The sequence below is a fragment of the Sciurus carolinensis genome, unplaced genomic scaffold, assembly GCF_902686445.1.
Source record: "Sciurus carolinensis unplaced genomic scaffold, mSciCar1.2, whole genome shotgun sequence".
In the NCBI taxonomy this organism is placed as follows: domain Eukaryota; kingdom Metazoa; phylum Chordata; class Mammalia; order Rodentia; family Sciuridae; genus Sciurus; species Sciurus carolinensis.
This window is the reverse complement of record NW_025920247.1, coordinates 77,856-222,034: the sequence shown is the minus strand read 5'-3', so window position 1 is coordinate 222,034 and position 144,179 is coordinate 77,856. Positions and strand designations below refer to the sequence as shown.

The window sequence follows — 144,179 nt, the reverse complement described above, 5'->3', positions numbered from 1 at the left end:
TCCGGTAGAGCTGCTGGGGGCCCATGGCCTGCAGCTGGACACGGCCAGCCCCTTGGCGAGGCCCAACCTCAGCGTGGACAGCGCCACCACGCGGGCCAGCCGGGTAGTGCGGGCTGTCGGGCTTCAGGAGTGTCCTTGCCCTGGAGCCAGCGGGTTTGGGATCGCTCTCCTTAGGCCCGCCACCGCCGCGCCCCCAACACACCCTGGCTCCTCTACTCCCTGGCCAGGAAGTTGGATCGCAGTACTCACAAAAACCAGGCTCGGGGGACTCGCTCCCTTCCTCCTTCTCCCCATCCCAGCGGGGCGGCCATTGACTTGACCCGCTGCCTGAAGCCGACCGCACCTGAAGCGTCTCGGATTGCCATGGGAACCGTGACGCCATCCTGCTGTCATGGCCCCTTTCTATGACAGCACGCGCTCCCTGCAGAGCAGCCAGGAGGTGGCAGCACGCACTCCTTTGGACCGATGTTACCCAAGGCCCAGAAACACACCCCGCCCAGAGAAAGAAAGTGCACTCTCCTACCTGAGCCAGCAAGCTCCTCGGGTTCCCTCCCAAGTTGCTGGATGCCAGCGCTTTCCCCTTTCAATGTCTTGGCGGGGGCCTCTTTGGCTCTCATTGCACAGGAGCACCGGGAACCCAGAGAGGCATTTCTTTGGCATGGATCCAAACGGGGGTAGCAGGATTTTGAACGGAAGTGAATGGTGGACGCTTCAGTGGAAGGAACGCTCTGGACCTGATCTCAGCGCAATGGTTCTTGAGAAGATTGGCCGCAAACGGAAGCACGGGAAGTTTGAAAATCCGGTGTCGCTGACTTTTGCTGTGCTGCCAGCACGCTTGGTACCTGGGGCCACTGCTCCAGTGAGCCTTCGCCTCTTCCCTTGGCGTATTTGTATTCGCAGACAGGAGGTGGCTGCCTTTCTCAGGCCTTCTGGGATTTACGGAGACTGTCTTGGCTCCGGAGGACCTCCCTCCTCAGCCTCCCCCGTTCCTGAAAGAACTGGGAAGCTCCAGCGCCTCCAGTGGGCCCTTGGCTTTGCCCAGACCGCTGCTGGTTCGAATTTTGGAAAGGCAAAGTCCAGCAGGAGGTGGCCGTGTGGGACCAAAAGGAAATGCTTTTGGTCAAAAATGCATGGGCTTCGGGATTGAATGAACCCCCAAATCTCCTTAGAGCATGATGACCTGAGCACACCTGCTTCCCACACGTGCCTGCCTCCCCCCTACTGCCCCAGACCACCATGGATCACCAGAAAAATAGTCTATTCATCGTCCAGCTACCAGCGTTTCCTCCTTGCCTAGGCGGGGATAAATGGATCTCTCAGGAGAGCCCTCTGCCCCAGAAGCCGTGGTTCTTGTGAAGCACCGAAGGATTGTGCCAGGATTCATTTCCAAGGTGAAATCGAACCTTTGCATTAGAATGTGCGTGCATTTGCCGTGGCCCAGTGTTCCTCCCAGGCATTTCGCAGGTCAGCCCGCAAGAGGATTCAGCCACCTACCATCATGAGCCTCTTGATCTAATGCCAAGGCTTCCATCTCTCGACAATTTCTCCTGTGTTAACTCAAGTCGGTAGAAGACAGTTGCAAATTGCAAGTTCCTTCCAATGCAAGTGTTCAGCACGCTGCTGGGGTAGAAACCAGCGCTGCTGCCCCCGGGGACCTGGATGGCTTCAGAGCAGGCATTCCTGGAGATGAGCAAACTTACAGCAACTGAGAGCTCCTGTCATTCTCATGGAAATGCTGATGTGGGGGATTCATCAGCAAGTTCTCGAAGAAGAGAGATCCTCAGCAGGATTTAATGGCATGAAAATGGACATGTCCAGGGCAGTAGCCTTCCGGGGCACACCCCAGGCTCTCTGCAAATGAATTGGACTAGTACACCTGCGCCTGTTCCATGTCAACCCTCAATGTCAGCTGGGACACAGAGAGCCGAGGACAGAAGAGAGCTGCTCTTGAAGCAGCATCTCCTCAGTCTGTCGTGTGGTGCATTGGGAAGAAATTATTTCTTGACCAAAAGGAGTGAGTTGGTGCTGAATACACTCAGTAGGTGTATAGAAACTGCTGTCCCCAGATCATTGCAGGTTCTGCCTTGATTCAAAGGAAGCATACTTACAGACCTTGGTGGATAGGATGGATGATCTGAAGCCATGCCGTGTAGAATTGGGTGATGAGGTGAATGTGGTCTCAGGTTGCCTTGTTTCTGGCAACATTTTGATTGTGCTTTCTACTGTAAGGAATAACACAAGGACACCGATTTTAGGGAACTCACAGGTAACAATGAAGTGAGACACATGAGATTTGTGGCATGTTTCCGATGGGTATAATCAACTGCAGCCCACTTCCACAAAACAGACAAACAAACAAACAAGCAAGCAAACAAACAAACAGGAAAACCAAACAAACCACCACCAACAACAACCACCAAATAAAACCCCATAAAAAAAAAAAACAAAAAAAACAGAAGTTTGTGTATTGGAAATACATTCGATTCTGCTTTTTGTGGTCAGGAACTCCCATCACATCTTCAGTGATTTTTCCATGTTTTCTGTTTCTGAAATTCAGGATTCGCCCCTCCTGGGTGTTTGTGTTTAGCAGTGATTATGTGTTGTGTCTTCAAAGCTCTGATGTGGAGGTACGGAATTTCTTTTGAGAGCCATCGTTCGGTGCTGCATTCCCAAAGTTGTACTTGTTTCAATTCCAGTGTTTGTGCTTAGGTGCTGTGGAGGAAAGAAAGTCTTTCCTCAGAGGTCATGTGCCAGGAAAGCCACATCAGCATATTATTAGAGAGACTTTCAAGTGAAATTTATTTAATTTACTGTACATTTCATACCCAAGATTTCTGTTTGAATCTTTTAAATATCTCTATTTTTTATTGAATTTCTCATTTATATGTTGTTCTGATTTCCTTAATTGATTCAGTTATTTTTTTGTGTTCTTTTGGAATTCATAAATCATTCTTATAATCATTCCTTTGAATTCTTTGGTGTTTCATCCACTTCAATATCTTTGGGGTCAATTGCTGGTGAATAATGGACTTTAGGTAGTGTCATGTTACCTTGTATTTGCATATTTCTTGTGTTCTTCTTTTCGATTTTGCACAACAGGATGAATTTCCTTTCTAATCTTATATATGGAAATTTCGAGACTTCTCTTGCTAAAGTGATCTAGATTGAGATTCTCTTAGGTGTGTTTATCTATGGCTGTTTTCTAATCCTACTTTTGCTGTCTCAGTGGACATCCATGAGTGGAACCTGAGAACCCAAAGCAACTGTTTCTACCTGGTATTTGATTGGTGGGATTTTTTGTCATTTTATTATTTATGTTAAAGTGTAGCTGAAGTTTTAATGTCATTATTTTGTGTCTTTTGTCTTTGACTAAATTTAGTTCCACAGTAATGCCTCTATCCTGTGAAATTTTAGTGTGCTTTCGGTCCCCATCACCTCAAAGGACAGATGGAAACAGACAGCAGTAACAACTCGTGCAAACAGTATGAAATATTCAATAAGTACCCAGTTCTTATTATGACATCTACAACATTAATTACCACAAAAACAGGAATGGTGGGGTCAGCAGTTGCCAACAGTAAAAACAAAAACCACAAACTCTATCTGACTTTAAAGCAAACTATATGTGTCATCTACATCATCCACAGCAGTAAGAACTGCAATAATATGAGTGGTGGGGGCAGAAGTTATATAAACCAATTAGATCTAAAAGAGGTAAAAATACAGTTAAGAGAAAGAAAAATGTGATAGAAGGTAGAAGAAAGATTAGAATATTCAGAAAGTGAACAAAGGTTGTGAAAACATATAACAGATGATAGTTATAAGGAGAAGAAAAATAGAAGAACCAAAGTAAATGAAGGAAGAATGAACAAGAGAATCGGGCTGTTAGCAGGAGAAGTAAAGAGAGAAAGAAAAATAAATGAAACAAAAACAAAACAAAAGCAAAATACATAAAACTAAAAACCTTCTCAGGAGACAAGGCAAGGAAAAATAACTATATTAAACATGCTAAATGTGACAAAAATAAATATGTTTTTGCAAGTATGTCCATGAACCATTCAGTAGAGCAAGAACACAGACAAACAGACACACAAAATGCAAATAAGAATTCTTAACAAAAATGAAGGAATCATCTTCACCCAAGTGGTCAAAATAGAAGTCTAGAAGACTGGATGTTCACTGCCTGTGCCCAACTGTCCAATTTTCTGTTCCTTCTGGGCTATGACTATGAATAAACAAGGGGTTTTTTTGTGTGTGTTGTTCACCAGGCTCCCAGTTGGGGTGGTCTAAGACTGAAGCTGGTTGAAATAGCTCTCAACTTTTCTTTCCAACAGTGTTAGGTAGAATGGAATGGGAAGTACTGTCAATTGGAGTTTCATCTACATAGACTAGATCAATGCACTCCCAAAGTGGGGCTGCTGCACAATTCTATGGGTTTTTGTGGCTGATGCTTAGGTCTCATAAGGTATTAGGAGTTTTATGGAATGGTATGTGCTCTGGAGAGTTTAGACTGACACACCCGTAGGGACAAGCACATACTGATCTCTGCTGTGACTCTTGATCTCAGGGGTCTCACAGGAATTCTACTCATGTGGCAAAGGAGCCAATCCACACATTCTGCTGTCCACAAACACAGCCTTCCAAGCCTTAGATCCTGAGTGTATTCACACCTACCTCCTCAGTTTCACAATCTCTTCATTGGTCACCTGTGCCACCAAACTCAAAGAATTATCTGAGTTGAGCTCTGCTTCATTTTTCTCACTGAATACCCCTGGGCACAATCTTGTCTGTGACTGATTCACTCATATTTTTCTTGGTACACCCTAGGCACAGAGTAAATGTCAAGGCACCATGGCAATGTTTGGTATGACCTCCTTGATCCTTCTGCATATCATTTTATTCAGTATAATGAGAATTCTCAAGCAAAAATTATGTTCAAAGGACAAACTAAACACTGCTTTTCCTTGTTTATTTGGGGTTCTCAAAGTGGCAGAGGATGACCACCAATACCTGTATCTACACCTTAGCAAAGAAGTCACATGGGGAGCTGACTCTCTCCATTCCCACATCTTTAATGGAGGCTAAATAACAAAGTTCCTTGTCTAAATAGATTAAAGATTCTGGTGCTCAATTTGCCATTTTGTAGTTAGTTCACTATGGATAATAAAAATATTTACTGAAAATAAATGTACACTGTTTGGGCAGGAAAACTACAGGGGCAGTATCACAGTAGTTTTAAGATATCAAAATGAGTCATCAAGTAGCAAGAGAGTAGGTGGATACATGCTGCTGCTTCCACAGGGCTCCATAAGGATTTACACCACATTTTCACTTCAACTGCTTGCCTAATCTGTGCTGATAATCAGGGACTGCTACAGAACAAGAATTGATATTTTAATGAGCCTTCTCACCACTGTGACCAAGAAACTTGACAAAACAGTTTTAGGAGAAAAACATACTTGGGGTTTCATGATTTTAGATGTATTAGTCTATGAATGATTGACCATGTTACTCTTGGACTGAGTTGAGGCAGAACATCACAGTGGAAGAGTGTGTTGCAGGAAAGCAGCTCAGGATTGGGCAATGAGGAAGCAGAGAGAAACTGTTCCACTCAGCAAGGACAAAGGCACACCCTCCATGACCCACCTCCTCCTACCATACTCTTCCTGCTTATAGGTACAGCCCAGTTAAGTGGAGAAATATATTGATTAGGATAAGGCCATCATAACCCAAACATTTCATCTCTGAGCTTCCTTGCATTGTTTCACACATATAATTTTGTGAGGACAAGTAACAGTAGAGGAATAATATTGCTCATATATATTATTCAATATATTACATGAATCAGCTCATTTTATCTTTACAAGTATCCTATGTTAAGTGCTGTTTATTCTCATGTTCAGATGTGTAAATGGAGGCAACAAAAATTTAATTATGCATGATCATATGAAAGGAAGTGGTACAACTCTGAAAATAATCCCAACTCTGACAGACTATAAAACCAGGACTCCAGCTACTTTTTGAGACAAGCAAAGGAGCTGTATTTGTCATCTGTCAGGTATCTGCAACTGAAATATGTTTCTGTCCTTTCCTGTTCTCAAATTTTCATCTCTAGAATGAATATATTTTAATTAATTATCTCAAAGAAATTTGTCCCCTGAAATATCTCATATATTCAATCAATCATTTACTTGAGATAAATCCAGTATTCAGAAATTTAAAAATTGTACCATTAGATTACAATTAGATTATTATTAGATTATCAAAATAGGGCAAGTTCAAATTACTCACTTTTTGTATGAGGTATTTTTTCAGAAGAGTTTGCAGCAGGAAACAAAAAGAAATTATTATCTTTGTTTTTTGCTTCTTTCTCTGGTTACCTCCTACCACAAATACTAAACACAAAAATACATAGTTTTCTCAACAGTTTGGTCACATCCTCTTTACTCTAATTACATTTTCCTTATTCAATACAGTGTGCTCATTGAGATACTGCATAATTATAATTATATTGCAGGCTAAGTATAGACTATATTTTTTATATAATTATAATGCAGACATTTGTGTTTTTATTTCCTATTTAGCTCCCTTAATAATGAAAACAGAAAACGAGGCTCTGCAATGTTTTCTCTGATACCTAAAACTATTACTTGAAATATAACATTGATGTTTTAAAAATACAAGATCTTTTTTGCCATCATCCATTGTTATAGTGCAGAGGTACAAAAGTTTCCCACTATATAAAACCAATTACTTTGGTCATTCTCTAGGAACCTTACATAACCAACGTGCCAGAAATGATGACTCTTACGATGCTTCTCTTCTTTCTATGGATATACTCCATTTTATACATTCCTGAAGGTACGTTTTCCTCACTCCATACTGATAACATGTCTTGCACACATGCAGATTTAATGCCTGCATGACATAGTTATTGTAAAATAGAAGCTTTTTTATTCCATCCTCTTTTGAAATAAGGTTGCCAGAAAAAAATGGACACTGAATTTATCTATATTGAATTATTTTTGTGTTCCACTGGCCACAGATCTTTGTTCCTCATTATGATGAAGGTGATGCACAATATTTCACATATTTAAGTCAAACATTTGACTTTATCTTACATAACATGTGAAACCACCTCCATAAACAACAACACATGTTCTGGGACTTATATGTATATGCAAAAACCTACCACTGTATGTCATTCTGCTCCCTCTTTCTTTTTTTGCTTGAAATTATCTCCTTAGATTAAAGCTACTGTGATTTATTTTAACATTTTTGTGTGCTTCATTTGATTAAAAATATTGATTGATTATTTGGTATTTCCTAGCTTGTATGTCTTACATGAGGACAATAATACATAGAATGCTATCTTACACTTTAGGAATTTTAATTCTCTAAGAAATGCAGACAATTAAATGAGTGCTTATAATATCATCCAATGATGATAAGCATGGAGTTTTCCTAAAAGACCTGGACTAGAACCACCATATGTAGTACCTGTACCACTTAAAATTTATCCAGAGGTATTAAAGTCAGCATACTATAGCAATACATGCATACCCACATTTATAGCCACACAATTCACAGTAGCCAAGTTATGGAATCAATCCTGGTTTCCTCCACAGATGAATGGATAAAAAAATGAGGTACATATGAACAATAGGATTTTATTCATCTCTAAAGTGGACCAAGTTATTCCGTTCACAGGAAAATGGATGGATATTGAATGATTTATTTGAAGTAAAGTAAGCAAGACTCAGAAAGTCAAGGGTTATTTGCTTTCTCTCTCTCTCTCATAGGTGTCAACTAGAGAGTAAAAAGGAATAAAGATGGTGTGGAACTCATGAAATTAGAATGGAAACATTGGAGTAGAAGAGAACCAGATGGAGAGAAGAGGGAAGAAAAGGGAATGTTCTAGGGAATGGAATTCGCCAATTATGTTATGTGCATGTATAAATATGCAATAACTTGAAGTCCACTATCACATATAATTATAATGCATCAATAACATATTAATTTAAAAATGATACTGTCAGTTTGGAAAAATGTTTGAAATTTCTCAAAAACTGAAGAGCGAATTATATGAAAAATTAATTTTTGTTGGTCTAATGCAGTATGAAACCCCAGTAGGATGGCATATAAGTAGCCTTGGGAAATGAAAAGGCACACTGGAGGAGTTAATAACTAATCGGGAGAGTCCCTTTTGGTGGGAATACACAAACTCTCAGCTTTACAATTTTTTGGGTAACAAAATAGAAGCCAAATTTTGGTTCCTTTTCAAAATATGCAAAAGCAATCCAGTGAGTTACCAGATTTGATGTAAAAATATTTATAAATATTATTAAAGACTATAATTTACATTAAGTGATGCACATATGTCCCATGAGTACCTCCTGAGGGTAAATGCCAATGAAATAATTCCTTAATTCCAGCCTTGAACAGTTTTCCTATGGTTTTTATCAGGTTTTATCGTGTTTTACCTAAGGTCTTATCCTTCAAGAAAGAATTGTCATTTGAACCAGAATTAGCAAATTTGCTTGATTTTCTTACTTAAATGAGACATTTTCCATAGATCTAATATTATAGAAGTCAATTATTTGTCTGAATAAATTACTAAATATTTTGCCTTTACTGAAGAATCAATCAGATGCATCTCAAGTAAAGTAATAATCCTTCCTCTGCAATGCCCAAACTTCTCAGCAGCTCTTATTGCTTCCTAAGTTGCTACTCTTCTGAATTTTATTTTGAATAATTTCCGCTGTTCTACACTATACAGAAAGTCAGAAAATAGTCTGTTCAATCATGACCATGACTCTTCTGAAGTCTCAGCAAGACTTATAATTATCTCCATTTGACTTTCAGTAGGGTTTTGTGCCCATGATGGCTGTGCTTTTGTTTCCCGTACTCCTTTCTCTCTAAGATGATGCATTTTCCTCTTCTATGGAGGCAGATGAGGTCATTTAACATCATCTCTCTCCTTATTTTAGTATCTTATAAGTGCCATAAAAATAAATCCATGTCCTCACCACTGTGGAGACTGAGTAATTTAGCATTTCTGGATGCACAGAAGAATTACTTTGGTTTAATCCATATTGTCCTGTATAATTTTGGTAATAAGTGCAAGGTTTGAAATTTCAAGTTAATGTTAGAAATTTCATGTAAACACTATAATACCATAGGAGATGGGCTTAGAAATTCTGCAGTACTGAGAATGCTGGCTGGGTTTCTGAACTTCACTGATGTCATCAATAGGTCATAATACACTGCTGAGACCTTCGTGATAACTGGTATCATAACAAACCTGATGTTGTACTCAGCACTGCTCAAGACACTGATTAGTGAACAGAGAGCCTCTGCACATTTTATTGTTGTTTTTGAAGATACAGATTGCATTCTCAGTTATATTCAGTTCCCTCCCTGAGAATTTAGCTTCAGAGTACTCTGCAACCAGTTGGGCCATGAAGGAAAACCAAAAGAAGAAACATCTAAAAAACAATCACCCCCAGCCTGCAAAGAAGCCCAGCGGTATGTGTTGGCCTCCTCTATGGACCTGAGGTAACCAGGAACCACCTTCAAAAATGGGAGAAGGGAGAATTTCCAGTTAGTAGTAGAGAAGAGGACAAGAGAAGTGAGTGAAGTAGGGAAGAACAGAGAAAGGGCTGTTTTCCTATACAGTTCCTGAGGTCTTCCTGAAGGCCCAGACTGTGAGAGTAAAGAGAAGATTCAGATGATCCAGGTCTTGTGTCTGTGGCTTTGGGCCCAGACTACACAAACTAAGTCACTCTCTGCCACATACATAATGGTTGATCTAGACCAATTTTCCTTAAAATATTATATTTCCTCTCCTTAGAAATCTTTCTAAGGGAATGGGGATAATAATCAATGGTATAAATTTTCTGAGGGTACTTTTTTCTTTTAATGATGAAAGTGACTTTTGAGACATGAGGGGATATTGAAAGAAAATTATACATTTTGAAAGGGGTTATACGGTGATGAATATAAAATCATATAAGGTTTGTATGCTTGGGAATAAAAAATAATTTCTTTTGTAAATGGAAAATGTGGAGATTCTGTGTGAAATGTAAAGGAAAAAGGGACACATATGGCACACACAAACCCTGTTAACAATGTTGGCTAAAGTATTCACTGGATATACACAAGAACACACATAGAATTCCACAAGATGTACCACAACTTCACATTCCACATAATTCTACCAGGTTCACCCTTAAGATAAGACATACCACCCTCACAATTCTCAAATATGATAGATGCATGTATATACATTCCACATGCCCACCGCCCAGGACCATTCTCATGGTCATCCTCTCTCCTTACACTTGAAAATTTCATTCCTAGAACTCAATGAACTACATTAAGGTGTTCAATGACTGGGACCCTCTAAGATGCCTCTAGTACAGAATTTGGAGGAATTGCAGTCTTCCTCCCCCTTTTCAAATATCCAATTTACAAAGCACTTGGACAATAAGCTCCTTATACCTTCAGAGCAAGTGAAAAAGGAAAAATTTAAGAACATTTACAATATGCATATCCAAATGTGTGGTGTGGCTGTCTTAAGAGATACAGATGGGGTTTGTCAGTCATACAAAGAAAGAAGGGTGCTCACAGTTGAGCAGATCTGCATCATCTGGAGGAAAGATAAGGGTAAGAACCTCTGAGTGGTTGTGGGGTCTGCAGTGTGGCTACATGTAAATGGGCTGCTCAGACTTTCCCAGCATATAGCCCCTTCAAGGAACCATGCCGTTTAGGTTCAGTGAGGGTTTTAGCTGTTAGAATAAGCAGAATGAAAACCAAAGGAAGAGGAAAGAAGAAGAGGAGGAAGCACAGGGAATGAAGGCAATGACCTGTGGATGCAATAGTTAAAAACTGTTGGTGATGATTATGGGCTTGTGTTGAAGTGAACAGCATAGGTAGAGAAATCTCAGTGCCATAAGAAACATGTTTTTTACACCTAGAGCTATAACCAGAAGAGGCTTGATGACATCTTGACCAGAGTTTAGGGGAAGAGAGTGATCATGACAGAGTTTCAAAACATATTGTAGTTTTGTTTGGATCCTAATATTTCTACATCTCATTTACTGGAGGCTTGAAAACCGGCTCTTTATGTTATCATCCAAGTCGGATTTCTTTCACTTCATTCAACTTATTTAATTGTGTGCACTTTCAAACAACGTTTATTTGTTTATTTATTTTACTTCTCCATCTCCAGGAAGAGGAACAAAAGCAGTAACATGAAAATTTAAAAAGTGACAATCAAAATATTATATACTTACATGTAATTTATGTAATCACAGTTCACTTTATCATATCCCTCCATATGTACATAATGTGGTGAATTGTCAATAATGATTCTTGTTGAATTTTCATTTTCTTCTTTATCCCTCTGAATGAGGAAGGCAAAGAAACAAAAATTAAAAATTGTCTTTGAAAGTACACACAAATAACTTGAATGAATTTAAGCACAATCTCTGAACTGTAGGGTTGAGATGATGAACTGGAGTCTAAGTCCACAATCAATGAGAAATAAACTTGAAGAAATGGAAGTTGAACTCAAAGTGAGAAGCAAAATCATAACACCCTTTTAGTCCTCTGTAACCAGGAAGTGAGTGGAAGCTGCTTCTGTTGTCATCTGCCCAGTAGTTTCTTTCTTTCACTGGTAATGTTCTCTACCTTCCCACTCCAGTTATGGGAAAGTCAGTCAAATCAGCCAAGTAAGATCCATGCTTCACTACCTGGCCTTTAGGACTGAGCTTGAGATAAACATATATCCATGTTGAATAATGTGTGAAGATAGCATGGAAAATTAAAATTGAAGGGATAGGATAGTGGTCTTGCCTCAATTATTCTTTATTTTTGAAATGTCTAATAGATATAACTGTTAATTTTATTCTCTTATTGTCTCTGCTAAAACTCTAATGAAGTTTTGTTTTATGTGAATAACCCTGAGGCATTGCTTGCTAGTCAATGTATCACAGTTCATAGAAATTAGCTTTAACAAAGTAATTCCTTGTAAATTAATAAATCGATATTGTAAATCACAGAAAATGATAGCATATTATCATCATGAGGCTTTATACTGCAACAGTATTGGATGTACTTCAACTCAGTGATGCACTGTGTCCTTTATGAATTGGAGAGATTCAATAAGAATGTTTGGAGTAACTATAATGTCAACTTTGATCATATATCTTATTCTTCATCTTGATTTTTATTGTTATCATAGTAGCAAACATTGTACCTTCAACCCATTTGAATATATTTCTTCTAATGGCTTAGAGCATTAAATGGAATTCCAAATAACCCAGTTAATAAATGGGCAACAGAACAAAATACAGAATAAAAATATATGAAAAAATCTTCAACATTTCTAGCCATTTGGGAAATGATAATTAGAACTACATTGAAATACCATCTCACTCCAATCAGAATGGCAATTATCAAGATTAAAAATAATAATGTGTTGATTAGGATGTAGGGGAAATGTACACTTATACTTTGTTGGTGGAAGTGCAAACTGGTGCAGTCACTCTGGAAACAGTATGGAGATTCCTCACAAAACTAGAAATGGAACCACCATATGACCCCTCTATTCCACTCTTTGGTATATGTCCCAAAGATTTAAAATCAGCATACTATAGTGAGGTAGCCACATCAATGAATATAGGAGCACCATTCACAATAGCAAACTATGGAACCTAACTAGGTTCCCTTGAACAGATGAATGGATAAAGAAAATATGGAATAGGTACACAATGGTGTATTACTCAGACATGAAAAGAATAAAATTATGGCTTTTGCTGGTAAATGAATGGAACTGGAGACAATCGTACTAAGTGAAATATGCCAGTCCCTAATAGTCAAAGGTTAAATGTTTTCTCAGATATGCAGAAACTAGTCCACAATACCTGGGGGAAGAAGAGACAGAAAGGAAACAGGAGGAGGAAATCCCATCAAAATAGAAGAAAGTTCAGTGAACTAGATGACGGTGATGGACAGTGTGGGAGAAGGGATGGGATAAGGGAAGAACATTGGAATGAATATGAACTACCTTTCCTTTGTACATGTATGAATATGCCATAGTGAATCTCAGCATCATGTATACACACAAGACACTAGTAAAAAAAGAATAATTTTTAGGGAAATGGCAGAAAGATTAGAATAGAGGAAAGGGAACAGGGAGGGATGGGGGAAGATAAAGGGGTAGTCCAGGTGACTGAATTAGAGAAAATTATATTCCAAGTTTTACATTATGTCAAAATGAATTCTAGTTCATGTATAACTAAAAAGAATGAATGAAATAATTCTTTCTTGAAAAATGATAAACTGAACTACTATAATTATAATGCTCTAATTAAAAATAAAAATAAGCTAAACCCTGAGTTAAAAATCATAGAAGAAGGTAAATATATTATTACACAAATGGTATGCCTCTACTTCATGTACAGAGAAATAAGATGTATCCCATTTATTTAAAATAAAAATAAAATTTAACAAATCATAGAAGAAGAAGCATAGATTAAAGCAAAAAGAAATGACAAAGTTAACATTGTTGGACAAAACACCAAATATAAATATGAGCCTCCTAGAAGTAAAGTAAGAAATATGTCATTATAATTTAATACTTCCTAAATATTAATAATCTCTTATGCAATATATAAAAAGATACACAAGTCTAAATTTAGCAATCTTGCATTTTCTACTTAACTAATAAATACAGAAGGTATACTTGTCTGTGGAATTTTGAGATAGTCATATAGCCACTGGGGATTATCAATACGTAAGACAATTTGTGTCAAAAACTATCTGCATGAGTTATTGATCATTACTTGTTGCTATTTTTCATTTCTATTGGCACCATTTCTTGTGTGGCAACCTTGCATAAAGCAAGAGATTCAATTCTTATGTTTATGAGGAAAAAAAAATAATGTTAGCCCCCCATTCATCCCCCAAAAAAAGAATGATTGGAGGATAAAGCAAAATGATTGGACTTTGATACAGCAAGCCTGTATGCTTAAATCCCTCACTGCCATTAAGCACATTTGTACTCTTTGTAAGTCTTGAAAACAGAGACTACTATAGGTAAAATGTTGTTATTTGTGATGTTAATAAGACACAGAGAAAAACACCCAATACAGTGTAAGTCATAAGTAATTTCTTAATGTATTTTTTCACTTTGAAACATTTTACCTTTGATTTTTCTGCATTTGAATTATAATAAGTTTGGGTGTAATTTTATTTCCTTTTTTAAAGTAAATCTTGTTTGAGATTTCCTCAACTTTCAGAAAAATATTCACAAATATTTGAAAATGCAATCATTATCTTGCATCCCCCATTACATTCATGCATATAATACTTCTCAAGAACAACATGGACAACTAAATTGTATCTTGATTAATCATCTCAGATGTCATAGTACTCCACTTTTCTGTGTCTGCAGTGGGCCTAACATTGTGGTAGAACAATATGGTACAGGAAATTTGCTCACCTCATGGCAGTCAGGAAGCACAGGGGAAAAATATTGGGATTATGTAGAGTCCAAGGCCATATCCCCAGTGACCTAATCCTCCAGGATGCCTCACCTGCCTACAGTTATCACACTGTAGCTCTCCAGGAGACATTCTTATATCTAAACTGTAACTGTCATCAGTGTTATTTAATGTGTTGATCATTTTGGTTGTTATTTCCATAACTGAACCTAGTTACTTATCACTTACATTTCTTCTTGAGCTAAGTAAGAGGGAAGAAAGATAAATGTGTTCATCAGGACTGTTATTATTAAACAATGTACTTACAGAAGGTAGTACTTAGCAAAAAATTCTGAACTATAAAAAATGTGTCCAGACATTTTTCCCAGACTTTTATTTTCTTTCTTCTTACCATGTTCTAATGATTTTGAATGATTGACACATATTAAAATGAAATTTAAACATTATTACAAATTAAAACTCTTTACAATAGTTCAGAATTTACTACTCAAAGATAGATGATATCAGAGTTAGACATTATCCCAGAGGAATATCATATCTATTTCTACCTAAAATAGAAGGCAAAATGGGTAGCTGAATGAGATTCATTCAGTTTCATACCTAAAATATGTTGCTATAATGCATATATATTATGCATCAATATAGCTCTTAAAATGAATATATGTGTGAAGAAAGGATGATGGAAAGTGAAACAAAAGTTATTCTTTAAAAGTTGAATCATACTATCTTAAATTACATATTAAATTTAATAATTCTTTACTTTCTTGGGTGGTGGGTAAGTGGAAGGGAGAGGAAAGATAATGAAATGAGAAAAACATCATTACCCTATTTATGTGTATGTTTGCACAAACGGTGTTTCATTTTTCTGGTTGTGAAACCAGAAAAATTGTACCCCTTTTGTGTATAATCAATCAAAAATAAATTGAACTAAAAAAATGAATATCAATACACTAGTGTTTATGAAACATTTAAAGTTCAACAACACAGATTCCTGCCAGTTTCACTTTTTTTCAATATTGAGGTATGTTCCCACTATCCCTATTCTTTCTAGTGTTTTGAACATGAAAGGTTACTGTATTTTATCAAAAATTTTTTCTGCAACTATTGAAAAATCATGACTAACTTTAAATCTGTTGATGTGGTGAATTACATTTATTGATTTCTAGATGTTAAATAAACCTTGCATGTTAAATAAACTTGATTGTGGTACACTATCTTTCAAATATGCTTTTGTATGTGATTTGCAGGAATTCTGTTAAGGAATTTCAGATCTATGCTCATCAGAGATATTGGTCTAAAGTTTTCTTGATGCATCTATGTCTGGTTTGGGTATCAAGGTGATATTAACTTCATAGAGTGAGTTTGGAATGGTTCCCTCCATCTTTATTTCATGGAATATTTTGAGGAGTATTGGAATTAGTTCTTCTTTGAAGGTCTTGCAGAACTAGGCTGAGATTTCATCTGGTCCTGGGCTTTTCTTGGTTGGCAGGCTTTTGATGGCTTCTTCTATTTCATTGCTTGAAATTGATCTGTTTAAATTGTATATGTCCTCTTGGTTCAGTTTGAGTGGATCATACGTTTCTAGAAACTTGTGAATGTCTTTGAAATTTTCTGTTTTGTTGGAGTATAGATTTTCAAAATAGATTTTAATTATGTTATATATTTTAATGGTGTCTGTTATTTCATTTTTCATAATAAATTTTAGTAATTTGAGTTTTCTCTCTCCTCTTAGTGTGGCTAGGGTTTATCAGTTTACTTTTTCAAAGAACCAACTTTTTGTTTTGTCAATTTCTTGAATTCTTTCATTTCAGTATCATTGATTTCATCTCTGATTTTAATTATTTCCCATCTTCTACTAATTTTATTGTTGATCTGTTCTTTTTCTAGGGCTTTGAGCTATAATGTGAGATCATTTATTTATTGATTTTTTCTTCTTTTATTGAATGTGCTCCATGCAATGAATTTTCCTCTTAGTACTGCTTTCATAGTTCCCAGAGATTTTGATATGTCATGTAGTTGTTCTCATTTACATCTAAGAAATTTTTTATCCCTTCCCTGATGTCTTCTGTTTTCATTACATCATTCAATAGCATATGATTTAGTCTCAAGTTGTTGGAGTAATTTCTGTTTTTATTATTGATTTCTAATTTCATTTCATTATGAACTGACAGAATAAGGGTGGTACCACTATTTTATTGTATTTGCTAACAGTAACTTTGTTGCATAACATATGGTCTATTTTAGAGAAGGATCTATGTGATGCTGAGAAGAAAGTGTATTCACTCATTGATGAATAGAATGTTCTATATATGTCTGTTATGTCTAAATAATTGATTGTGTCATTGATTTCTATGGTTTCTTTGTTCAATTTTTTTTTGGAAGATCCATCCAGTGGTGAGAGAAGTGTGTTAATGTCACCTAGTATTATTGTATTGTGTTCTATTTGGTTCCTGGAATTGAGAAGGATTTATTTGATGTACATGGAGGAGCCACTGTTTGGAGCATAAATATTTATGATCATTATGTCTTGCTGATTTCTTGATCCCTTAAGCAGTATGAAATGTCCTTCTTTATACCTTTTGACTATCTTAGGTTTGAAGTCCACTTTATCTGATATGAGGATGTAAACTCTCGCTTTTTACTGAGTCCATGTGAATAGTATGTTTTTTCCCATCCTTTCACCTTTTGTCTGTTGGTAAGTTTTTCTATGAGATGAGTCTCTTGAAGGCAGAATATTGTTGGATCCTTTTTAAAAATCCAATCTGCCAGCATATGTCTTTTAATTGATGTGTTTAGGCTGTTAATATTCAGGGTTATATTGAGATATGATTTGTATTCCTGCTCATTTTGGCTTATTTTTGTTTTTAACTTGATTTGGTTTTTCTTGTGATTGGCTTTTTGTTTACACTAGATTCTCCCTTTGCTTACCTACATTGTTTTCTTCATTTCTGCCTCATGGACTATTTTGCTGAAAATGTTCTGTATTGCAGGCTTCCTGTTTGTTAATTCTTTTGAATTTTGTTTATCATGGAAGCATTTTATTTCTTCATCAAATGTGAAGGTAAGTTTTGCTGGGTATAAGATTCTTGATTGGAATCCATTTACTTTCAGAGCTTGAAATATGTTGTTCCAGGCCCATCTAACTTTTAGGGACTGGGCTGAGAAATCTGCTGGTATTCATATTGGTTTTCCCCAATATGTAATCTGATGATTTTCTCTCACCACCTTTAAAATTCTATTATTTTGTATGTTAGGTATTTTCATTATAATGTACATTGGTGTGGGTCTGTTGTTATTTTGTACATTTGGTGTTCTATAGGCCTCTTGTATTTGATTTTCTGTTTCATTCTTCAGATTTGGGAAATTTTCTGATATTATTTCCTTGAATAGGTTGCTCATTCCTTTGTTTTGTATCTCTGCACCTTCCTCAATCCCAAAAATTCTTAAATTTGGTATTTTCATGATATCCCATAATTCTTGGAGGTTCCATTCATGACTTCTTACCATCTTCTCTGTTTGGTCAACTTTGTTTTCAAGATTACATATTTCATTTTCATTAAATATTTCAATTCATTGTCTGAGATTCTGTCTTCCAAATGATCTACTCTGCTGGTGATGGTTTCTATTGAGCTTTTAATTTGGTTTATTTTTTCCTTCATTTCAAGAATTTCTTTTTGCTTTTTTTCCAGAATCTCTGTCTCTTTATTGAAATAATCTTTTGCTTCCTGCACTTGCTTTTTAAACTGTTTATTGGAGTGATTGCACATTACCTGCATTTGTTATCTTATCTTATCCTTTGCTTCTTGGATCATTTTAATTATGTACATTCTGAACTCCTTTTCTGATATATCTTCTACTGTGCTATCAGTGGATTCTATTAATATAGCATTTAGGTTTGTTTGGGACACTTTCTTCCCTTGTTTTTTTTTTTTTTTTGTGTGTTGTTCATGTATCTTTCCCTCAAGCAGTGCAGATCCCAGGTTTTGTGGTTTCCCCACTACAGACTTATAAATGGTCCCTGTGGTTTCCAATATCTCACCTTAAAGTGGGAGATCAATATTAGAAGCACAAAATACAAAAAATATGCAGCCTTTGCCCAGATATTCCCAATTAAGATATTAACAATATTGTTGTAATAGAGAGGGTGAATTTGATTATTATGTACAGCATAAACAATAGGTTTCGTGAAAAGGTCCACAATTTCTAATGGTGGACAAAGAGGATAGGGAGAGGCGTAGGATATATAACCTCAATGAGATAAGAAGTGAGTTTATAGAGGTATTACATCACAGGAAGAGTGAAAGTGAAATCAAAAGGAATTTGCTGTTAGCATGAGAAAAGACAGAAAGAGTCTCCAAGGAATCAGATAATTAAGAGGAAAATAGAGTGAGAAAAATAATTAAAAAATAGAAAAGTAGGAATAATAGTAATAATAATACTAATTTTAAAATTCTACAATAAAACTATAATATGCTACTCAAACCTCCTACTTTTCAGTAGCATGATTCTTGAGAGGTATTTCATATTGCAGCAACCCAGGATGGGAGCTGCCCCAAATAAGATGGTTATTCCCAGGTTGGAAATACTCCATGATAGCAGGCAGAGGTGACCCCATGTGTTGATAGATGGGGAACCATAATATGGTTCTGAGACCATATGGGGCACAGCATTGAGACCACATGTGGTATGATGTGGAGATCTGTGGGCTATGCGTGGGTGGCACTGGAGATGCGTGTGTGTGTGTCTGTGTGTGTGTGTGTGGTGCTTGGGTCTTAATATTTAAAATAATCCTGTCATTAATAAAGAAATGTAATTCCACATTTTTGTTCAATTTCAGTTTTCCTGTCTAATACTAATATATTTTACTGTAGAACAACTCTCTCTGAAACCATATGGTTTTATTTTGGTATAGCAGGATGAAGAAAGAACCTTCTCCTCTAACATTCCTCTTCCAAGTGTAAGTCTCCTAATTCCTGGAGACTTTGAACATGTTACCTTCTATGGCATAAGAGACTTTACAGATGAGATGAAGTCAAGTATTTTGAATGGGAAGATTCTCCTAGATCATCTGGTTATATATTTGAGGTTAACACAATGGCCTCTGTGAGAGGCACATAAGAGGTACTCTCAGGGTGGACCTGTGAGTATGAAAGCAGATGTTGGACTGATGCCTGTGGAAGATAACATGAACAGCCAAGCCCAGACCAGTGTTTCTGGGGAAGACTTCTGCACCAGGGAGGCAGGCCCAGAGACCCAGGCCAAGACCAGCCTGTCCCCAGCCTGCGGTCTAGCACCAGTGCTGAGGTTGACCATCTGTCAACCTGTGGAGGCACCTCTGCCCACTGGCAGGGATTATACCCCATTTGGAGGCCACCATTCCTAGAGGAGCAGTACCCTTCTTGGATCACTGAATTATCAAGTTCCTCCCAGACACAAGGCTACTGAAGACTAGGAGGTTTAAACAGTATTGTATAGTTTTATTGTAGATTTTTTATCAGCAGTAATATTATGATTATTCCTATTATACCTACTATTATTCTTGATTTTCTTTTATTAATATTTTTCTCATCCTATTTTCTTCTTACCTGTCTCCTTGGAGACTCTTTCTCCCTTTTCACATGTTAACAACCAATTTCTTTTAATTCCACTTTCACAACTCCAATGACATAGTACCTCTATAGACACACTTCTTACCTCATTAATGTTGTATCCTACAGCCCTCCCCATCCTCTTTTTCCATCATTAGAAATTGTGATCCTTATTCCAAACCTATTGGTTAAGCTGTAGATAATAATCGAACTCATAATCTCTGTTTATTAAGACAGTATGATTAATATCCTAAAAGGGACTATTTGAGTCAAGGATGCATATTGTTTGTATGCTGTGCTGCTAATATTGATCTCTCACTTCAAGGTGAGGTATTGAAACCTGCAGGGACACTAGAAGTGTATAGGGGTGGAAATGCAATACCTCAGATTTGCAGTCCTAGAGGAGAAAACACATGAATGAAATGAGAAAAAAAGGGAAGAAAGTGTCCCAAACAAGCCTAGATGCTACATCAATAAACTCCAAAGACAGAATGGCAAAAGAAATGTCTGAAAGGGAGTTTAGAATATATATAATTAAAATGAGCAGAGAAGCAAATGATGAGATAAGAGAGTAAATGCAGGCATTGAATAATCTCACCAATCAACAGTTAAAAGAGCAAATGCAGGAAGCAAAGGATCTTTAAATAAAGAGATAGAGATTGTGAAAAAAAACATATAGAAATGCTTGAAATGAAGGAAACAATAAACCAATTAAAAACTCAATAGAAAGCATCACCAACAGACTAGATCACTTGGAAGACAGAACCCCAGACATTGAAGAAAAAATATTTAATCTTGAAAACAAAGTTGACCAAATAGAGAAGATGGAAAGAAATCATGAATGGAAGATCCAAGAATTATTGGATATCATGAAAAGACAAAATTTAAGAATTATTGGGATTGAGGAAGACACAGAGATACAATCCAAAGGAATGGACAATCTATTCAATGAAATAATATCAGAAAATTTCCCAAGAATTTCAGAAGAATGAAATGGAAAATCAAATACAAGAGTCTTACAGGACACCAAATGTACAAAATTACAACAGATCCACACCCAGGCACATTATAATGAAAATACATAACACACAAAATAAAGATAGAATTTTAAAGGCTGTGAGAGAAAAAAATCAGATTACATTCAGGGGGAAATCAACACAAATATCAGCAGATTTCTCAACCCAGATCCTAAAAGCTAAAAGAACCTGGAACACCATTTTTCAAGCACTGAAAGAAAATGGATGCCAACAAGGAATGTTATACCCAGCAAAACTTACATTCAGATTTGACAAAGAAATAAAATGCTTCCATGATAAACAAAGGTTAAAAGAATATACAAATAGAAAGCCTGCGCTACAGAACATTCTAAGCAAAATATTCCATGAGGAAGAAATGAAAAACAATTATGTAAGTCAGCACAGTGAGGAACTACCCTAAAGGAATAGTCAAATATTGGAGAAACCAAATCTATTTAAAAATGAAAAATAAGACAAAATGACTGGGAAAACAAATCATATCTCAATAATAATCCTGAATGTTAATGACCTGAACTCATCAAGCAAAAGACATAGACTGGAAGATTGGATTAAAAAGAAAGACCCAACATTAGGCTGCCTTCAAGGACTCAAATCATAGAAAAAGATACCAACAGACAAAAGGTGAAAGAATGGAGAAAAACATACTATTCACACGAACTCAGTAAAAAAGTGGGGGTATCCATCCTCATATCAGATAAAACAGACTTCAAGCCAAAGTTAGTTAGAAGAGATAAAGAAGGACAATTCATACTGCTTAAGGGAACCATAAATCAGCAAGTCATAGCAATCATAAATATTTCTGCCCCAAACAATGACACATCTATGTATGTCAAACAAATCCTTCTCAATTCCAGGAACCAAATACACCACAACACAATAACTCTAGGTGACTTTAACACACTTCTCCCACCACTAGACAGATTTTCCAAACAAAAATTGAACAAAGAAACCACAGAACTCACTAACAATCAATAATTTAGACTTAACAGATATATGTAGAATATTCCATCCATCAATGAGCAAATACACTTTCTCCTCAGCAGCTCATGGATCCTTCTCTAAAATAGACCATATGTTCTGCCACAAATCTACCCTTAGCAAATACAAAAATATAGAGATACTACTTTGTATTCTATCAGATCATAATGGAATGAAATTAGAAATCAATGACAAAATAAAAAAACAAACTACTTCAACACTGGAGATTAAGTAATATGCTAGTGAATGAAGCATGGATAACAAAAGACATCAGGGAGGGAATAAAAAATTCTTACACATAAATGAGAACAATGATACAGCATTTAAAATCTCTGGGACACCATGAAGCAGTACTAAGAGGAAAATTCATTGCATGGAGTGCATTCAATAAAAGATGGAAATGTCAAAAAATAAATGACCTAACATTATAGCTCAAAGTCCTAGAAAAAGAAGAATAGATCAACACCAAAAGTAGTAGAAGACAGGAAACAATTAAAATCAGAGCTGAAATCAATTACATTGAAACAAAGGAAATAATTGAAAAAATTGACAAAATAAAAAGTTGGTTCTTTGAAAAAATAAACAAAATTGATAAACCTTTAGCCACACCAACAGAGAAGGAGAGAGAAAACTCAAATTACTAAAAATCAGGATGAAAAGTAAATATCACAACAGACATTATTGAAATACAAAGCATAATTGGAAGCTATCTTGAAAATCTATACTCTAACGAAATAGAAAATCTCGAAGACATCAACAGGTTTCTAGAGACATAAGATCCACCCAAACTGAATCAGGAGAACATACACAATTTAAATAGGTCAATTTCAAGCAATGAAATAGAAGTCATCAAATGCCAACCAACAAAGAAAAGTCCAGGACCAGATTGATTCTCAGTCGAGTTCTACAAGACCTTCAAAGAAGAGCTCTTCCCAATACTTCTCAAAGTATTCTATGAAATAGAGAAGGAGGGGACCCTTCCAAACTCATTCTATGAAGCTAATATCACCTTGATTCCAAAATCAGAAAAAGACACATGGAGGAAAGAAAACTTCTGACCAATATCCCTAATAAACATAGATGCAAAAATTCTTAACAAAAATTTAACAAATTGCATAAAAAAACATATTAAAAAGATATGCACCATGATCTAGTGGGTTTCATCCCAGGGATGCAAGGTTGGTTCAATATCCAGAAATCAGGGTTTCAAGATGGCGGACTAGAGGGCAGCTGCATTTCATGTTGCTCCAGGATGCAGGATTCAAAAGAGAAGATAGTGAGAGACTTGGGACCAACTCAAAGCCGCCAGGTGAGTCTCTCCCATTGGGGAGGGATCCTGGATGGGGCGGTAGTCCCAGAACACAGGGAACTTTGTGAAATAGAGTTGCCCCGCGAGACGCCCCTCCTCCCACTGGAGCGGTAAACACGGACAACTGAGAACATCGTAGATGTGGCTGCTCAGCACAGTGCTTGGACTCGGAGCAACCACTGGGGCTCTGGGGGGCTGCCCAGAGGAGGAGCTGCGTGGCGAGCTTTTTGGACTCAGAGAAATCACTTCTGAACACCAGGGGGTTGCCCGGAGGAAGAGGAGAAGCGTGGCAGGTCGCTTGGACTTGGAGGGACTACACCAGAGCTACAGGCGGTTGCCAGAAGAGGAGCTGCGTGGTGAGCTGTTTGGACTCAGAGCGACCACTTCTGAACACCATGGGCTACCTGGAGGAAGAGGAGGAGCGCAGCGGGTCGCTTGGTCTAGGAGTGACTGCATCAGAGCTACAGGTGGTTGCCAGAGGAGGAGCTGTGCAGCGAACTGTTTGGACTCAGATCGACCGCTTCTGAACACCGGGGGCTGCCCGGAGGAAGAGGAGGAACGTGGTGGGTCACTTGGTCTAGGAGTGACTGCATCAGAGCTCCAGGTGGCTGCTCAGAGGAGGAGGTGAGTGGTGAGTTATTTAGACTCAAAGCGACTGACCGTTCCTGAACACCAGTGGCCTACCTGGACGAGGAGCATGGTGGGTCACTAGGTCTCTGAGCGACCACTCCTGAACACCCTGGGGGCTTCCCCAGGGAGGAGGAGGAACAGGGCAGATCACTTGGACTCGGAGTGACTGCCTAGGACTACGGGTGGTTGGTGGGAGGAGGAGATGAGAAGTGAGTTGCTTGGACTCCTAGTGACTGCGTTGGAACACCAGGCGGCTGTCCAGAGGAAAGGTGTGTGGCGGGTCTCTGGGACTCAAAGCTATTGTACAGGGCTCCAGGTGGTGGCTCAGAGGAGGGGCCGCATAGCCAGGCGATTAGTTGCAGAGCAGGATCCCAGGACCTAGGCGGCATCTTGGTGGAAGAGCCGCACAGAGACACACTTATGGGCAGAACGAAGGTTCCAGGACTTCGGGCAGATTCTTTGAGGAGAGGCAGTCTAAGGACACTCATCTGCGAAGGGTGAGGCTCCCAGGCCCAGGAGGTAGGTCCAGGTCCCTGGGAATGTTGCAGAGGAAGGCAGCACAGCCCAGGCAGTAGATGTACATTGAGGGGAACATCTAGGAGGGGAACTGACCAGAGAGACCTCCCCATTGGGTGAGTTTTCCCTGCTGGGTGAGGTTTTCCCACAGGGACGGTAAAACCAGAGACACAGGCACAAGCAGGCCTTGCCTCAGCCCGCAGCTTAGTTCTCCTTTGGATGACCATTGGTCAACAAGTGGAGGCAACTCTGCCCACTAGCAGTGAATATACCCCACCTGAGGGTCAACATCCCTAGAGAGGCAGCTTCCTTGTGGAGCTCCGCATTATCAACTTCCTCCAAGACTTCAGGCTACTGAAGGATAAGAGGGGATATAATAGCAATCTTCAGGGACATTATAAGTCAATAGAGGAAATCTGCAATATCTTACTGATCCACTGATTCCTGAACAATATGAGAAAACAAGGGAAGAAAATGCCCCAAACAAATCTAGATGTTACATCAATAAAATCCAACGACAGCATGGCAGAAGAAATGACAGAAAGGGAGTTCAGAATCTACATAATTACAATGATCAGGGAACCAAACGAGATGAAAGAGCAACTGCAGGCATTGAATGATTGCACCAATCGAGATTTAAAAGAGCAAATACAGGAAGCAAAAGATCATTTCAATAAAGAGATAGAGATATTGAAAAAACACCAAACAGAAATCCTTGAAATGAAGGAAACAATAAACCAAATTAACAACTCCATAGAAAACATAACCAATAGGAAAGAACACCTGGAAGAAAGAACCTCAGATATTGAAGACAAAATATTTAACCTTGAAAACAAAGTTGAACAAACAGAGAAGATGGTAAGAAATCATGAACAGAATCTCCAAGAACTATGGGATATAATGAAAAGACCAAATTTGAGAATTATTGGGATTGAGGAAGGCTTAGAGAAACAAACCAAAGGAACGAACAATCTATTCAATGAAATAATATGAGAAAATTTCCCAAATCTGAAAAATGAAATGGAAAATCAAGTTCAAGAGGCTTATAGGACTCCAAATACACAAAATTACAACAGACCCACACCAAGGCACATTATAATGAAAATACCTAACATACAAAATAAAGACAGAATTTTAAAGGCTGTGAGAGAAAAGAAACAAATTACATTCGGGGGACACCAATATAGATATCAACAGATTTTTCAATCCAGACTCTAAAAGCTAGAAGGGCCTGGAACAACATTTTTCAAGCTCTGAAAGAAAATGGATGCCAACCAAGAATCTCATACCCAGCAAAACTTACCTTCAAATTTGATGATGAAATAAAATCCTTCCATGATAAACAAAAGCTAAAAGAATTTACAAAAAGAAAGCCAGCATTACAGAACATTCTCAGCAAAATATTCCATGAGGAAGAGATAAAAACAAAGAAGCAAATCAGCAAAGGGAGGAATTATCCTAAAGGAACTGTCAAATAAAGGAGGAACCAAGGTGTGTCAAAAAAAATAAATAAATAAATAAAATTTTAAAAAATGAACCAAATGACCGGGAATACAAATCATATCTCAATAATAACCCTGAATGTTAATGGCCTGAATTCATCAATCAAAAGACATAGACGGGCAGATTGGATTAAAAAGAAAGATCCAACAATATGTTCCCTGCAAGAGACTCACCTCATACAAAGAGATACCCATAGACTAAAGGTGAAAGGATGGGAAAAACATACCATGCACACGGACACAGCAAAAAAGCTGGAGTATCCATCCTCATTTCAGATAATGTGGACTTCAAACCAAAGTTAGTCAGAAGGGATAAAGAAGGACATTTCATACTGCTTAAGGGAACCATAAATCAGCAAGATATAACAATCATAAACATCTATGCCCCAAACAGTGGCTCATCCATGTATGTCAAACAAATTCTTCTCAATTTTAGAAACCAAATAGACCATAACACAATAATACTAGGTGATTTTAACACGCCTCTCTCGCCACTAGACAGATCTTCCAAACAAAAATTGAACAAAGAAATCATAGATCTCAATAACACAATCAATAATTTAGACTTAACAGACATTTATAGAATATACCATCCAACCAAGAGCGAATACACTTTCTTCTCAGCAGCACATGGATCCTTCTCTAAAATAGACCATATATTATGCCACAAAGCTAATGTCAGCAAATACAAGAAGATAGAGACACTACCTCGTATTCTATCAGATCATAATGGATTGAAGTTAGAAATAAATGAAAGAGTAAAAAACAGAAAATACTTCAACACCTGGAGATTAAACAAAATGCTATTATATGATGAATGGATATCAGAAGATATTAGGAAGGAAATTAAAAAATTCTTAGAGGTAAATGAGAACAAAGAAACATCATATCAAAATCTCTGGGACACTATGAAAGCAGTACTTAGAGGAAAATTTATTTCATGGAGCGCATTTAATAAAAGAAGTAAAACTCAACAAATAAACGACCTAACACTACAGCTCAAAGCCCTAGAAAAAGAACAGACCAACACCAAAAGTAGTAGAAGACAGGAAATAGTTAAACTGAGAGCTGAAATCAACGAAATTGAAAAAAAGAAACAATACAAAAAATTGAGAAAATAAATAGTTGATTCTTCGAAAAAATTTAAAAAATTGATAAACCTTTAGCCACACTAACAAAGAGAAGACAAGAGAAAACCCAAATCACTAAAATTCGGAATGAACAAGGAAATATCACAACAGACACTATTGAAATACAAAACATAACTAGAAGCTATTTTGAATATCTATACTCCAACAAAATAGAAAATTTCGAAGACATCAACAGGTTTCTAGAGACATATGAATTGCCTAAACTGAACGAGAAGCACATACACAATTGAAATAGACCAATTTCAAGTAATGAAATAGAAGAAGTCATCAAAAGCTACCAACAAAGAAAAGTCCGGGACCAGATAGGTTCTCAGCCAAGTTCTACAAAACCTTTAAAGAAGACCTCATTCCAATACTTCTCAAGTATTCCATAAAACAGAAGAGGAGGGAACTCTCCCAAACTCATTCTATGAAGCCAATATTACCCTGATATCTAAACCAGACAGAGACACATCGAGGAAAGAAAATTTCAGATCAATATCCTTAATGAAAATCGACGCAAAAATTCTCAACAAAATTTTAGCAAATCACATACAAAAACATATTAAAAAGATAGTGCATCATGATCAAGTGGGTTTCATCCCAGGGATGCAAGGTTGGTTCAACATCAGGAAATCAATAAATGTAATTCACCATATCAACAGACTTAAAGTCAAGAATCACATGATTATTTCAATAGATGCAGAAAAAGCATATGATAAAATACAGCACCACTTCATGTTCAAAACACTAGAAAAAATAGGGATAGTGGGAACATTCCTTAACATTGTAAAGGCCATCTATGCTAAGCCCATAGCTAATATCATTCTAAATGGTGAAAAACTGAAAGCATTCCTCCTAAAAACTGGAACAAGGCAGGGATGCCCTCTTTCACCACTTCTATTCAATATCATCCTTGAAACTCTAGCCAGAGCAATTAGACAGACCAAACAAATTAAAGGGATATGAATAGGAAAAGAAGAACTCAAACTATCCCTATTTGCTGATGATATGATTATATACTTAGAGGAACCAGGAAATTCCTCCAGAAAACTTTTAGATCTCATTAGTGAATTCAGTAAAGTAGCAGATATAAGATCAATGCACATAAATCTAAGGCATTTTTATACATAAGTGATGAATCTTCAGAAAGAGAAATTAGGAAAACTACCCCATTCACAATAGCCTCGAAAAAAATAAAATACTTGGGAATCAATCTCACAAAAGAGGTGAAAGACCTCTACAATGAGAACTACAGAACACTAAAGAAAGAAATTAAAGAAAACTTTAGAAGATGGAAAGATCTCCCATGATCTTGGATAGGAAGAATTAATTTTGATTAAATGACTATACTACCAAAAGTGCTATACAGATTCAATGTAATTCCAATTAAAATCCCAATGATGTACCTTACAGAAATAGAGCAAGCAATTATGGAATTCATCTGGAAGAATAAGAAACCCAGAATATCTAAAGCAATCCTTGGCAGAAAGAGTGAAGCAGGAGGTATCGCAATACCAGATCTTCAACTCTACTACAAGGCAATAGTAACAAAAACAGCATGGTATTGTTACCAAAATAGAAATGTGGATCAGTGGTACAGAATAGAGGACACGGACACAAACCCAAATAAATACAATTTTCTCATACTAGACAAAGGAGCCAAAAATATGCAATGGAGAAAAGAGAGCCTCTTCAACAAATGGTGCTGGGAGAACTGGAAATCCATATGCAACAGAATGAAACTAAAACCATATCTCTCACCATGCATGAAACTAAACTCAAAATGGATTAAGGACCTCGGAATCAGACCAGAGACCTTGCATCTTATAGAAGAAAAAGTAGGTCCAGATCTTCAACATGTTGGCTTAGGATCAGACTTCCTCAACAGGACTCCCATAGCACAAGAAATAAAAGCAAGAATCAATAACTGGGATAGATTCAAACTAAAAAGCTTTCTCTCAGCAAAGGAAACTATCAGCAATGCGATGAAAGAGCCTACAGAGTGGGAGAAAATCTTTGCCAATCATATTTCAGATAGAGCACTAATCTCCAGAATCTATAAAGAACTCAAAAAAGTCTACAACAAGAAGGCAAATAATCCAATCGACAAATGGGTTAAGGAAATGAATAGACACTTCACAGAAGAAGACCTACAAGCAATCAACAAACATATGGAAAAATGTTCAACATCTCTAGTAATAAGAGAAATTCAAATCAAAACCACCCTAAGATTCCATCTCACCCCAATTAGAATGGCGATTATCAAGAATACAAGCAACAATAGGTGTTGGCGAGGATGTGGGGAGAAAGGTACACTCATACATTGCTGGTGGGTCTGCAAATTAGTGCAGCCACTCTGGAAAGCAGTGTGGAGATTCCTTAGAAAACTTGGAATGGAACCACCATTTGACCCAGCTATCCCACTCCTTGGCCTATATCCAAAGAACTTAAAATCAGCATACGACAGAGATACAGCCACATCAATGTTCATTGCTGCTCAATTCACAATAGCCAGATTGTGGAACCAACCTAGATGTCCTTCAATTGATGAATGGATAAAGAAACTGTGGTATATGTATACAATGGAATATTACTCAGCCATAAAGAATGATAAAATTATGGCATTTGCAGGCAAATGGTTGAAATTGGAGAATATCATGCTAAGTGAGATAAGCCAATCTCAAATAACCAAAGGACGAATGATATCGCTAATAAGTGAATGATGACACATAATGGGGCGTGGGAGGGGTTAGTGTTAGGGTTAAAGTTAGGGTTAGGGAGGGGAACAAGAATGGAAGAAGGAAGGACTGTATACAGGGAAAAGAGGATTGGGAGGGTTGGGGGGAAGGGAAAAAATAACAATGAATCAAGCAACATTACCCTATGTAAATTTATGATTACACAAATTGTATGCCTTTACGCCATGTACAAACAGAGAAGTAACATCTATCCCATTTGTTACCATTCAAAAAAATCCAGAAATCAATAAATGTAATTCACCACATCAAAAGGCTTAAAGTTAAAGATCACATGATTATTTCAATAGATGCAGAGAAAGCATTTGATAAAATACAGCAACACTTCATGCTCAAAATACTGGAAAAAATAGGGATAGTAGAAACATCCGTAAACATTGTAAAGGCTATCCATTCTAAGCCTATGACCAACATCATTCTAAATGGAGAAAAGCTGAAAGTATTTCTCCTAAAAACTGGAACAAGGCAGGAAGCCCTCTTTCACTCCTTCTATTCAATATTCTCCTTGAAACTCTAGCCAGAGCAGTTAGATATAACAAAGAAATTAAAGGAATATGAACAGGAAAAGAAGAAATCAAACTATTCTTATTTGTCGATGACATGATTCTATATTTAGAGGTGCTGAAAAATTCCACTAGAAAACTTCTAGAACTCATGAATAAATTCATTAAATTAACTGGATATAAAATCAATGTTCATAAATCAAATGCATTTTTATTCATAAGTGATGAGTTTTCTGAAAGAGATATTAGGAAAACGACACCATTCACCATAGACTCAAAAAGAAAAAACCCCTGGGAATCAATCTAACAAAAGAGGTGAAAGATTTCTAAACTGAGAACTACAGAACACTAAAGAAAGAAATTAAAAAAAAAAACTTAGAAGATGGAAAGGTCTCCCATGTTCTTGGAGAGGCAGAATTAATATTGTCAAAATGACCATACTACCAAAAGTGCTATACAAATTAAATGAATTCCAATTAAAATCCCAATGATGTACCTCATAGAAAGCAATCATGAAATTCGTTTAGAATAATAAAAGACCCAGAATAGCTAAAATAATCCTTAGCAGGAAGAGTAAGGCCGGGGATATCACAATACCAGACCTTTATACTATCAAGCAATAGTAACAAAAATGGCATGGTTTTGGCACCAAAATCGACAGGTAGATCTATGGTACAGAATAGAGGAAACAGATACTAACCCACATAAATACAGTTTCCTCATACTAGACAAAGGTGTCAAAAGCATACATTGGAGAAAAGATAGCCTGTTCAACAAATCGTGCTGAGAAAACTGAAAATCCATATGCATCAAAATGAAACTAAACTCCTATCTCTCACCTTGCACAAAACTCGACTCAAAATGGATCACAAACCTAGGAATCAGGTCAGAGACCCTGCACCTTACAGAAGAAAAAGTAGGTCCAAATCTTCATCATGTTGGCTTAGAACCAGACATCCTTAACTTACTCCCAAAGCACAAGAAATAAAAGCAGAAATCAATAATTGGGATAGATTCAAACTAAAAAGCTTTTTCTCAGCAAAGGAAACTATCAATAATGAGAAGAGAGAACCTACAGAGTGGGAGAAAATCTTTGCCATACACAACTCAGCAGAGCACTAATATCCATAATCTATAAAGAACTCAAAAAACTTTATACCAAAAATACAAATAAAACAATCATTAAATGGGCTCAGGACATGAGCACACACTTCACAATAGAAGATCTAAAGCAATCAACAGATATATGAAAAAATGTTCAACATCTTTAGTAATAAGAGAAATGCAAATCAAAACTACCCTAAGATTCCATCTCACGCCAATTAGAATGGTGATTATCAAGAATACAAACAAGAGGTATTGGGGAGGATGTGGGGAAAAAGGTACACTCATACATTGCTTGTGGGGTTGCAAATTAGTGCTACCACTCTGGAAAGCAGTGTGGAGATTCCTTAGGAAACTTGGAATGGACTCACCATTTGACCCAGTTAACCCTCTCCTTGCCTTATCCCCAAAGGACTTAAAATCAGCATACTACAGTGATGCAGCCACATCAATGTTCATAACTGCTCAGTTCACAATAGCTAGATTGTGGAATCAATCTAGATGCCCTTCAATTGATGAATGGATAAAGAAACTGTGGTATATGTATACAATGGAATATTACTCAGCCATAAAGAAGAATATAATTATGGCATTTGTAAGGAAATGGAGGCAGTTGGAGAATGTCATGCAATATTTTTAATCGAAGGAAATATCTAAAAATATTAAAGTAAATTATAATAACTTTAATCCAAGTAGAAAAGTTCAAGATAAAGAGATTAACACACAGTAACAGATTTTACCACTTATATCTAAATCCTAAATCTTATTTTAGTATTTAAGTAGCTACAATCATAGGTTACCTAACATAAATTCAAATATTTAACTTAAATACGTGAAATGGTTGCTATCATCTTCATTCTAAAAGGAGCCAAGACTTGAAGCCAATGGAACACAAACATGTTTTAGTATAGACACATATGTTTCAGTTCTTTTCTGGAAATAATATTTCAAAAGAGGATAGAATAAAATAATTCTATTTCACAGTGACTGTGTTATACAGGCTTTATGTCTAACTGTGCTAAATACCTTATCAGCATGGTGTGCAGAAAACATACATTCAGTAAGAATTAATATGGAGTATATATACAAGGAAATTATTGTGAGAGTCATAATTTAAGGCTTATAAATTATAAAAGTCTGCTAGAAACACAAAACAAAGAAAGCAAAAAGTACTTGCATTTATATAGTGTAAAACAATTATAACTTCTGCAATACAAAAATGTGATCACATAAGATCTTATATAATTCTGACATCAATTGTATGGTTCACGTAATAGGTTTTGTATATAAGGAAAAAGGTTTCAGACCCTTGTAACATTTTTTATTTCTAAAGTTCTCAATAGAAAATTAGAAAAAAATAGCTTATAAGTATGGAGGGTTTCGAGTGAGTATACACTTTCTCTAGAATAAGGAAAATGTAATAACAGTAAGAAGGATGTGACTCAAATGTTAAAAAAAATATATGTGCTTCTTTATTTATAATTTGTGTTGGGACATCACCAGACAAAAATAAAAAAAAAATCAGGCAACACCTTATTTTTGTCTCCTGGGGCAAACTTTGCTGACAAGAAACAATAAAAAAGTAAATAACTTATACATGCATTTTACAAAATTTAACAGTGTACTATAAATTTCTGGACAATTGATAGTTGCTATACTAATTGATTGACAATGTGAAATACCGCAGAAGAAGAATATGGTACGTACCTAAAGACTGATTTAATTCCTTAATAGTGAGTTATTTAACACAGGAGTTCTTGTATCATGCCTCAAAGTAGAAAGCACAAGCAAACATTCACAGAACAAAGGCAGCCTAAGAACCATTACCACAGCCATTACCCAATTCTACAGAGCATGGATTCAGAACATCCATCAAATACAAAAATGTCTGTAAGTATGCTACAGTGAAATTGAAGCAGGGCCTGCAATGACACAGGGAAACAAATTTTTGTATACCCCCTGTGCATCCTGAGTGACATTCACAGAAAGTAAGATGCATATTCAGTACCATTCACTCAATTTGCTAAAAAATTATTTCTTCTCCTCAACATCACTAGTAATAAGAGAAGTGCAAATCAAAACCATCCTAAGATTCCATCTCACCCCAATTAGAATGGCGATTATCAAGAATACAAGCAACAATACATGTTGGCGAGGATTTGGGGAAAAAGGTACACTCATACATTGCTGGTGGGGCTGCAAATTAGTGCAGCCACTCTGGAAAGCAGTGTGGAGCTTCCTTAGAAAACTTGGAATGGAACCACCATTTGACCCAGCTATCCCGCTCCTAGGCCTATACCCAAAGGACTTAAAATCAGCATACTATAGAGATGCACCCACATCCATGTTCATAGCTGCTCAATTCACAATAGCTAGATTGTGGAACCAACCTTGATGCCCTTCAATTGATGAATGGATAAAGAAACTGTGGTGTATATATATATATATATATATATATATATATATATATCACAGTTTATATATATATATATCACAGTTTATATATACATATAGAATATACATATATATATCACAGATCTATATATATATCACAGTTTATATATATATATATCACAGTTTCTTTACATATATATATATATATATATATACACAATGGAATATTACTCAGCCATAAAGAATAATAAAATAATGGTATTTGCAGGCAAATGGATGAAATTGGGGAATATCATGCTAAGTGAGATAAGCCAATCTCAAAACTCAAAAGGACAAATGATCTCCCTGATCAGTGGATGATGACACACAGTGGGAGTTGGGAAGGAAGTAAGAATGGAGGAAAGAGGAACTGTGTAGAGGGAAAAGAGGGGTGGGAGAGGTGGAGGGGGGAAGGAAAAAAATAACTGAATGAATCAAACACTATTAACATATGTAAAAATATGACTACACAAATGTTATGCCTTTACTTCATGTACAGAGAAACAGTATGTATCCCATTTGTGTACAATAAAAATAAATTAAAAAAAAATCATACCTCCCGTGTACAGAACAAATAGACTGAGGACATGAACAGCCAAAAGCAGTTCTCTTCTGTCTTCAGTTCTTGGTATCCCAGCTGACATTGAGGTTGACATGGAAGAGGCCCAGCTGTACAAGTCCAATTCATTGGCAGAGAGCCTGGGGTGTGCCCCCGGAGTCTACTACTTCCCAGAGCCTACTGCATTTGACAATTTGATTTTTATGCCATTAAATCCTGCTGAGGATCATTCTTCCTTGAAAGATTTCTGATTAATTCCCCACATCAGCATTTTCGTGAGAATGGGATAAGCGGTGATTTGCTGAAAGTTTGATCATCTCTAGAAATGCCAACTCTTGACCCATCCAGGTTGCGAATGAACACTGCTGGTTCCTAATGCAGCGGCATGCTGAACAGTTGAATTTGAATGAATTTCCATTTTCTGACCCTGTTCTATTCATGAGATTTAACACAGGAGAAATCGTTGAGAAATTGGAGGGTCGGCATTATGTCAAGAGGCTCAGGATGGTAGGTGGCAGGATCCTCTTCTGGGCCAACTCTGTGAAACCCTAGGCACAAAAACAATGCCAAGGTAAAATCGAGCACATCCTAATGTAGAGTTTTGATTTCACCTTGGGAAAGAATCCTGGCACAGCCCTTAGATGCATGAAATGAACCACAGCCTTGGGGGCCAGGACTGTCCTGAGAGCTACACTTACCCCTGTCAACTTAAGGAGGAAAACGGTTGTGGCTGGACACTGAACAGACTATTTCTCCAGTAATCCATGGTGGTCTGGGGCAGGAGGGGAGGCAAGCACGGGTGGGAAGCACAGTGTGCTTGGGTCGTCGTGATATAAGGAGATTTGGGGGTTCTTTCAATTCTGAAGACCAAGCCTTTTTGATCACAAGCATTTCCTTTTTGTCCCACACTGCCAGCTCCTGTTGGAATTTTCCCTTAAAAAATTCCAACCAGCAGATGTGCCAGCAAAGCCAAGAGTTCACTGGAGGAACTGGAAATTCCCAACTATTTCTGGAACGGGGGAGGCTGAGGAGGGAGGTCCTCCAGAGCAAAGCCAGTCTCCATAAATTGCAGAAATTGCAGAAGGCTAAGAAAGGTAGCCACATGCTGTCTGCGAATACAAATACGCCAAGGGAAGAGAGGATGGCTCACTGGAGCAGTGGCCCCAGGAACCATGTGTGCTGACAGAATAGCAAAAGAAAGGGACACTGAAATTTCAAACATTCTGTGCTTCTGTGTGCAGCGAATATTCTCGAGAATCCTTGCACTGAGATCAAGTCTACAGTGGTACTTCCATCGAACTGTCCATCATTCATTTCCATTCAAAGTGCTGCTACCCCCGTTTGGATCCTTGCCAAAGAAATGCCTCCTTGGGTTCACAGTGCTCCTGTGAAATGTGAGCCAAAGACGCCACAGCGAAGACATTCAAAGGGGAAAGGACTGGCATCCAGCAGGTTGGGATTGAAGCGGGAGGAGATCCCCAGCTCACGTAGGAGGGTGCACTTTCTTTCTCTGGGCGGGGTGTGTTTCTGGGCCTGGGCAAAAAGGGTGCAAAGGACTGCCTGCTGCGACCTCCTGGCTGCTTTGCAGGGAGCTCCTGATGTCACAGAAAGGGGGCGTGACAGCACGATAGCGTCACGGTTCTCCGAGCAACCACAGATGCTTCCGGGTGCGGGCCTCTTCAGGCGGTCAAGTCCACCGCCAGCTCCATGATGACGGTGGGAGGGAACAGGCAGGGAGCGAGTTCCAGGACCTGGTTCAGACAGCAGAGGAGCCAGGGTGTGTTGGGGGCGCGGCGGGGGCGGGCCTAAGGAGAGCGATCCCAATGCCTCCTCCCGAAAGCCCGCACTACCCGGCCGGCCCGCTTGGTGGCGCTGTCCACAATGGGCCTCGCCAGTCAACTTGGCCTCCTGGCCGCCCTTGTCCAGTGTCAGGCCATCGACCCCCAGCAGCTGTACCGGACCTGGCAGGGACGCCCGGGTTCAGGAGGGCGCGGTGGCCGCGGGTGGGGGTGTCGCCCAGTCTGGCACGGGTGCCAGCGGCATTGCCCTCCGCATCCGCTCCTGCGGGTCCGGGCTCCCTGGGGATTTTGCCGGTCAGCTCAGCGGCCGAGGGCCCTATCCGCCAAACGGAATGATGGTTGTTGACAGCTGGGGGCAGGCGGACATCCAGTACAGCTCGGGAGGGGGTGGGGGTTCCGTGGTGATTGAATGGGGCCATATGCGGGAACCCATTTCCTCGAATGCCCAAACACAGGAGGGAGGGAGCCTGGCAAGTTTGACTTCTAAAGGGAGGTGGGTGGCTGCTGGGATAGCCGGTGAGGGGAGGAGGCCAGGATCGCTGGGCACGTGTGAGGGAGGCCAGAAAAGAGCTAGCAAGCCAGGAGAGAGATTCTCTGCACACTCCAGCTCCCAGGCCCCACCTCCTAGACGTGGGCTGCTGGCCCACGACTAGGTTGCCCCTGGGAAACACTCTTGCTAGCAGTTTCCAAGAGGCCCCTCAACTCACCTTGACCTGCAGAAATATCTGGCCGATCTCTCTGCACACGAGGGTTCATGCTCTTGCACTGACGACGGTCCGTCTGTCACAAGGCCCTCTGTGACAGTGCCAAGGGACCTTTGAGCAGCCCCCTGCAGGATGCAGACCACACGCTGGTACCACAGACCCTGGCACGAAGATCCTCCCAACAAGAGAAGATGATGGAGGCAATAAGGGCCTGAGAGTGACAGGAGGAGTCCGGTTCTCAGGCCATGATTTTATCCTGAGGCACGCAACACAATGAAAGTGGGCACTGTCCCAAAGTTTCACAGCTGACTAGGGAAAAAAGGGGAAGAGCTAAGAACGTTGTGTGGAGCAGAAAAACAGAGAGGTGTGGGAGATGAAAACCATCAGGGAAGAGGCACAAAACACATTGTCGTCCCTAATGGGCTCTCAAAAACTGCCGGGACATTGCTCCAGCCTCAAACCTCTATACCAAATACAACAGGAAGGATTTGTGAGATCATTCAGTCAGCAGAGGCAGTTACAAGACCTCAACTTCCTTGCAAATTCTGGGACCTATCCTGTTCCTTGCAAGGGACAGCTTTTTATACGTATGCTCATGTGGCTTTCCTGGCACATGACCTGTGAGGAAAGGCTCCCCTTCCTCCACAGCACCTACACACAAGCAGTGGAATAGAAAGAAGTACGAGTCTGGAAGGGCAGCACAGAATGATGGCTCTCGAAATAAATTGCGTACCTCCACATCAGAGCTTCAGAGAAAAAGAAAAGGACAATCAGTGCTAAATGCAAATGCCCACTCTGGGTGAATCCTGAATTTCAGAAACAGAACCCATTTAAAAATCACCCAGGATGTGGTGGGAGTTCCCAACCAGGAGAATCAGCATCGAATGTATTTGCAAAGCACCAGTTTCTGGGTTTGCATGCTTTTTTCCCCTTCGTTTGGTCCATTTGTTTGTTTCCAGGGGGTGTAGGTGGGTATATCCACCAGAAACATGCCACATATCTCACGTTTCTCATTTCGTCTTTACAGGTGAGTTCTTTAAAATCGGTGTTCTTGGATCATTCCTTACAGTGGAGAGCACAATCAAAAAATTCCCAGAAGCAAGGCAACATGAGAACTGTACAACCATCACCTAGTTCTGCACAGCAAGCCTTCAGGACATCCAGCATGTTCCCCCAAAGTCGGTAAGTAAGCTTCATTGGAATTGAGGCTGGACCTGCAATGATGCAGGGACACCAGTTTCTATAGGCCTGCTGTGCATGCCAGCACCAGTTCACTCAATGAGGTCAAGAAAGAGTTTCTCCCCGGTGCACAGCACAACAGAGTGAGGAGGTGCAGCGCCTCAAGCAGCTCTCCTCTGTCTTCGGCTCTCTCGGTATCCCAGCTGACATGGAGGTTGACAGGGAAGAGGTCCAGGTGTAGGAGTCCAATTCATTTGCAGAGAGCCTGGCGGTGTGCCCCTGGAGTCTGGTACCTCCCCGACGCTACTGCCCTTGACAGATCTATTTTCATGGCATTAAATCCTGCTGAGGATCTTTCTTCTCCCAGAGCTTGCTGATGAATCCCCCACATCAGCATTTCCGTGAAAATGACGTGAGCTCTCAGTTGCTGCAAGTTTGCTCATCTCCAGGAATGCCTACTCTGAAGCCATCCAGGTCCCCGGGGGCAGCAGTGCTGGTTCCTACCCCAGCATCACACTGAATCCTGGCATTGGAAGGAACTTCCACCTGCCCACCATCTTCTGTTCACCCTGATCTAACATGGCGGGAATTGTCAAGAATTTGGAGGCTCGTGATGGTAGGTGGTTGGAGCCTCTTCCGGACTGACTCTGGGAAATGCTTGGCAGGAAAAGCATGCCGAGGCACATCCAAGCACATTCTAATGTAAAATTTTCCTTCACCTTTGGAAACAGTCCTGGCACAATGCTTAGTTGCATGAGAAGAACCATAGCCCTCGGGGACCACAGGGCTGTCTTGAGAGCTACATTTATCCCCGCCTAGGTAGGGAGGAAAACGCTGGTAGCTGGACAGTGAGCAGACTATTTCTCCAGTGATCCATGGTGGCTTGGGGCAGGAGGGGAGGCAGGCACGTGTGGGAAGCACGGTGTGCTCAGGTGGTCATGCTCTAAGGAGATTTAGAGCTTCATTCAATCCTGAAGCCCAAGCCTTTTCGACCACAAGCATTTCCTCTTGGTCCCAGGCGGCCACCTCCTGCTGGACTTTGCCTTTCAAAAATTGGAACCAGCAGCTATCTGGACAAAAGCCAAGAGCCCACTGGAGGCACTGGATCTTCCCAATTCTTTCAGGAACGGGGGAGGCTGAGGCTGAGTCTGTGGAGCAAAGACAGTCTCCCTAAATTGCAGAGGGTCTCAGAAACGCAGCCACATCCTGTCTGGGAGTACAAGTAGGCCAAGGGCAGAGGGGAGGGCTCGCTGGAGCAGTGACCCCAGGTACCACGTGTGCTGGCAGGATAGAAAAAGAAAGCTACACCATACTTTCAGACTTCCCGTGCCTCTGTCTGCTGCGAATCTTGTCAAGCACCCTTGCACTGAGCTCAGGTGTAGAGTGTTACTTGCGCGAAGTGTGCATCATTCCCTTCCATTGGAAGTCCTGCTACCCCCGTTTGCTTCCTTGCCCCGAAGTGCCTCGCTGGGTTCACAGTGCTCCTGTGCAATGAGAGTCAAAGACGCCACAGCCAAGACATTCAAAGGGGAAAGCACTGGCATCCAGCAACTTGGGAGGGAAGGCCGAGGAGCTTGCCAGCTCAGGTAGGAGAGGGCACTTTCTTTCTCTGGGCGGGGTGGTTTCTGGGCCTTGGGCCACATGGGTGCAAAGGAGTGAGTGCTGCGACCACCTGGCTGCTCTGCAGGAAGGGCCTGATGTCACAGAAAGGGGACATGACAACAGGATGGCGTCACGGTTCCCACGGCAACCAGAGACGCTTCAGGGTGCGGGCCGCTGCAGGTGGAGAGTCAAGTCCAGAGGCGGCTCCGCTGGGATGGGAAGAGGGAAGAGGTAGGGAGCGAGTTCCCGGAGCCTGGTTCCTGGGAAACCGAGATCCCAACTTCTTGTCCAGGGAGCAGAGGAGCCAGGGTGTGTTGGGGGCGCGGCGGGGGCGGGCCTAAGGAGAGCGATCCCAATGCCGCTGGCTCCAGGGCTAGGGACCCCACGGAAGCCCGACAGCCCGCATTACTCTGCCTGCCGGCTTGATGGCGCTGTCCACGTTGGGCCTCGCCAGTCAGCTTGGCCTCCTCTCCCTCCATGTATAGCTGCAGGCCATCAGACCCAATGTGTGTACTGAACCTTGTTGGGATGATCACCCAGCCCAGCTCGGGTGCCAGCGGCATTGCCCTTTGAATCCGATTTCCTTGTCTGGGTTCCCTTGGAATTTTCTCTCGCCAGCTCACCGGCCTACCGATCTATCCGCCATCGGAATGATGGCTGTTGATGGCAGAGGGAGGGCAGGGGGCATCCAGTGCAGCTCCGTGGCTTCGGTGGTGACTGAGAGTGGAACTATGGAGGAACTCTGGTGGGCCGCCCCTGGTTTCCTAAACTGCGGACACTCAGGACAGTTGGAACCTGGCAAGTTTGCTTTCTCAATGGAGGTGGGTGGCTGCTGGGAGAGCCAGGGAGGGGAGGAGGCTGGGAATTGCTGACCACTTATGAGGGAGGCCAGAAAAGAGCTAGCAAGCCAGGAGAGGGATTCTGTGCACACTCTACCTACCAGGATCCTCCTCCTTTGCTGCTGGCCCACGACTAGGCTGCCCTGGGAAACACTCTTGCTATTTCCGTGAGGCCCTTCGACTCAATTTGACCCTCAGAAATATCTGGCGGATCTCTTCATTCTCTTGCACTTCTGGCAGCCTGTCTGTCACGAGGCCCTCTGTGACAGTGCCAAGGGTCCTTTGAGCAGCCCCTGCAGGATGCAGACCACACGCTGGTGCCACAGACCCTGGCACGAAGATGTTCGCAACAAGTGATGGGTCTGATAAGGACCTGGGTGTTACACGATGAGTGCTGCTTCCCAGGGCATAATTCTCTCTTGAGGCATGCATCACGATGAAAGAGAGGAATGTCACAAAGCTCCAAAGCTGAATAGGAAAAAAGGAAAGGGCTAAGGACATTGTTTGAGGCAGCATAGCACAGGGGTGTCGGAGATGCAAAGCAACTTCAAGGAACAGACAGCAGATTGTCATGGCCATTTGTCTCCCAAAAAGTACTCGACATTCATCCAGCCTCAAACCTCTCTCGACAGAATGGATCATCATCTTACACTGACGTCCTAGTTTCTATCACGAGGCCCTTTGTGACAAGGCCAAGGGTTCTTTGAGTTGACCCCACCCTACAGATTGTGGACTACAGTGTAATGCTACAAACCCTGGCACCAGATGCTCCAAAATGTGAATGTGATGGATGAAACAAAGGCCTGATAGTGACATGATAAACATATTTTCAGTGTGTAATACCATCTCAAGGTTTTCATTGTGATGAAACAGACGAATGTTATATAGCTTCAAAACTGAGTATGAAAAAAGGGAAGTTCTAATCTCATTCTGTTGGGAAGTGAACCCAAGGGCGTTGGAGATGAAAACCAACCTCAGACAACAGACACTAAAATAATTGTGATTTTTAATAGTCTTTCCAAAAAATGTGAGGACATATCTTCAGCCTCAAACTCCAATAGCAATACAATAGGAAAGATTTTTGAGATCATTCATTTAGCAAGACAACTACTGTCAATAACTCAACTTGCAGTTGAGACAAATGCCCTTGCAAATTCTTGGACCTATCCTGTTGCTTGCAACTGACAGCTATTGGCCCTTATTCTGGTTTGTTTTTTCTCTCATATAACATCTGAGGAAAGGCTTTCCTTACTCTACAGCACCTACACAAAAACTAGTTCAAATTTAAGGTGCAGCATTGAATGATTGCTCTCAAAATAGTGTTCCTCTGCATCAGAGGTTTAAAGAAAAAATCCTTTCTGAAATACAAAAATGAAAACCCATATGGGCAAATTCAGAATTTCAAAAACAGAAAATTTTGAAGAATCACTACAGATGTTATGGCAGTTACTGACCACAAAAAAAAAAGAATCTAAAGAATTTATAAGATACAAAATCCTTTTTCTCTTCGTGTAGTTGGTAATATCCCCGGAGAACATGCCATATACCTATTGTCCCCGATTTCATTCTTTAAATATGCGAGTTCTTTCAAACAGGTGTTCTCGAATCATTCCTTGCCCTACAAAGCACAGTCAAAATTTCTCAGAACCATGGCAAAGATGAGCACACCACATCCTTCACCCAATTCTACACAGCATGGCTGAAGGTCATCCATCAAATCCACAAAAGCCTGTGAAAATGCTTCTTTTGAATTGAGGCTTGACTTCCAAGTGTATAGGAAAATCAGTTTTTGTATACCCATTGTGCCTCCTGAGTGACATCAGCACAAACTAAGATATGTATTCAACACAAATTCACTCAGTTTCTTAAAGGAATAGTATCTTCCCAATGCATAGCATAAGACACTGAGGAAATGCAGTGCTGAAAGCAGCTCTCTTTGGTCATCACCTCTAGGTTTCCCAGATGACATTGAGGTTGACATGGAACAGGCCCAGGTGTACAAATCCAATTCATTTGCAGAGAGAGCCTGGGAGTGTGCCCCTGCAGCCCACTTCTTCCCAGACACTACTGCAGGTGACATTTTGAATTTCATGCCATTAAATCCTGGTAAGGATCTTTCTTCTTTGATAACTTGCTGATGAAATCACCACATTGGCATTTTCATGAGAATCGTATAAACTTTCACTTCCTGATGGTTGTCTCATCTCCAGGAATGCCTACTCTTAAGCATTTCAGATCATGGGGCGGGGGGTGGGAGGGGGGCTGGGAGCACTGCTGATTTCCTACAGCGGTGTCATGCTGAAAGCTCTCATTGGAATGAACCTACACTTAGAATTGCTACTTTTCCAACTGTGTCCTATTTCTTGATTCAACAGAGTTGAAAATGTTGAGAAACTGGAGGGTTGGCATTATCTGAAGAGGCTCAGTCCCCTGATTTCTTCTGCTATCCATTCATCATTGAAAAGTGTATTATTTAACCTCCAGGTGTTAGGGTGGTTTTTGTTTTTTATCTTATTGTTCATTTCTAGTTTCATTCTATGATGATCTGATAGAAAGCAAGATATTATCTCTTTTTTTGTAATTTATTTGTATTTTGTATTTAGTTCACAAAGATGCTGTTTGTAAACTAAAATATAATTTATTTCAGAAAATGTTCCATGTGCTGCTTGGGAGAAAGTGAATTCAGTCATAGATGGATTAAATAGTCTATAGATGTCTATGAGGTTCATATTATTAATTCTATTTTTTATTTTTATTTTTTATTTTATTTGTTCTAATTAGTTGTGCATGATAGTAGAATGCATCTATACATTCTGAGAGATCATACATAAATGGAGTGTTATCTCTCTTTTTTCTGATTATACATATTGTAGGATCACACAGGTCATGTGGTAATACATGTACATGAGATAATAATGTCTGCTTCACTCTACTATCATTCCTACCTCCATACCTCTTTCCTTCCCTTCACTCCCCTGTACCTAATATAAAGTAATTCTATTCTACCATATTTCCCCACCTTATTGTGAATTAGCTTCTGCATGTCAGAGAAAACATTTGGCCATTTCACTTAGCATGATATTCTATAACTCCACCAATTATAATCTTTTTTAGTTCTGTAGAATATTTACTTAATTTATGTTTGGATGATTGAGTCAGTGGTGAGAGAGTTATGTTAAGATCATCTAGTGTTATTGTATTATGGTCTGTATGATTCTTAACATCAAGATTTTTTTTTAATGTACATAGATACTCCATTGTTTGGGGCATAAATTTTTTGATCATAATATTTTGATGTGTGAGTCCCTTAAACTGTATGAAGTGGCCTTCTTTGCCTCTTCTGATTAATATTGACTTGCAGTCCACTTAACCCCATATGAGAATGGCTACCCCTGCTTATTTACAAGTCCCACGTGATTAGTGTGTTTACCATCCTTCCATCTTCAGTCTAACCCACAATGTAATTCAGCAACATCTTGGAGTTTGTGACTGATGAAAAGTCCATGTTGACACTGGATTGGTTGGGGCCTTATGGAGATGACTGTTGCAACTGATGGCCAAGATGACAAAGTTCCTTTTGATGGAGACTAGTTCCATCCCCAAGAACAGCCCACAGAGAATCTCTTCCTGCTCTGACTTCCCAGGCAGTCCCAAGAGGAGGAATTCTGTGACTCTTATGGTTTGTCCTGTCCATGTCTGTGGTGAAGAAAATGTGGTTAAAAGTAAAGATTTAATTAATTGGGCCTCCTCCATTGCTTCCAGATTATAATTTAGTCATTGTTGTTTTGGGGATCAAACTCAGGACCTCATTCATGATAGCAATAGTTCTATCAATGAGTTATATCCCCCATCCTTAGAGATTCTAAATTTAAGGAACTGTATTCAAGTTGTATTTCTTAGTTTTTTTTTCATTTCAAACATAAAATTACATGAGACTGATATGTCATCATTTGAGCAAAATTTAATGGATATATTTTTGTCACTGATCATTTAATCCATTAAATAATATGAAATTCAATTTATTGAAATAAATATAATGGTTAATATCCATAATATTTAATTACACTTGATTATGCACAGTTTAATTCATGCTTCACTAATATTTAGTGAACATGTAGTATACACAAAATATTTTCCTCACATGCTATGTCTTTTGATCCTATGAATGATTAATTGTATTATTTACAGATGAAGAAACAAAAAAAGAGGAATCAGAGATGAAGAAACTGACAGTGATTAGGTGATGTTCCCCAGTTCATGGAATCCATAATACTTAAGAGCCCAAAAACAGCCCCAAATACCTTTTCTTTAAATTCCTCCCAGTTTTGCCTCCAGATATTCATTAACTATCATTTATTTATTAAACAAGTGCCAAATACTGTGCCCCTGCAAGCATTTTCTCAGTTCATTTGTGTTAAACTCTGAAAGTTAGAAATAAGTAGCTTTATTTAGTAGAAGAAAAAAACTGAAGAAAAGGACATTTAGCAATTTATTGGAGGTCCTAAATTCTTTTAATTGGGGAAATGTCATTAATGCAACTCAGTCAAATTCATTGTAGGTCTCTCTTATCTTTCACCAGCATTTTACTATTAGATTTCGAAGGGTCTACCTGATGGTTTATCCTCAACCTTGTAACTTCAGACCATCAAAATACCCCTGTTGGCTTATGGAGCTAAGCATGCTGATGATGTGACTATATGCAGAATTCTACTAAGAGACTTTTGCTTTACGTTATGATAGCCAAATAAGAACATCACTTAGTTGTGGTACTGGTATTCTATTTAGAAAGGAAAGGAAATATTTAAGGAAGCAAGATTATGTGGTATATCAGCATGATAATCCCCACATTAAGAAAGTCATACAGGCAGAAAGTCAGACAAAACATTATGCTTGCAACAATGTTGGATGAATTCACAGTATTTCTGAAAAGAGCAAAAACCTTCAGAAAAGAAGAGGATGGGGAAGGTGAGGGGCTAGGTGGTTTGACTGATTGGAGTGGAGAATATTACAAGCAATACTTTAAGGAGATAGATTATAGGATATATGTAATATGGGAACAGTGAATTGTCCCAGTGCAAAATTGTTGAGATTTGAAAACATGTTTTCACCAACTAAAGGATAGGAAGACAGTACTAGACCGTATCTACATCTTTGGAATGAAGGTTCTCTAGGGACAGAATGGTTAATGTGCAGTGTTTGAATTGGAGGGCCAGTATTTCACATCTATATTTGTTTAGCCTTTTTCATTGTATCCTCAACAGCATATGTGAATAATCTTGTTTTAAGGGCAGACTGTTCCCCATAATGGAAACAATGTAGCAGGGCAACACTGGATTTTTCCTGTCATCTGTGAACTGTGGATAAGGTTGAACACTGAGAGAAGCTGTAAATATTCCAAACTATGTTGAGAGAGCTGCATTAAGATTAGCCACTTCCTCTCAGTGTTTGGTGGTGAAATCTTTTGGGACCAAAACTGATGCCACAACTCCCATCCTCAAGTCAATATGGAAAGAGAACTGAAATATGATAGGCAGTGATTCTGAAGTATATCTATGTCCTGTTACTGTATCCCACTGGGAGAGGGAAGAGGGGTCCACATCTGTGGGAGGAGAGCTCTAAGAACATCACTTGAAAGATAAGTGATGCTTGCATGTTGGACAGACCTTCATGGGGTTTTCTGACTTGCAAAAAGTCTGCTGAGCTAATGAGATTGTTGTTCAAACTTTGTTTTCTCTGAGTTTGCACCTGTTTGCTCCAAATCAGAAAGTACACCTAAGAGAGGGAAGAGAAGGAGCTACCTGAGACTTCAGGCACATCTGCCACCACTTCATGCACAAGCCATGAAATCCTGTGGAAAAGTAGAGCAGAAAAGATAAAAAAACTTTCGATGTCTTTCAACTACTGAATGAAGAGTGTTTTATGTACTATGCAATGACTGAGAAGGATGTCATGCAGCCAGAATGTTTTTATGACAGCTGTCAATAGATGACCAATTAAATAATATAATTGTTGATTTAAACCCCAATGAAATGAGACTCCTTAGTGAGCAGGTCATATAGTACTAAATTCCTCTTACTATGTTTAGACATTTACATGCACCTTTTGAATTCTAATATTCACCTGTCCCTGTAGCTTCCTTATAGGGAGAAAGTGCTCCAACCAACACCTTCCCAACATTTAGTATGTGTAACTTAAATGTGTTGATGTCTGCTTTCATGCATGAACCTCTTGTGCGACTTCTAAGTATGCGACTGTGTTTGAGACACCTGACATATGATCTGCAGGTGTTTGTGTATATGGACATAAAGCAAGGCAACTTAGTGCCTGTACTCCTGTTTAGTCCCTGGAACCCTCTGTGGGGATGAGCATGTCATCCCTTGAGACACATTTATTATGCATAGTTGATGGTGGATGAACCCAGGAAAGAAAGTGACATGAAGGAAGATTAGGAGCCAAATGGGAGGATATTGAATGTGTGACAGTTTTTCTTTTGGAATTGGAGAGAGGGTGGCTCCTGGCATTGAACGTCTGACCTAGCTTATTGGGATTCTGCACTTGCTAATACTGAAAATGATAACCCTAGTTTTCTTGGGTTTTCTCCATTCTTTCCACCAATTACTTTTCTACTTTCATCTTGGAAAGTACCTGCTCTGTCCTGCAGTGGACAGCTTATCCTGAACATGGAAAGGACTGTAATATATCAAGTGGCATTTACACCTTTTGATTAGATGCAGAGGGATTTAATGGGCATATTTTCCCCACGTCATTTTGTATCTTTGTTTCCATGTGAACCTGTGTGTTGTTGGAAGTAGCAGTGTCCTCACCTGATTTTCTATATATATTTTTAAAATTTCTTTTTAGTTATACATGAGAGTAGATTTCATTTTGACATGACTATCCAAGCATGGAATATATATTATTTTAGTTAGGATCCCATCTTTGTGGATGTACATGATGAGGGGATTCACTGTGTTGTTTTCATATATGTACATGGAAAAATCATGTCAGATTTTTTCTGCTATCTTTCCTTTCCCTATCCCACCTCCCTTCCCTCCATTCCCCATTGTCTTATCTATGAAATCTGTATTCTTCTCCATACCCTCCCCTTTTTCCACATATCAGAGAAAATATTCAACCTTTGGCTCTTGGAACTGGTATATTTCACTTATCAAGATAGTCTCTAGAACAATCCATTTGCTGGCATATGTCATAAAGTCATTCTTTATAACTAACTAATACTCCATTGTGTATATGCACCACATTTACTTATTCATTCATCTGCTGAAGTGCACTTAGTTTGGTTCCATACTTAGCTCTTGTGTGTTGAGCTGATATAAACATTGTTGTGACTGTATTACAGTAGTATGCTCATTTTAAATCCTTTGGAAAAATATAATCAATAATTTAGACTTAAAGAAATATGGAATATTTCATCCATCAGTGACTGAATACACTTTCTTCTCAGCAGCACATGAAACACTTTCTAAAATAGACCATATTTTAGGATACAAAGCAACATTTAATAAATATAAAATATAGAGATAACTTGCATTCCATGAGATCATAATGGAATGAAATAGAAATCAATAATAAGATAAAAATAGAAATTACTTTTACACTCGAAGACTAAATAATTCACAATTGAATGATCAATGTAGAGCAGAAGACATCAGGGATGAAATAAAAAATTCTTAGAGGTAAATGAGAATAATGATATAGCATATCAAGATCACTGAAATGCTATGAAGGCAGTTCTCAGAGGAAAGTTCATAGCTTTGAGCTTATGCATTAAAAGAATAAAAATATATCCAATAAATAAATGAACATTATAACTTAAGTCCCTAGAAAAAGCAGAATAAACACCCAAATCAGCAGAAGACACGAAACTATTAAAACTAGAGCTGAAATCAATGAAACTATGATAAAAAAAATTCAAAAAACCAACAAATCAGCTGCGGGTGGTAGCACATGCCTATAATCTCAGTGGCTCAAGAGGCTGAGGCAGAAGATCTTGAGTTGAAAGCCAGCTGCAGCAAAAGTGAGGTACTAAACAACTCAGTAAGACCCTGTCTCTAAATGAAATACAAAATAGGGCTGGGGATGTGGCTCAGTGACTGAGTACCCATGAGTTCAATCCCCGGTACCAACACCTCACCAAAAAAAAAAAAAAAAAAAAAATCAATGAATCAAAAACTTGGTTCATTGAAAAAAATAAGCAAAATTAGTAAATCCATGGCAAAGCTAATTAAGAGAAAGAAAAATGCAAATTATTAAAGTTCATGATAAAAATTTAAATATCACCACAGACACTACTGAAATACACAGGATAATCAGGAGCGATTTTGAAAATTCAAACTCTGGTAAGCTAGAGAATCTTGGAGACATCAATAAATTCCCAGAGACATATGATCAACCCAAATTGAACAAGGAGGATATAGAAAATTAAAACAGATCAATTTTAAGTAATGAGATTGAAGAAGCCATTAAATGCCTACCAACACAGAAAAGCCCAGGACTGGTTGGATTCTGAGGCAGCTTCTACCAGACCTATCCTCAAATTATTCCATGGAATAGGAAAGGAGTGAACCCTTCCAAACTCATTCTATGAAGCCAGTATCACCCTGGTACCAACTCCAGACAAGGGCTTATCAAAGAAAAAAAACTTCAGACCCATATCCTTGATTATATAGCTGCAAAAATTCTCAATAAAATATTGGCAAATCACATACAAAAATATGCTGAAAAGATAGTGCACCATGACCAAGAGTGTTTTATCCCAGGGATGCAAGGTTCATTCAACATACAGAAATCAATAAGTTTAATTAATCACATAAATAGACTTAAAGACAAGAATCTCAATAGGTGAAGAAAAAGCATTTAACAAAATACATCATCTATTCATGATTAAAACACTTGAAAAAATAGGAATAGAAGGATCATACCTCAATACTGTGAAAACTATATACAACAATCCCAAGACTAACATTAATTGAAACAGAAAAAAAACAAAATATTTCCTCTAAAAACAGGAACAAGACAGTGATGTCCACTTTCACCATTTCTATTCAACATAGTCCTTAAAACCCTAACCAGAGCAATTAAGGCAAAATAAAGAAATTAAAAGTCTACAGATGGGAAAAGAGAAATAAAACAATCTCTGTTTGTCAAGGACATGATTCTATATTTAGAAGACCCAAAAAACCTCACCAGAAATCTTCTAGAACTCATAAATAAATTCATCAAAGTAGAAGGATACAAAGTTAACACTCACAAATCTGTTGTGCTCTTATTGTCAAGTAAGGAATCAACTGAAAGAGAAATTAGGAAATCCATTCACAATAACCTTCAAAGAATAAAATACTTGGGAATCAATCTAACAAAAGAGGTGAATACAATAAAAATGATAAAAACTACAGAAAACTAAAGAAATATATTCAAGAAGATCTTAAAATATGGAAAGATCACCCATGTTCTTAGATAGGTAGAATTAATATTGTCAAAATGGCCATACTACCTAAAACACTATACAGATTCAATAAAATTCTTACCAAAATTCCAGTGACATTCTTCAGGGAAATAGAAAAAGCAGTCATGAAAGTCATTTGGAAAAGTAAGAGGCTCAGAATAGGCAAAAAATTCTTAGAAAAGCAAATCAGGAGGCATCACAATACCAACCTAAAATTATACTGGCTATAGTACTAAAAACAGCATGGCACCAAAGCAGGCAAGAAGACGACCAGTAGAACAGAATAGAAGACACCGAGTCAAACCCATATAAAAACAGTTAACTCATGCTGTAGAAAGGCATCAAAAATGTACACCTTGGATAGAAGATAGCCTCTTCAACAAATGGTGCTGGAAAAACAGGAAATCTATATGTAGTAGAATAAAATTTAACCTCTCTCTCACCCTGCCCCAAATTCAGCTCAAGTCAATCAAGGAACAGAAGTTCTCACCTGATTTTTCCAGTCTTTGTTATCTGACTGCTCACTGCTGCTGACAGATGCTCTCATGCAGTTTCCATCTTTGTTGGCTCTATACTTGACATTGGAGGTTGGAAAATTTACACCTGGGGCTGAGAACTGAAAGACCTTTTCTTACTGGAGGAGAACATTTAGAATGATACGCATGGTCCTCTTGGGTCAGACTTGGGTGATTGAGAGTGAATAAATAAATTATCTCTGGAGACTATGATTTCTTTGAGGATCTGGATAATAATTGCTGTCAAGTTTGTGGGCCCCACGGGCTCATTGTCCATACTTGTTTGTTAGAGGCACACACATATAAACTGTTCTTTGCTTTTGTGCTCTCTGAACACAGATATCTCCAGAGAAGAGGAACCCAGTTTAGTGATCAGACTTGTTGCTTGAACTTGGACATTGAGCTTTCTTTATTTTTATTTTTTGGTGTTGTTTTAGTTGTAGGCGGACACAATACCTTAATTTTATTTTTATGTGGTTCTGAGGATTGAACCCAGGGTCCCACCCATGATAGGTGAGTGCTCAACCCCAGTCCCTGAGCTTTATTTTTTGAGTTTGTTTCTCCATCTGAAAAATAAGGAGATGTAGAGGAGAGAGGATCATGATTTCAATGGTTCTGTGATTCCAGAATATATAGTCTTATTCATTTTTATCAAATATTCATTTATAAAAAGTGATTCATTTTTCTATGAAAAATTATTTTACAAATTTATTCTTGGACTGAGATTTCAGAAAGATATAATAACTTACGTTCAAATGCCTTGCTGAATATAGAACTGGCTTTTGTCCCATCCTTTCTTTCTATGCTCCTATTCCTCCCTTTTAGAATGGGAATGCTTGCACTGTGCCATTATATACTGGGTGTATATAACTTGATGTTTATTTTTACAGAGACTCACAGATAAAAATTTGGCTTGAGTCTCAAAGGAGACTTTGCACTTGGACTTTGGGCAACACTGAAACTGTTAAGACTATGAACTCTTGGAGATGGAAAAAAATGTATTTTGTATTGTGAGATAGACATGAGCTTTTGTGGGCTAGGGTCCCTTGTAGTAGTTTGCACATGAGGTGTCCTCCAAAGTCACCTGTGTTAATGCTGAAATAATCAAAGGTAAAATGTTTGGATTATGGGAGTCAAACTTGAATCAGTCCATCCTACTTAGAGTGAAATGAGTAGGAGGCAACTGTAGGTAAGTGGGTTGTGGCTGATGGAGGTGGGTCACTGGGGACACGCCCTAGAAGGGTCCATCTTCTCCACAGCTTCTTCCTTTCTCTCTCTGCCTCCTGGCCACCCTGAGCATAGAAGATTTCATCTATCTTCCCCTCATCCATGATGCTTCTAATCACCTGAAACAGAGTAATACATTGGTATAAGAGAGAAATCTGATTATACAGATACATGAGACTGTTGCAAGCTGGGGAAATTCAATAACTCCAGGCTGTATGGATGGATGAAGTATTCTCAAACCCATACTTACATTCCAATATGCCTCTCATCTAGGTTTCTACATACTGTATATAGTACTAATGGGGATGTAGTCTTTACTTTTTCTATGAGTTAAGCATGGTGCTGAGCCTGACTCCCTCAGGTACTGCCAAATCCTCATCATTGGGGAGTTTGAGTAATGGGATATTCATGAGACAAAGAGAACAATTTCCTTTATTAAATTCATACCATCTCTCTAATTCTGGTGTTGAAAGTTCAAGTTAATGATAGAAGTCCCACTGCATACAAGGCACCACCTTGGGTGATGAGCTTTAGCAATTCTGCAGTACTGTGAACACTGGCTGGGTCCTTGACTGTGCTGATGACATCAATAAGTCCCAATGCACTGCTGAGGACTTAGCAATAGCTGGTCTCATAACAACCTTGAAGTTATACTGAGAACTGCTCAGGACACTGATTTAGCTTACAGGTAGTATTTTCCCATTTTATTTTTTGTTTTGGAAGGTACAGACTTTGAAAGGCCCCAGCTCCATGTCTTAAACCCATGACACAGGGGAGGCTGCACAACCTCCCCGGAGGTCTTTAAACTGATAAATAGATTGAAAAAGAATAGGGCGGTTGGAGAAAAGCATAGATCATCGGGTCCTAGGGAGTGCCTGCACAATCAGGAACTGATAAGCGGGAACCATAAAATACCAAGCAACAATTGTGTCTTTTTCCCGAGGCATAAGGAAAAAAAGAAAGAAGAAAGGGTGTCTGTTTTAAACTTCTGGGCTGCTAAGAAAAAGGGCTAAAAAGTCCTGAGTGATCCTCCCTCCCCCTTGTCTGGCCTTGCTGAAGCCTGCATTGAAATGTTGGCTGCAGCGGTCTCAGCGGGAAAGGGAGGTAACCTGAAGATAAGAAACCTGCTGCTTACCACGCGCACAAAACCTGCCCCTTCACCCTATAAAAACCCTGTACCCCAAAGCCTGGTGTGCCAGTTTACCAAAGCTCCGGCTGAGGTTTTGCTGAGCACCCGCAGGCGCCTGTGTATCAATAAACAGCCTCTTGCTATTGCAGCCAGTGTCTTCGCGTGATCTTCCTTGGACAGGGGGACGGAGGGTCTTTCAACTTCATTCTTAGTTATCATCAACTAATGCCTTGAGAGTTGAGCTTCAGAGAGGAAGTTACCTGATCTAAGTAAACTTCCAAAGAGTTGAACCATGAAGACTAAGTAAAAGAAGAAACATCTAGAAGACACTCTTATCTCCCAGCCTGCAGAGAATTTAAGGGGTACATGTTGGCATCTTTTCTGAGCCTTCAGGTGACCAAAAGCTGCCTTCTAAAAAAGAAGAGAAGATTTTTAGTTAGTTTCAGAGGAAGGGAGGAGAGAGGGAGTAAAAGAGCTAGAGAATTGGCTGAAGGAGGGAAGAAGGATTAAAGGGGTGTTTTCTGTACAGTTTACAGGTCTTCCTGAGCAAAGAGAAGATTCAGAGGATTCAGGCTTGTCTCTAACTTTGGGTCTAGTTCACCTACACAGTCACTGTGTATCAGTCACAGTCTCTGTGTATTCCCAGGTTGAAAAGAGATAGGTAGCAGTATCTGCTCCATTTAAAAATGACATGTGGTGCAAATAAAGTCCTCCACAACTTGTATTGACACAATAAATGTGGCTTTACACTTAAAATTTTTAGTAGTAGGAAAGGGTTTATTTTCCATGTGGATGGAAACTGCATTTTTACTGAGCATGTCATATTGTAGAATGTTACTGTGCACTGAAGCATAGAAAAGTACACATAAATACCACTAAAAACCACATTTCTTCTATTTATTTTTACTGGAAAATTCAATTTATTGAAAGTTGCTAAGAAGAGCAGATATGAGGGGGACTAAGGCAACAAGAATATTATAAGAGACACATATAAACAACTATGAACAATATGACAGCGTGAGCCAAAATAAGTATGTGAAATTGTCAGGAGGATGTGAAAGTACTAACAGCTTCAAATGGGCTCAAAGAGGTGGGATCCTAAAGATATGGATGTGACACACCCAAAGAACACCACTTCCATTTACTTCATAGGTAACATGCTCACACTTATCTCTTCCTATACCCATCTACACTTCCTACCCTCATCTCTCATTTTCCAATAAAAATTTGACATGCATTTGAATTCTGTATGCTCAGTTTTTGTCCCTCTCTTATAACCAGTAATCATTTTCCTGTTTGAGATGACCTTAGACTCATTAACTGACTTTAAACTTTGCACAAATACAAACACAAAATATATTTTGTGCTTGACTTCTTTCACTCATCATTATATGGAAATTTAGTGCATGTTATATAAAATTCTAGTTTGTTCATTCTCATTACTGTACATGTTACATGAAACTTAGAAATGCTTTGTTTACTACACATAGACCTGTGTTTTCACAACTCTTGTTTTTTGGTTATACACATTGATTTTTAAATCCTTATATTCTTTGGTATTTTTTCCTTAAATTTCACAGAATCATGAATTGTGCTAGTCTTAGTAGAATATTTTTATTAGGTTACATTAAACAGCTAAACCACATGGAAATGGACAACACACACTGACACACACAAACCACATACACACAGAAACATGAAAGTTCTTTTTTTTTCTTGGTACCATGAATTGAACCCAGTGGTGCTTAATCACTGAGTCACATCCACATACCTTTCTTATATTTTATTTAGAAACAGGATCTAACTGAGATAATTATAGCCTTGCTAAGTTGCTGAGGTTGACTTTGAACTCACAATTCTCCTGCTTCAGGCTCCTGAGCCTCAGGGTTTATAGGCATGCACCACTGTTCCTGGCATAAAGTCCTTAATCACAGGATAAGAAATCAATACACAGATATGGGTCAAACTAACACATAAGACACAAAGCACACATGTCATTCCTACTCAGGTAAAACTTTCAAATTCACATTTATAAACAACCAGTCACACAATAAAATTTAACCCAATTTTAATGAAAATACTATGAACTGATTCATACCAAGTTCACTACAATTGTGACACATCATTTGACTGCAGTTTGTGCATAACATAACATTCCAGAAACATTCATAATGGATCTTAGTAATTGTAGACAGTTAAATGTTGGGTGGTGTTCTTGGTTAATATTTGAAAAAGGGACAGTAATATAAGATCATAAATATCTAATTTCTTCAAAAACCAAATTTTGCCAAATATTTAATTTGAGGTTGTGAATCTCTAGGATGTGAGATGGAGAGAATGAAAGTGTGAAAATGTAGAGGAAGGTGAACAGTACCCCAGATCCTAACCAATGTATGTGGGTCTGCAGACCATTGAGGAGGATCTTGGTGAAAGCACAAAGTCATGAAATACATTGATTCCCTGTTCAAACCAGAGATAATTGTACAGGACAAAAAAGTACTTGTGTGTGGGGGGTTGGAGAAGTAGAATGGAGAGATGAATTCTAGGAGGTGAGTAGATGCTTTAGCTGTAAGTTCTTGTCCCTAATCGAGCTCAGCATTTGCTCAGGTATTTTGGTTCCTCTGGGCATAAAATTATGTTCTGGAAACAAAGAACTGAAGTGCATGCACTGCCAGGCTCAAAGTCAGTAGATTTTTCAAAGCAAAATTTGGCAAAGTAATGGAATTCAACAGTTCTACTATCACATAAACTCTGACACCATCATGAATAGAGCTTTACTGGATGGTGTATAGGCCAGTCCAAATGAGGGAAACCAATTCCAAATCCCAGTATGCAATGATAATGTAGCGTTCACATAGAATTGGGTTTTGGCAGGATGTGCAACTTATTTGTTTTATAAAGTCATGGGTAGTATCTGTTCTTAGAGTTCAGCACATGGTATTCGGAAAGATTTTTGTTCGAATAAAAGAAGAAACACCTACTACAGGTCCATGATCTTTGTTTCATTTTCATTATCCACATCCTGTGTGCTTTTTGGAGGACAAAGCCTTGTTCTTGAAGAAAAAGTTTCATTTTCTGACTTGGATAATTTCTCCTGTGACTTCTCTTTTTACATACACACTCTTTCTCATGCTGGCAGGGGGAAACTTAGAACAGCAAAGTCTAGGTAGAGTACCAGAGAGGGAATCTGAGCATACCTGAAAAAAATCCATATCAGCATCTCTGCTCAGCCTCTGAAAGAAAGTTATAGTTTGAACCCATCCTGATCCTCACCTTCCTCTCCTTTGTTGGAATTCTAAAATCTATTTTTCTGTCCCATCCACGGGATCTCATCAAAATATCTTTTTATTGTTGGGGGGGAGAGGGGAGAACTCTGTTCATTTATTTATTTATTTATTTTTGGAGAAAATAAATAAATATGTGAGAGGAGAAGAGGTGAATTCATGAGAACAGTGCCCTCAACTTGTATTGTCAGTTTTACCCAAAAGCAAAAAATAGAAATTAAACTATGCCTAGTGGTACCCCAGTAATGTCTGGCATGTGAAAATGTAGAATAACCATGAATTATCATTTGACCATCCTTTCTTCAATCCTACAGACAATGACTTGTCAAATATAAGTTAGTAATCTAAAAATTCAAAGTATGTAACTATGAGGTAAATCCTTCAAATACATGGAAATGTATTTTAGGTTGTAGAATGACATATAAGTCCACAATTTTGTTGAGCTGGTATGTAAGTATGTTTAAATCTACTAAGGTTATAAAAACAAACTAATACAATCAAGAAAAAAATTTGAAAACTCAGTGGTTTAAAAATGGGTAATATTCTGAATTTATTTTTTCATTTTTGAATAAATTAAAACATCCTAAAGTTCCCACATGGTTGGTCTCTGGGCCCAGATTGTGCAACAAATAGGCCTTCAGAGATGAAAATATTCTGTCTTTCAATTACAATTTTATGAACTTGTGAGTCCCATCCATTTGGAAATATAAAGAAGAAATTAGAAAAACTAGAGATTTTAAAATATATTTTAAATCTCTGATACAAGTAGAATTTGTTCAAAGGGACACAAAATGTGCAAGAAAATAAGCAGCCAAACACTCAGAATGTGCTCCTAAGTTGGGAATTTTACAAGATGTTATCCGAGTGTGAAGAATAGAGATGACAAGCTCAGAATCCTGTGTGGATGAGGAACACTGTGCAGGTCTGAGAATGGGGCCACCACTGACCAGGTCAAGGGAGAACTGTGTCGGGGGGAGTAAGCAGGCACCCCAGAGGGAGCTCTGACCAGTGTTGTAGGTGCATAATGCAGCCAGTGGCAGAGATCCCAATGGAGTGTGCTACTCAAATTTAGAACCCTCTGCTTCTCACAAGGCTCTAGTCCTTCAGAGTTCTGGCAACAAGAGTCATAAGATTAGATATTTGGAAGACAATGCAGTGGCAAAGAGGAAGCTAATTGGTTAATTACTGTAGTTCTTATGTCTTTGAGAACTTTTATATGGCAATCTATGCTTGACAAACCAGAGAATTTTATTTGCACACCCATACCAAAGTGTATGTGCCTCTCATACACAGCACAAGACCACTCTTGACACTTTGGTAGAATCCAGCCCCATGCAGACACATCATCCAAAAATTATGCTTGTGTACCTAGGTTTGGAACATTAAAGGGTATTTAGAGCACAGTTTTCATGAGGAAAAGCACCATGTGTGTTATTGTACTTGGTATTTGGGGATGATTGTTGAAAGTTAAAGGTATAGTGCATTTGATCCTTTCTGAATAATCTCATTGCACAATATGAACCTTCTTGGTTGGCCCAGGGGCACATGAAAACAGCAGAAAATGATGAAAACTCTGAAAACAACTTCTGTGCCTTTTTGGTTGACTAGCTCCTTTAACAGGTGTGGGGTAGAGGAGAGGAAAGACTGAACACTGAACAGCACCATATACAGTCCCTTGAAAATTTCTAATCTTAGGTTAGCTATCATCTATCCATATTTTTGTGTACACCTCTGTTTCTGTCTCTTTCTCCACATTTATGTGTATGCATATATATGTGAATACAAATATTTTTTCATAAAAGTTATACTCCAAAGCCTTAATTTTCACAATTTCTCAAGAAGAGAGTGAGTTAGTAATAATAACAATAATAATAATAGTATCTGACCTTTAGTGATTGTATGTCATAGTTTAGATATGCAACAATTTCCAATAATCTGTATACTTTCCAAAGATATCAGATAAAAGGCATCCAACTCTAGTGCTATCCACCACACACACAATTTTAATACTGCTCTTTAATTTTGGAGTTTTAAATGGAAACATTAATAAGTGACTAAATAAGTGGGAGAGTAATTTTCATGCCTGGTAACAATGCCTGCAATAGAATATCCATGAATCAAATATGTGTTTGATGGCACAGAACCCAGAAAATGCCTTTCTCAATTTGTTGTTGCTGCTATTGTTGTTTCACTTCAGATTCCAGACATCCTAAGAGGTTACTTCTGAGCCATGTGTGGTTCCCCAGTCTGGACTCAGATAGAAGGAGGCAATTCCTCTGCCTCAGTTTACTTCTCCTGTGTGTCCTCAGCAAGCAAGCTCTTTCCTATTCATGGGCATGGTGGGATCTGAACTTGGGTGGGACGTGCAGCTGGGGTGCCAGAACAACTATTGCTGGCTTCACTTTCATTTCAAGTACTGGACAGGGATTCAAGGCAAAGGGACTACTGCTGAGTCCTCTTGGCAATAAGAGATAGGGACACACACACACAAACACACACACACACACCCCAGAGTCATACAAAATACACACAGATACATTCATCATCATCCCTTTTAATAATACCAGAAATATTTACCAGATATAGACCAGAACACAAAAAACAAAAATAGTTTGTCAGAACTTCATATATCCTGAAAGCACCAAGACAATGGAAAGTCCTCCTCAATCATTCCTATACTCAGATAATTTTAGTACATACTTGGGCATCCATATCATTATTAATTTTGAAGGTCCTATTCCTCAAGTAAATGAGTAAGAATGGGCCAGGAAAAGTGAAACAGCATAGAGAATTTGGAAAAGGCTGCACCCCTTACTCAGCTTGAGAAAGACCCTAGCTCACAGAACTAAAGCCAAGTCCTTCCAGGTGTTAGGTGGTGACCTGTTATCCATTGTAGCCTGATAGAGTAACCATTTTAAGTTCTTCATCCAGGAACTTGGACAGCATGACTAACCCATCTCTGCAGTCTAGTGAGTGCTCAAGAGCATTCTAAGTAATACTAAAATGTAAGTCATCAGAAGCCCTGTCAGTCTGAGCTGGTGGAACTTGATACAGGTATTGTGGCCTACAATGATGCTATTACCCTATTTAATTGACCTGTGACTTGAAATTTCTACCCCTTTCTTATTAGAAGACCATTCACTATTCTCCCCCTACAGTTAGCTAGCAAAGACTTTCTCCCATTCTGTAGATTTTCTCTCATGCTTTCAATTGGTTTCTTTGCTGTGAAGTAGTTTTTTTAATTTGATAATATCCCACATATTAACTCTTGGCACTATTTCCTGAACTTTAGGCATACTATTGAGAACATTGTTGCTTGTGTCTGTATGCTACAGTGTTGGCCCTATGTTTTCTTCTAGGAGTTGCATAGCTTCTGGTCTAATTTTCACTTCTTTGATCCAGTTTGATTTGACTTTTGTGCACGGTGGAATATAGGGATCCAGTTTTATTCCTTTACATATTGGTAACCATGTTTCCCAGCACCATTTGTTAAAGAGGCTGTCTTTCCTCCAGTGTATGTTTCTGACATATTTGTCAAAGATCAGATTACCCCACGGGTGTTCTTTGTCTCCGTGTCTCCAATTCTACACCAGGGTGTGTGTGTGTGTGTTTTTGTACCATGTAGTTTTGTTACTATAGCTCTGTAATATAATCAGATGTCAGGTTGTGATGCCTCCAGTATTGCTTTTTTGGATTATAATTGCTTTGGCTATTCTGGGCCTTTTGTTCTTCCAAATAAGAATGTGTTTTGCTAGTTATGTGAAGAATATCATTGATATATTGATAGAGATTGCATTGAGTCTGTGTATTACTTTTAGTATTCTGGCTATTTTGACAATATTAATGCTACTGATCCATGAGCATGTGAGGTCTTTCCATCTTCTTATGTCTTCTTCAATTACTTTCTTAAATTTTCTATACTTTTCATTGTATAGTTGTTTCACTTCCTGGGTCAGTTTTATTTTCCTGATTAAAGTGCTTTATTCCCACATGCTGCAAGACTGACTTCCTCATGTCTTTCTAGCTATTCAAGTGACACCTGTATAATGAGGCCTTTGTGAGCCACCCTGTTTGTCTTTAAACTAACTGCTGATATTATCTATTTTATATATATGTAAATATATTATGTATATGAATATAAATACCATATTGTGTATACATTTATGTTTCAGATTGAATGTTAAGTATTTGAAAATTCTTGACATATTTGCTATAACCTTCTGAAAATCATGCCTGCTACATATTCCATCTACGTATCTTCTCCAGTGGGTTATAACAGAAATTCTTGAATACCAATTATGTTGTAAGTTCCTAACTAACCACTGAATTTCCTTTTTTATTTTGGTTCTCAATATGGCAGAGAATGTTCACCAATACCTGTATCCATATCTCAGCAGAAGAGCCCATTGGGGAGTGGACTGTCTCCATTTCCACATCTTCAGTGGAGGCTAAATAACAAAGTTCTCAAATAGATTAAAGATTCTGATGTTTAGGCTTTTCTTCTTTAGTTTATCCACTATTGGTGGTAGAAGTATTTAGGGAACAATAAATTAAGAGTGTTTCTAAAGCAAACACTTTCTGAGGTTCCTCAGAAAACCTGGAATGGAACCACCATTTTGACCCAGCTCTTACACTCCTTGGTATATGAACAATGATTTAAAATAGGCCTACTACAGTGACACAAAATCTTTATAGCAGCTCAGTTCACAACAGCTAAGCTATGGAACCAGCCTAGGTGCCATCCAACAGATGAAAGTATTAGGACAATGTGGTACACATACAGAATGGAATATTACTCAGCTATAAAGAAGAAATGAAATAATGACACATTTTTCAGTAAATGGATGGAACTGGAGACTATCATGCTAAATAAAATATGCCAGTCCCCAAAACCAAATGTCAAATGTTCTCTCTGCAGTGTAGATGATAACATATAATGGGGGCAGGGGAGGAAGAACAGAAAATTATTGGGTTAGACAAAGGGAAATGAAGGGAAGGGAGAATAGATAGGAATAGGAGAAATAGTAGAATGAGTAGGACATAATTTTCTTATGTTCATATATGAATACATGACCAGTGAATCTCCACATCATGTACAACCTTAAGAATGAGATTCTAATTAGAATAAATTATACTCCCTGTATATATAGTATGTCAAATACACTCTCTACTGTCTCATATACCTAAAAGGAACAAAGAGAAATATAAATTCTAATGCCACATCATCAAAAAAATAAAAGTGTTTGTGCAAGAAAACTACCAGGGTAGTATCACAATAGTGTTAAGGTATCCTAGTGAGTCATCAAGAAAGCATCACCCAGGTATGTGAATGACTGCTGCTTCCTCAGGTCTCCATGGGGATTTAGACCATATTTTCAGCTCAAATGGATGGTGTATCACTGCTGACAGGGACTGTGGCAGAACAGGAATAGGTATTTTAGTCAGCTTTGTACACATGGTGACCAAAAGACCTGAAAAAACAATTTTAGGAGAAAAGGTTTATTTCAGGACTCATGGTGTGCAGTCTTAGTCCATGAATGGCTGATCCCCTTACTCTAGGCCTGAAGTGAGGCAGAACATCACAGCAGAAGAGTGTGGTGGAGGAAAGCAGCTTAGCATGCGACAATAAGTAAGAGGAGAGAGACTGCTCCACTCAACAAGGACAAAATATAGGTCACAGAGGCACACCCTTCATGATCCACCTCCTTCAGCCCCACCCTACCTGCTCAGTTACCACCCACTTAATTCATCTAAGTGGAGTAACAAACCTATTAGGTTGAGGCCCTCATAACACAAACATTTTATCTCTGAACCTTCTTGCATTGTCTCACACAGGAGCTTTTGGGGGAATACCTGAGATCTAAACCATGGCAATAGGGGAATATATATTGTCCTTATGTACTCTGCTCAATGTCTTATATGCATTAACCCATTTTATCTTTACAACTATCTTGTGGGTGAAGAGCTGTTTATTCTCACGTTCAGATGAGGTCACACAAAAAGAAGTAGTACAACTCTGAAAATAATCCCAACTCTGGCAGTCTACAAAGCCAGGACACCCGACCACATTTGAGCCAAGCAAATGAGCTGTATTTGTCATCTGTCATGTATCTGCAACCAGAATAAATTTTGTCCTTACTTGATCTTAAATTTACATATCTGGAATGAATGCATGTAATTGGTCATCTTTAAGAAATTTGCCCTCTGCAATATTTCGAATATTCAATAAGTCATTTACTTGACCTTACATCAAGTTCCCAGAAATTGAACATATATCTTTCGATTATCTGAATAGTTCAATTTCAAATTATTCACTTTTTTGGTATTACTTTTTTTCAGAGCAGTTTGCAGCAGAGACAAAAATAAGCCATTATCTGCATTTTTTCTTCTTTCTCTGGTTACCCCTCACCACAAATATTAAAGACCCAAAAACCTACTTTCTATATAGTTGGACCACATCCTCCTCACTCTAATTACATTTTCCTTATTCTAGAGATGGTGTTCTCATTGAAATCTTCCATACTTAAAGACTCTATTTTTCATCATTTCCCATTTATCTCTTTAATAATGCCAAAATGAAACAAGTACCTGGAATGTTTTCTCTGATATCAAAAACCTGTTATTGAATGGTAAAGTTGATTTTAGAAAAATGTAAGACCTTTTGCACATTGTTGTATTGCAGAAGTACAAATATTTCCAACTATGTAAAAGCAAATTTTTATCACTCTGTTCTTTGTGTTTCTACCAGCCTTACATAATCTTCATGCCAGAAATGATGACTCTCACTATGCTTCTCTACTAGGAGTAACTATGGATATATTCCATGTTGCTTATTACTGAAGGTCTGTTTTCCACACACTGTGCTGGTAACATCTCTTCAGCACATGTAGATTTAATGCCTGCATAACTCAGTCATTTTGAAATAGAAGTATTTTAATTCCATTCTCTTTTGAAATGATTTTTCCAACAAATTTACACTGAGCTTTTCTATACAAAGTCATTTCTATGTTCAACTAGGCATAGGTCTTTATTCCTAATGAAGGTGATACACAATATTTCACACATGTAAGACAAACATTTGTCTTTGCGTTACATAACATATAATTCCAGCTACTTAAATAATAACACAAGATCTGGGATTTATATGTAAGTGCTGAAATCTGTCAGTGTGTGTCACTTTGCCCAATCCCTTATTTTTAGGAATGATCTCTTTACATTAAAGCTATTGTGATGGATTTTAATTTTTATGTGTGCTTCATTTGACTAACAAATGGACTGATTATATGATATTTTCAAGGTCATATGTCTGGAATGAGGATAATATCATACACACAAAATCACACTTATCTGAGAAATACAGACAAGTGAATGAGTGCTTATACAGTTTGAAATAGTGATTATCTATTGTGTAAATCAGAAAGGAGTTTCCATAAAAGGCTAGGAATGTATCCACAATGTGGCTGACCTATAACACTCTTACTATTTATCCACAAGAATTGAAGTTAGCATAATGACTTTGCTATATGCATTCCCAAAAGCCAAGGTATGGAATCAATCTAGGGGTTGTCAATGGGTGAATGAATGGATAAAAATTTTATATATATATATATATATATATATATATATATATATATATATACACACACACACACACACAATGGTGTTCTATTCACCTACAAAGTGGATCAAAAGGATGACATTTGCAAGAATAGTGATGGAAGTTTCAAGATTTATTTTAAGTGAAATAAGCCAGAGTTAGAAAATCAAGGGTCATATACTCTCTCATATGTGGAAACTAGAGAGAAAAAAAGAAAAAAAAAGGGGGGTGGAGAGCTCATAAATTTGAAGGGAAACCAGCAGAGTAGAGGAAGGGAATAAGATGGGGAGAGGAGAGGACAGAAAGGGAAAGTTCTAGGGAATGAAATTGGTCAATTATGTTATGTGCATGTATAAATTTGCAACTTGAAGTCCTATATTTTGTATAATTATAGTTGATCAATAAAATATTTATTTAAATATGGTGGAGCCACTTTGGAAAAATTTGGAATTTCTAAAAAACTGAAGGTGAATTATTGCATGGAGGAAGGAGGGACTGTATGGTGGGAAAACAGGGGTTGGATGGGTGGGGGGGAAGAAAAAAAATAACAGAATGAGTCAAAAACTATCACCCTAGGTAAATGTATGGTTACACAAATGGTATGCCTCTACTTCATGTACAAACAGAGAAATAAGATGTATCCCATTTGTTTACAATAAAAATAAATTTAAAAAAATAGTGGTTTGTCTAGTATTCTGGGACCCCAATAGGATGTCACCTAGATAGCCAAGTGAAAGAAGGCACCCTGGGGGAGTTAATAGCTATTTGGGAGAGTCTCTTTTATACAAACTCTCAGGTTTACAACTTTTGGGGTAAGAAAACAGATGCCATGCATTGATTCCTTTTCGAAAGTGAAAATAGAGTAAATTATGAGATCTAATTTATAAATACTGACCAATATTATAAAAGACTACAATATACATTGTGTGCACTTCTGTATTCACCATTGCCTGTTGAGGGTGATTGCTGGTGAGAGGACTTCCAAAATGCCAACCTTGAACGCTTTTTTTCTACAGTTTTGTCATAAGGCTATGTTTTACCCAAATGTCATCTTATCTTTCAGGAAATAATTGTAATTTGAACCATAATTTGTAAAATTGTTCAGTAGTCACAATTAAATCATTCATTTCCCAGCCATGAATGATTATATCATATACTAATTATTTGCTGGAATAAGTTATTAATGTAATTTGCCTTTCCCCAAAAAATCGATCAGATGCATCTTAAGTAAAGCCAAAAAAAAAAAATCCTTCCTCTGCAAGGCCCAAACTGCTTTCCAGCCCTTTTTGATGTCTTTTCCTCTACTCATTCGAAATGTTATTTTGAGTATTTTTCTGTATTGTTGGCTATTGAGAAAGCCAGAAAAGGGTCTGTCCAATCAGTACCATACCTCTTTTCATGTTCAGCAAGCTTTATAGTTGTCTCCATTTGATTTTCAATGGGGTCTCCTGACCATGATAGCCATGATCACAGATTCCCCTGTCCTTTGCTCTTTCAGATGATGGTGTTTCCCCTTTGTTGGAGAAGGATGAGGTCATTTAACATTATCTCTCTCGCTACTTTAGTATCATATAGCTACTCTAAAAAATATAAATCAGGTGTAATACAAACAACACATATTTATTTTTCATCTTTCTGGGGGCTGAGAAGTCCAAGATCAAGATGCTGATAGATTAGTCAAAGGAAGATATATACGTGGATCATAGCATTCTACATTCTTGTTTTTTTTTTTAATCATGAGCAGACCTTCTTCTGGTCACATTCAAAATCAATGTTTATGCAAGCTAATTTTCATGATAAATTTTGACATAGTATTTTTCTGTATTTAATGATGGTCATAGTCTCAAAACTTTGCACATTATTAGGCAATGAATGATGATCCATTTTCTAAAGTATATGCAAACTATTAAACTTTAGAGACAAAGTGAAGTTGTTGGATTCGGTTGATAGTAATACAGAGGTAGGTTAATAATCACTGTCCTTAATAAGCAAGAATGCTAAGAAATAAAAGTTGAAACCCTGCTGAAAAAAAGATAAGTTGAACCTTCCAGCCCTGAGTTTCTAATACTATGTGAAACTTATGAAAATGAGCATTACAAAAAAGGAAAACATTACTGGCGTTTTCCTTCCACCCATGATTATTAAATATAGCATATTCTCTCATATAACAATTCTAGTGGCACGTGGCTTTGAGTGAAAAATAAATGGACCCTGGACAAAAGGAACCAGAAGTAAATAGCACTGGTTCTTAACCAAAGGAGAATGTCTTCCCACTTTTTGCCCACGGGCCAGACAGCAACGTCTGGAGACATATTTTTTTTGTCACAACTGGAAAGGGGAGCTCCTGGTCTCTGTCTTGTAGAGGCCACCTAGAACAATGAATTATCTAGGCCAAAATGGAAACAGTGGCCAGACTGAGAATCTCTAGTTTAAAGGAATAAACTCCTATAAATAGAACATAAAAATATTTCACAATCTGACAAGGTGAGTCATAAGCTTTGAATTAGGGAAAGTAGAAAAATTGAATTCGTTGGCAGGATAAAATAAAATTTACTGTGAAAAATTAAAATACTGGACTATTCCAGAGCTCTACCATCATTTAAAGAAATTTAAATGATTCATTAATGGAGAAGCACAGAGAGAATCTGTTCCAAATAGGTCAAATATCTAATCTCAGAGGCATAAAACCAAAGGCATTTAATATCAACTAAATTGGCTTCAGTAAGGGATGATTTAAGGAATGATTTGATAGAATATCCTGAACTTTGTTATACAACCAAACTTCCATTTTCTAATTGCATGAATTCTGGCTTTAATTCCAGGAACAGGGATGCACAAAAGTCATTGAAATATTTGATGAGTAGAACTGAGTATGAATTTTGTGTGAAATAGAAAAAGCACCTTACATTTCTATGATATCAACCAGTGATTGAAAGACAAGGATAAGGGAAAATTAATTCCTGTATTACAGAATTCACAAAAACCAAACACTAAAACTGTAAGCCATTTCACAAATTCAATACAAAGTCATCCATTTCCTATTAGGTTTACTTCTGCAGTAACCTTTAGAAAATATACCCACGTATAGCAACATGGCCTCTAGATTGCCTACTGAGTGAAGTGAAAACTACAAAAGAAAAAGATGGTTTTCCTTCCCATCTTATAGGCTTTAAACATCACCAAGTAGAATGAGGGTTCATTGTGTCTGGTTCATAAAAGAAATGCCAAAGACTTTGCACATATAAGCCAATCAGAGTAAAGGTTTCTTCCTATAAAATTGAAATGAAGAGCCAAAAGGAGCTAAAAAATTGTTAGATGTGTTCTTCTTGTTTGGATTTAGAGTTGATTGTCAAAGCAGTGGTCCCATTTTGATCAGAGTGACTCTTAGAGAAACCAAGTAATTCCTACTTAAATGGTAACAGTAAATTTCTGAAACCTAGAACTACTTATTCAATTACTTTAAAAAACAAAAGTATCTCCCGTTTTTCATTGTGATTTCATGTAAGCAAAATCACACAAGTAGATGGGGAAACAAGAATTAATAGTGTCCGGTTGAGAGACTTTAGGCACAATTTGGCAGGGGGCCCCTCACTGCTTTCTACATTCTTAGTGTTCACATCACTGACATTACATTTTTCCAATCAATACAAACCTCTAAATGTAAGTAGAAAAAAGCAGTTGCTTCTTTCTTTTATCCACTTTTAATTTGGTTCTTCTTGCAACCAACGTTCCTATAATCTGGCATGTGTGCTTTCATTATGTTTTATTATTTTATCCCAATTTAAAACTTTCCTATCCTTTATTTTTGTCTAAAAATTGAATCATACTACATTGAAATCAAAAAATTTGAGTTTTATGAATTTTATAATTGAAAATCTAATATTTTGGAAGAAATGAATCTGAGTCTAGCAGTGTTGTTTAACTTCAAATATTTCATAGGCTATAGTTTATTAATACTTAAAAATCTTCCCTTTATAGTTAAGAATAAAGATTGAAAATATCATGATAGGGATATGTAAAGTACTATTCTAAGTATAAATTAAATCCTCACATTAAAAATTTAAAAATTAACTCAATTTACCCTTTGCTCTGTCCAACTCTCATGGTATTTGTAGCTATTTATATTTGTAAACTCTTGAAAATTTATATTCTTCTTCCTAATCATAAATTCTATACTTTCTTGTCTTCTTTTTGTGTACACATGAGTTCACTGCTTATCCCAGTCTTTTTACGATACTCATGTAAGAGACTTCTCAAATCAACTCTTCACTTGCTGGATTTCATGGTCAAGCTCATGGTTCTGAGTGTGACCACCTCTGGTACTGCCATATCCTCACCAGTGGGGAGACTGACTAATTCAGTATCCTTAGACACATAGAAGAATTTCCTTTGTTTAATCCGTATTAACTCTCTGTAAGTTTTGTATCAAGGGTAAGGTTGAAAAGTTCAATTTAATGATAGAAATTCAAATGTATAAAACATACCACCTACTTAGATGATGGACTTTAGCAATATGTAGTACTGTGGGTACTGACTGGGTCTCTGGACTTTGTGATGTCATCAATAGGTCATAATACACTGCTGATGTCTTAGTGATAACTGGCCTCATAAAACTCTGATGTTGTGCTCAGTACTGCTCAGCACTGTGGTTTAGTGAATAGAGTGCCTCTCACATTTTATTGTCATATTTGAAGATATAAATTTTATTTTTAGTTATTATCAACTATCTATTTGAGTATTGAGTTTCAGATGAATACTCCAACGGTTGAGCCATGAAGGAAAATCAAAAGAAAATATATCTGGAAAACAGTTCATTCCCCAGCGAGCAAAGTCAAGGGGTATGTAGTCCATCTTCTCTGGGCCTAAGGTAACCAGAAACTGCCTCTGAAAAATGAGAAAGGAGAACTTCCAGCTACTGGCAGAATGGGAGAAATGATTGAGCAAAGAGCTAGAGAAGTAACTGAAGGAGGGAAGAGGGCAGAAAGGTGTGTGTTTCTGTACAGTCCTTCACATCTTCAGAGGAAGCAGGCTGAGAGTAGACAGAAGATTCTGATGATCTAAAACTTGTTCCTATGGCTTTGGGCCTACACCTCCTACACAAAGTCAACATGTATCTGTGCCAGACATCATGGTTTGTCCTGGCTAATTTTTCCTTAGAAATTTACATTTTCTAGGGCTGGGATTGTGACTCAGTGTCAGAGCACTTGACTAGCATGTGAGAGGCATTGTTCTCAATCCTCAGCACCACATAAAAATAAATAAATAAAAATAAAGTTATTATGTCCATCTACAACTAATGTATATTAAAGAATTTGGCTCCTATACATGAGGAAACATTGAAAGAAAATTACACACTTTTAAACTGAATGTGCAGTGATGAACAGAAAATCATGTAGACTTTATCTACTTGGGAATAACAGTTAATTTTTGTTAGGTGGAAATGTGGAGATCCTATGTGAAATATAAAGATAAAAAGGACAAAGAAGGTACACATACTGTTTAAACAAACTGAGGAGGTAAGATTTGACTCTTTATGGGAAATGAGAGTGTGGTGGTCAACATGGAGATTAATGGTATAAAACCACACCTATGAGACAGAAGCATTGTTCAGTGGTGCTAGCTGACAGATTGGAGTCAACCCGGATATTACAAATCATGGTTCATATTTCTGAGGACAATTTGATATACCCAACAGAAGTTTGTGCTGATAATCTGTTATTTTCAACAATATTTAGGGCTTATGCACTTCCTGATAGTCCCATGAAGAGACCTGGAGAGTGAAGTTGTCTGTTTACCTTCCATAAAATCAGCACATACTCAAAAGTTTTAAATCATAATCTGAGAAATGTCAAGCACATACACCTATTCATATCCATGTGAATTCATATGACACACACATCAAAAACAAAAATAGGACAGGTAAAGACACAAATTTACATCTAACATAGTTGTCCACTAAATTTTATACCAGTTCAGAATATTTCTCTTCCAAAACACAAAAACATTACACCATTGCTTCATTGGAGCAGTCCTAGAAATAGTGACTATTATTTGGAATCTTCTTTGTACTTAGCTAACAATTCAGAGCACAGGTGCAGGTGGAAGTAACATGTGTTCCCTATGGTATAATTCATGATTCATAAATTGGGATGGAAGAAAACTTTGTCATCATGAGTATAGAGCTTTCTAGACAATTCTGGGCTCACAACAATTCAGTTAGAAAAGCAAAGAGCACAGAGAGTACAGATATTTGTATGGTCATGCCTGGCAGTGGCTAATGTCACTTCTGCACACTTTCCAGTGTAAAAAACTGAATCACACCATCAGAGCTAAGTCCAAAAGAGTTTGATAAACACAACACAGTAGTAAACCGAGGTCAAAGGGAGATAACGTGCAGTCTCTGCTCCATTTACAAATGACACATTAGGCAAATACAGTCATCTATAACATGATTGACACAATAAATGTTGTTCTACATTAAAAAAATTTAGGGATATTAACCATACATTCCCTAAATTCACTGCATACCAGACTCTTGCTCTGTGCTTGTGGATAGTGAAAAACATACGAACACCAAGCAAGAGCCACACCTCTTCTGCTCACATTGTCAGGGAAGTTAAATTTGGAGGAAGTTACTCTGGAGAATGGAACGTTTCATTCTTCTGGTCATACATGATGTTGAATTACATTGGTCGTGTAATTATATCTGCACATAGGATAGTAAGGTCTGATTCATTCTACTGTCTTTCCTATATCCATCCCCCTCCCTATACTTCCTTCCCCTTTGTCTAATCCAAAGTATTTCTATTCTTCCCTAACCACCCCCTCTTACTGTGAATTAGCATCTGCATACCAGAGAAAACATTCAGTCTTTTGTTTTTGGGGATTGGCTTATTTCACTTAGCATGGTATTCTCCAGTTCCATCCATTTAACAACAAATGCCATAATTTCATTTTCTTCATGGCTGAGTAATATCCCATTGTAGGTGCTATGGTTTTTGTTTCATTCTCCAGGATTCCAGAAGTCTCAAGAGGTTACTTCTGAGCCATGTGTGGTGTCCCCAGCCTGGATTCAGGCAGCCTCTGCCTCAGTGTTCTCAGCAAGGATTCTCCTCTGAGTTCTCAGTAAGCAAGCTCCTTTCTATTGATGGGCATGATAAGGAAGATGCACAGGAGGGATCTGAGCTTGGGCAGGAGGTGTAGCTGAGCTTCTAGTCCAGAAATTGCTCACTTTATTTTCCTTCCCAATTCAGGACAGGGATTCTGTGCAGAAGGGCTACAGCAAATGCCTCTTTGTAGGGACAAGTAGAGTATGTGCCTTCAAGAATAGGACAAAATCCTAGCACAGGTCTCAATGTAAACACTGGTTCAGCTGTGTGTGTTAGGGAGTGGACAGTGCTGAGATGTGTGTGGGAATTTGATCAGAGACCTCCCAATCGCTCACGCGCTCATGTTGTACTCCTATCTACTACATTTACTCCCATTTCTCCTTCCTTTGCTCTCATACAAACATCTCTTTCTCTTCATTCATTGTTCCCATTATCTTTAGCATTATGTTAGGTACTCTTGTACTCCTTCATTTCAACAGAAAGCTATTTAAATTCATCTTTTTATGCACTATACCCATAAATATCTCACTTTTCTCCACACCAATAACCTATTATAATTGTGCGGACTTGACCAAACTCTAAAACACTCTCATGTCCTGAATGGAAAGCACTTTCACAAGCAGACATTCACACCCAAATATCAATGAATGATTCTGCTTTCAGTCCTTTATTGACTGCCCCTACATATATGTTCCAAGGGCTATCATAACACAGAGCACACACACACTAGTACAAATACAAATGCACACTAGGACTTACACACAAATTGAAGCAAATACAAAGACACACAATCATCAACACTCACTATTAATAGCACCAAAAAATGCACCAGATATGTGCAAATACACACACAGCATTCCACCATACATTCAAAAACCTTATATTTTACATATTTCTGCCAAGTTTACACCTCAGATAAGACACAGTACATCATTCTCAAATATGATGAATTTATTTATATACGTTTTACATGCACTCACATGGCGACATTGCCATGGTCATTTGTTCTCCTTAGATTTGAACATTTTTTTCCTAAAAAAGTCAATAAATTACATCAAAGTGTTCTATGACATGCTCCCTCTGAGATTCCTATAGAACAGAATTTAGAGGAATTGCTCTCTTCCTCCCCTTTTCCAACTGTTCAATTCCCAACTCACTAGACCAATAAACACTTTACATCCCCAAAGCTATGATGAAAGATTCATGAAAGCTTGCTACATATATGTGTGAACAAAGTGGGGCGTGGCTGTCTTATGGGATATAAATGAAGGAGGGGAGTCCCAGGACCAGAACCCCTGAGTGACTGGTGGACCTGCAGAGTGGCTACAGGCGTGTGGGTTACTGCTGGGTCTTCCCCATCTTGGAGGCCCTGGAGGATCACATGCAACATCAGGTCTGTGGGGCTATACCTACCAAGCTTTCCATCTCATCTTTGGCAGAACAAAGGGGCCAAAGGAAGGGGCAGGAGAAGGAGAGGAGGAAGCTGAGGAAACTGGAGAAAATGACCTCTGAACACAATAAGTAAAAAGAGCTGGAGATGAGGACAGGTTTGTGCAGAAGTGACCAGTTATAGGAAAAGCGACCTGAGGCCTATGGGAAACATTATTTTCAGGCCTGGAGCTATGAGCAGGATGATAGAATATTGATGACAACTTGGCTGACTTTTAGGGAAGGAGAGTGCTGATGACAAAGGCTTTAGAGGAATATCGTACTTTGGCTTCTCACTTCTCAAGTCTCCATATGTAATTTACTGTGGGTGTGAACACCTGGCTCTTTTTCTGATCCTCCAGGCCAGATCGACTACACTTCATTCAACCTGTTTGACTCTGCACACTTCTAAGATGAATTTTTTGTTATTTCACCAAAGGAACAAGAACAATAGCATGAAAGTTCAAAAAGTGAAAATTCACTAGGTTATATACTTATATATAAGTTATGTGTCACTTTTTACTTTACAACTTCCCCAAAGATTTTGTGAATGGTCAATAATAACACTTTAAAAATTGTTATTTTTTCTTTTTTGCCCCTCTGATTGAGGAAAGCAAAATAATGGTCAACTATTAAGCTTTGTCTTTCAAATTGCATACAATTAAACAAGTTGAATGAAGAGAAGTATGGTATTCAGACTGGAGTGTTAAGACAATAAGCCTTATGTTTGTGCTTACAATAGATGAAGTATGGACTTGAGGTGATGGAAGTAGAACTCAAAGCCAGAAGATGAATTACTATGTCTTTTAACTCTGCTCTAACTAGCAAGTGTGCCATGGTTGGTTTTGCTGCCCTCTGCCCAATAGGTTTATTTCTTTCACTCATAAGAATCTCAAACTTCCCCCTCCAGTAGGCAAGTCAGACTTCAGCCAAGTGAGATCTATGCTTCTCTACCTGGCCTTTATTATTGTCCTAGAAGTAAACATCTATGCATGTTGGATAATCTGTGGTGATAGCATGGAGAATTAATAAGGAAGACAAAGAGATGTTGGTGAGAAGTGCTGAAATTCTCTTGCAATTCTAAGGAAGATATGTGTTTCTGCCTCAATTTCTCCTTTTTTGAAGTTTTGGGTGCATGTAGCTATTAATTTTATTTTCTGAATACTTGGGCTAAACCTTCAATAAAGTTTTGTTTTTCTTAAATAGCTTGAGAAAGCTACATATCTATGCCAAAATATAACTTAGTGGATATAAACTACATCTAACAAGGTTATTTCTTCCACATTAATAAATTGAGTTGGTAAATTGCAGAAAGTAGTAGCTCATTATCATCATGAGACTTTATGCTGAAACAGGAAGGGATAAAGAGCTATGTGTACACAGTATGACCTCAGTTGATTAGGGAGATGCATTAGAAATATTTGGAGGTGAAAGCAAAATTACTGGACTCTGATACAGCAAAACTGTGGGTTGAAATTCCTCACTGCCATTAAACACCTATGTATTCCTTCTGAGATGGCTCTTTTGTCTGAAAAGATACTTAAATTGATGGCATTTGTGATGGTGATTAGACACCTAATTAAAACCTAATAAAGGCACAAGGTATTACTTGATATATTTTTCCACCTTTTTTAACTTAAAGACTTTTTTTAACTTTAATTTTCTATGTTTTAATTATGATAAAATTGGGCATAATTTTTATTTATTAATTTTTAAGTTAATCTTGTTAGTTTCTCAACTTTCAAAAATGTTAATTTTATAGAAAGAAGAATCATAAATTTTGAAAAAAATAATCAAGAGAACTTCCATATAACCATTATCTACCTTCTAGTTTCCCAAATATAATTATATATTTGAACACACAATTACAATAACTACGTTTTACTTCAGGATTTTGAATATGAAGGCCACCTTAATGAATGAGAGGAAATTTTATGAGTGATAACAATGCCTGAAACAACATCAATGAAACATACATGTGTTTGATGGCACAGAGTCCAGATAATACTTTTCCTAAAGTTTTTTTTTTTTTTATTGTTTCATTCTCTAGAATATCAGCAATTTCAAAAGGTTAATTCTGAGCCATATACTGTGACCGCAGCCCAGGCTCAGGCAACAGGAGAGAATTTCTCTGCCCTAGAATATTCCTGCTGCATGTTCCCTGCAAGCAAGTTCATTTTTATGGATACACCTGGTAAATTAGTTGCAAAAGCAGGAACTGAGCTTGAGTAGCTGGTGCATCTGAGATGCTAGCTGGATTCTTGCTCACTTTCCTCATATATAATAAGCACAATCATATTGCAAAAGACACAGACTCATGTTGAGAGTGGTAACAGTGGGTGGGAGAGCAGTTACTGAGATCAGGGTCTCTGATGACCTCAAGATAGTGGTATGCCCAGTGCCTTGGAATATTACTGTGCAAGGGTACAGGATGCCTAGCTGCTGTGGCAATGCCCTGCATGAGGAGTCTCTGTGCAAGAGTTCTATCAGCTCTGACCTTGATCTCAGGCACACAGCACCCAGGAAGGAAGGAGTTTTTATACTAAACAACCACAATGTTTCACCAGCCTTGAATTTGGTTCCTGCTCTCCTTATACAAGTTTTAACAATGGACTTTCTTGAGAGCTACACAAATCTCCTAACATTGCACTTTGCAACTGTGGATGACTACTGTGAAAAGTTACATGATGTCCTAGTTTCTGTAACTTTCCTGAATACAAAGAATAATACTTGCATAATCTTTAACCTGATAATGAAACATATATAAATAAAGATTTCTAGCATTACTCTTTAGATCTGACTTTCTATCAGAAAGCAGAGCTCCACCTGATCTCATTTTAATCTTCAAGATCTGTGTCTGTGAATCTATATTTTCCAATCCCCCTTCAGCCCTCACCAGACCTGAAAGTTTGGTCACACTGGTTGCAGCAGACTCATACAAATGCACACAAATATGCAACATGCAGAAAAACATGTATGCAAACTTACACACACAATCATCACTATCCCATTTTAACAACACCAGAAATATTCACCAGATTTGTACATACATAGAATTTCAAAAGATATAACGCCAGCTCATTTTCCACATATTTCTGCCAGGTTCACACCTCAGATAAGGCACACTACACACACAATTCTCAAACATGACAGATACATTTATATATATTCCATATGCCCACCCACAGCGCCATTCTCATGGCCATCCTGTCTCTTACATGTGAAATATTCTTTCCTAAAATTCAATGAACTACGTTAAGGAGTTCAATGACCTGGACCCACTGAGATGCCTCCAGTATAGAACTGGAAGGTTTGGAGTCTTCCTGCCCCTTCCCATATATCTAATTCCAAAACACTTGGACAAAATCCCTTTATATTTTCAGTACAAGTGAAAAAGGAAAGAGTTAAGAAAGTATATTACATGCATATTCAAACGAAGAGGTATGTTGGACACAAAAGGAGGTCTGTTAGCCCCCTTCTTTTACTCTTGGCTGACAGACCAGCAGAGCTGACTCCTCTGACTGAGAGTTCCAGGGTCAGATCCCAAGTAGCTGGCAGGCCTGGAGAGTGGCTGTAGATATAAAGGCTGCTGTTGAGTGTTCCCTACCTTGGAGGCCCTGCAGGATCATGTGCACCATAAGGTCAGTGGGCATTTCAGCTGCCAGGCTTTTCATCTCACCTTTGCCAGAATAAGGAGACAAAGGAAGAGGCAAGAGAGAAAGGAGAGGAAAATTGAGACAATGACTTCTGGACACAGTAAACATAGCTGAGATGAGAACAGGCTTGGGGAGAAATGATCAGTACAGGTAGAGAAAGCTTAGTAATGTGGGAAACATTCTTTTTATGCCTCGAGTTTTGAGGAGGAGAGTAGAAGATTCATGATGACTTGGAAGTAGTTTGGAGAGAGTGTTGTTGACAGAATGCAAAAGCATATTGTACTTTTGATTCTCACTCCCCTTATGTCTACATCTCACTTATTTTGTACTTGAACACCTGGTTCTTTATGTTTTCTTACATGCCAGATTTACCTTCCCTTCATTCTGCTTATTTAATTGTGTGCATGTTCAAACATTTTAATTTTTGTACTTCACTGTCTGCCATTCAGAGGAACAAAAACAATAACATGAAAGTTTAAAAAAGACCATTCTGTAGTAATTATTAAGAATAAAAGTAACAGTAGATGTTGGTAGAGTGCTTGCCTCACAAGCATATGACCCTGGCTTCAATCCCCAACACTGCAAAGGAAAAAAAAAGTTGGCAATGATGTGGGGAAAAAGAAATACTCATACATTCCTGGTGGGACTGCAAATGTGTGCAACCACTATGGAAAGTAGTATGGAGATGGCTTAGAAAGCTTGGAATGCACCATTTGATCCAGCTATCCCACTCCTAGGTTTATACCAAAAAGACTTGAACTTAGCATACTAGAGTGATGCAGCCATATCAATGTTTATAGCAGCTCAATTCACAACAGTCAAGCTATGGATCCAAACTAGGTGTCTTTCAACAGATAAATGCATAAAGAAAATGTACTATACATACACAGTGGAATATTGCTCAGCTATAAAGAAGAATGAAAATATGGCATTTATCAGTAAAAACTGGAGACTATCATGCTAACTGAAATAAGCCAATCCTTTAAATCCAAAGGCCAAATGTTCTCTCTGATAGGCAGATGCTAACACACAGCAAGGGAGGGAAAATAGGAGAAGAATACAAGTTCATTGGATTAGACAAAAGGTAGTAAAGGAAAGGGAAGGAGACAGGAAAGACGAATGAATCAGACATAAATTTCCTTTGCTCATAAATAAATACATTGCCAGTGTAAGTTCACATTATGTACAACTACAAGAATGGGATCTTAAATAAAATGTATATATAATATGTCAAAATATACTCCACTATCATGTATATCTAAAACAACAAAAAATCATCAGAAAGAAGGGAATTAACAATTGACCATGCACAATATTTTATACTTATATATAATTTTTGTATCACAATTTGCTTTATCACTTTCCCACCACATGTACATTATTTTTGAATTGTCAATAATATTTGGTAAATTTTCATTTTCTTCTTCTTGCCCCTCTGAATGAGGAAGGCAAAGTAACATAAACTAAAATTCGTCTTTGAAACTGCAGATAAATAAATGAAGTGAAGCACAATATCTGAACTGGTGGGTTAAGGTGAGAAGCCTGGGTTTGAAGATTGAAATTGAACTCAAAGTGAGAAGTGGAATATTATCTTCTTTAACTGCTCTGTAATGTGCAAGTGAGTTTTATGTATTGGCTTTTGATGTCATAAACCCATTAATTTATTTCTTTCACTGATAAGATTCTCTGCCTTCCCATTCTATCTATGGGCAAGTCAGTCAGATTAACTAAGTGAGATCCATCCTTCATTATCAGGGCATTAGCACTGAGCTATACGTAAACATCTATTCATGCATGTTGGACACTCTGTGGGGATAGCATGGAATTGAAAAGTAAAAGATATGGAGAGTGGTAAGTGCTGAATTTTCTTTTGAAATTCTAGGTAAGGTCTATGAGATTCTGATGGTGATCTTGTTCAATTATTCTTGTTTAAAAATAGCTGATTGTCATAACTGTTAATTTAATTCTCTGAACATCTGTATGAAACATTCTATAAAGTTTTGTTTTTCCTAAATAAACCTGAGTCATTGTTGTTTGTTAGTCAGTGTACCTTAGTTGATGATGTTCACTAGCTTCAACAAGATAATTTGCTCCATATTTATAGAAACCTCACATCATGTACAATTATAATGATGGAATCCTAATTGGATTAAGTTATACTCCAAGTATGTATATGTCTAAATACATTCTATCATCATATATATCTAAAAAGAAAAAAAAATACTCAGAAATTTTATTTGAGATTGTAAATCACAGCATCACCAATAGATTAGATCACATTGAAAAAAGATTTTCATGCCTCAAAGAAAAATATATAATCTTAAAAATAAAGTTGACCACAAAAAATATATTAGGAAAACATGGTAAGAATATATGAGAATCCTAAATAACACTAAGAGATCAAATTTTAGAATCACTGAAATAGATTAAGACTGAAAATTCAAACTAAAAGGGCACACAACATTTTCAATGAAATAGCATTGGAAAATTTTCAAATCTTAGGAATGAGATAGAAATTCTAATTAAAGAGGTTTATAATCTAGATCCTATATTAATAGAATTCAGTGACAGCATGGTAGAAGAAATGTCAGAAAAGGAGTTCAGAATATACATTACTTAAAATTATTCTTGAAGCAAAGGATGAGAAAAGAGAGCAAATGAAGGCAATGAATGATCACTCTAGTAAGCAGTTGAAAGAGAAACTTCAGGAAGCAAAATATCATTTCAACAAAGAGATAGAGATTCTCAAAAAAAAATCTGAAATCCATGAAATGAAGGAAACAATAAACCAAATAAAAACTCAACGGAAAGCTTCACCACGAGACTAGATCACTTGAAAGACAGAATCTCAGACAATGAAGACAAAAATATTTAATCTTAAAAAAAAAGTTGACCAAACAGAGAGGATGGTAAGAAATCATGAACAGAACCTCCAAGAACTATGGGACATCAGGAAAAGACCAAATTTAAGAATAATCAGGATTGAGGAAGGCACAGAGATACAAACCAAAGGAATGAACAACCTATTCAATGAAATAATATCAGAAAATTTCCCAAACCTGAAGAATGAAGTGGAAAATGAAATACAAGAGGCTTACAAAATACCAAATGCAGAAATTTACAACAGATCCACACCAAGGAATATTATAATGAAAGTACATAACATACAAAAAAAAGATAGAACTTTGAAGGCTGTGAGAGAAAAGCATCAGATTATATATAGGGAGAAACCAATATGAATATCAGCAGATTTGTCAGTCTAGACCCTAAAAGTTAGAAGGACCTGAATCAACATATGTCAAAATCTGAAAACATGGCTGCCAACCGAGAACCCTATACCCAGCAAAACTAACCTTCAGGTTTGAAGATGAAATACTTCCATGATAAACAAAAGTTAAAACAATTTACATATAGAAAGCCTGCACTATAGAATATTCTCAACAAAATATTCCATGAGGAGGAAATGAAAACAACAATGTTGGTCAGCAAAGGGAGGAACTACGTTAAAGGAAAAACCACTCAAAGATGAAACCAAGTCAAGTTAAAAACCAAAAATAAGTCCAAATGACTGGGAATACAAATCATAATTCAATTACCCTGAATGTTAATGACCTAAACTCATCAATCAAAAGACATAGACTGGCTAATTGTATTAAAAAGAAAGACCCAACAATATGCTGCCTTCAAGAGACTCATCTCATAGTTAAGGACATACACAAACTAAAGATGAATGGATGGGGAAAAACCTACCACACACGAAGTCAGTAAAATAGTAGGGGTTTCCATCCTCATATCAGATGAAGTGGGCTTCAAACCTAAGTTAGTCAGAAGGGATAAAGAAGAACATTTCATACTGCCTAAGGTAACCATAAATCAGGAAGACGTAATGATCATAAATAATTATGCCCCAAACAATGGCACATCCATGTACATCAAACAAATCATCCTCAATTCCAGGAATCAAATAGACCAGAACACAATAATTATGGGTGACTTTAACACACCACTGTCACCACTAGATAGATCTTGGAAACAAAAACTAAACAAAGAAACCCTAAAACCTAATAACACAATAACTTAGACTTAACATACATATATAGAATATTCCATCCATCAATAAGCAAATACACTTTCCTCTCAGCAGCACATGGAACCTTTTCGAAAATAGATCATATGTTATGCCACAAAGCAGCCCTTAGTAAATGCAAAAAATAGAGATACTACCTTGTGTTCTATCAGATCAAAATGGAATAAAATTAGAAATCAATGACAAAATAAAAAACAGAAATTACTCCAAAAACTGGAGACTAAATAATATGATATTTTTTTCTTTCCCATGATTTTATTGAATATTAAAATGTTATGTTTTTCACATGAATTCTTCTGTAAATTTACACAATATTTGAGTCTGGTAAATATCTTCACTTACATTAACCCACATAAACTGAACCTGAACCATTTACAAACCACTTTATTTTGATATATGGTATCCTATATAAGTATTTGACTTTTGTTGGTATAGACACTTTATTCCCCCCTCCAAAAAAAAAAAAAAAAAAAAACAAAGTACAGAGAAATTCTTTTTTTTCTTTATTGTAAACAAATGGGATACATGTTGTTTCTCTGTTTCTACATAGAGTAAAGGCATACCATTTGTGTAATCATAAATTTACATAGGGTGATGTTGGTTGATTCATTCTGTTATTTTTCCCCTTCCCCCCACCCCTCCCATACCTCTTTTCCCTCTATACAGTCCTTCCTTCCCCCATTCTTGCCCTCCTCCCTAACCCTCACTCTAACCCTAAAACTAACCCCTCCCACACCCCATTATGTATCATCATCCACTTATCAGCGAGATCATTCTTCCTTTGGTTTTTTGAGATTGGCTTATCTCACTTAGCATGATATTCTCTAATTTCATCCATTTGCCTGCAAATACCATAATTTTATCATTCTTTATGGCTGAGTAATATTCCATTGTATATATATGCCACAGTCTCTTTATCCATTCATCAACTGAAGGGCATCTAGGTTGGTTCCACAATCTGGCTATGGTGAATTGAGCAGCTATGAACATTTATGTGGCTGTATCTCTGTAGTATGCTGATTGTAGGTCCTTTGGGTATAGGCCAAGGAGTGGGGTAGCTGGGTCAAATGGTAGTTCCATTCCAAGTTTTCTAAGGAATCTCCATACTGCCTTCCAGAGTGACTGCACTAATTTGCAACCCCACCAGCAATGTATGAGTGTACCTTTTTCCCCACATCTTCGCCAACACCTGTTGTTGATTGTATTCTTGATAATCACCATTCTGATCGGGGTGAGATGGAATCTTAGGGTGGTTTTGATTTGCATTTCTCTTATTACTAGAGATGTTGAACATTTTTCCATATGTTTGTTGATTGTTTGTAGGTCTTCTTCTGTGAAGTGTCTGTTCATGTCCTTAGACCATTTGTCGATTGGGTTATTTTTAGTCTTGGTGTTGAGTTTTTTGAGTTCTTTATAGATTCTGGAGATTAGTGCTCTATCTGAAGTATGATTGGCAAAGATTTTCTTCCACTCTGTAGGCTCTTTCATCGCATTGCTGATAGTTTCCTTTGCTGAGAGAAAGCTTTTTAGTTTGAATCTATCCCAGTTATTAATTCTTGCTTTTATTTCTTGTGCTATGGGAGTCCTGTTGAGGAAGTCTGGTCCTAAGCCGACATGTTGAAGATCTGGACCTACTTTTTCTTCTATAAGATGCAGGGTCTCTGGTCTGATTCCGAGGTCCTTAATCCATTTTGAGTTTAGTTTCGTGCACGGTGAGAGATATGGTTTTAGTTTCATTCTGTTGCATATGGATTTCCAATTTTCCCAGCACCATTTGTTGAAGAGGCTATCTTTTCTCCATTGCATATTTTTGGCCCCTTTGTCTAGTATGAGAAAATTGTATTTATTTGGGTTTGTGTCCGTGTCCTCTCTTCTGTACCATTGATCTACCTTTCTATTTTGGTACCAATACCATGCCGTTTTTGTTACTATTGCTTTGTAGTAGAGTTGAAGATCTTGTATTGCAATACCCCCTGCTTCACTCTTTCTGCCAAGGATTGTTTTAGCTATTCTGGGTTTTTTATTCTTCCAGATGAATTTCATAATTGCTTGCTCTATTTCTGTAAGGTACATCATTGGGATTTTAATTGGAATTACATTGAATCTGTATAGCACTTTTGGTAGTAGGCCATTTTGACAATATTAATTCTGCCTATCCAGGAACAAGGGAGCTCTTTCCATCTTCTAAGGTGTTCTTTATTTTCTTTCTTTAGTGTTCTTTAGTTCTCATTGTAGAGGTCTTTAACCACTTTTGTGAGATTGATTCCCAAGTATTTTATTTTTTTCGAGGCTATTGTGAATGGGGTAGTTTTCCTAATTTCTCTTTCTGAAGATTCATCACTTATGTATAAAATGCATTAGATTTATGAGCATTGATCTTATATCCCGCTACTTTACTAAATTCACTTATGAGTTCTAAGAGTTTTCTGGTGGAATTTTCTGGTTCCTCTAAGTATATAATCATATCATCAGCAAATAGGGATAGTTTGAGTTCTTCTTTTCCTATTCATATCCCTTTAATTTCTTTAGTCTGTCTAATTGCTCTGGCTAGAGTTTCAAGGACGATATTGAATAGGAGTGGTGAGAGAGGGCATCCCTTTCTTGTTCCAGATTTTAGGGGGAATGCTTTCAGTATTTCACCATTAAGAATGATATTAGCCATAGGCTTAGCATAGATGGCCTTTACAATGTTAAGGAACATTCCCACTATCCCTATTTTTTCTAGTGTTTTGAGCATGAAGGGGTGCTGTATTTTATCAAATGCTTTTTCTGCATCTATTGAAATAATCATGTGATTCTTGACTTTAAGTCTATTGATATGGTGAATTACATTTATTGATTTCCTGATGTTGAACCAACCTTGCATCCCTGGGATAAAACCCACTTGATCATGGTGCACTATCTTTTTAATATGTTTTTGTACGCAATTTGCTAAAATTTTGTTGAGAATTTTTGCGCTGCTGTTCATTCAGGATATTGGTTTGAAATTTTCTTTCCTCGATGTGTCTCTGTCTGGTTTAGGTATCAGAGTGATATAGGCCTCGTAGAATGAGTTTCGGAGTGTTCCCTCCTCTTCTATTTCATGAAATACTTTGAAAAGTATTGAAATGAGCTTTTCTTTAAAGGTTTTGTAGAACTCAGCTGAGAAACCATCAGGTCCTGGACTTTTCTTTGTTGGTAGGCTTTTGATGACTTCTTCTATTTCATTACTTGAAATTGGTCTATTTAAATTGTGTATGAACTCCTCATTTAGTTTAGGCAATTCATACGTCTCTAGAAACCTGTTGATATCTTCGAAATTTTCTATTTTGCCTGAGTATAGATTTTCAAAATAGCTTCTAATTATGTTTTGTATTTCAATCGTGTCTGTTGTGATATTTCCTTGTTCATTTCAAATTTTGGTGATTTGGGTTTTCTCTCGTCTTCTCTTTGTTAGTGTGGCTAAAGGTTTATCAATTTTGTTTATTTTTTCGAAGAACCAACTATTTATTTTCTCATTTTTTTGTACTGTTTCTTTTGTTTCAATTTCATTGATTTCAGCTCTGAGTTTAACTATTTCCTGTCTTCTACTACTTTTGGTGTTGGTCTGTTCTTCTTTTTCTAGGGCTTTGAGCTGTAGTGTTAGGTCATTTATTTGTTGAGTTTTACTTCTTCTATTAAATGCGCTCCATGAAATAAATTTTCCTCTAAGTACTGCTTTCATAGTGTCCCAGAAATTTTGATATGATGTTTCTTTGTTCTCATTGACCTCTAAGAATTTTTTAATTTCCTTCCTAATATCTTCTGTTATCCTTTCATCATATAATAGCATATTGTTTAATCTCCAGGTGTTGGAGTAATTTCTGTTTTTTACTCTTTCATTTATTTCTAATTTCAATCCATTATGATCTGATAAAATACAAGGAAGTGTCTCTGTCTTCTTGTATTTGCTAACATTAGCTTTGTGGCATAATATATGGTCTATTTTAGAGAAGGAATCATGTGAGAAGAAAGTGTATTCACTCTTCGTTGGATGGTATATTCTATAAATGTCTGTTAAGTCTAAATTATTGATTGTGTTATTGAGATCTATGGTTTCTTTGTTCAATTTTTGTTTGGAAGATCTGTCCAGTGGTGAAAGAGGCGTGTTAAAATCACCTAGTATTATTGTATTGTGGCCAATAATATGCTATTGAATGAAGTATAGATAATAGAAAACATCAGGGAGGAGATGAAAAAAATTCTTAGAGGTAACTGAGAACAATGATACAACTTATCAAAATATCTGGGACACTCTGAAAGAAGTACTAAGAGGAAAATTCATTGCATGTAGAACATTCAAGAAAAGAACAAAAAGTCAACAACTAAATGACATAACATTACATCTCAAAGCACTAGAAAAAGAAGAACAGAACAACACCAATAGTAGTAGAAGATAGGAAATAGTTAAAATCAGAGCTGATATCAATGAAATTGAAACAAAAGAAAAAATTGACAAAATAAAAAGTTGATTCTTTGAAAAAATAAACAAAATTGATAAACCATCAATCACACTAAGAAAGAGGAGAGAGAAAACTCAAATTACTAAAATTTGTGATGAAGAAAAGAAATATCATGACAGACACCACTGAAATAATAACATAATGTGAAACTACTTTGAAAGTATATACTCAAACAAAATAGAAACTCTCAAAGACATTGACAAATTTCTAGAGAAATATGATCCTCCCAAACTGAACCAGGAGGACATACACAATTTAAACAGAACAATTTCAAGCAAAGAAATAGAAGAAGTCATCAAAAGTCCTCAAAACAAGAAAAGTCTGATACCAGAGGGATTCTCAGTCCAGTTCTACAAGACCTTCAAAGAAGAACTCATTCCAATATTTCTCAAAGTATTCCAGGAAATAGAAAAGGAGGGAGCCCTTCCAAACTCATTCTATGGAGCTGGTATCACCCTCATACCCAAACCAGACAAAGATACATCAGGGAAAGAAAATTTTAGACTAATCTCTCCAATGAATATAGATGTAAAAATCCTCAACAAAATTCCTGCAAATTGCATCCAAAAACATATTAAAAAGATAGTGCAGCTGGATAAAGTAGAGTTAAACCCAGGAATGCAAGGTTGGTTCAACATTTGGAAATCAATAAATGTAAATCATCACATAAATAGACTTAAGAATCATATGATTATTTCAATCAATGCAGAGAAAGTGTTCTGTTGGGGGCCGCGGACCCCACTCCGGCTTGAAGGCTGAAAAGACTGTACCCTGGCACTAAGCCGGGGCAACATAGACTGCAACATCAAGGACTGGCACAAAGCCGGGGCAACCTGGTTTGCAACATATAGCTGACGCTGCCGAAAGAACTGGCCCCGGCACTAAGCCAACAGCTGATAAAGTGGCCCCGGCATTGAGCCAGGGCCAGAAGGAACTGCTTTGATTGGACAAAAGTGACTCGTGCTTGCACACGCCCTTTAGTTGCTCTGATTGTATTATATTGTAATCTTGCTCTCCCCGCATATTCTGTAACCTGATTGGCTTATAATTCATATAAATATGACCGTGACTTCTTAGTAGAGGTAGAGAAAAAGAGAAACCATGGTTATCTAATAATAAGGTCCTGATTAAACTGCTGAAGGAAGTTTCCTGTGTCGTGCTTTCTTGCGGGCGAGGGACGCGACAAGTGGTGCCGAAACCCGGGAATTCAGAACCTTCAGCGGTCAGGGGGTGCACCGGTAAGCCCCACAGGTAAGTGGGGTCCACATATAGTGGGACGCTCCTCTGTAGACATAGAGAGAGCGGGGATTAATCCCACAGGTAAGTGGGACGCTCCAAAGAGAGAGCGGGGATTGACGCTCCTCTGTAGACAAAGAGAGAGCGGGGATTTACTTTACATAATTTTGCTTTCGCTTTCATTCTGCTGGCTCTGAACACTGCTTTTGTTATGGGCAATTCTCCATTTAGTTCGTTAGTACAGCCTTTGGATTTAGTACAGCCTTTAGATATTTTGTTGCGCTCTAAAGAGCTCAAGGTCAAACACAGTACTTTACAAACATTCATAGAAAGAATTGATAAAGCGGCTCCATGGTTTGCTGTCTCTGGGAGCTTGACTCCTGCTAGTTGGGATAAGTTGGGAAGAGATTTGGATTTTCTTCAGGAGCAGGGACAATTGGAGAAAGGAGTGATACCGCTATGGAAATTAATAAAAGGATGTATTCGTGATGGTAGATGTCAAGAAGCTGTTCATGAAGGACAGAAAGTTCTTGAACAATTACATGGGGAGAAGTCTGAGGATTCTATGAGTACTTCCAGTAAACATAGTACTAGAGAGCAGGTTTCTGGAGCTATTCCTAAGAGGAGACTATACCCAGATTTAAAAGCCCTTAGAACACCAGAAGAAACAGGGGAGTCAGAATCAGACGGTGATGAGAAAGTAAAAGAGCTAACGCAGCACTTACGGAAGGTGAAGATAAAAGAAGGGGGAACTAAGAGGCAAAAAGATTTTAGACAAAAGGACTATGAGGAAGAACAGAAGCCAGCTCTAGCCTATGATCCTCCCCCATATGTGGGAGGGGTTCCAGGCACGGGTAGAGCTTTTAACTCTGCAGCTTGGAGGGCTGCCCATGTAGAGTTGAGGTTTGCCTGTCCTGTATTCCAGGACAATGATGGGGGAAGACATCAGGAACCCATAGAATTTAAAACAATAAAGAATATAGCAGAATCTGTCCGCACTTATGGTGTGGATGCTGCTTTTACTATCGCCCAAATAGAGGGGCTCAATAGATTCTGCATGACCCCCTCGGACTGGGCCAGTTTAGTGAAAGCTTGTGTTTCCCCAGGTAAATATTTAGACTGGAGAGCCTTCGTGTTAGAGGGGGCCAATGAACAGGCTGCACACAACCAAGCTATGGGCAAACCTGCCTGGGATGTGGATATGCTTCTGGGGCAGGGTAGATTTGCCAATCAGCAAACAGGCTTTCCATTAGAGGTTTATGAACAAATTAATAAGATCTGCATTGCTGCCTGGAAAGCACTTCCTAATAAAGGAGAGGTGCGAGGTAACTTAACAAAAATTGTCCAAGGCCCCACAGAAGCTTTTTCAGATTTCGTGGCTAGAATGGTAGATGCAGCAGGGAAGATCTTCGGGGATGCTGATGTAGCCATGCCTTTAATTAAACAATTAGTATATGAACAATGTACAAGAGAATGCAGAAATGCTATTAATCCATTTAAAAGCAAAGACATAGAGGCATGGATGAAAGCTTGTAGAGAAATAGGTGGCCCATTAACAAATTCAGGCTTAGCTGCTGCCTTCCTTCGCATGGAAGGACTATTAAAGGCTTTATTAAAGGCTAATGGAGCACCTTTAGAGGTTTCCTCAGCTAGGAAGTTTTTAAAAGCTGTAGAAGACAAAGCCCCTTGGTTTTTAGATAAGGGCTTGTTGGATCAAGAGAAACTATCACAAGAGACAGAAAAAGGCCCCCCTCCTGATCCCTTCCACACAGCTCCATGGCCACCTAGGGAGGGAACACCCATGTCCTTGAAGCAGTCCTCCCCCTAGGCAGAGATCTCAGCAGCTCCATTCCTCAAAAGTAGTAAGAAATAATGTTTTGTGATTTTCTACATTCAAACCTAACCTGATTTCTCAACCAGGAAGAAAAAGGGTTAGAAAAGTCCTGGGTGATCCTCCCTCCCCCCTGCCTGGCCTTGCTGAAAACTGCAACAGTCTCAGCGGGAAAAGGGGGTAACCTGAAGATAAGAAAAAGAAAACAAAAGGGTATCTGTTTTAAATTTCTGGACTGCTACACAGAATTAACTCATTTTCCAGCATTCTTGTTTTGTTTTGTTTTTCTTTAATGCTGTATTTTTGAGCTCATAATTTTAATCCTACATACCTAGGTTAATGATTTTATTTTTGATCAGTTCTATTTTTTATTCAACTGAAGTTTTTTAAACAGCTGTTTCATTGCAATGAACATTTACCTATAAATTACAAGGCCTTTGATTTTGTGTTATTTGTATGTCGTACTGTCTGGTGTTATGTCTTATCTGCATCAAAACTGAGAGCTCTTAAAATTAAAATTTAAAAATGGATCCAAATACTTTTATTCACGTGATTTAAAAGGGTTCAATTTAAATTGAGTAAACTAATAAAAGTGACATGTCTTTAAAAATAACTTGCAAGTCTCTAGGTGGTCAAACTAATGAAATGTTGAAAAACAATGTCTAATATCAATTGTTTCTAGGACTTTTCTTCAACAGGAAAGAGACAGCGAATACTGTTCAGGACACCTGCCTGCTTTCTTGGTTTTTACAGAATAAGTGAATTAGAGTTAACATGTATGGGATTACTCAAATGTGTTTGTAGAGACATCTGATTAATTTACAAAATTAAAATGCTCATTGTTAAATAACATCAAGTACTCTTAACTCCTTACATTCCATGGAGTATCATACTTAAACATTATTGGTGTTTTCATAGGTTGGTAATAAAAAGGGTTTAAACTTGCTTTGTGTCATCACTAAACTAAAAACAAGGTTACTAAGAGTTATGTCTTAACAAGTACAATTCTATATACAAAGGGTTCTAAAGGTTTCAACTGTGTTTCAATTAGAGTACTATAAACAACAAAATATTTAATCTTATTAAAAATAGAGCAATTTATCTAAATTCAGAAATTTCATAAGAGTTGTTTCAGAATGTGAACAAAAAGGGGTCAACAGGTAGGAAAGAGAAAATAAAAGGGTCTGGGTATGGAAATATATTTAGTAAAAGGGAAAAGGAAATGTTTCTGGGTAAGAAAGTGCTTGTGTGATGAAATACATGAGGGTCCAAGTAAGTGCTAAGAAAGTCTATGTAAGTAAAGGGCAAGTTTCAACATGTTTGCGTGAAACTGAGTTGGTTGTGTGTATGTGAGACAGCTAAAGCTATTAAAGGTTTTTCCTAAGGTGAAATACTAATGTTCTGATATACACCAAAGTTTAATCTACATGGTAAAATGACATGGTAAAATGGCAAGGATTTCTTAGAAACACTAATTTACTCTTAACTTTGTGTCTATTAAGTTTTATTCTTTAGAACAATTAGTCTTAAAAATTGGGGTTTATACAATTATGGTTAAACAACTGTTAGAGTATTGTACTATGTTACAGAGTCTACATTTTTCTTAAGAAACTAAATTTGGTAAGAAAAAAGTGTCAAGGTAATTGTGAAATGGTTTCTAGTTGTATATAAAATGTGTTCATATTTTTCAGGTATACAAGTTTTTAAAGCAGGAAATTTATCAAGCTGTGCTATTCTACAGATTAAACTTGTCTGTAATGGTAATCTTAAACTTATAAAGAGTAAATTTTAATTGGGGATTTATTTCTATCGTTTAATGTTCTATTATGGGACATATTATCAGTAAGGTATATGTAACATTGGTTACTTATTTCACTGAGATAAAAATTTAAATGTAAATATATATCTAAGAGTTAGTGACAGCCTGATTTGTTTAAAGGTTCATATTGTAGAAGGTAAAAGCATTTTGCTACACACACAAAAAAAAAGTTAAAAGCTCTCTCAACCTTTCTTTGATTGATTCCTGTTTTGGATATAATGTTAGACTGTGTTAACTAATGTTTATATGAACTCAGAAATCAATATATATAAACTTCTTAAAATGACATTTAAGAAAGAGTATAATGCTCAATAGCAAAAATGGGACAACAATGACTGAGATTGGGGTCCCTGACTTCATGACTGTAGCATGCCTGGTTCCTGGAAGTGTTCCTGTGTAGGAGCACAAGATGCCTAACTGCTGTGGCAGTAGCCTCCCTGGGGAGGCTCTGTACAGGAGTCCTATCAGCTCTTACATTGATATCAGGCACACAGCTCTTGGGCAGAAAAAAATTGTTTTGCTAGATAACCAGTGTTTCATCAGTTCCCTTCTCTAGTTCCTGCCCACCTTACAGTAACTTTGGACAGTGAACTTCTTTGAGAACTACACAGAGTTCCTAACATTGCACTTTGCAGTTGTGAGAAAAAGTTATGTAGATGGTCTAGTCTCTGTAACTCTCCTAAAAACAAAGAATAATGCTTACATAGTCTTTAACTTAATAATAAGACATGTATAAATGTTGCTAACATAACTCTTTAGATCTACATTTCCATCAGAGAACAGAGCTCCATCTGATCTCAGCTTAATCTTCAAAATCTGTGTTTATAAACCTTTATTTTCTTATACTCCTTTGACCCTCACTGAACTTAAAAATTTGGTCATGCTGGTCAGGACAAAAGGGACAAAAAATTAGTTGTAGGATTAAAACACTTAAGATCTGTAAAGAGTCACGCCTTACCTGAGATAAGGCTCTGCCTCCCACCTTACTGCATGTTAAAGTGACTCCAAAATAAGTCAGACTTCAGCTTATTTAAAGTTATAATCAAAAGATTGTTTTTCTTTGTTGTAAAATTACTATGATCTCAAATAGGGAATATAATGTGGTTCTCAGTCAAAATTCAAAATAGCTATTATACAAGCAGAATATATTTTTACTCTTACTTATTTCATTTTATAAAACTGTTACCTATTAATGTTTTGCAGAAGTAGCTGCTTCAAGAACACGCAACCTAGGTAACTTGTGATAATAAGCCATCACCTAACAAATAGTGGTAACAGATACCAAAACAAATAGTGGTAACTTCCAGAACTAATGCAGACTCCAGTTAGATAAAAGGGTAAATAACTGTAAAGTTATGGACATTAAAGTTAAAGCCCAGTACTCTTACTTTATGACTGGTGAGACTGGCTTGCTGGATGATTAAGATCAAACTTAGAGATTGGAGTACAGAAGGCAAGATACACCAGTATTTGGATCTTTTGCCCTCAGTCAGCCTGAACCCAGGGAATAAGAGGACTTCTCTAAGGAGCACTTAAGGTGTTGTAAACGGTAGGTGCCATCAATCCTAACAACAAGGTTTCATCTTTATTTACTCAGTTACAAAATTTGATTTTGGGCCATTCTGCACCCTTTTATCCTGTACATATAAGAGCTCATACGGCTCCCCCTGGTCCTATTGTTGAAGGAAACGCAAGGACAGATGCCGTTACCTGCACAATTTGTTTTCTTTCTTCTCTTGACAGTGCTTGAGACTTTCATAATAAGTTTCATGTTAACTCCCAAACACTTCATAAGCGCTTCTCTATTCCTCGAGCAAAAGCGAGACAGATTGTCTTAGATTGTTCTCATTGTGTTCCATTTCATCATCTCCCTTCTTTTGGAGTTAACCCTCGAGGTTTGCGACCTCTTATGGTTTGGCAAATGGATGTTACTCATATTGCGGAGTTTGGTTCCCTCAAATATGTTCATGTTTCAATAGATACCTTTTCTGGAATTATGCATGCCTCTGCTTTGGCAGGAGAAAAAGGCCATCATGTCATCTCCCATTGCCTAGAGGCTTGGGCCGCCTGGGGCCTTCCATGCTCCTTAAAGACAGATAATGGGCTGGCCTACACTGGTCAACAATTCACCTCTTTCTGCTCCACTATGGGAGTGCAACTGACTCATGGCTTACCTTACAACCCCCTAGGTCAGGGAATCGTGGCGAGAGCTCATAGAAGGGTTAAAGAACTTTTACAAAGACAAAAAGGGGGAATAGGAGCAAGCTGTACTCCTAAAGAGCGTTTGTCTTTGGCTCTTTTTACCATTAATTTTTTAACTTTGGATGCACATGATAATTCTGCGGCTGACAGACATTGTTCACCGCCTGCCCCCCCTTTTTCTATTTCTAGTATCAAACAGTTCAGAAGTGATTTTAAATTGTTCTAATGACAATATTACCTGCCTGCTTTCAGAGTGTTGGAACGGTAGTGAATCTGTTGCTGTGATTGTAAAAGTACCCACCTTTGTACCTGTCCCAGTGGAGGTCAATCCAGATAATTTTCCGTTGGTGAACCTCTTCAGAGAAAAAAGAGACTTTGGCATTACTGCAGCCATAATAACTGCTATTGCTATCTCTGCTGCTGCAGCCACTACCGCTGCTCTAGCCATGACCAATCAAGTTCAAACAGCACAAACCATTAATCAAGTCATACAGCAAACTGCACAGGTGCTAGAATCCCAGGACCGCGTCAACAGACATATCCTATCAGGGATCTTGGCGGCGAATCAAAGGATAGATTTACTACAAGTACAGTTGGATGAACTTTTCAACATTGCACAAGTTGGTTGCATCGGGAATCATAAACACATGTGTATAACTCCAGTAAGATATGAAGAAGCAAAGAATCAAAGCCATTTGATTTCCGCCTTTCTTGCAGGCAATTGGTCCTTAGAAGCTGAAAAGTTGATGAATCAACAATTATTGCAGATTGCGATTTTAAATGACACCCGTGTTAAACCTGTTACTTTGAGTCAGTTCTCTAGCTGGCTTACCTCTGCTTTTAGTTATTTTAAAGAATGGGTTGGTGTGGGAATCTTTGGTTGTATTTGTTTTGCAGGCATCTGCCCTTGCTTTTGGTTTATTTACAAGTTAAGAGTACGCCAAGCACGTGAAAAAGCAATGTTAATTCAGACTGTGTTGGCCATTGAGCAAGGGGGGTCACCTTCTGTGTGGTTGGCTAATCTGACACGAAAATAAGTGGCATTTTTAGTATATCTCTGTTAAAGCTGGAATTGTCATTTACGCTAGGTGTCTGCAAGGTACTGCTGTTATCAATTTATACTTTTCTTTGGGGATTGTGTATTTACATACTACAGATTCCTTACAGTAACTAAAGCTTTAATTGCCTTGTAACTTTCACCCTTAATCTTAAACTGTAACAATGATATTGGAGGAGATGAACTGTTACTGTGTATCTTGTGTTCATTATGGTGCCCCTGTATTGTACGGCATTGGCAAGTAGGGCGATTTTCCTATTTCAGGCCCTTGCGGTTGCACAAGCTGGATAAGCTCCCCCAAGTATGGTTTTCCATACCGCTACGTCTTCATGGACACAGGATGCAAGGCAAAGCACTGCACTTGAGAGTTTTATTTTTGAACCTCAAGGAAGGCATGCCCTATTGCATGTGGGTTTGATGTCCACGTCCCACCCTACAAAAAAAGGCATCGGCTTGGGTGATGTCAGGCCTAGAGAAGGCGCCACTTTGGGACTGACGTTCACTATCTGCCACTTTTGCACAGTAGGATAGGGCCTCTACCTTCACCTGTGTTTTTAATATAATAAAGGGGGAGCGCTGTGGCAAGCCGCCACGCCGCCATGACAAGATGGCGCTGGTTTCCGCTAGGGTCTGAAGCACTTTTTTAATAAACAAGCCCATATCTGGTTATGCCAACTGTCATACGTAAAAGCACCTATGAGCATGGGCCAAGTGACAGGAGTAGATCGGTTATTGCTAAAGTATGCTTTCTATTATATTAAAAGAAAGGGGGAGCTGTCGGGGGCCGCGGACCCCACTCCGGCTTGAAGGCTGAAAAGACTGTACCCTGGCACTAAGCCGGGGCAACATAGACTGCAACATCAAGGACTGGCACAAAGCCGGGGCAACCTGGTTTGCAACATATAGCTGACGCTGCCGAAAGAACTGGCCCCGGCACTAAGCCAACAGCTGATAAAGTGGCCCCGGCATTGAGCCAGGGCCAGAAGGAACTGCTTTGATTGGACAAAAGTGACTCGTGCTTGCACACGCCCTTTAGTTGCTCTGATTGTATTATATTGTAATCTTGCTCTCCCCGCATATTCTGTAACCTGATTGGCTTATAATTCATATAAATATGACCGTGACTTCTTAGTAGAGGTAGAGAAAAGAGAAACCATGGTTATCTAATAATAAGGTCCTGATTAAACTGCTGAAGGAAGTTTCCTGTGTCGTGCTTTCTTGCGGGCGAGGGACGCGACAGTGTTCAACAAAATACAACATCCCTTCATGCTCAAAACACAGAAAAAATAGGGATAGTAGGAACATACCTGAACATTGTAAAGGCTATTTATGCTAAGTCCATGACCAACATCATTCTTAGTGGAGAAAAATGGAAAGCCTTCCCTTTACAATCTGGAACAAGACAGGGATGCCCTCTTTCACCATTTCTATTCAACATCATCCTTGAAATACTAGTCAGAGCAATTAGACAGACTAAAGAAATTAAAGGGATACAAATAGGAAAAGATGAACTCAAGCTGTCACTATTTGCTGACATGATTCTATATTAAGAGGATCCAAAGAACTCCAACAGAAAATTTCTAGACCTCATCAATGAATTCAGCAAAATAGAGGTATATGAAATCAATCAACATGCATAAATCTAAAGCATTTTTATTCATAAGCAAAGAAACATCTGAGAGGGAAATGAGGAAAACAACTCCATTCACAAAGCTTTGAAAAAATAAAATACTTGGGAATCAATCTAACCAAAGAGATGAAAGACCTCTACAATGAGAACTACAGAACATTAAGGAAAGAAATTGAAGAAGACCTTAGAAGATGGAAAGATCTCCCATGTTCTTGGATCGGCAAAATTAATATTATCAAAATGGCCACACTTTAAAGGTGCTATACAGATTTAACACAATTCCAACTAAAATCCCAATGACATTTCTCATAGAAATAGAGAAAGCAATCATGAAATTCATCTGGAAGTTCAAAAGACCCATAATAGTCAAAGCAATCCTGGGCAGGAAGAGTGATGTAGGAGGTATCAAAATATCAGAACTTAAACTGTACTATAGAGCAATAGTAACAAAAATGGCTTGGTATTGGCGCCAAAATAGACAGGTAGACAAATAGTACAGGATAGAAAACACGGAGACTTACCCACATAAGTACAGTAATCTCATACTAGACAAAGGTGCAAAAAACTTACAATGGAGAAAAGATAGCCTGTTCAACAAATGGTGCTGGCAAAACTGGAAATCCATATGCAGTAAAATGAAATTAAACCCCTCTCACCATGTACAAAACTCAGCTCAAAATGGATCTAGGATCTAGGAATTAGGCTTGAGATCCTTCATTAAATAAAAGAAAAAGTAGGCCTGAATCTCCATCACCTTGGCTTAGGATCAGACTTCCTTAACAAGACCCCCATAACACAAGATGTAAACACAAGAATCAATATATGGGATAGATTCCAACTAAAAAGTTTTTTTTTCTCAGCACAGGAAACAATAAAGTGAAAAGAGAGTCTACAGAGTGGGAGAAAATCTTTTCCACACACACTTCAGACAGAGCACTCATCTCCAAAGTTTATAAAGAACTTAAAAAATTTTACACCCAAAATACAATGAACTCAATCAATAAATGGGCTAAGGAAATGTACAGACACTTCACAGAAGAAGAGATGCAGGTAATAAACAAATATATGAAAAAGTGCTCATCATCCCTAGTAATTAGAGAAATGCAAATTAAAACCATCCTAAGATTTCATCTAACTCCAATTCGAATGGATATTATCAAGAACACAAGCAATGGTAAGTGTTGGTGTGGATTAGGACAAAAAGATCCTGCATCTTATAGAAGAAAAAGTGGGTCCAAATATTCAACTTGTTGGCTTAGGATCAGACTTCCTTAATAGGACTCCCATAGCACAAGAAATAAAAGCAAGAATCAACAACTGGGATAGATTCAAACTAAATAACTTTCTCTCAGCAAAGGAAACTATCAGCAATGCAAAGAAAGAGCCTACAGAGTGGGAGAAAATCTTTGCCACTCATGCTTTAGATACAGCACTAATTTCCAGAATATATAAAGAACACAAAGAACTCTACATGAAGAATATAAATAACCCAATCAACAAATGGACTAAAGATATGAACAAGACACTTCACAGAAGAAGATCTACAAGCAATCAACAAACATATGAAAAAATGTTCATCATCTTCAGTAATAAGAGAAATGCAAATCAAAACTACTCTAAGATTCCATGTCACCCCAATTAGAATGGCGACTATCAAGAAGGGTGATTATCAAGAATACAAGCAACAATAGGTGTTGGAGAGGATGTGGGGAAAAATGTACACTCATACATTGCTGGTGGGGCTGAAAATTAGTGCAGCCACTATGGAAAGCAGTATGGAGATTCCTCAGAAAACTTGGAATGGACCCACCATTTGACCCAGCTACCCTACTCCTTGGTTTATACCCAAAGGACTTAAAATCAGCATACTACAGAGATACAGCCACATCAATGTTCATAGCAGCTCAATTCACAATATCTAGATTGTGGAACCAAACTATATGCCCTTCAATTGATGAATAGATAAAGAAACTGTGGTGTATATATACACAATGGAATATTACTCAACCATAAAGAAGAATAAAATTATGGCATTTGCTGGTAAATGAATAAAGTTGGAAAATATCATGCTAAATGAAATAGGCCAAGTGAAAAAACCAAAGAACAAATGTTTTCTCTGATAAGTTGATGATGATATATAATGGGGGTGGGGGTGGGGGGAAGAGAAGAATGAAGGAATTTTGAATGATATAGAGGAATGGAGAGGGAGGTTATGGGGGACAGAAAGATAGTAGAATGAAACAGACAGTAGTACTCTATCTATATTTATGATTACATGAATGGTGTGAATCTACATTTAAATGAAAAGTTGTACCCCATTTGTGTACAATGAATCAAAATGCAGTGTGTAAAAATAAAAAAAGTTAATGAAAAGAGGTTTATAGAACTCCAAATAGACAAACACAGTAGATCTACTTCAATACACATTATAATGAAAATGTGAAATATACAGAGTAAGAATAGAATTTTTTAAAGTACAAGAGAAAAATAGCTAGTCACATACAGAAATAAAGCAATTCAAATTTCAACTGATTTCACAATCCAGCCAAAATTATTTAGAAGAGACAAAATCACTTCGTGATGGTTAAGAGAATTATCCAACAGCAAAACAGAACAGTTGTATATATTTATGCTTCAATCATTGGTGCATCTGTGTACATAAAATAAACTCTCTTGATACTAAAAATCAAATAGACTACAATAAAATAATACTGGATGATGTTAACACATCCTCTCCCCACTGGAAGATCATCCAGACATAAACTAAGATTATAAGAATTAAAACATATTATTAGTCAAATGGACCAAACAGACATTTAAAGAATATATAATTCACCAATAATTCAATTCACTTTCTTAGCAGTATATGAAATTTTTCTAATAGATCATATTTTATGTCACAAAGCAAATATTAACAAATACAAACAAGAAGAGATAATTCCTTGAATCCTGTCATATCATAATGCAATGTAATTAGAAATCAGTAAGATAAAAAATACAATCCTATCTAATACCTGGATACTAATTCACTTTTCAATGAGAAATGGATAATAAAAGAAATCAGAGGTGAAATAAAAACATTCTTATAAGCCAATGAGGCTAGTGACACAACATATTCAAATCTGTAGGACTATTTGAAGGCAATAATAAGAGGAGAATTTATATCTTTGTGTTCAAACATTTTAGCAAAATAAATAGCCTAACCATTCACCTCAAGACCCTTGAAAGAGAAGAACAAGCCAACAGTTAAATCAACAGAAGACAAGAGGTAATTAAAATCAGAGTCAAAATCAGTGAAATTGAGAATAAAAAACCCAAACCAGATCAATGATACAAAATTACTTTTTTCAAAGGATAAATAAAATCGATAAATCCTTAGCCAAACTAATCAAAATAGAGACAAGATGCAAATTAGCAAAATTAGAGATAAAAAATGAAATGTCACCACAGACACTAATGAAATCCAGAAGATCATAATAAACTATAAAATTTATACTCCAATAAGCTAGAAAATTTTGAGGGTGTTGACAAATTCCTGGACATATCTGACCTACACAAATTGAACCATGAGGATATAGGAAACATAAACAGATCAATATCAAATAATGAAATTGAACCAGCTATCAAAAGCTTTCCAACAACAAACACCCAGGACTGGATGTATTCTCAGCCAAGTTCTACTTGACATTAAAAGACAACTAATACCAAATCTCCTCCAATTATTCCATAAAGTAGAAAAGGAGAGAATACTACCAAACTCATTCTATGAAACCAGGATCACCATGATATCAAAACTAGACAAACACAAATCAAGGAAAGAGACCTTTAGACAAATATATCCTTGTGGAACATAAATGCAAAAAATCTTAATTAAATATTGGCAAAAATGCACTCAAAAATGTTAAAAATATAGTGCACCATATGAAAGTGTGATTCTTCTCAAGGGTGCAAGTTTCATTCAACATATGGAAATCAATAAATGTAATTCATCATGTAAATAGCCTTCAGGACAAGAATTCCATGATCATCTCAATAGATGCAGAAAAAACATTTGGCAACGTTCAGCATCCAGTCAAATTTGAAAGATGAGAGAAACTAGGGATAATAGTAAATTAATTTGAAATTATAAAGTCTATGTATGACAAACCAAAGGCCAAGGTTATACCAAATGGAAAAAAAAACAAAGCATTTCCTCTAAAAACAGGAAAAAGACAAGGATGCCCAGTGTCACCAGTTCTATTCAACAGAGTCCTTGAAATCTTGCCAGAGCAATTAGGCAAGAGAAAAAAATTAAAGGAAACAAATAGGAAAAGACTCAAATTATGTCTTTGCTGATAACATTATGTATATTTAAAAGATCCAAAAATGACATTATCAAAATGGCCATGATACCAAAAGCATTAGTCAGGTTCAATGCAATTCCCATCAAAATACCAATGACATTCTGCACAAAACTAGAAAAAGCAGTTCTAATATTAATTTGGAAAAATAAACAGATCCAGAGTAACCAAATCTATCCTGAGTGAAAAGAGCAATGCTGGGGTATCACAATAGTGAACCTCAAATTATACTACAGAGCTACAGTAATAAAAAAGCATGGAACTGGCACTAAAAAAGATGTGAAAAGTAATGGAATAGAATGGAATAGAAAGAGGCAAACTCACATAGGATGAGTTACCTGATGCTAGACAAGGTTGTCAAAAATATACATTGGAGAAAAGATTTCTTTTTAAACCCAGTGCTGGGAAAGATGGAAATCCATATGCAAGAGAAAGAAATTTAACTTCTGTCTCTCACCCAGCACAAAATTAAAAGTGGATCAAAACCACTAACTAGACCAGAAATTGTGCAACTGGTTGTATTCATCACAGAAAGCAACTTCCTTAAGAAGACTCCTAATGGTGCAAGATATTCAATAAGTGGGAGTGCATCAATCAACAGCCTTTTGAATAGCAGAGGAAACAAAAGCGTGAAGGAAGCGCTTACGGGTTGGGAGACGATAGGGTGCTCATATCCAGAATAAAGAAAGAACTCAAAAAACTTAACACCAAAACAACTCAATTAAGAAATGGGTAAAAGGGTAAAGCAGATATTCTCAAAAGATGAAATAAAAGTATTCAACAAATATATGAAAAAATGTTCAACATTAGGGAAATGAAAAATAAAACTACACTGAGATTTCATTTTATTTAAGTCTGAATGGCAATTATCGAGAATACAAATAATAATTAGTGTTGATTGAATGTGGGGAAAAAGGTATATCCATACCTTGTTGTTGGGACTGCAAACTGGTGCAAGCACTCTGGAAAGCAGTATGGACACTCCTCAAAAACCTTTTAATGGAACCACCCACTGTATGTCCCAGCTAATCCACTATTTGGTATATATCACAAAGATTTAAAAGTAGTTTGTATTGCTGGTGGAACTGAAAATTGGTTCAACTCCTCTGGAAAATAGTATGGAGAGTCCTTAGAAAACCTGAAATAGAACTACCAATTGACCCAGTTATCCATATTCTTTGGTTTATACCCAAAGGACTTAAAAAAAGCATACTACAGTGGTACAGCCACATCAATGCTTATAGCATCTCAATTCACAATAGCTAAGCTATGAAACAAAACTAGGTGCCCTTCAACAAATGAATGGATATAGAAAATTGGTATATACAAAATGGAATATTACTCAACCATATAAAAGAATAAGTTTTGCCTTTTTCTGGTAAATGAATGCATCTAGAGACTATCATGCTAAGTGATGTAAGACAATCCCCATAAAACAAAGGCCTAGTGTTCTCTCTGATATGCAAATGCTAACCCACAATAAGGGAGGGTAAGGAGGAGAAGAATAGAAGTTCATTGTATTAGACATAGGGGAATGAAAGTAAGTGAGGGGAAATTCAAGTAGGAAATACAGTAGAATGAATTGGACATAACTTCCCTATGTTCGCATATCAATACACCACCAGTGAAACTTCACATTGTATACAACCACAAAATGGGATCCTAATTAGAATGAGTTATACTCCTTGTATGTATAATATGTCAAAATGCTCTTTACTGTCATGCATAGCTGAAAAGAAGAAATAAAAATATTAAGGTCAGCCGACTATAGGCATGCGGCCACATCAATGATCACAGAAGCACAATTCACAATAGCCAAGTTATCAAACCAACCTAGATGCCCTTCAACAGATGAATGGGTAAGCAAATGTGGTATAAATACACAATGGTGTGCATCTCAGTCATAATGAAAAATGAAATTATGGCATTTGCTTGTAAATGGATAGAACTGGAGACTTAGTGTGCTAAGTGAAAAGAATCAGTGCCCAAAAGTCAAAGTTTAAAAGTTTCCTCTGATATGGAGGAGCTAGTACAAATAAATAGGGAAAAGACAGAAAGGAAAAATGGGAAGGGAATCCCATCAAAATTGAAGAAAGACTGGCAGACTAGATAAAGGTGATTGACAGTGTGGGAGAAGGGATAGGATAAGGGAAGAACAGTGCAATGAATATGAACTACAATTCCTATGTACATGTATGAATATACCACAGTGAATCTCACAGTCATGTATATCCACAAGACACTAGTAAAAAAATAATCTAAAGATAAATAGCAGAAAAATCATTAAATGGAGGAAAGGCATCAGGGAGGGATGAGGGGAGAGAAAGGGGAAGTACTGGGGATTGAATTAGACCAAATTATATTCCAGACTTTTGTAATTATGTCAAAATCAATCCTAATGTTATATATAACTAAAAAGAACCAATGAAATCATTCTTTCCCTAAAAAATGGTGAGCCCAACTACTACATATAATGCTGTAATTAAAAATAAAAAGAAGCTAAACACTGAGTTAAAAAGTCAAATAAATGGAAACTGAGATTAAAACAAAAAGAAATGCCAAAGCTAATAGCATTGTAGAATGAAGCATCAGATTCAACTACATCTCTCATAGAAGTTCAGGAAAAAGAGAAAAGATATTATTATAATTTACAGAGAAAAGCACCCAATAGAGTGTGAGACATAACTGATTTCTTAATGTATTTTTTCACTTTGAGACATTTTACCTTTCATTTTCTGCATTTCAATTATATGTTTGGGAATAATTTCATTTCCCTTTTAAAGCAATTCTTTAGTTTCCTCAGTTTTTAAAAAATGTTAATTTTATAGGAAAAAAAAACTTATAAATATTTGATAAAACTGTCCATAGAACTTCCATGTAACCATTATCTAGCTTCCTCCAATATATTAATGCATATAACACCTGTCAAGAACATAGAAAACTAAATTATATATTGATCGATCATTTCAGAGGTCACAGTCCATTGTCAGCTTACTCCCTCATTCTGGGTTCAAAGTGGGGCACAACTTCATGGTGGAACGGTGTGGCAGAGGAAAGCTTCCCACATCATGGCTGTCTGGAAGCAGAGAGCAAGAGGATCCATGGACTAAAGTGAGTTCAAGACCATACTCCCAGTGACCTACTTCCTCCAGCCATGCCCTGCCTGCCTACTGTTACCACCATGTAGTTTATTCAGATTATTAAAACAGCAATTGGATTCATCCCCCATTGGCATTATACTCTCATAACCCTGTCTCCTCACCTCTGAGCATTGCTACATTGCCTGATCCATGAGTTTTCTAGGGGACACTTAAATCCAAAGCACAGCAGTAACAATGTTATTGAACATTGTCATTTTTGGTTGTTATTAATTCAGTCAAAATCTAGTTAGTTATCACTTATAAGAGGAAAAGAAGATAAGCTGTTCATCAGGACACTTCTACTACCTTGAAACACTGGACATTTTTGAGATGTGATGATCTATTATTAAACAATATGCTTACAAAAGGAGGGAGTTTGCAAAACATGCTAAACTATACAAAAGTTTCCAAATATTTTCCCAGAATTTTTTTACTCTTAGTATGAACTAGTGATATGACTGATACATATTCAAATTGAAACTCAAAAGTGATTAAAATTATGAATTTAAAAACTAGTCCAGAGTTACTACTCAAATGTAATCATTCTCAACATGAGTTAGATGTTATTTACAAGGGAATAGCATATCCGTCCCTATTTATAGATAGAAAGCAAAATGGATAGTTGGATCAGACTCATTCGATTGTGTACTTAAAATATGCTGCTTTAAGGACTAAATATTTATACATTAATAAAGTTCTTAAAATAAATGTATGGGTGAAGGAAGAATGGAAAATCCATCCAGTAATTAAGAAAAAAATTTCTAAAGTAGTGCAATGAGAGTGGTGTTAAACCATTTGTAGAAGTATAAATTTAATCCTGAGGTTAGTGATGAAGATATCAACACATTTTACCCTCTTAGATCTGCTGGGTTTTGTAGCTATCTTTATTCTTTAAAACCTTTGGAAATTTACATTCTCTTCTTATTTTTTTTTTTTTTAATTTTTGGTGCTGGGGATTGAACCCAGGGCCTTGTGCATGCAAGGCCAAGCACTCTACCACCAACTAAGCTATAACTCCAGCTCCTTACATTCTTTTCTCTAATCACAATTTATGTATCCCCCCCCCATTTTTGTATATAAATGGATTCAGGGTTAATCCCAGTCCTTTTACCATATTTGTATAAGACACTTTTTAAGTCATTTCTTAGTTTTCAGGGCTTCATGGTCAAGCAAATTCTTCTGGGTGCATTTTTAAATAAGGTTCATGGACACTGAATTATTGAAAATTTCATCAACTTTTAAAATCTTATGATTATCAATATATCACCTTATGATTGAAAAAGGACACTGGGGGAATCCAAGATGGTGGACTAGAGGGAGGCTGCATTCCTTGTCACTCAGTAACTCCGGTTTCAAGCAGAGGATATCTGTTTCTTTGTTAGGCAGTTTTTGCTGCTTATCGATTCCCTGGTGTTTAATCCCATTTGTCTGCTGTGATGACCTGCAGTCTGCCAGCATATCGATGTCTTTTTTGAGGTCAGATTGCTCACTGTCAGGCACCTATCATCTGCCATTTGCCTACTTTTCACCTGTCCATCGCTTGCCTTACACCTATCCATCACCCAACCCATGAGGTTAACCTCCCGACAGTCAGCAAACTGATCACCGATGGCCAGTGGAGCACCAGCTGCTTGCTGTTGCCTGGAAGTTCTCTGTCACAGTACCTGCAGGTTTGATTACACGTGGCTGCCACCAGGCCCTGTAGGACCCTTGGCCGGACTGACTGAGCCCCGTCTCCAGGATCCCTCAGCCTGACCAATCACTCCCTGCCGCTGGGGCCCTCACATCGACTGACTGAAACCTGCCACCAGGACCCCGAGACCAACTGACTCCGCCCTATCACTGGGACCCCAGACTGACTGATTACACCAGGCCTCCAGGATCCCACAACCACACCAAACACACCTGACCTCCAGGACCCCTGCCTGACCAAAGGCATCCCGCCTCCAGGACCTCCAGCTGACCATGTCCACACCCTGAGCTGCAGCTCCCCATTTGCCAACACATTTCAAAGCCAGAGAGGCCATCTTGGGTAATCCTGGAAGTCGTAGCTCCGATCTTTAGGTGGGGCAAATCCCAGCCTGAGACGCCTGCTGGAGGCTTGAAACTCATTGTCAGGTACCTCTCATGCATCAGGCTACTAAACACTGGGAGGTTTCATTACTATATGACTGTTATACTGTATATTTTCTTTTTTCTCCTTATAGAAAAATTTGTTTTTATTTCTTTACTTTTCTTGCTCTCTTTCCCTTTTGTTTACCTGTTCCCTCAGAGTCTCTTTCTCCCTTTTCTGCATGCTAACATCCAATTTCTTTTGATTACACTCTCACACTTTGTATTATCTAGAACTTCTGTATATTCTTTTCTTATCCCATTAGCAGCCACATTCTATATACATTTGCATCCTATTTGTCCTCCATTAGAAACTGCAGACTTTATTGCAAATCTGTTTGTTATACTGAATATAATATTTGAACTCATTCTGTTTATTATGACAATTTTGTTATTGTCCTCATAGGGGCTATTTGGTCTAGGATTGCATAGTGTCTGAATTGGGCACTGCTAATATTGATTTCCCCTTAAAGAAAGGGTTTGGAAACCTAGAGGGCCACTATAAGCCTATAGGGGGAAATCTGCAATATCCCAGATCTGCACTGCTAGAGGGGAAGATACATGAACAACATGAAAAAACAAGGGAAGAAAATGATCCAAACAAATCTAGATTCTGTATTAATAGAATCGAAATGATAGTATGTTAGAAGAAATGTCAGAAAAGGACTTCAGATTATACATGATTAAGATGATTCATGAAGCAAAGCATGAGATAAGAGAGCAAATGCAGGCAATGAATGATAATACCAATAAGCTGAAAGAGCACCTGCAGGAAGCAAAAGATCATTTCAACAAAGAGATAGAGATTCTCAAAAAAAAAAAAAAAAAAAAAAAAAAAAAACCAAAGGGAAATACTTGAAATGAAGTAAACAATAAACCAAATAAAAAACTGAATGGAAAGAATCACCAAAAGACTAGATCACTTGGAAGACAGAACCTCAGACAATGAAGACAAAATATTTAATATTGAAAATAAAGATGCTAAGAAATCATGAACAGAATCTCCAAGAACTATGGGACGTCATGAAAAGAGCAAATTTAAGAATTATTGGGATTGAGGAAGGCACAGAGATACAAACCAAAGGAATGAACAACCTATTCAATGAAATAATATCAGAAAATTTCCCAAGCCTGATGAATGAAATGGAAAATCAAATACAAGAGGCTTACAGAACACCAAATACACAAATCACAACAGATCCATACCAGGCACATTATAATGAAAATGCGTAACATTCAAAATAAAGATAGGATGTTGAAGGCTGCGAGAGAAAAGCATCAGATTACATATAGGGGAGACCAATACGGATAGCAGCCCACTTCTCAATCCAGACTCTAGAAGCTAGAAGGGCCTGGAACAATGTATTTCAAGCTCTGAAGGAACATGATTGCCAACCAAGAATCCTATACCCAGAAAAACTGACCTTCAGATTTGAAGATGAAATAAAATCCTTCCATGATAAACAAAAGTTACAAGAATTTACAAATAGAAAGCCTGCACTACAGAATGTTCTCAACAAAATATTTCATGAGGAGGAAATGAAAAACAACAATGGAGGTCAGCAAAGGGAGGAACTACCTTAGAGAAAAACCACTCAAAAGAGAAACCAAGCCAACTTAAAAACCAAAAATAAGCCAAATGACTGGGAATACAAATCATATCTCAATAATAACCCTGAACATTAATGGCCTAAACTCATCAATCAAAAGACATAGACTGGAAGAATGGATTGAAAAGAAAGACCCAACAATATGCTGCCTGCAAGAGACTCATCTCATAGAAAAAAGACATCCACAGACTAAAGGTGAAAGGATGGGAAAAAACCTACCACTCACATGGACTCAGTCAAAAAGTGGGGTTTTCCATCCTTATATCAGATAAAGTGTACTTCAAGCCAAAGTAAGTCAGAAGGGATAAAGAAGGACATTTCATACTGCTTAAGGGAACCAGAAATCAGGAAGACATAACAATAGTAAATATTTATGCCCCAAACAATGGTGCATCCCTGTACATCAAACAAATCTTTCTCAATTTGAGGAATCACATAGACCACAACACAATAATTCTGGGTGACTTTAACGCACCATTTTCACCACTAGATAGATCTTCCAAACAAAATCCAACAAAAGAAACAATAGAACTCAATAACACAATCAATAACCTAGACTTAATAGACATATATAGAATATTCCATCCATCGATGAGCAGATTCACTTTCTTTTCAGCAGCACATGGAACCTTCTTGAAAATAGACCATATGTTATGCCACAAAGCAGCCCTAAGGAAATGCAAAAAAAATAGAGATACTGCCATGTGTTCTGTCAGATCATAATGGACTGAGAATAGAAATGAATGACAAAATGAAAAAGAGAAATTACTCCAACACCTGGAGACTAAATAATATGCTATTTAATGAAACATGGATAACAAAAAAATTAGGGAGGAGATAAAAAATTTCTTAGAGGTCAATGAGAACGATGATACAACATATCAAAATCTCTAGGACACTATGAAAGTGGTACTAAGAGGAAAACTCATTGTATGGAGCACATTCCAGAAAAGAATGAAAAGTCAACAACTAAATGACCTAACATTACAGCTCAAAGCCCTAGAAAAGGAAGAACAGAATATCAGCAAAAGAATTATAAGACAGGAAATAATTAAAATCACAGCTGAAATCAATGAAATTGAAACAAAAAAAACTATTCAAAAAATTGACAAAACAAAAAGTTGGTTCTTTGAGAAAGTGAACAAAATAGAAAAACCCTTAGCCACACTAACAAAGAGAAGGAGAGAGAAGACTCAAATTACTAAAATACATGATACAAAAGGAAATATCACGACAGACACCACTGAGATACAGAACATAATGAGAAACTACTTTGAATATCTGTATTCCAACAAAATAGAAAATACCCAAGACATTGAAAAATTTCTAGAGACATATGCTCCTCCCAAACTGAACCAGGAGGACATACAGAATTTAAACAGATCAGTATCAAGCAAGGAAATAGAAGAAGCCATTAAAAATCTACCATCCAAGAAAAACCCAGAACCAGACGGATTCTCAGCCGGTTTCTACAAGACCTTCAAAGAAGAACTCATTCCAATACTTCTCCAAGTGCTCCACAAAATAGAAAAGGAGGGGACCCTACCAAACTCATTCTATGAAGCAAATATCACCCTCATACCCAAACCAGGAAAAGACACATCGAAGAAAGAAAATTTTAGACCAATATCCTTGATGAATATAGATGTGAAGATCCCTAACAAAATATTGGCAAACCATATCCAAAAACATATTAAGAAAATTGTGCACCACAATCAAGTGGGGTTCATCCATGGAATGCAAGGATGGTTTAACATCCGTAAATCAATAAACATAACCCATCATGTCAATAGACCTAAGGATAAGAATCATATGGTTATTTCAATTGATGCAGAAAAGGTGTTCGACAAAATACAACACCGCTTCATGCTCAAAACACTAGAAAAAATAGGGATAGTAGGAACATACCTGAATATTGTAAAGGCTCTTTATGCTAAGCCCATGGCCAACATCATTCTTAATGGAGAAAAACTGAAACCATTACCTTTAAAAACAGGAACAAGACAGGGATGTCCTCTTTCACCACTTCTATTCAACATTGTCCTTGAAACTCTAGCCAGAGCAATTAGGCAGACCAAAGAAATTAAAGGGATACGAATAGGAAAAGAGGAACTTAAGCTGTCACTATTTACTGATGACATGATTCCCTATTTAGAGGATCCAAAAACCTCCTCCAGAAGATTTCTAGACGTCATCAATGAATTCAGCAAAGTAGCAGGCTATAAAATCAACATGCATAAATCTAAAGAATTTTTATATGCAAGCGATGAAATAGCTGAAAGTGAAATGAGGAAAACAACTCCGTTTGCAATAGCCTCACAAAAAAAAAAAAAATACTTGGACATCAATCTAACTCAAGAAGTAAAAGATCTCTACAATGAAAACTACAAAACATTGAAGAAAGAAATTGAGGAAGACCTTAGAAGATGGAATGATCTCCCATGTTGTTGGATAGGCAGAATTAATATTGTCAAAATGGCCATACTTCCAAAAGTGATATACAGATTCAATGAAATTCCAATTAAAATCCCAATGATGTACCTTACAGAAATAGAGCAAGGAATCATGAAATTCATCTGGAAGAATAAGAAACCCAGAATAGCTAATGCAATCCTTAGCAGGAACAATGAAACAGGGGGTATCGCAATACCAGAACTTCAACTATACTACAAAGCAATAGTAACAAATGAGAATGACAATACAGCATATCAAAATCTCTAGGACACTATGGAAGCAGTACTAAGAGGAAAATTCATTGCATGGAGCACATTCCAGAAAAGAATGAAAAGTCAACTACTAAATGACCTAACATTACAGCTCAAAGCCCTAGAAAAAGAAGAACATAATAACAGCAAAAACAGTAGAAGACAGGAAATAATTAAAATCAGAACTGAAATCAATGAAATTGAAACAAAAGAAACAATTCAAAAAATTGACAAAACAAAAAGTTGGTTCTTTGAGAAAGTAAACAAAATAGACAAACCCTTAGTCACAATAACAAAGAGAAGGAGAGAAACAGGGGGTATCGCAATACCAGAACTTCAACTATACTATAAAGCAATAGTAACAAAATGCATGGTATTGGCACCAAAATAGACAGGTAGATCAATGGTACAGAAGAGAGGACACGGACACAAACCCAAATAAATACAATTTTCTCATAGTAGATAAAGGTACCAAAAATATGCAATGGAGAAAAGATAGCCTCTTCAACAAATGGTGCTGGGAAAACTGAAAATCCATATGCAAAAGAATGAAACTAAACCCCTATCTCTCACCCTGCACAAAAATCAACTCACAATGGATCAAGGACCTCGAAATCAGACCAGAGACCTTGCATCTTATAGAAGAAAAAGTAGGTCCAGATCTTCAACATGTTGGCTTAGGATCACACTTCCTTAACAGGACTCCCATAGCACAAGAAACAAAAGCAAGAATCAATAACTGGGATAGATTCAAACTAAATAGCTTTCTCTCAGCAAAGGAAACTATCAGCAACACAAAGAGAGAGCCTACAGAGTGGGAGAATATCTTTGCCAATCATACTTCAGATAGAGCACTAATTTCAAGAATATATAAAGAACTCAAAAAACTCTACACAAAGAATACAAATAACCCAATCAACAAATGGGCTAAGGATATGAACAGATGCTTCACAGAAGAATATCTACAAGCAATCAACAAACATTTGAAAAAATGTTCACCATCTTTAGTAGTAAGAGAAATGCAAATCAAAACTACACTAAGATTCCATCTCACCCCAATTACAATGGCAATTATCATGAACACAAACAAAAATAGGTATTGGAGAGGATGTTGCTAAAAAAGTACACTCATACATTGCTGGTGGGGCTGCAAATTAGTGCAGCCACTCTGGAAGGCAGTGTGGAGATTCCTTAGAAAACTTGGAGTGGAACCACCATTTGACCCAGCTATCCCACTCCTCGGCCTATACCCAAAGGACTTAAACTCAGCATACTATAGAGATACAGCTACATCAATGTTCTTAGCTGCTCAATTCACAATAGCCAGACTGTGGAACCAACCTAGATGTCCTTCAATTGATGAATGGATAAAGAAACTGTGGTATATATATATACAATGGAATGTTACTCAGCTACAAAGAATAATAAAATTATGGCATTTGCAGGCAAATGCATGAAATTGGAGAACATCATGCTAAGTGAGATAAGCCAATCTCAAAAATCCAAAAGGCAAATTATTCACTGATAAGCGGATGATGACACATAATGAGGGGTGGGAGGGGAGCAAGAATGGAGGAAGGAGGGACTGTGTAGAGGGAAAAGAGGGGTGGGAGGGGTAGGGGGGAAGGAAAAAATAACAGAATGAATCAAACATTATTACTCTATGTAAATGTGTGATTACACAAATGGTATGCTGTTACTCCATGTACAAACAGAAACAACATGTATCCCATTTGTTTACAATAAAAAAAAAAAAGAAAAAGGACACTGGGAACACAATACCATGTGAAATCATGTATACAAAAATGCATTCATTCATTCTAGGAAGCCAATATTACCCTGATACCTAAACCAGAGAGAGACACATCCAGGAAAGAAAATTTCAGACCAATATCCTTAATGAACATCAGCGCAAAAATTCTCAACAAAATTTTAGCAAATCACATACAAAAACATATTAAAAAGATAGTGCACCATGATCAAGTGGGTTTCATCACAGGGATGCAAGGTTGGTTCAACATCAGGAAATCAATAAATGTAATTCACCATATCAATAGACTTAAAGTCAAGAATCACATGATTATTTCAATAGATGCAGAAAAAGCATTTGATAAAATACAGCACCCCTTCATGCTCAAAACACTAGAAATATAGGGATAGTTGGAACATTCCTTAACATTGTAAAGGCCATCTATGCTAAGCCCATAGCTAATATCATTCTAAATGATGAAAAACTGAAAGCCTTCCCCCTAAAAACTGGAACAAGACAGGGATGCCTTCTTTCACCACTTCTTTTCAATATCGTCCTTGAAACTCTAGCCAGAGCAATTAGACAGACCAAAGAAATTAAAGGGATACGAATAGGAAAAGAAGAACTCAAACTATCCCTATGTGCTGATGACATGATTATATACTTAGAGGAACCAGGAAATTCCACCAGAAAACTTTTAGATCTCATAAGTGAATTCAGTAAAGTAGCGGGATATAAGATCAATGCACATAAATCTAAGGCATTTTTATACATAAGTGATAAATCTTCAGAAAGAGAAATTAGGAAAACTACCCCATTCACAATAGCCTCGAAAAAAATAAAATACTTGGGAATCAATCTCACAAAAGAGGTGAAAGACCTCTACAATGAGAACTACAGAACACTAAAGAAAGAAATTAAAGAACACCTTAGACGATGAAAAGATCTCCCATGTTCTTGGATAGGAATAATTAATATTGTCAAAATGGCCATACGACCTAAAGTGCTATACAGATTCAATGTAATTCCAATTAAAATCCCAATGATGTACCTTACAGAAATAGAGCAAGCAATTATGAAATTCATCTGGAAGAATAAAAAACCCAGAATAGCTAAAGCAATCCTTGGCAGAAAGAGTGAAGCAGGGGGTATTGCAATACAAGATCTTCAACTCTACTACAAAGCAATAGTAACAAAAACGGCATGATATTGGTACCAAAATAGAAAGGTAGATCAATGGTACAGAAGAGAGGACACGGACACAAACCCAAATAAATACAATTTTCTCATACTAGACAAAGGGGCCAAAAATATGCAATGGAGAAAATATAGTCTCTTCAACAAATGGTGCTGGGAGAATTGGAAATCCATATGCAACAGAATGAAACTAAACCCATATCTCTCACCATGCATGAAACTAAACTCAAAATCGATTAAGGACCTCAGAATTACACCAGAGACCTTGCATCTTATAGAAGAAAAAGTAGGTCCAGAGCCTTCAACATGTTGGCTTAGGACCAGACTTCCTCAACAGGACTCCCATAGCACAAGAAATAAAAGCAAGAATCAACAACTGGGATAGATTCAAACTAAAAAGCTTTCTCTCAGCTAAGGAAACTATCAGCAATGCAAAGAAAGAGCCTACAGAGTGAGAGAAAATCTTTGCCAATCATACTTCAGAATGAGCACTAATCTCCAGAATCTATAAAGAACCCAAAAAACTCTACACCAAGGATGCAAATAATCCAATCGACAAATGGGCTAAGGAAATGAATACACACTTCACAGAAGAAGATCTACAAGCAACCAACAAACATATGGAAAAATGTTCAACATCTCTAGTAATAAGAGAAATGCAAATCAAAACCACCCTAAGATTCCATCTCACCCCAATTAGAATGGCGATTATCAAGAATACAAGCAACAACAGGTGTTGGCGAGGATGTGGGGAGAAAGGTACACTCATACATTGCTGGTGGGGCTGCAAACTAGTGCAGCCACTCTGGAAAGCAGTGTGGAGACTCCTTAGAAGACTTGGAATGGAACCACCATTTGACCCCGCTATCCCACTCCTTGGCCTATACCCAAAGGACTTAAAATCAGCATATTACAGAGATACAGCCACATCAATGTTCATAGCTGCTCAGTTCACCATAGCCAGATTGTGGAACCAACCTAGATGTCCTTCAATTGATGAATGGATAAAGAAACTGTGGTATATGTATACAATGGAATATTACTCAGCCATAAAGAATGATAAAATTATGGCATTTGCAGGCAAATGGATAAAATTGGAGAATATCATGCTAAGTGAGATAAGCCAATCTCAAATAACCAAAGGATGAATGATATCACTAATAAGTGGATGATGACACATAATGGGGGGTGGGAGGGGTTAGTGTTAGGGTTGGTTAGGGAGGGGGGCAAGAATGGAGGAAGGAAGGACTGTATAGAGGGAAGAGAGGGGTGGGAGGGGTGGGGGGAAGGGAAAAAATAACAGAATGAATCAAACATTACCCTTTGTAAATTTATGATTACACAAGTGGTATGCCTTTATGCCATGTACAAACAGAGAAACAACATGTATCCCATTTGTTTACAATAAAAAAAAGTATTCATGACAATTCCTGACTGAAATATTTTAAGTTCAACAATCAATCATACATCTGTACCCAACACAATAATAATTTATCCCAGGATTTTTGATTTTTCAAGATGAGAATAACAAATGGGGCAAAAGCTCAGAGTTAGGACTCATCATAAAGATGGATCACTGGAATTGAGTCAGTGCTAGAGCACCCAGTGAGACACAGCAGGATGGAAGGTGTGTCGGCAGCAGTCACCTCTGGTCACTGTTCAAAGACATGAGGACAGAACATTATTCCCAGGAAACAGTATAATATAATTGGATCCATCAATTCCCACTCTGTTTCACTTCTACTTACATTCCAAGATGGTTCTGGTCAAGGTTTTCCTATCTTCTAGACCTGAAGTTGGCTCTTATCTTCTTTCATGAATTTCATTTATTTTTGAATTGACTATATTTTACAACTAAGTTGTTAAACCTATTTTTTTTCAGAAGCTGTAATTATTACTTGGTTGCATGCTTTGACTTTTCTTTATACACATATTTTCTTTGGCCAGAACCAGTGGCCATGGTGTGTCATCCCAGTGGCTCAGGAGGCCAAGGCAGGAGAATAAGGAGTTTAAAGCCAGTCTCAACAATTTAGATCTTCAGCACCTTAGGGAGACCATCTCTGTAATTCAAAAATAAAAAGTATTTGGAATGTGGCTCAGTGCTTAAGCACCCCTGGATTCAATTTCTGGTGCTAAATATAAAAATGTTTCAAATTGTAGACTTGTTTCTTTCCTTCACCTTATTTTATCTAAGATTACTTTCTAAATATAAAATTTTATGCTTTCCTCCATTTCTTCCAGTTTCTAATTAGGTTATTTATTCAGTTACAAACTCATTTATCATCTCTATTTTCCAGAGCTCCAAACACTTTAAATTTTCTTATACACATTCTGTCTTGAAGTTCTTTATTAAATCTGTTTGCCTGAGTTTTATAACATGAAACATTTCATTGTAATGTCATCTCATTCCTTTTGTTAATGTTTAATTTCAAGTGACAATTTTGTTTCTTTCATTCTGCTTTGTTTTATTCAATATGTTTATATTATTGCTTTGTAAATACATTCCAAAACTCTGCTCAATTTCAGGTCTTCATTCTCATGATACTATATTTTACTATAGGCAAATTCTCTCTGAAACCTGGGATTTTATTTTGGAATAACAAGATGAAGAAAGAATTCTCTCCTTGAATAGCCACTCTCCATGGAACCTATAAATATGTGACATTGTAAGGCAAAAGAGAGTTTTCAGATGGGATGAAGTCAAGGACTTTTAACAGGAAGATTCTCCTAGACCATTTGGGTACAGTTAAATTCATCACAATCACTTTCATGAGAGGCAGCTAAGAGGGTACACTCAGAGTGGAGCTGTGACCATAGAAGAAGATATTAAAAGATGAAGATCATGAACAACAGCTAAGGATTGCAAGCAACTCTGTAATCTGCTGGTAAGGGGAATGGAAAGATCCCCAAGTTGGGTTTCCAGATATAAGCATCCCTGCTGACACCTTAATTTTAGGTCTCAAGTCCCTCATTGGACTTTTGATCTCTAGAACTACAAGATATACATTTTTATTTTGTGATAAAATTTTGATAATTTTTTATATTAGCAGTAGGAAAGCAATACAATAAGAATAACCCTTTTCCATGGATCTGGGATTATGTGAGTCATTTACTTGCAGGCAAAATATTTTCATCCTGTTAAAAATTAAAGATAAATGTTAATGGTTACATCCTGCATGACTGGTGGTGTGGTCTTTCTTTTTCAAGAAAGTCAATAGAACTTATAATGTAATGAGTTATTTAGTAAAAGTAAATTTATTTTTATTAAATGCATATTTACATATTTTTATCCTTATTTAGAATCTCTTAAAAAATTAAAGATAATTGAGTTAACAATAACCTCACTCTTGTTATGTAGCAACCTGTTCATGCAAGCACTCATGATTACTTCATAGTCATGTTTTCTTTTTGATCCCTAATAAATGGTCCCCTCATGATGTTCTGTCATATGGCATATTTTACTCAGCTTGACCTCTGTCCTTGGAAATGAATCAATACCCATCATCCACCAACATTTGTTTATTCATTCTTTTCAATTAGAGGCTTAAAATCCCAACCCCCAAAGAACACATGATGCTAGGGACACCATCCTTGTACATATCTGTCGTGTCCCTCGCCCGCAAGAAAGCACAACACAGGAATCTTCCTTCAGCAGTTTAATCAGGACCTTATTACGATACAACCATGGTTTTTCTTCTTCTTCCTTGAGCCGAATTCCTACACCTTTATACTCTTGCAATAGCCAATCCACTCCTGCCACTTGGCCTATGTTCATAGGTGCTCCCATATGCAACAGTTGGCTCAACCAAAAATGGACTTGTTTACCTAGAATGCACTTAGCGGAAACCAGCGCCATCTTGTCATGGCGGCGTGGCAGCTCGCCACAGCTCCCCCTTCTTTATTTTATGAACACAGGTGAAGGTAGAGGCCCTATCCTACTGTGCAAAAGTGGCAGATAGTGAACGTCAGTCCCAGAGTGGCGCCTTCTCCGGGCCTGACATCACCTAAGCCGATGCCTTTTTTCGTAGGGTGGGACGTGGACAACAAACCCACATGCAATAGGGCATGCCTTCCTTGAGGTTCAAAATAAAACTCTCAAGTGCAGTGCTTTGCCTCACATCCTGCGTCCATGAAGACATAGCAGTATGGAAAACCATACTTGGGGGAGCTTAATCAGCTTACGCAACTGCAAAGGCCTGAGGTAGGAAGACACATCACCCTTCTTGCCAATGCTGCACAATACAGGGGCATCATAATGAACACAAGGCACACAGTAACAGTTCTCTCCTCCAACATCATTGTTATAGCTCAAGATCAAAGGTGGAAGTTACAAGACAATTGAAGCTTTAATTAGTACAAGAAATCCCCAGGATGCAAATACACAGTCCTCAAAGAAAAGTACATAGTAATTACAGCAGTATCCTGTAGACACCTAGCGTAAATGATAATTCTAACTCTAACAGAGATATACTAAAAATGCCACTTATTCCCGTGCCAGATTAGCCAACCACACAGAAGGTGACACCCCTTGCTCAATGGCCAACACAGCCTGAATTAACACCGCCTTTTCACGTGCTTGACGCACTCTTAGCTTGCAAATAAGCCAAAGGCAAAGGCAAGTGCCTGCAAAACAAATACATCCAAAGGTCCCCACACCAACCCATTCTTTAAAATAACTAAAGGCAGAGGTGAGCCAGCTAGAGAACTGACTCAAAGTAACAGGCTCAACACGGGTGTCATTTAAAATCGCAATCTGCAATAATTGTTGATTCATCATCTTCTCAGCTTCTAGGGACCAATTGCCTGCAAGAAAGGCGGAAATCAAGTGGCTTTGATTCTTTGCTTCTTCATATCTTACTGAAGTTATACACATGTGTTTATGATTCCCGATGCATCCAACTTGTGCAATGTTGAAAAGTTCATCCAACTGTACTTGTAGTAAATCGATCCTTTGATTCGCCACCAAGATCCCTGATAGGATATGTCTATTGATGCAGTCCTGGGATTCTAGCACCTGTGCAGTTTGCTGTATGACTTGATTAATGGTTTGTGCTGTTTGAACTTGATTGGTCATGGCTAGAGCAGCGGTAGTGGCTGCAGCAGCAGAGACAGCAATAGCAGTTATTATGGCTGCGGTAATGCCAAAGTCTCTCTTTTCTCTGAAGAGGTCCACCAACGGAAAATTATCTGGATTGACCTCCACTGGGACAGGTACAAAGGTGGGTACCTTTACAATCACAGCAACAGATTCACTACCGTTCCAACACTCTGAAAGCAGGCAGGTAATATTGTCATTAGAACAATTTAAAATCACTTCCGAACTGTTTGATAATAGAAATAGAAAAGGGGGGGTTAAGCATACTGGAGCGGGGGGAAGAGTAGCGTTATATAGCTGCTTATGCAACAACAAGTTTCCTAGTCGATGTCCTTTCTGTATATCTTCAGTGACAGTACCTGTTGCATTATGCAAAGAGAAATTGCCTCCTTTTAATAAGGCTAAAGCAGAGATGTCAGCCATGGCTCCGGCCCGATTACCTATCAGCCACTGATAAACGGGCCACCCTGATCCGGTAGAGGTACCATTTTTTGTGAAATATAGGAAAACTTCTTAAGGGATGGAGATATAGAGAAACCTGGAGCCACCTCTTTATAATCCCAATTTCTGTCTTGACAATGAGTAAATATTGGGGGGAAGCTTTTGTAAGGGGTACAAGCGGGTGAAGCAAGAAACCGTGTGGCATTTGTCGCATTTTTCCTTGCCCATGGAAAATGACCGGTACTCATAGTAATCAGGGTGGTGATATTTACCACTCCACTATTATTTCCCACACCAGATCCAGACTGCAATCCCTGCGAAACCTGCGTGAGGGCAGAAGTCAGTATGTTTAAGGATACGCTGTTATGTTGCAAGGGATTGTCCCAGGAGGTGACATTTTTAAGGAGCAGACGCACACAGTGTTGACTGCTACTATGAAGGGAGAAACAAAAGACTTCGGTCAAAATAAAGGATGTAAGATTAAAGACGGAGGTTTCAGTAGACATAGGATCACGACATGGCATTTCCATCTCACAAGTGGTGGCGAAAAGGGTTGGCAAAATATTGGAATCAGCATGGATCGGCATGGGTATCGGCCATGCCTGAGTAACCGCCCAGAGCCTTAACTTAGAAACTGACTTCTGACTGGCCCATTGGATCATCAGGACCAGACACCAGAGGATCAGTAGATTCTTCATTCTGTTCCTTCACACCTTTAGCTGAAGTCGAGGCTAACAGACTCCCAGGTATCCTACGCACGAGTCGCTCAGGCACCCAAAGCGGTTCCGTTCGATCCTGTGGAAAAATACAAACAGAACCTCATGCCCATATCAGCACGGGATCAGGTTCATATCACTGGCCTGAAAGCACATCCTTCCACTTCACTTTCCCTAAAGAAGGGGGGGCAGGCAGCGAACAATGTCTGTCAGTCGCAGAATTATCATGTGCATACAAAGTTAAAAAATTAATGGTAAAAAGAGCCAGAGACAAACGCTCTTTAGGAGTACGGCTTGCTCCTATTCCCCCTTTTTGTCTTTGCAAAAGTTCTTTAATCGTTCTATGAGCTCTCTCCACGATTCCCTGACCTTGGGGGTTGTAAGGTAAGCCATGAGTCAGTTGCACTCCCATAGTGGAGCAGAAAGAGGTGAATTGTTGACCAGGGTACGCCGGCCCATTATCTGTCTTCAAGGAGCATGGAAGGCCCCAGGCAGCCCAAGCCTCTAGGCAATGGGAGATGACATGATGGCCTTTTTCTCCTGCCAAAGCAGAGGCATGCATAACACCAGAGAAGGTATCTACTGAGACATGAACATATTTTAGGGAACCAAACTCTGCAATATGAGTTACATCCATTTGCCAAACCGTAAGAGGTCGCAAGCCTCGGGGGTTAACACCAAGAGAAGGGAGATGGTGAAATGGAACACAATGGGAACAATCTAAGACAATCTGTCTTGCTTCTGCTCGAGGAATAGAGAAGTGCTTACAAAGTGTTTGGGAGTTAACATGAAACTTATTATGAAAGTCTCGAGCACTGTCAAGAGAAGAAAGAAAACAAATTGTGCGGGTAGCGGCATCTGCCTTTGCATTTCCCTCAACAATAGGTCCAGGGAGAGCCGTATGAGCTCTTATATGTACAGAATAAAAGGGTGCAGAACGGTCCAAAATCAAATTTTGTAACTGAGTAAATAAAGATGAGACTTTGTTGTTAGGATTGATGGCACCTACAGTTTCCAACACCTTAAGTGCTCCTATTACATAATTAGAATCTGATATCAGGTTAAAAGGAAAAGGACAACTCTCAAAAACCTTAATGACAATTTGTAGCTCCACCCATTGTGGGTTCCCTGGTTCAAATTGATGTTGGATGGGGAACTGACTATCAATAACATAGGCTCCTATACCTGTCTTAGAACCATCAGTAAAGAAATTCGATGCCTTCAACAAAGGAACAGTAGATGTTATTCTAGGAAATACAATCGGATGTTCCTTAACAAATGCAAGGAGTGAATGAGAGGGAAAATGATTTTCAATTTCCCCTGGAAAGGAACATCTCAAAATGGCCCAATTGTCCAAAGTAGCACTGAGTATCTGAATTTGTTTGGTTGTATAGGGAGTAATTATAGAGTTTGGAAGAACGCCAAAAAACTGAATACTCTGCTGAATGCCAAGTAGAGCTAAAGAGGCGACAGCATCAGGGTAATGTTCTAAAGAACGTCCAGGAGAAACATGTGGATGAATCCACAACAATGGACCTTCTTGCCATAAAACTCCAGTTGGCTGCCTGAGCGTGGGCAATACACAAAGTTGCACAGGCTTATCTCCTTGTAATCTAGTAAAACTGGCATTTTGAATAGCCTTTTCAACCTTCTGGAGTGCCAATCTGGACTCAAGAGTTAATTTCCGAGGAGAAGAGAGATCAGGGTCACCTTTAAGGATGTCATATAAGGGAAGTAAATCAACATTGGGAATATGCAGATAACTCCTGATCCAATTTATGTCCCCTAGCAGTTTTTGGAAATCATTCAATGAGTGAAGATCCTCGGTCCTAATAGTTATTTTCTGCGGAGCAATACCTTGTGAGGAAATTTTTGCTCCAAGAAAGTCTACTATGCTTCCTGTTTGAACCTTTTCTGGAGCAATATGTAATCCTCGCAGTTCTAAAAGCCGAATTAATTCAGAATAGATTTCAGAAAGCAGCTCTTCCGACTTAGCTGCTAATAAAATGTCATCCATGTAATGAATACATTTTAACCCTGTAAACTTCTTCCTGAGTGGTTCAAGAGTCTTACCAACAAACAACTGACATAAAGTAGGACTGTTAGCCATGCCTTGAGGCAACACTATCCACTCAAATCGGAGATCAGGTTTTTCATGATTGCAGGCTGGGAGGGTGAAAGCAAAGCGCTCTGAGTCTCGAGGATGTAGTGGAATAGAAAAGAAACAATCCTTAATATCTATACACATGACTCTCCAGTGATCTGGAATAGTGGAAAGTAGCGGCAACCCTCTCTGAACTGGACCCATTATCTGCATCTGTGCATTAATTGCTCTTAAATCATGTAACAGACGCCATTTACCAGACTTCTTTTTGATAACAAATATTGGAGTATTCCAGGGAGATGTGGAAGGTCTAATATGTCCTAAATCAAACTGCTCTTGAACTAATTCATGTGCTGCAGCCAGCTTGACAGAGGGTAAAGGCCACTGAGACACCCATACTGGTTCCTCCGTTTTCCAGGTAATGGGTATCTGCGCCTCAGTGGCCCCTATGAAAAACCCAAACCCTCTCCATCCATATCTTTCCTGGCTGGCACCGGACTCTTCCTCCCCTGTAAGTTTTTTCCTAATCCTAGATCAGGTCTAAATCCCATTTTTAACATCAGTTGACGAGACTCTGGAGAGTAAATATTACTGAGCTGATATCCCATATCACTCAGGATATCCCGTCCCCATAAAGAAAATGGGAGGTCAAGTACATAGGGAATAAACTGTCCAGCATGCCCCTCAGTGTCCCACCAGGAAAGTGGTCTACAACTAATTTGAGGAGCTTGAGCATATCCAAGCCCTCTGAGTGAGTGATCAGAAGTCTGGACTGGCCACCCCCTAGCCCAATCTTTTTTAGAGATAATACTACGATCTGCCCCTGTATCCATTAACCCCAGGATAGGTTTACCTTCTACGTTTAGAGTTACCAAAGGGCGTGTGTTCAAATCTAGAGTTAAATAGGCGCTATTCCCTTCTGTGCTCCCAATCTGTTCACTAGTTCTATTAATGGCATCAGCTTTAAAATGCTTATGTAAGCTAGGCAGCAAGAGCAGCTGAGCAATCTGATCTCTGGGGGAGATGGACACAATGCCTTTTGGAGCTTCCACCATGACTTTAACAGAACCCACCGCATCTGGGTTAATCACTCCAGGAAAGACATGAAGACCTTGTAAGATTGAAGAGGCTCGCCCAATGAGCAAACCTACAGTGTCCTGTGGCAGAGATCCTTTAAAATCAGTGTCAATCACCTGAACACCCATTTTAGGTGTTAAAATGAGTCTGGTGGTGGAACAGAAGTCAACTCCTGCGGAACCTTTAGTGGCTCTCCTGGGCTCTTGGGGTGTCTCAGAGACGGCCAATACTCATCCGGCCTGGTTACTTCCTCTGTGGCCCCATATATTTGCGGACCCTGAGGACGGGGGCCCTTCCAGCCGTTTTTTGAATCAGTCCTTTCAATAAACCGGCCATGAATATCTTTCACGGACTTACATTCATTAGCTCAATGTTTTCCTTTCTTACATCTAGGACACACCCCCGGGAGGCGATTTGGAGGAGCGTTATTTGTCCTTTCTGCCTTATGTTTACTAGGACACTCTCTCTTGAAATGTCCTTCTTGTCCACAAGAGTAACACCTCCTATTTCCGGAGGAAGTCCTGTTAGAAAGTTGAAGGAAGGCAGCGGCTAAGCCTGCATTTGTTAATGAGCCGCCTATTTCTCTACAAGCTTTCATCCATGCCTCTATGCCTATACTTTTAAATGGATTAATAGCATTTCTGCATTCTCTTGTACATTGTTCATATACTAATTGTTTGATTAAAGGCATAGATATATCAGCATCCCCGAAGATCTTCCCTGCTGCATCTACCATTCTAGCCACGAAATCTGAAAAAGCTTCTGTTGAGCCTTGGACAATTTTTGTTAAATTACCTCGCACTTCTCCTTTATTAGGAAGTGCCTTCCAGGCAGCAATGCAGATCTGATTAATTTATTCCTAAACCTCTAATGGAAAGCCTATTTGCTGATTAGCAAATCTACCCTGCTCCAGAAGCATATCCACATCCCAGGCAGGTTTGCCCATAGCTTGGTTGCATGCAGCCTGTTCATTGGCCCCCTCTAACACGAAGGTTCTCCAGTCTAAATATTTACCCGGGGAAACACAAGCTTTCACTAAACTGGCCCAGTCCAAGGGGGTCATGCAGAATCTATTGAGCCCCTCTATTTGGGTGATAGTAAAAGCAGCATCCACACCATAAGTGCGGACAGATTCTGCTATATTCTTTATCATTTTAAAGTCTATGGGTTCCTGATATCTTCCCCCATCATTGTCCTGGAATACAGGACAGGCAAACCCCAACTCTACATGGGCAGCCCTCCAAGCTGCAGAGTTAAAAGTTCTACCCATGCCTGGAACCCCTCCCACATATGGGGGAGGATCATAGGCTAGAGCTGGTTCCTGTTCTTCCTCATAGTCCTTCTGTTTAAAATCTTTTTGCCTCTTAGTTCCCCCTCCTTTTAACCTCACCTTCCATAAGTGCTGCGTTAGCTCTTTTACTTCCTCATCACCATCTGATTCTGACTCCCCTGTTTCTTCTGGTGTTCTAAGGGCTTTTAAATCTGGGTATAGTCTCCTCTTTGGAATAGCTCCATAAACCTGCTCTCCTGCACTATGTTTGCTGGAAGTACTCATAGAATCCTCGGACTTCTCATGTAGTTGTTCAAGAACTTCCTGTCCTTTATGAATAGCTTCCTGACATCTACCATCAAGAATACATCCTTTTATTAATTTCCATAGCGGTATCACCCCTTTCTCCAATTGTCCCTGCTCCTGAAGGAAATCCAAATCTCTTCCCAACTTATCCCAACTGGCAGGAGTCAAGCTTCCGGAGACAGCAAACCATGGGGCCACTTTATCAATTCTTTCAAGGAATGTTTGTAAAGTACTGCATTTGACCTTGAGCTCTTTGGAGCGCAACAAAAAATCTAAAGGCTGTACTAACGAACTAGATGGAGAATTGCCCATAATGAAAGTAGCGTTCAGAGCAAGCAGAATGAAAACAAAAACAAAATATCTTTCTTTGTTGATCGACTATGCAAGGTCGATCCCCGCTCTCTCTTTATCTACAGAGAAGCGTCCCACTATGTGTGGACCCCACTTACCTGTGGTACTTACCAGTGCACCCCCTGACCACTGAAAGTTCTGATTTCTGGGTTTCGGCACCACTTGTCGTGTCCCTCGCCCGCAAGAAAGCACGGACACAGGAATCTTCCTTCAGCAGTTTAATCAGGACCTTGTTACTATATAACCATGGATTTTCTTCTCTCTCCTTGAGCTGAATTCCTACAGCTTTATACTTTTGCAATAGCCAATCTACTCCTGCCACTTGGCCTATGTTCATTGGTGCTCCCACATGCAACAGTTGGCATAACCAAAAATGGGCTTGTTTACCTAGAATGCACCTCAGGCTTTATCGGAAACCAGCGCCATTTTGTCATGGTGGCGTGGCGGCTCGCCACACATATCCAGTGAATAATTTAGCCATGTGTGTCCTTTTTTCCTTCATATTTCACCCAAAATCTCCACATTTTCCATCTACAAAGGAAATTAGTTTTCATTCCCAAGTACACAAACTTTATATGATTTTATATTCATCGCTGTATAACAAGCTTCAAAATATATAAATTTCTTTCAATATTCCCTCATGTCTTAGGAGTCACTTTAATCATTAAAAGGAAAAAGTACCCTTAGAAAATTTATACCACTGATTATTATCCCCATTCCCTTAGAAAGATTTCTAATGAGAGGAAATATAATTTTTAAAGAAAATTTGGCATAGACCATCCATTATGTCTGTGGCAGAGAGTGACATAGTGTGTGTAGTCTGGGCCCAAAGCCACAGACACAAGACCTGGATCATGTGAATCTTCTCTTTACTCTCACAATCTGGGCCCTCAGGAAGACCTCAGAAACTGTATAGAAAACAGCCTTGTCTCTCTTCTTCCCTACTTCACTCTCTTCTCTTACCCTTTTACTCCATCTCTTGTCCTCTTCTCTGCAACTAATTGGAAATTCTCCCTTCTCCCTTTTCCAAAGGTGGTTCAGGTTACCTCAGGTCCATAGAAGAGGCCAATACATACCTGTCGCCGTCCAGTGGGACATAAAGACACGTACACCTCAGATTGTCATGAAGGAGCTTCTTCTTTATTCACATCCCAACAACAACAACAACAATAACCCCCAAAAAGCAGTCTCACCCTCAATATATAAGCAGTCTCATGCATAAGCAATTTTGATCAGATATGTCCACCCAATCCTGTTAAAGGTCAAGCAATCTTGAACTCAAGCACACATGTAGCCAATTGTAACAGCTTCCTATTTTTTCTCCAGGCATACCAAGCATGCCCTTTGGCTCCCTGCCAGCCCACATCTCCCCGTTTGTTTATAAAAAGACTGTGCCTGTCTTAGGTTGTCCATGACAGAGCAACATCCTTATCCATCATCTGAAAATGAAGCTTATATCTTCATTCCCTGTCTTAGGTTGGTAGGAGCTCTTCATGAATCTTACCCATCTCTGACTACCAGTCTAGCATAGCCAAACTTGGGGGGAGGTTCCCACATAACCTGCTAAGTCGTAGGAGCCATTTGGGAAGGGTACTAAGTCAAGCGAAAAGGGTACAGTAGGTAACCCTAATGTGGAATTAGTGGTGAGAATAGGAGGATATAGATTGGAAGAGTTAGTAAGGGGCAAAGGGCAAGGCCACGCCTTTACTATCCCCCATAGGTAACACACGGCTCCTCCATTAACATGGTGAGGGATCATCAACAACAGCAGTTGGAGGAACTTCCACATCTTCTTGTTGTTCTTGGTTTTCTATTGAGGAAGTCTTGACCAATCTTTCAGGCACCCAAATTGGTGATTGTGAGTCCTGCAAGAAAACACAGATCCTCGGGTCCAGATTAATACCGGATCTGGGCCTTTCCATTGTCCCAATAGAATGTCCTTCCAGAGCACTTGAGGTAGATGTTTTTTATTAGGCTCTGAATGACAGTCAGCAGCTGATTGGCCCTCAGAATCGAGATTTAAAAAATTCAAAATGAACAAGGCAACAGATAATTTGTCTTTTGGGGATCTGTATGATGTCCCTATTCCCCCTTTTTGTTTATAAAGTATGTTTTTAAGTGTTAAATGAGCACGCTCAACAATGCTTTGTCCAGTAGAATTATATGGAATTCCTGTGACATGTTGAATACCAAAGGTGGAATAAATTGTTTAAAGGCCTGGGACGTATATCCAGGACCATTATCTGTTTTAATTTGTTTGGGGACCCCTAGGATGAAGAAAGAATGTAAACAGTGTGTTATTACATCTTTGGTTTTTTTCTCCAGTGTGAGCAAAGGTCATAATAAATCCTGAAAAGGTATCTATTGACACATGGATGAATTGTAGTTTTCCAAATTCTGAATAATGAGTTACGTCCATTTGTCAAATATGATTGGGCTGAAGCTCTTTTGGATTTACTCCTAATGAGGGGTTAGGAATAAGTGTAGCACATTTAGCACAAGACTTGACTATTTCCCAAGCTGTTGCCTTAGTAATCTGATAGCATAAAAGTAGAGTAGAAGCATTTATGTGAAATTTGGAATAAAAATTTTTTGCATTTTTTAAGTGCATTAAAGATGTGTCTGTCTCTGGTGGCCATGTCTGTTAAATCATTGTGTAAACTTAGAGGACCTGGAAGGCCAGTATGAGCCCGAACATGCCCAATAAAAAAAGGGCTTTTTCTTTCCCAAATAAGTTTTTGTAAGGATTATAAATTCTTAGTGATGGTGGAAGTGAGGGAGAGCAGATCAGTTAATTCTAAATTTTGAATAGCATTAACAATGTATTTGCTATCAGAGAATAGGTTAAAGGGCTCATGGTGGGTTTTGAATACTTCTATAGCTACTAATAGTTCTGTTTGTTGTGCAGATAGAGTATTAAACAGCAATGTTTCTGTAATATTATTTACAGTAATAGCATCTGCACCATTTTTTGATCCATCAGTAAATATAAGGGTAGCTCCTATAATAGGTTCTTTTCAGGTGACTTTGGGGAAAATTATAGGATGTTGACTCCAAAATTGGAGAAGAGGATCAGATGGCAAATGATTGTCAAACACAGCAGAAGTACTAGTAAAGACTATAGCCCATGAATTTGAATTATTAATAAGATATTGTGGCAATCCAAGATGGCGGCCTAGAGGGTGACTGCACCCCCAGTCGCTCCAGAACCCAGGAGTTAAGAAGGGGAGGCATTGAGAGACTCGGACTGAAATAGAGCCACTGGTGAGTCTGCCCACTGGATAAAGCTCGGCCCGGGTGGCAGGCCCAGATAGAGGTGGCTTATCGGGGCAGGGCAGGGCAGCTAGAGTCTTCCACAGGCAGCCCTGCGCACTCCGGCAGTGGGCCCCACCCACACAGCCAGCTTCTCCAGGTTCTCGGAGCAGGCCCCCTAGTGAGAGCCTTTCTGACCAGAACAAGCTCCAAGTCCCGGAGCCAGTGCAGTGTACTCTGGCACACAAGCAGCTTCAGGGACCAGGATAGGGCAGCCAGAGACTTCCCCAAGCAGCCTGGACCCCTGCGGTGGGAGGTGCCTTTCAAGGCTAGCTTCTCGGAGCAGACCGCCCAGTGAGAGGCTTTCTACATAGAGCCAGCCACAAGTCCCCGAACCAACGGAGAGCTTCGATTCACAAGCAGCCTCTGGGATCAGGGCAGGGCAGCAAGAGACCTCTTCAGGCGGCTCTGCCCACTCCGGCCGCAGGCTCTTTCCACGGGGTGATCCAAGATGGCGGCCTAGAGGGTGACTGCATCCCCAGTCGCTCCAGAACCCAGGAGTTAAGAAGGGGAGGCATTGAGAGACTCAGACTGAAATAGAGCCATGGGTGAGTCTGCCCACTGAGTAAATCTCGGCCCGGGTGGCAGGCACAGGTAGGGGTGGCTTATCAGAGCAGGGCAGGGCAGCTAGAATCTTCCCCAGGTAGCCTTCCACACTCCGGCGGTAGGCTCCTCCCACATGGCCAGCTGCACGGTGCAGGCCCCCAGTGAGAGCCTTTCCGCACAGAGCCAGCTCCAAACCCTGGAACCAGTAGGGGGTTAGGGGCAGCTTTCTTCAGATGCATTGCATTATCAAATTCCTCCAAGACATCAGGCTACTGAAGGCTGGGAGGTGATACACTGGAAATCTACATGGACACCATAAGCCAATAGAGGAAATCTGCAATATCTCAGGGTCCCACTGACAACTGACCAATATGAGAAAACAAGGGAAGAAAATGTCCCAAACAAACCTAGATACTATATCAATAAAACCCAATGACAGCACAGCAGAAGAAATGTCAGAAAGGGAGTACAGAATGTGCATAATTAAAACAATCAGGGAAACAAATGAGGAGATGAAAGAGCAAATGCAGGCATTGAAGGAGGAGATGAAAGAGCAAATGCAGGCATTAAGTGATTGCACCAATCAACAGTTAAAAGACCAAATACGGGAAGCAAGAGATCATTTCAATAAAGAGTTAGAGATACTGAAAAAAAAACCAAACTGAAATACTTGAAATGAAGGAAACAATAAACCAAGTTAAAAACTCCATAGGAAGCATAACCAATAGGATAGAACACCTGGAAGACAGAACCTCAGACATTGAAGACAAATTATTTAATCTTGAAAACAAAGTTGACCAAACAGAGAAGATGGTAAGAAATCATGAACAGAATCTACAAGAATTATGGGATATCATGAAAAGGCCAAATTTAAGAATTATTGGGATTGAGGAAGGCTTAGAGAAACAAACCAAAGGAATGAACAATCTATTCAATGAAATAATATCAGAAAATTTCCCAAATCTGAAGAATGAAATGGAAAACCAAGTACAAGAGGCTTATAGAACTCCAAACATACAAGATTACAACAGACCCACACCAAGGCACATTATTATGAAAATACCTAACATACAAAATAAAGACAGAATTTTAAAGACCGCGAGACAAAAGAATCAAATTACATTCAGAGGGAAACCAATAAGAATATCAGCAGATTTTTCAATCCAGACCCTAAAAGCTAGAAGGGCCTGGAACAACATTACCAAGCCCTGAAAGAAAACGGATGCCAACCAAGAATCTTATACCCAGCAAAACTTACCTTCAAATTTGATGATGAAATAAGATCCTTCCATGATAAACAAAAGCTAAAGGAATTTACAAAGAGAAAGCCGGCATTACAGAACATTCTCAGCAAAATATTCCATGAGGAAGAGATGAAAAACAACGATGCTAATCAGCAACAGGAAGTGCTAGCCTAAAGGAATAGCCAAATAAAGGAGAAACCAAATCATGTCAAAAACAAATATGAGTCAAATGACTGGGAATACAAATCATATCACAATAATAACCCTGAATGTTAATGGCCTGAACTCATCAATCAAAAGACATAGACTGGCAGATTGGATTAAAAAGAAAAATCCAACAATATGCTGCCTGCAAGAGACTCATCCCATAGAAAGAGATACCCATAGACTAAAGGTGAAAGGATGGGGAAAAACATACCATGCACACGGACACAGCAAAAAAGCTGGAGTATCCATCCTCATTTCAGATAATGTGGACTTCAAACCAAAACTAGTCAGAAGGGATAAAGAAGGACATTACATGCTGCTTAAGAGAAGCATAAATCAGCAAGACATAATAATCTTAAATATCTATGCCCCGAACATTGGCTCATCCACGTATGTCAAACAAATCCTACTCAATTCCAGAAATCAAATAGACCACAACACAATAATACTAAGTGATTTTAACACACCTCTCTCACCACTGGATAGATCGTCCAAACAAAAATTGAATAAAGAAATCATAGATCTCAACAACACAAACAACAATTTAGATTTAACCGACATATATAGAATATACCATCCAACAAAGAATGAATACAGTTTCTTCTCAGCAGCACATGGATCCTTCTCTAAAATAGACCATATTTTATGCCACAAAGCTACTGTTAGCAAATACAAGAAGATAGAGATACTACCTTGTACTCTATCAGATCATAATGGATTGAAATTAGAAATAAATGACAGAATAAAAAACAGAAGCTTCTACAATACCTGGAGATTAAATAATACACTACTATATGATGAATGGATAACAGAAGACATCAGGAGGGAAATAAAAAAATTCTTAGAAGTAAACAAGAACAAAGACACATCATATCAAAATCTCTGGGACACTATGAAAGCAGTACTTAGAGGAAGATTTATTTCATGGGGTGCATTCAAAAAAAGAAGTAGAAATCAACAAATAAATGACTTAACACTACAGCTCAAAGCGCTAGAAAAAGAAGAGCAGACCAATACCAAAAGTAGTAGAAGACAGGAAATAGTTAAAATCAGAGCCGAAATCAACGAAATCGAAACAAAAGAAACAATTGGAAAAATTAACAAAATAAATAGTTGGTTCTTTGAAAAAATAAACAAAATTGATAAACCCTTAGCCACACTAACAAAGAGAAAGAGGGAGAAAACTCAAATTACTAAAATACGGAATGAACAAGGAAACATCACAACAGACACAAGTGAAATACAAAACACAATTACAAGCTATTTCGAAAATCTATACTCCGACAAAACAGAAAACCTCGAAGACATCAACAAATTTCTAGAGACATATGAATGACCTAAACTGAACGAGGAGGACATACACAACTTAAATAAACCAATTTCAAGCAATGAAATAGAAGAGGTCATCAAAAGCCTACCAACAAAGAAAAGTCCAGGACCAGATGGGTTCTCAGCCGAGTTCTACAAAACCTTTAAAGAAGAGCTCATTCCAATACTCCTCAAACTATTCCATGAAATAGAAGAGGAGGGAACCCTCCCAAACTCGTTCTATGAAGCCAATATCACCCTGATACCCAAACCAGACAGAGACACATCGAGGAAAGAAAATTTCAGACCAATATCCTTAATGAACATCGACGCAAAAATTCTCAACAAAATTTTAGCAAATCGCATACAAATATATATTAAAAAGATAGTGCACCACGATCAAGTGGGTTTTATCCCAGGGATGCAAGGTTGGTTCAACATTCGGAAATCAATAAATGTCATTCACCATATCAACAGACTTAAAGTTAAGAATCACATGATTATTTCAATAGATGCAGAAAAAACATTCAATAAAATACAGCTTCCCTTCATGCTCAAAACACTAGAAAAAATTGGGGTAGTGGGAACATTCCTTAATATTATAAAGGCCATCTAGGCTAAGCCCATGGCTAATATCATTCTAAATGGTGAAAAACTGAAAGCGTTCCCCCTAAAAACTGGAACAAGGCAGGGATGCCCTCTTTCAGCACTTCTATTCAACATCATCCTTGAGACTCTAGCCAGAGCAATTAGACAAACCAAAGAAATTAGAGGGATATGAATAGGAAAAGAAGAACTCAAACTATCCCTGTTTGCTGATGACATGATTATATATTTAAAGGAACCTGGAAATTCCACCAGAAAACTTTTAGAACTCATAAGTGAATTCAGTAAGGTAGCAGGTTACAAGATCAATGCTCATAAATCCAATGCATTTTTATACATAAGTGATGAATCTTCAGAAAGAGAAGTTAGGAAAACTACCCCATTCACAATAGCATTGAAAAAAATAAAATACTTGGGAATCAATCTCACAAAAGAGGTGAAAGACCTCTACAATGAGAACTACAGAACACTAAAGAAAGAAATTAAAGAACACCTTAGAAGATGGAAAGATCTCCCATGTTCCTGGATAGGCAGAATTAATATTGTCAAAATGGCTATACTACCAAAAGTGCTATACAGATTCAATGCAATTCCAATTAAAATCCCAATGATGTACCTTGCAGAAATAGAGCAAGCAATTATGAAATTCATCTGGAAGAATAAAAAACCTAGAATAGCTAAAGCAATCCTCAGTAGCAAGAGTGAAGCAGGGGGTATTGCAATACCAGATCTTCAACTCTACTACAAAGCAATAGTAACAAAAACGGCATGGTATTGGTACTAAAATAGACAGGTAGATCAATGGTACAGAAGAGAGGACACGGACACAAACCCAAATAAATACAATTTTCTCATACTAGACAAAGGTTCCAAAAATATGCAATGGAGAAAAGATAGCCTCTTCAACAAATGGTGCTGGGAAAACTGGAAAACCATATGCAATAGAATGAAATTAAACCCCTATCTCTCACCCTACACAAAACTCAACTCAAAATGGATCAAGGACCTCAGAATCAGACCAGAGACTCTGCATCTTATAGAAGAAAAAGTAGGTCCAAATCTTCAACTTGTTGGCTTAGGATCAGACTTCCTTAACAGGACTCCCATAGCACAAGAAATAAAAGCAAGAATCAACAACTGGGATAGATTCAAACTAAAAAGCTTTCTTTCAGCAAAGGAAACCATCAGCAATATGAAGAGAGAGCCTACAGAGTCGGAGAATATCTTTGCCAACCATACTTCAGATAGAGCGCTAATTTCCAGAATCTATAAAGAACTCAAAAAACTCTACACCAAGAATACAAATAATCCAATCAACAAATGGGCTAAGGAAATGAACAGACACTTCACAGAAGAAGATGCACAAGTAATCAACAGATATATGAAAAAATGTTCAACATCCGTAGTAATAAGGGAAATGCAAATCAAAACTACCCTAAGATTTCATCTCTCCCCAATTAGAATGGCGATTATCAAGAACACAAGCAACAATAGTGTTGGCAAGGATGTGGTGAAAAAGGAACACTCATACATTGCTGGTGGGATTGCAAATTAGTGCAGCCACTCTGGAAAGCAGTGTGGAGATTCCTCAGAAAGCTTGGAATGGAAACACCATTTGACCCAGCTACCCCACTCCTTGGCCTATACCCAAAGGACTTAAAATCAGCATACTACAGAGATACAGCCACATCAATGTTCATTGCTGCTCAATTCACCATAGCCAGATTGTGGAAGCAACCTAGATGCCCTTCCGTTGATGAATGGTTAAAGAAACTGTGACATATATATACAGTGGAATATTACTCCACAATGAAGAATGATAAAATTATGGCATTTGCAGGCAAATGGATGAAATTGGAGAATATAATGCTAAGTGAGATAAGCCAATCTCAAAAAACTAAAGGATGAATGATCTCGCTGATAAGCAGATGAGGACATATAATTGGGGGTGGGAGGGGTTAGCATTAGGATTAGGGTTAGGTTTAGGGTTAGGGATAAGGAAAGCAGTAAGAATGAAGGAAAGAAGGACTGTATAGAGGGAAAAGAGGGGTGGGAGGGGTGGGGGGGAAGGGAAAAAATAATCAAACATCATTGCCCTATGTAAACGTATGATTACACAAATGGTATGCCTTGACTCTATGTACAAATAGAGAAACAACATGTATCCCATTTGTATACAATAATAAATAAATAAATAAATAAATAAATAAAAATAAGATATTGTATCTGATCAGTAGTATAAGGAGTAGTTATTGTCAAGGGATGTGACCCAAAGGTGGAAAGGGATACTTTTAACGCCTTAAGGATTAATTCTGCCACAGATTCAGTAACAAGGATAAGATTATGCCCCTTGTTAGGGGCATAATTCATGTGAATCCATAGAATAGGACCCTTTTGCCAAAACACTCCTGTGGGTAACTTATTTGTGGCCAAGACAATGAATGATAAAGGCTTGGCTAGGTCAATACAATCAAGATGAACCTTTTCCATAGCTGTTTCAACAAGCTTGAGAGCTGTTTGAGCCTTAGAGGTAAGCACCAACTTAGAAAGGGGATCAGAATCACCTTTAAGAGTGTCAAACAGGGGGCCCAAACTTGAGGTGGGTAAGTGAAGGTAAGGTCTAATCCAGTTAATGTCACCTAATACTGCTCTGGCAGAGGCACAGAGGTCCAATCCTGCACTTCCTCTTGTTTGTCTAATTGGGGAGTCAAGGGATAATGGGTCCGAGGTACGAACTGGATAGCCCCGTATATCTATGGGACTCGAGGCCAGGGGCCCTGATTCCCATTTTTTGCAGGTAAAAGGTTACCATCTTTGTCTCTAGTTGATTTACAGTCACTTGACCAGTGTTTCCCTTTTTTACATCAGGGACATAATTTTGGCACAGGACCCTGGGGGCAGTCCTTTTTTATGTGTCCACATTGTTTACACTGATAACACTGTTGACCTGGGTGGGAGTTGGCATTGCCTCTAAGACCCTGTGCAAATGCTGCAGCCATCACCTGACCTTGAATAAAAGCCTCATTAATATCCCTACTAGCCTTTAAATAGGCTCCAAGGTCTTTGCAAGGTCTTTGTTTTTCCAAGGTCTTATTGCTTCTTTACACCATTTATTTGCTTGCTCATATGCAAGCTGTTTGACAAAAGATTTGGTCTACATCTCCAAATATATGTCCTTCTGTTTGAATCAATCTGTCTACAAAATCGGCATAGGGTTCATTGTTGTCTTGAATAACCTTAGATAACTGTCCTTGAAGATCGCCAGCACCGGAAAGCATTTTCCAAGCTTTAGTGGCAGCACCACTAATTTGTTGATACACACCAGGGTGGAAATTAATCTGGTTTCCTTGCCCTTCATATGGTCCTTGGTCTGTCAGCATGTCTAGATTCCATTGAGGATTGCCCACAACTGCATTACGTCGGGCAGTATCAGAACATAACTCCTGGTTGGCCACCTTCCACATAAGATATTGTCCCCCAGATAAACATGCTTTTGCTAAATTACCCCAATCAGTCAGAGTAAGATTTTGACTTGCAACATTCTCTAATAAAGAAATGGTTAATGCAGCTTGTACTCCATAGGACATAACTGCCTCTTTTAACTGTTTCACTAATTTTATATCTAATATTTGATAATATCTCTGATTGTTTTGATCATCAAATACCGGGAATATTGGGAACACTGATCAAGATTCTACATCAGCCCACTGTCTGGGGGCTGCCCTTGTGCAGCAAGTACATGTGCCCCTACAACTTGGAAAAGAGTGGTGACCTGGATTATACGCTGGAGGGCGTGGCGCGGTAGGGGTTAAATGCCACTGAGAGAACTTCTTTTCTAGCTCTGTCTCAGATAGTTCCTGTTCTTCAGAGTCACATCCCTGTTCTGAGTCTGAACATCTACTTTCTCTTTCAGAAGCTCGACTTGATTGTTCTTCTTTTACAGTTTCTAATATCTCTTCCCCTTCTCTTAGTTGTTCTTGAAATTTTAGTTTTTTGGAATTCAGACAGAAACGAACTAATGTCCATATAGGTGAAGTACCAAGAGGGAGAGGCATTTTTTCATTTTGTTTACAGAGGTCCTTTCCCAAACGCTCCCACTGAGGGACAGTAAGGAGTCTTTCTTCTAAGAACCAAGGACAGGCTTCTATAGTTTTAAGGAACGTCCGCACAGTTTTAGACTTTAACGGAGTTCCATTTTCTCTTAACAATGCCTTAAGAGATTCTTCCATGCGAATCTGTGAAATTTCCAATCCCATGGCTATAATATGGCCTCTCTGATCACTACAACAACAACAAACAGAAACCAAACAAGAAAAAGTAACAAAAATATTAACACAACTAACACTTTACACACATTCATTTACTACAGGATGTCCTTTGCTGTCTCTTGGGACAGCCTTCTGTTAATTTCCCTCACTAGGAGAGCCTTCCATTAGTACCTTAAGGCCACTGTTTCCTCGAACAGGGAAACCTGCTAGTTGACTGCTAGTTGACTGTGCTAGTGAAAAATTTTCTCCTTTATTACTTACCTGAGCGCTCACCGTTCCCCGTATGGGCCACCAAATGTCGCCGTCCAGCGGAACATAAAGACACATACACCTCACAATGTCATGAAGGAGCTTCTTTGCAGGCTGGGAATCCATTGTTTTTTAGATGTTTCTTCTTTTGCTTTTCCTTCATGGCCCAACTGGTTGGAGAGTTACTCTGAAGCTCAATTCTCAGAGAGGGAACTGAATATAACTAAGAATGCAATCTGTATCTTCAAAAATAACAATAAAATGGGCAGAGGCTATCTGTTCACTAATCACTGTCTTGAGCATTGCTGAGTACAAAATCAGGTTTGTTATGTTACCTGTTATCATGAAGGCCTCAACAGTGTATTATGACCTATTGATGACATCAGTGAAGTTCAGAAACCCAGCCAGCATTCTCAGTACTGCAGAATTGCTAAGCCCATCTCCTAAGTTATTATATTTTTTACATGGAATTTCTATCATTAACTTGAAATTTCAAACCTTGCACTTATTACCAAAACTATACGGGACAATATGCATTAAACCAATGAAATTCTTCTGTACATCTATAAATGATAAATTACTCAATCTCCACAGTGGTGAAGATATGGCAGTAGCAGAAAGGGTCACACTCAGAATTATTAGCTTGACCGTGAAACCAAGCAAACTAAAAATTGATTTTCAAGGTCTCTTACATGGGTATGGTAAAAAGACTGGGATTAGCACTGAATTAATGTGTATTCAAAAACAAGATAACCAAGTATAGAAATTATGATTAGGAAAGAGAACACAAATTTTCAAGAGTTTTTCAAATGGAAATAACTTCAAATACCATGAGAGTGGGACAGAGTAAAGTGTAAAATGGGTTAATTTTTCATTTCTAAGGTCAGAATTTAATTTATACATAGAATGAAATTTAAAAGTATCTATTTCAGTATTTTAAAAATTTATTCTTACTACAGGGGAGATTTTAAGTATTAGTAAATTAGTGTTGATGAAACATTTGAAGTTCAACACTGCTAGACTCAGTTTCATTTTTTATGACATGTTTGAGAATTATTAAATTTTTATGATTTAAGGGCCTCATGTACATATATGACTGCATGACTGAAGTGATCCTACAATATGCACAATCCTAAAAATGAGAAATTATACTTCATTCATGTTTGAGCCACCAAAATGTATAAATGCATTCTACTGTCATGAACAACTAACTACAACAAATTTAAAATATTTTTTTAAATAGCATGATTCCATTTTTAGATCAAGATGAAGGAGAAGATAAGAAAATTTTAAATTGGGATAAAATAATAGAACATGAAGAGCAAGCACTTGCCAGATTTCAGGAATGTTGCTTGTGAAGAACTATGGTGAATGCTATGGTCCAGAGGTTTGTGTCTCCCTAGAATTCATATGTTTAAATCCTGTTACCCACAGGAACAGGATGGTAATAGGAATTGGGGCTTGGGGGAGCTGGAGAGCCATGAGAATTGTCCTCAGGGATGAGATTAATGTCCTTATGAAAGATGCATTAAGAGCAATTCCTATACCTTCTGCCTCATAAGGACATGGTTGGACTGTGCCACTTATAAAACAGGAAGTCCACCCTCACCAGGGACAGATCTACAAGCACCCTGATCTTGGACTTCTCATCCTTCAGAATGGTGAGAAATAAGTGTCTGTCATTTCTAAGACCCTGGTTTTTATTTTTACAGCACTTATAAGATACTAAGATAAGTAGATAGATGATGTTAAATGACCTCATCTGCCTCCATAGAAGAGGAAAAAGCATCATCTAAGAGAGAAAGGAGTATGGGAAACCAAACAGGGCCATCATGGGCACGCGACCCTACCAAAAGTCAAATGGAGATAATTATAGGTTTTGCTAAACTTCAGAAGAGGCATGGTCATGATTGGTCAGACTATTTTCTGACTTTCTCTATAGTATAGAACAGAGGAAATTATTCAAAATAAAATTCAGATGAGTACCAACATAGGCAGCAAAAAGAGTTGCTGAGCCACTTGGGCATTGTAGAGGTAGGATTATTACTTTACTTGAGATGTATCTGATGGCTTCTTCGGTAAAAGCAAAATATTTATTAATTTATTCAGACAAATAATTGGTTGCTATAATATTTGATGTATGAAAAATATCTCATTTAAGGAAGAATTCAAAGCAAGTTTGCGAATTCTGGTTCAAATGACGATTTTTTCATGAAGGATAAGACCTTAGGTAAAACATACCTTCTGATAAAACCTTAGCAATAGTGTTCAAGGCTGGAATTAAGGAATTATTTCATCAGCAGTCACTCTCAGGAGGCATTGATGGAGACATATGTGCATCACTTAATGTAAATTACAGTCTTTAATAATATTTATAAATATTTTTTTACATCAAATCTGGTAAATCACTGGATTGTTTTTGCATGCTTTGAAAAGGAACCAACATTTGGCTTCCATTTTGTTACCCAAAAAATTGTAAGCCAGAGAGTTTGTGTATTCCCACCAAAAGGGACTCTTCCAATTAGTTATTAACTCCTCCAGTGTGCCTTTTCATTTCCCAAGGCTACTTATATGCCATCCTGCTGGGGTTTCACAAGGCATTAGCCCAACAACAATTAATTTCTCATGTAACTCAATTTTCAGTTTTTGAGAAATTTCAAACATTTTTCCAAAGTGGCTATATCATTTTAAAATTAATATGTTATTGATGCATTATAGTTATATGTGATAGTGGGCTTTGAGTTATTGCATATTTATACATGCACATAACATAATTGGCCAATTCCATTCCCTAGAACCTTCCCTTTGCTTCCCTCCTCCCTCCTTCTGGTCCTCTTCTTCTACCTAATGTTTCCATTCTAATTTCATGAGCTACACACCCCCTTTATTCCTTTGTACTCTCTAGTTGCCACATATGAGAGAGAGAGAAATCAAATAACCCTTCACTTTCTGAGTCTTGTTTACTTTGAATAAACCATTCAAGATCCATCCATTTTCCTGTAAATGGAAAAACTTGGTCCACTTTACAGATGAATGAAATCCCATTGTTCATATGTACCTCATTTTTTTATTCATTCATCTGTGGAGGACACCTAGATGCCATAACTTGGCTACTGTGAATTTTGTGGCTATAAATATGGGTATGCATATATTGCTATAATATGCTGACTTAATACTTCTGGATAAATTGTAAGTGGTACAGGTACTACATATGGTGGTTCTATTCCTAGTCTTTTAAGAAAACTCCATGATTATTATCATTGGATGATATTATAAGCACTCATTCAATTGTCTGCATTTCTCAGAAAATTTAAATCCCTAAAGGGTAAGATAGCATTTTATGTATTATTATCCTCATGCAAGACATACAACCTAGGAAATACCATATAATCAGGCAATATTTTTAATTAAATTAAACAAACACAAGAATGTTAAAATAAATCACAGTAGCTTTAATCTAAGGAGATAATTTCAAGCAAAAAATGCAAAGAGGGAGCAGAATGACATACAGTGGTAAGTTTTAGCACACACATATAAATCCCAGATTATGTGTTGTTGCTTAAGGAGCTGGTTTCACATGTTATGTAAGGCAAAGTCAAATGCTTGATTTAAATATGTGAAATATTGTGCAAAACCATCATTCTAATTAGGAACAAAGATCTGTGTCCAGTGAAACACAAAAATAATTCAGTATAGACAAATTCCATTTCCATTTTTTTTCTGGCAACATTATTTCAAAAGAGAATGGAATAAAAATACTTCTATTTTACAATAACTATGTCATGCAGGCATTAAATTTACATGTATGCGAGACATGTTATCATCATGGTATGAGGAAAACATACCTTCAGGAATGTGTAACATGGACTATATCCATAGAAAGAAGAGAAGCATGGTAAGAGTCATCATTTCTGGCACATTGGTTATGTAACATTCCTAGAGACACAGGTCCTTTCTCCTGATATGACTAGAACATCTAGCACATCTTTGTTAACTTCATTTCACAAGCAAGTGGATCAAAAGACCCAGATACCACAGACAATGAAAGTGGCAAAGAAATTAGGGAATCTTATCAAAGTATTATACAGAAAGATGAAACTTAGGTAGATACTAAAGACAGTGATCTGTTGTTTTTTAAGTGATTCTTTGTTACTCTGGATAAATGTTCAAGATATACCTAACAATGTGGTCAGGAAGTGCTTTGATTCTATCAGCAGGCTTCATCCAGAGAATTTTCACCCATTTATAGTAGAATGCAATCAAACAATTGCCAAAATTGATAATCAGAATATGGAAGGCATTAAAGGACTTGAAGATCAGCTGTATACCCTGGACCAGGTGGTTGCTAGCTCTGGCCAGCTGGTGAATGAATAGAAAGAGTTCATTCAGGTGGTGTGGCTTTGTGATACTACATGTTGATCAAGATGGAGAGGAATCTCAAGCTTTGCTCTGCCTTGTAATAGAGCTGTTAGAAAGAGTTAAAATTGTTGAAGCCTTTAGTGTAGTTCCTCAGGGGTACTGCTTAGCTATTGTTGAGGTTGTAAGGAGAAAAATGTTCATTAACACCTCAGGGAGTGGGCTGGTGTTTTAGTGAAAGATAGAAAGCAATTGTATAAAGTTGAAAAGTCTAAAAGGTAATCCTTTGGGATTATTTGGGAAGTCTTTTATAAGAAACTGTATGTTTCAGGGACTGGACTCTTAGCTCCGTTCTTTTTTTTTTAATGTAATACTGTTTATTTAACTTCAAAAACATTTCAGCATTCTACACATACAAAAATAACATAACATTGCAAATTGTTTTTAAGTACAGAAGGTTCTTGAACTTTCATTGATGCAGTGGCTCTTTGCTGACAATGAAGAGTTCTACAGTTTATTTGAAAACAAAGTTTAAAATCTACTATACTTAACTAAAAAAAAATTCAAACACTTCTCATGCCAGCTGACTCCCCTTTTTCCACAATTAAGAAAGGCAGCAGAATGCTATATCACTATATACAAAAACAAGGCAACCTGAAGCTAAGTGGATGCCCACCGCAGTGTCAACAGGTCCAGCCTCACAGTGCATGCCCTGAGCTATGGCCCCTCCAAAAGGCATCTTCCCCCACAGCCTCAACGCCAGTAAGGAGCATCAAGAGTTTTTCTTGGTTGTTTTGTTCTTTTTACAGACTATAGATATGTACAGTCAATAACTGAGGATTTCTAGCCAATAACCATATAGTTAACACCACCTTACAAATTTAAAAGAAAAATGCCAGAAACATCTTCAAATGCCTTGTCACACCAACAGCAAAGTGCACAGAGTGAGGAGAACACAAGAGTGCCTTTTCATTTTAAAAATGTTTGGAAATATGTAAACTTTGATACAGTTTCAGGGTGCTCTGGACACCCAGGGCCACTTCATGTAAACCACTGACAATTTCTAGAGCACTTTGAGAGACTACAATATGATCGTGATCAAATTCTGTAACTGAACCTAATGAGAGAAACAGACACATCTAAAATGAGATGTGTCAATCACGGCGCTCCCCTACTCTAAGGTATTCACAAGGAGACGGATAAAGTTTTTTATTCATCCTCCTCCTCCTCCTTCTCCTCCTCCTCCTCCTCCTCCTCCTCCTCCTTTTCTTCCTCCTCCTCTTCTTCATCTTCCTCTTCCACTTTTTTCCAGGCAACTTTAGCAGGACCCTTTGTGCCATCAAACTTTCCTTTAGACTTATAGTCAGCAACATCCTTCTCATATTTCTCCTTCAGCTTTGCAGCCTTAGTGATGTATGGCTGCTTTTCACTGTCACTTAAGTTATTCCACATCTTGCCCAGTTTTTTGGCCACATCTCCAATGGAGATACCAGGATTTGTGGACTTGATCTTGGGGCGGAATTCTGAACAGAACAGGAAGAATCCAGATGGGGATCTTTTGGGGGCATTAGGGTCCTTTTTCTTCTTACCTCCCTTAGCTGGTCCATAATCCTTCATTTCCCGATCATAGTGCACTTTATCCGCCTTTGCCATTTCACCAAATTTAGATTTCTCCTTCCCAGACATTGTCTTCCACCTCTCAGAGCACTTCTTGGAAAATTCTGCAAAATTGACAGGGACTTCTGGATTTTTCTTCTTGTGTTCTTCCCTGCAAGTCCGCACAAAGAAGACATAAGCAGACATCTTGCCCTTTGGTTTCTTGGAGTCACCTTTAGCCATCCTGACTGTATTGTTTGCTAGTCTCAGCTCCCTTCCTTTTAAACTCAGAAGCCTCAAAAGTGACTGAAATTCCTGATATTTCATTAAAAGGTCACAGTTTTTTCAATCATTTTGTCCCTCAGAAGTTCAACCATTCCTCAGGGTTCCTTTACTTTGGAACGTTGAATTTCTATACCAGCATGTACATGCCCTACATAATTTGGTAAAGGCAGCACAAAGTTTGGATAAAATGCCAGAGACCATTACAGATTTACTGAATGAACAAAAGGCATCTGTGAGTCAGGCATTCTCACAGTCTTGCATTCTTCCTCATGTATAGAAAGTGTAACAGGAATTGAAACTACTACCAAGAACTTCTTTTTCATTCACTGTTGAGCATCCCTTATGTCCTTCAGTATGTCCCTTGGAAGAATTATCTCCAGATAAAACTGATACACATACAAATAGTTTTCTAACTATCCCTCAACCAAACATAGAACAAACTATTCACCATGTTTCTGTAGACTTGGATTCATTAACAAAAGTCCTGAATCAAATTTTATGTCTGCTGTGAATGATTTTGTGATACAAAAAATTTATCTTTTCCTAATCTTATAAGTGATCCACAAACTCCAGAGGTAATGGTGGAATCACTTTATTCATGACTTATCAATGCAATAGATAGTAGACTATGCAGAGTAGAAATACATATGGTAAAGAGGATTTTGGAGATCATGCTTCTCTGAAAGTTCACATGGAAAAATGTAGAGTTGTTGCAGAAGGCTCTCACTTCTGTATACAAACCATCAAGGAAGACCACTTCAGAACCTTTGTATAAAAAGAACACTATGACTTCTCAAATTCTTTAAAATGTACAGCATTGGATATAAGAAACATTATTGAAAATGTAAAATGTTCCCTGGAAATAACACAAAAAAAATCAAAAAGTGCTACAACCTTTAAAAAGCGAATAGGAATTTAAGTTTGATGTAGTAATAGAGGAAAGTGAAGAAAATGAAAACAAAATTTAAAAAATTGAAAGAAGACTTTGTATACTTTGAGGAAGTTTTACAAAATAAAGACAATGAATATTCTTTGCTTAAACATGAAAAAGAAGCTATCATCTGCCTACAGGATGAAAAGGATCTGAAGTTTTTGGAGACGGAAGATATGTACACTCAAAACTGTGAGATCATCTGAAGCAGTCATGAGAGATAGTGTTAGAAGACTTAAAAAGGTCCATGTTGAAAATGATGACAGGATACAGTTACTAATGGCAGAACTTCAGTGCTTAGAACAAAGTCATCTGAAGGATGAGAGGACACACTGCATGTCAGCCAGACACCAGAGTTTGAGAGAGTTATGACAGATCACCCAGTTTCTTTGGAAAAACTGAACAAAGAAAATCAACAAATAATTGTTCTGATACAAAAAATAAACAGCAATTGCAGGAATTAAAACTCAAGATTTCTGATTTGTCAGACCTGAGATGCCTGTTAGAGGTTGTATTTTCAATGAAGAAAGCAGAAACTGATGAGATAAAAATTTTGCTGGAAGAAAGAATGCAACTGGAGAACTTGAAATCTGTCCTTTAACAAGAGACAGAAAATTTGGGTACAGAAATAAGTAAATTAAACCAAAAGATTCAAGATAATAATGAAAATTATCAGGTGGGCTTAACTGAGCTAAGAACTTTAATGACAACTGAAAAAGATCAGTGCATTTCAGAGTTAATTAATAGACATGAAGAATAATCTAACATTCTTTTGTTTTTGTGGTGCTTGGGATTAAACTCAGGGCCTTCTGCTTGTGAGGCAAGCACTCTATCAACTGAGCTATATCCCCAGTCCCAAGAATCTAATATTCTTAAAGCATAATTAGCCACAGTAACATCTTTGCATCACCAAGCATTTGAAATAGAAAAAAATTTAAAAGAAAAAATAGGTGAACTTCAGAGTAAACTGAACTCAGAATTGAGTGCTCTTGGAAAACAAAAAGATGAAGAAAATCACTCAACAAGAAGAGAAATATGAAACTATTATCCAGAACTTTGAGATAGTCAAAGAGAGTTTGGTCATGAACCCTGAAGAAGACAGAGAATCGTTAATTCAGAAACTTGATTGTAAAAAGGATGAAGCTTTTCTTGCTGTCCTAAAAGAATTTAAATTGGAGAGAGAAGTTGTTGAGAAAGAGTTTAGAAAAAGTTAAACATCTTGGGAATCAAATAGCACGTAGTCCTGCTATTGATTCTACCAAACAAGATTCTTCAAGCTTAGTTGCTGAACGTCAAGAAAAGTTTCAGGTAGAAAAAGCTGTTTCTAGAACAACCTAAAAAGCAAGAAAAAAGAAAGAATGAAGAAATCCAAAATTTTTGAACATCATTCATTCTAGACAACAAAACAACTTTTAATACTGTTTTAAAAAGAGAGAAATCAAGAAAAACAACCTAGTAAATAATTTTATTGATAAGTGAAAAACTATAATGAAGGAGCACAAACAGGATAAAGATTTGACATAGTTACTTTCTGAATGTTGAGCTCATTTGCCTGAGGAAAAGGAAAAACTTGAAGTCAGTAAATTGCATAGTAGCATTTTTTTCCTTCAGCCAATGTAACAACAGTCCCAGAACTTTGTGGAGCTTGCACCCCCAAACTCCCAGGTGAATCAAAAATGTTGGCCATGGAAACCAAAGATGAAGGAAGAGTGAATTAAGCAATGGAGATCTGCATGATGTCTGTCAAAAAAACTGTCCCTGTGCTTTCTGAAGAAAAACAGGGGTAATACTCTCAGAATGAACATTGTAGTTGAAGGAAGAAGAAAATAAACAGTTAAATCAAAGATTGATGTCACAGAGCACATCTTCAGTATCTTCAAGGCACTCTGAAAAGTTAGCCAATGGAGATTTTCAGGTATGAGATCTGGTACTCATCATCCTAGACGAATGTCATGACAATCATGCATTATTTACTGTTAGTTCTAATTTATATTTTCTGCATTCAGAGTTTTTGACTGCTCTGAATCTCAAACCAGCTTCAGGTGCATTTAGATAACCCTGGGTACTGGGAAGAGTAATGGAAAAGGAATAACGTTAAGTCAAAAAGGCACAAAACAGGTGTAAAATATCTTTGGGGACAAACTTTTACAGAATGAAAGCTGTTTCATGGAATAAGAAAGTATAGCTTATGGAAGAAATAGCTTCATTCTGTGTCATTTCCTAATTTGTCCTACAGTGCTCATTAATCACTCCAAAAACAGCAGGCCATTTTTTTTTATACAAAAGTCATCATGATAATATACTTCATTGGTGTACATCATTTACTTTTTAACTGGCTATATTTACTTGAAAAATAAATTCATCAAAACCCTAGGCTGAATTTAAAAATAAAAAAGAAATTCTGTACATAGAAGAAATTTAATAACCAATCTCAGAAACTCTAAAATTATCTACTCTAATTTGAAGAGTAATTAAATAAAGGAGAAAGTGGACAAATTTGAACATTATCCATAAATCAAAATGACAGGAATTAATAAACATTTCTCAGTAAAAACAGTGAATGTAAATGGTCTCAATTCTGCAATTAAAAGACATAGGCTGGCAGAATGGATTAAAACACAA

The 144,179-nt window shown here is 37.9% G+C and overlaps 1 protein-coding gene and 1 pseudogene across 1 annotated transcript; one reads left to right on the top strand and one right to left on the bottom strand.

Moving 5' to 3' along the window:
• The first annotated feature begins 45,579 nt into the window (after positions 1 to 45,579).
• LOC124975304 (RB1-inducible coiled-coil protein 1-like) lies at positions 45,580 to 143,742 on the top strand (annotated as a pseudogene).
• Positions 139,751 to 140,590, bottom strand: LOC124975305 (high mobility group protein B3-like). The gene has a single exon (XM_047538068.1). The coding sequence runs from the start codon at positions 140,582 to 140,584 to the stop codon at positions 139,955 to 139,957; it is 630 nt and encodes a 209-aa protein (XP_047394024.1). The 5' UTR covers positions 140,585 to 140,590; the 3' UTR covers positions 139,751 to 139,954.
• Positions 143,743 to 144,179: the final 437 nt, after the last annotated feature.

Coding starts and splice junctions, on each gene's coding strand:
- LOC124975305 (XM_047538068.1), bottom strand. CDS start 140,584: ATGGCTAAAGGTGACTCCAAGAAACCAAAGGGCAAGATGTCTGCTTAT.